We start from the raw sequence: 144179 nt of genomic DNA on the forward strand, positions 1-144179 counted from the left end.
GAGCTACATTAGCCAGTATGGAAAGGTTATTATTAAAATGAATGTTGTTACATGTATCAAATTTACTTAAATGTTCAATGTGTAATTCTGAGCCACCTGCTCCAAAGAAACTGGGCATACAGTATTTCACCTCTACTACTGGGTCCTACAATCTGTAATGTTCATATTGTAGTTTGGCATATTTATTGTATTCTAATATATTATTTATATTGTGTATTGCATTTACTCCTGTGTAATGCCTGTCAATCAGTCATGGACTGACTGACTATGCAAAAAAAAGAATATGCAAAATTTGACGGTCTGAAAACACTGCCATTTTATAATCTTCATCTGGAGCTGATCCATCTGTGTTTACTGAGCTGTAGTCCGTGTAACGTTATGTTTTATTGGACTAAATCCAAAATGGCAGAAACTAGAAAACGACCCACATATTCGTCTCATCTTCTCTGTGGCGGATTACAGCAGAGCTGGCACTCGGTAGAGCCAGCACTCTGCAGCCACCTCAGTCAGACGGAGCCCCAGTCAGCGGTCGAAGAGACTTGAGGTCAGCCAGAACAAGCCCCTACGCCGGCAGTCACAGCGGGCAACGGGGAGTCTGCTGTTCCCCGGTGCTGTGGCTGCACTCGAGCTAGCTGCTAACTGAAGCTACGCCGTTTCCCGGGGCTGCTGACAGCCTGACACTCAGAGAAACAGCCTCCTTGTAGCTGTGAGGAGGAGGTGAGGTGGTACAGGTGGTTTTCTCATTTCTGCCACTTTGAATGTAATCCAATAAACAGACACAGAACATGGCTGTAATATTTACAAGCGAGTCAGGCAGCTGTACTTCTCACTCTGTACTGAGGGCAGACTGATGCTACTATCGGCTCTAGAGGAGCAAGTGGTATTACAGACTGGACCAGCGTCATTAGTCAGTTAGCATGCTAACTTCAGTAGATATCTCTGCAACACAACACAAAGACGTCTTTGACAGAACGTCAACACTGTTACCTCTTCACACTCTGTTGATAATGCTAGTTCGTTATTTTAATGTTTTAAGTTTAAATTATGGCAGATCTTACGCATTGAACATTTGAGTCTGTTTTATTTTCTACTTTCAAAAAAGCTAATAGAAATACGATTTTTGCAAAGACAAACAAAAGAAGAAATTGAGATTTTACTTGAAAAGCAAACTTTGCAGATTTAAAGGGGAACTCAACATTCTTTTTATAACATCAAAGTGTGTTTATGGTTCCTGGGGAATACTACTGTATATGTAAAAAACTAAGTTGTGTAAAGCCTTTTAAACAACTTTTAGGTCTTGCCAAGAAAAGTAGTGGATCCATATTCATGGTTGAGGCTAGCAGCTTAAGGCTACATTAGTTGCTACTACCATAACAAACCCAAATCTCTGACCGAATGTCTGGTTCTGCTGAATGAATTTTGACCTCCTTTGTGACACTGACAATGGTCAATGCTTCATCAGTGAAGTGTGCCTTTGAGAAAATCACTGCTGGTTTGTTATGGGAGTACGCTCAGGAGCTGAGCTGATCCTACTTTAGCGCTAGTAGCTACCTATGAAACAAACTGATGCGGTTGAGGGCTGTGTAGTGCTAAGCACATATATATGTATCGTATGTTAATAATAATAATAATAATAATAATAATAATACACTTTATTTATCAAGCGCTTTTAAAAGGTACTTTAACCAGAAGTTAAATAGGAAAACTTTTACATTTTGGTCTGTAACATTCATAGCGGTCACAGCAAGCCAAGAAATAACTTGGAAGTTGAGGCAAAATGGGAAACTGGGACAGATAAGAAATTCATATTTCCATGTTTATCAAACTCCTGCATCCTGGAGGGTTGCAGTGGTCCTGAAAATGGGCAGATGAAAATGTTTTGTAACCGTGCTGTTGCCTGTGAATAACAGTCCAGCCACAGATGTGTGGGCATTTGACAGAAAACTCCCATCATCTTGTTTTGGTTTGCAAACCAGTGGTTGAGAAACACTCAAGTTAGATTCTTATTCAATACATCTGACACATAGAAGAAAATCAAAAACTATATTCATTCTAAAGTCCAGAGCTGAATATGGAGGCATACAGAAGCTAGAAGCTACATAAGGAACATAAAAAATACAAAAAACATCATAAAACAGCAAATCTTCATTGGAACTGGAGACACATACCCTTTTGAGTTAAGACCTGGAAAGAAGAGAAAATAAATAATTAACCAAAGAATGCATATTGATATTTGTTTTAATAACTTTAAGACAACACATACCTCTGCAAAGGTTGCATTACAATCTAAACTTGTCATTTTAAGAATATAAAATGTTTAAATATTTGAATCTGGGTGTAGATGTTCATGTGTGTCATGGGAGAACACCTACATCGTGGGAGTATTTGGGCTTCCTTTGATGCCAAGTCTACTTCAGTATGGAATTCAACAAACAAATTAATAGCTTCATATCAAACACAATATATACCAATTTTGATGAATACTGAATGAGAATTGCGTTATTGGTGGTGAAAAAACAGTTTGTGTGGATGGAAATGCACATGGTGTATTTGGAGAGAAATACAATAAGTTAAAAGTTAATAAATTATTATTATTATTAATAAGTTATCTTGCTTCAACAACTGACATCTTAGGAGTAATTAACAAAAATGGAAGGTGTTTTATAAATTGCCACATGGTGGAACTATCAATGCAGGTATCAAAGGAAAATCCCAATATATTTAAATTCTATTTTATTAAGCATCCTGAGCACACATTAGTCATTAACTGGCTCTTCCTATGTAAGTATTGTTGCTATTGAGGTTGAACTAGCCTAGGTGTGGTAAACAATACAATCTGATTTGTGGGTTCATGACACATGGTTTTGTTATTATGTATAGCCTGTTACATTATAAAATAATAATAGGTTTTATGAAAGCACTTTTCTAAAACCTAAAGCTCTTGTCTAAAACCATTTGTATTGTGAATTGTCTATTTTAGATACAATAAAGCCTCTATTTACATTTTAATACAGCATATTCTATATTTATGAGGATGCAAACATCAATGTTTTGCCTTGGAAATGTCATTTTCACAAGGGTGTTCCTTGGGACAACACAATTAAAAGCCACTGTTGTAGTGTATGGTGAAGACTTATTGCAATTCATATGTGTATTCTGAAGGTCTTGTTCAAGCTACGGTGAAGCTGATAAACAGCATCAGTCACACAGGGGATTAGTTACACACAGTGCACCCATCCCACTACTTCTCTGCTTAATTCCAGCTCCAATCATTTGCACGCTGCAGAGCATTTCAAACTTACTGGACATCTTTGGTATGCGGATGGGGCCGCTGCTGGTGCCATCGCCCCCTTCGGTCAAAGCTTTGATCTCAATGAGGTAGTCCTCTCCGGAGGGGATTTGCAGCTCCACACTGGTCTTATTGGTTACCAGTACAGAAGTCCTGCCGTGCCAGTTCTGCCGATACACAACCTGGAGGAGAGTGCGGATCCTTTAGTGAACATTTCATTCTTCATTTCAGTCAGAAAATAAAACGTTATGACCTCTTAGCAAAGGGATGTATGACTTCAGTCAACACAATAATTTAGTGTGTGAAAAAACAAATCAAATTCCCAAAAAGCAGGAGAAGTGTGTGCAAGATATTTTGAGAATTTTGGTAATTCAGTCCCTCTCTACAGGAGGTAATGAATTCAGAATGCCATGTGAGGTGCTGGTTTGGCCCGGTGACTCAAAGTAAAGGAACATATTTTCAAAACACGACCTCAGGCATCCTTGTTTCACATTTTACACATGTCATTTCATCTTCATCAAAATGCAATATCATGTTTTATTTCATACTTTAAAATAAACATGCGGCGCTGAGAGCCAAACTGCAAATTTCGTTATGAAAAAGATAAAAAAACATGTGAGAAACTTTAACTTTTGATTCTCACCAATGTCATTAATACATTTTGAAACCATTCCTGTCAACAGGTACTGCACGCTCCGTTACAACAGAGCATCACAACAGACTTATCATTAAATGAGCAACACTGCATATCGCTGGAGAATAAATTACATATATATATATATATATATATACAGTATTTGTGGAAAGAATGATCAAACAGAGTTTTTTCCACATGAAGTATGCAAAGTGGATCTGATAGGATTCATTGTTGTAGTGGTTGGGAGAAGCTGAAACCGTTTGTGGCATGACGCCTTTCGTTTTATCACCTGGAACAGATCTTTTAATTTTGAAAGGCCAGACAGGGCCAATCCATAATGTACACTGGAGTGCTGAGGTCTATCTTTCCACTGCGATGAGAAAACCATTTATTTGGATGACAGCTGCTGAGGCTCTATTTGTTTCTCCACTTCTGGAGTTTCTGCTATTACTCTGACAAACTCACCTTGTATCCTGTCACCTCAGACTCATTTTCCATCGCCTTGACGTGTTCCCAATTCAGAAAAATCTTAGAGTTGGTCAGGTTCCACTCAATATTCCCCGGAGGCTGACTTGGAGCTGCAATATGTGTAATTATATAGACACAAGGTGTACAAATAAATGCATGAAGCTGTGTTGTAATCATCTGGCAGCAGAATGCATTTCAAACTAATACTCGTCACTCCTGGAACACACTGGAGAAAAACAGAGGTCAAGACAAATGCATGCTTTTCATTTATGTGCGTAAAACACAGTTTATTAGGATGAAATGAAAAGTTCACCATGAAGCAGCAAAAACATCTTTACTCCATCATATTTCTTTAGTGGTTGGGAGTAGTTCTGACTAAGGTAGTATGGCTGCTGTGGCCTTTTTTTTGTTAGTGCAAAATGACATCCAACGATATTAAACATAAAAAGACCATAACATATAGTTTATATAAATATTATCTTCCATCATTATTTCCCTTTCATGTACATACTATATAGATTTTTTTACATAGAAATAGATATGTTTTAAACATAAAATATGTCAGAATCAACCTTGCACTGCCTTGAAACATCCATAACATGTACGTAACTGTAAAATATAAATCCCTTTTGTATAAGTTAACCCCCTAAAGTCCCAGAATTATTAGAGAGGACATGGCCTCAATGGTATCTACTGGCTTCATGGCTAGTGTAGACCTGGAGAAATGACTCCAGCAACCAATAACCCCTCCAACATACATTCAGTATGGCATCGGGGTATTGTGTTTAAATATAACCTGCTACTGTGGAAAGTCATTCAAATAAAAGACCAAAAAATAAAATAAAGCATTTGTGTGTGGACTCACGTGGTTTCTTGGTTGTGATGTTGAAAGCTGGGCTGCAGGGTCCGAGTCCTGCGCTGTTTTGGGCTCTGACTGAGATCAGATAGACTGTGCTGCCCTTCAAGCCAGAGAGCAGAGCTGAGGTGTCGATAACCCTCACTCTCTCTGCTCTCGGCTGAGATCCTTCCTCCCAAAAGAGAACCTGAACCAAATATACAAAGGTTACCACCACAGACCTTCAGCAATATTGTCTACCTTTGCCTTTTTCCATTTTCTATTAACATTCCATAAACCGGTACAAATCTGTAAAGCAGTGGCAGCAGAGTCAAATCCAACCTTATTGATTTCCTACTCAGTCACACAATGTGCTTGTAAATAAGAGTATTGTAGAGTAGAGTATTATTCTATGGTGAATATCATTCAGATGATGATAGGCCTCTGGGTGCAATGGCCAATATTTTTTGTTTTGGGTTTTATTCCGGGCCAAGTCTTCCTTTTGCGTGAGCAAATTGTTTTCAGTGAAATTAACGACTTCAGACGCCAGAATTGAGCTTTGAGACGATGTCTATGAACGGATTGTTTCACAAGTAGCCATTTTACAAACTAATGTTTGGCTAATAAAAAGCTAAATCATAGTCAGATGATAGTCCATGGGTTTCCAGATTGCTTTTTGGCCAATGTGTTCCACCTCAAATGTAATTGGTCAATACTGCTTGACCTACAAATGGAAACCAGAACTCTTCCAATACAAAAATCTTGTATCTTTTACATTTGAACGCAGCATTTTTTTTATAGAGATTAGGATGTCACAAGGAATGTAACAAGAAGGGAATCTATGCAAAGGTTATACTAGAGTATTTTATTAAAAATACAGAAATCTGGGCTTGTCTCGGTTAAGTTTGTAATATGCTGAACCAGTGATTCAAGGACCGAACTTAAAAGAAGAAGAAGAAAAAAAAACAGAGTTCCATACAATCAGCTCAGCTACTGTAGGTCCAGAGGCAGTCCAACCCACATTTGAAAAGTACAAAGTGATACTGTATCTAACAATCAGCAATACCAGAAGCAGCACTGGGAGTGAGAAGTACAATGATAAGGAATAAGGAGGCATGTCAGAATCTGTATTCATAGGGAGATCATTTATGACCCTAACACGAGACAGGAAAACCAGACAGGAAAATGTCAAACAGATGGTTGGAAAGTAGGTACTTATTCAATTGGCTGCACACAGGTTTTCGGCGATCTTGCTTGGGAAAGGCAGATTAGTGACAGGGCCTGGAGTTGCTGATAACAGATGCATCTCGGATGTTTTTTTTTTACACCAGCAGTTTAATTATAGCAGTTTTACCAGCACTTGGGAGAATACCTGAGCAGAAGAAGTTTAGCGTGTTTAAACACCACCTCTGCTACGAATCTAAAACCATGCAAAGAAGGATGAAAGAGAGGGATCTAAAGAGACTTAAGCTGTCTTGCTGCATCTTAAAGTCTTATAGAGACAGTGGCAGGAAAGTGCATCAAACAGTACCACCCGTGTTTCAACAATATCAATGTTTGTGTGTGGGGTGTACAGATATTTAAATATTATTTTCATTTATGAATGAAATATGAATGGCCTTATTTTCTGATACTGTGCGTAATAAAAAACAACTGAAATAAAGAGAACAGTAACAGAAACACAAATGATTTTCACTGGATTGTCCTGCCAGTAAACCTGCTGACTGCAGAGCTCACCAAATTATCCACGACAGCTGAAAGTACCAAACATAAAGTTAAATGACAATGACGTCAACATGTGCCCAATAATTTAGGAAGGTCTACCAGAAAGTTGTTTGGTGTAGAAAACAGAAGCTGTTCTGTTGTTTCCCCTACCAATTATTAAATTGTAAAGGAAATTGACGGTTTGCCAACCCCTTCCCCAAACAGCGATTGTGCAGTCGGAGATCAGCAACTTTAAGGCAGGCTTTTCAAGCTTTGGATTTCTTCACATGCAAAAGCAGTGTGCAACTGTGCTAAAATGTATACTCTGCATTGAAAGGGTTTAGAAACCTATCTGTTTTTATAGCCTTTTCAAAACCCGAAAAGTACAAGCAATGTATTTAACAGTGCTCTGCGCTAATGAAAGCGGTTAACATTAGCATGCCTGGCTGAAAAAATAATCACAGTAGAAATGTAGTGCTATTTCCAACAACCATAATTAGTACCTCATTTCTAAATTAGTTACAACATTTTGTGGGGAAACGGTTCAAGATTCTGGGTCCCAATAGTGCCTCTGTCCTGCTCTGTGACATGGTGTGGGGGAGGTTACCTGAGATGACTGAGCCAAAGTCATCTGTTCGTCTTCCTCAAATCCTTTCCTCATCCTAATACATTTAGTTTTGAAAATGCAAACAATAGAAAAGAAAAGTCATAATGTATTTCTATAGTAAACATTAGAAAAGTTGCTATCTTAGTGTTACATAATTTGCTAAAAGTCAGAAGCCTACTTTTGTCTACGACAGAACGAAATCAAGGACCCTTTGTTTCAAAGATTACCACACATTTGGGGTGGTACAGAATATATGCCACCGTAATCCCTTTAAAATGTACATTGCTAGAATGAAAAGCTTGTATAGCAACAGTAATTTAGGGATGCATGGCTTAGTGAAATTAACATTAGGTAGGGGTGTTTTAGTAACATTTAAACTATTACTGTCCAAGTCTCAATCAGAGACAAGGCTGGATTACCAACCAGGCAAAGTGAGCAACTGTCCAGCGACCCCATTAGCCTGGCAGTTGGAAATTAGCCAGCTGGCTAACACTCGCACATGTACAGAGATATTGATGAATGTGTGATGTCCGTTAATAAATTAATGAAAAGAAATGACATCGCCAGATCAAATTGCATCCAATTAGTCTAGACTCCTGTCAGTTAATCTTCAATTTCCAAGGGGCGTTATCAACAAGCGCAGACCAAAAGATCTCTGGACGCAATTTGAATTTTATTTTATAAGTGCCATATCATCACAGAAGTTACTTTAAGACACTTTTCACAAAGAGCAATTCTAGACAGCACCCTTAAATTTGCAGGGATGAGCTTTGAAGGTTTAGCATCAATATGTCTGTGAGTGAGAAATAAATTGAGTTTGTGCAATAACAGTGTGATTGGTCCATCAGTTCCAAATGGGAGGGGATCACCAGACACATCTGCCAGAGTAAGTAAACATTAGCTTCCACATGTGTCTGCTTCCCGGGCAAGGAACCTATACCCCTAAAATGTCCCAGGCATTGTTAACTAGTTTTTGGTCATCGCAAGTGTGCCAAATATTTTTCACACTGTAGTACAATAACTAAGTATGGTGTGCCTGTCCTGCAGAGAGGCCCTTTGTCAAAATCTTTTTTTCTTACACTCCAAAACAAAGTTGTAATTCATATTACCGCTTTTAACTGGCACACAGAAAACCACAGGCAATTTGGCGTTCTTCCGGCATTTGAGTGGTGCTTGGTGTCTGAGCAAATAATGAAGCTGCCGTGTCTGTGATGTGATGGATCTGATGGACTCAGATAGGGCAGGAGGGCAGAGCTCTGTTGCCCTGCATGTGGCCTGATTTCCGGTTAATCCTGCCATGGTGAGAGACTTTTGTAGTGGTGTATACTTTTAGAAAAAGACAGCCTCAAAAGTGTGTGGTTCAAAGTGTAGAGAGGTTGAGTTTTCTGAAGTATTTTATACTTTCTTACTCTTTTAGACTTGGAGCTGCATTTATGTCCTCTGCATTCAGTCAGTGAAGAAGTAGCCAAGGGCTCCTGCTATATTTTCACATAGGCGAAGAAGCAAAAGGTTGGGTGAAGTGGGAGATAAATTGAAGGGTGGGGTGATGAGTCATTACCCTCTCAGCCTCTCATACCTTTCAAACAGTTATTCCAATCAAAGTGGTATGTGACCAGAATGCCACTGAGCAGAGGCGACGTCTCCGAGAACAAAATAGCATGGTTGTCATGGTGGCGAAGTTAGGTAAGACGTGACTGCAGTTCACCTCAAATATGCAGCCAAATTTAGATGGTGTGATTTTTTAGAACATCATTTAAATTACTTTTCTTCATCTGCTATTGGTGTGGTTTATATGCATCATACCCTTCCTCAACAGTCAGAATACAAATACACATTCAAGTCAGCGCTAACACGTCAAGCAGACATTTTAGAAGATACTTCACTGAAATCAAAGGAACTGTTACCAATGCGTAAATGGTTTTGTTGGCCAACACACATAGAAAGCCTTTAGTTCTGATCCATCCTGCTGGGACAGATAGGCAAGGAGAGGATTTTATCAGTTCAGTCTGCAATATGTTTCTACTTATCAGCCTGATTCTGTATTTTATTCTTCTTTTTAATTAGATACATATCGGTTTTATAGTCATTTATGATGGACAAAGCTTTTTTTCTCAAAAGAACCAAACTATCAAGGCAAAAACATCTCCTTGATAAAATTCTCCCACACAATGAAACATATTGTCTTTTTTCCCATGGTCCCACACAAAAACATACTCCAGAGAGCACACACCCTGTAAACTATGCTTGTCTGTGTAAAATAACAGGAATCTGTAGTGTTGGCTTAACGATTCTCCAAAATGTAATCATTTGCAACTGGTTCTTAATAGGATCACTTCATGATTCCCAACACTAAAACCCTCTGGTGAAATACATTTCTGGCAAGGCACTGTGTTCTGGCAGACTGTATGGACAGGACATTATGAATGAGTTATGCTCTCACTATGGCCTCTCATGAGGTTGTGGACATCTTCATCTGGGACATTCAAGCGCAACTACAGATGAGGCTATTTCTGGAGTTCTTCAAGAGGACTATAGATACAAAAGTTTTTATTCCATCTATTTTCTGGGACGAGCAGGTATACCTTTCTCAAGTGCTATCCCAATAACCAACCATGTTACTTACAACAACAGTTTTTTTATTTTTACTGTGATGAGACCGGAACTAGTCCAATCAAGCCGTTGATCTACCCCAATAAACTTAAACACATTGTTGTCATGCATCAGTGATACCCTGTCCGAGGGAGTTCCTTCACTTTACCTTTAATGGAATAACCTACACAAACAACAGGTCACCATTGGCCATTCTGTAGCCCCTCATCCCTTGTAAAGGTGAGTAGATATAACATTAATGCTGCCTCTCTACATCGATGTCCTCATTTGAATAGCCCGGCACAGGGAGTGGATCAGTCTAATGTTTCTCTGTGTCTGCTGCATGTGTAAATAAAAGCATGTGGTTGTGTTTCCAATATCAGTTTAAAATGTGACAGCATGTCACTTAACAGCTTTTTTCTACTGTGGCCATCAATTATTGCAGGTATAAGTGTCAGTGCACCTGCTGATGATTCGAACCTGCACTTACAGGAAAACAAAACTATCTACGGCATGGTTGTGTTTGTGAAAGATGGCTGTGGTAGCCTGCAGAGTTGGGCATAAATAGGAGGAAACACTCCTTACATTCAACTACATTACTGTGTATTATTATTGTATTATTATTGTAATGTAGAGCTGCAACAATAAGTGCAGTGACAGAAACATATCGCCCTCCATTTTGATAATAGTTAAAGCACATTTTTCTGTGTTTAGCCTCTCAAATACTTGATTTCCTGCTTTTCTCAGTTTTATATTTAGTGAATATTTGGGTTTTGGACTGACACAACAATATATTTGAAGACATTACACTCCAGAATGAATTTTTTCCAAGACTACGTTTGTTTTTTACTTATCTTATCAGTCCTGATAACTGTCTCAGATGTAAAATCCTACATCGGCCCTCTGGCCCCCAATGTTAAACCCTCCACAAGAAACCTGGGTGTTACCAAGCAGCCCTGTCCCGCCTGCAACTGGTGCAAAACGCTGCAGCCAGGCTGTTAATAACTCCAATCGTAGATCCCACATCACACATATCCTCTCATCCCTTCACTGGCTCACCGTAAAATACAGAATAGACTTCAACATATTGTTTATCACTTACAAGGGCCTACATGACCTGACCCCTCCATACATCTCCGACCTCTTACATACTTATACCACCCCTAGGCCACTCAGATCATCCGATAAAGGTCTCTTATTCGTACCCCGCTCCCTCTACAAATCCAAGGGTGATTGCATGTTTGCCGTAAGAGCCCTGTCCCTCTGGAACTGTCTCCCACCCCCCCCTTTGTTTTAGAAGGTGATATATAATATATGATAAATTATTTTACTTAATTACTTGTATATAATAATAATAATAATAATAATAATAATAATAATAATAATAATAATAATAATAATAATCAAAGTCCACTGTTCTTGTCTCGTGTTAAACCAAAATTCAACGTAGAACTTATTTTACTTCAATAACAAAACAACCATATTCATTTTCAGCAAAACCATGATCTTTTACTTGTTCCATTTTTATTTAGTTTTATTCAACTTTACAACATTAACCACGTGTTTACAACTGCGACTGTAATCTGGGAGAAAATGTTTCCCTCGAATGCAGTTCAGTTGTATGGGAACGTTATTTTTCTAGCGGACAGGGTTGCAGGGTCACACCTGAAAGCACAGGGTAAACTTTGTTGTCAAATCAAATCAACTATCAAATAGTTGTAGTTGGGTTGTAAGTTTTTTCAGGTGTTATTTAATGTCCAACTCTTTGTTTTAGAATTCAACAGTGGTGAATTCTTGAAATTAATTGGCTAACTTAATCTAAAAACTGACTCAGTATCTGTTCATTTAATATGTTATTTGATAATTACTGTATATTTTACAGTAGCTATATTATTCAAATTGGAAACCCAAGTGAAACATAACTGACTGTAGCTGCCTTGTACAGTACTCATTGGCATGGTGCCCAGTCTTTGCAATTTAAACGATGCACTGAAACTGGTTTGAGAAGCAATTCAAGTTTTAAATTAGATACAAGAAAATACTTCACAAAAACCCAGTCAGTTATCGTGAGAATGTGAATTCATATCTACCCACATGTTGTAGACTTTATTTTGTCAGATGAAGTTTGTCCAGTCAGCTGCAGCAATAGTGTTAAATAATATAAACCATAAAGTCTTTCATTCTAGATAAGAATGTACAAAAAATATAATTTCAATATGTGACAACTTTAAAAAGTTGAACTTATTCATTTATATCATTAAAGAGCTGTGTATTTCTATATAGGAGCAATATTGTACAATAATCTTAGCTATTTCCGCACGACTATTCATGCAAACATTAGTCTCAGCTCAGCTAAGCTGCTCTGTCTAGCTCCCGAAAATAAACGCAACCATGGTGCTTCGAAACCCTTGTCTTTTAAAAATGTGTGTACAAACACTGGCAATGACCTCAAAGCTTCTTGCAGAGGTCAAGCCACCTGGGCATACCGTACCATATACAATATCTGGGATTTAAGAGAGAAAGTTATTTTTATCTAGGTTTTCCACAGCCAAATCCCCCAGGGGAATGTTTGTTGTACAGGATAGTGATGTATGATGTTCACACTTTCTTTTTTTATTATTGTGAATAAAAGCTCTCAGACAGCCTTGGTATTGAGTTCTTTTTGGAGACTGGAAAAGTGGCCAACAGACCTCTTCATCCCCTAGATTAGCTCGCTGCCGCTTCAACACATGCAGTATTTCAATGTCAGAACATTTCCATGTTGTCGCCACCGGCGGTTCTAGTCAAATGAACGCCAGCTTATTGTACTGTCAGTCATTCAGGGATTAATGTCTACTCCTTGTTTGAATATTCCTTGTGGACTAGTGTTTCAACTTTTCTTTTACATACCTCATATGCAATGATCTTCTCACTGCTGGACCCGGGGGGAATTGGCTCCCAGTACACTTCGATCTCAGACGCTGACACAGCGCGGGCCCAAACTCTTGACGGCGCCTCAGAGGGCTCTAAATAGGATGGATCATGAATAATGCATGTTTGCAATAAAGTGTACATTTCACGATCAACTTTATTTCTGTTTGCAGCATGCACAGGTGCAGCTCACCTTCTTCTGCGGAGAAAACTGTGATGACGTGGCTGAACGGTCCCTCTCCCATGGTGTTGTACACGCCCACTTTCACTTCAAACTGTGACAGGGGAGCGATGCTGTCGTTTCTGTAAATATACCTGGATGCATCAGGTGACGCCAGCACTGTCTGGATCCAGGTGCTGCTGCCAAGAGGGCGGAAAGCCACAACATAGCCATAGTCCTCTCCGCTCTGCTGTTCCTCTGGAACTGGCTGAGATAGGGACAGAAAAGTTATGCCTTTGACCCACACAACTGTGAGCAGAAATTGAATTAGGGGAGTTGTAAAAAAAAGTGAAGTAGTAATAGTGTTTTATGTCTAACCAACTATTGAGCAAATACACTGATACAGCATCTTTCTATTTGAACCACATCCAAAAAACTGTAAAGCTGTCACCTAACTCTAGATTTACACGTATGAAATGCACACTAGCTCCGTATCTTCATTTTGATTAACACAACAGGGGGGAGTCAGCCGGCAGGCAGCAAATCAGAAAAGCTCTGCCTTTAATTAAAAGCCATTCCACTGAAGCCAGGCCACTGCCGACAAAAGTCTGTTCTCCTCAAAAGATTCAAAGAATGCTTTGTCACAATGAATGCCCACTCATACATTTTAATAATCCTCTTACCTCCCACATGATGACAAGTTCTCCACGAGCTCCTCCGCCACCACTCACATTAACTGGTGCAACCTTGGGAACTAAACAAAGGAAACATAATCATCCCTCCGATTGGGCTGTTATGTCTCAGGCAGGTGCAGAGGATTCTGTTAAACCGCACAGCTTTGAACGAGGTGCGAACTGTTCTTGTTTACATAAAACAGGTTAGTCACACGTCAGAGGAATTTGCTTTTTATTGACAGAGGCATTACCACCCGTGTACGATGACGTTATTAGCCGAGCGCTGTATGTCGGCCCCATGTGTGAGGCACAACTGGAAACTTGTTCCCTTGTGATTCAACCAGCGGGATGGAATTACTCAGCGAACCGGCTCAAAATACACTTTCATGTCGACGCCTCATGTGTGGAAAGATCTGTCTATTAATTAATCACGTAGGCGGACATACACAAGCTTAGTGTTGATACTTAAATGTTTAAAAGTGTAGCTCAATTTCCACTTCTTTTGCATGCGACTGAGTAATCAAAGTATTGGCATGAAAACAAAGAACATTTTTGAATGTCTAACATCACAGGTAGCACAGTTAGGTAGAACAGTTACATTACGTTCTTCCAAGTAGGACTGATTGAATTGTTATGACGTGGAGAGAACAAATTGAAAAGATACCTGCTGCTTTGGTTCGAGTCTGTTTTGACGGCGTGCTGGGTTCTCCAACACCAACACTGTTGATTGCAACCACCCTGAATTCATAATCCACCCAGGGGTTCAAATCTCTCACTGTTGCATGCATCATCTGTCCAGGCACAGAATCAGGAACTAGGATTAAAGAATTTAGAATTTAGATGTTTTTTTTGTTTTGTTTTACTTTTTCACACTTATCCTCCAACAGATAAAAAACATTTCACAAACCATGATGTTGTAAAACTTTTAAAACTATTCCAATTACAGTGAATTTACTGGTCTACACTTCTGTATTGTAAAGAAATTTTACACATAAATACATTGAATTGAAACACAAAACATCTTCCTGCATTCAGCTTGTTATGTTTTAAATCAGTGTCTTTCAGATCAAACTGTAATCTTATATAAAACAGGGTTGAGGTTACAGAAGGGAAATTAATGTAGATCATTTCACTTAATCAGCCTTTTATGGTTGTTTCTGACAAATAGTCTGGTAATTAGTATGGAGTATAAGAAGGATAATATCTTTATATATTCTCATGCTGACTTCATATAGCCATATTAACAAGACCCGTAAATAAAAGATTAAAAAAAGGATTGGACAATGGACATACAATCTCATAAAGGCAGCGATGCAGACTTCTAATGCCACTTCATTCATTATCAACAGAGAATAGAGATACATGTGTTTGTAATACTCTGTTCATCCCCAGTTACCCCCTGTATTATTACAAATACCTTTCATAATCACACAGCAGCACCACTTACTATAGTCTACGCTGAAAATCCTTTTTTGACATAGTGTCTAAAAAATGTATATTATTAGTTTCACAAAGGTAGGATTTATTGTAGTGTTGTTTTAGTGGATTAATTCATTTAAAATACTTAAAGGTGTCCGTAATTCAGTCCTTGTTTTGTCTTTAACTGCTGCAACTGTAGCAAATGCGAAGTCTAATAAACATTAACATCTGTTCAAATACGACTTTTTTTTTTACTTGCATGCACCACTTTTTCATTTTGTTTAATTTCAGGTTTGTTCATGGCAGGCACATTTTTCCTCCAAACTGCACACATACATTAGCTGTTTGAACAAGAGCTCAACAGACAAATTAGCAAGGCTGATTAGCTTATCGCATATATATCTGTGTCACCAGCTGATAAGTAACGAGAAAGTGCAGTACTGAAATACACAAATTGTGTTTGCTGAAATGTCTCCATAACATCGTTTTTCCACTAGAAAGCACCAGCAAGTTGTTTTTTCAAATTAAAAAATTACACTCAGTTCAAATCTTGATCAAAATATTTAAAGGGGCACTTCACTGATTTCACATGAAGATCAGTTTACTTGAAACTACCTGTTAAAACAGTTGTACAGTAAATAGTCCTCTGTGGTGTTAAAGGGAACTTTCTAAAATGAGGAACGTAACCCTCATGATGTCATCAAGAAATGTTTTTATTTTTAACAGGAAGACTGTGTTACTTACTTAGGGTGTGGAGTTTGAAAGACGTTTGCATTTACAAGGGAGGGAGGATCTAACATTAGACACTTTTTGTTATATTATTTATGGGAAATGTAGGCTCCAGTGTTTCTGGAGCTTAACTGGTTACTCAAAGTCAGGATATCTCCGGCTCTGCTGTTTAGACTTTGATTATTCTTTTTTTGTATCTCTTTTAAGTCCCCCTAGATAAAGAAACTGCAATGCTTAATCACTGTAGTACCCCTTTAAGGGATCTTTGTGATCCAAATGTTTGCTTATATTATGTGTTTGTGTAAATAATTAATAACAGCTGGTGCAGTATTATTAGATTTTTTTTATTCTCAAATATCTGGATTGGCCTGAAAACTCCAATATTAGTTAGTTTGAACATGCTGGATGGTCGGATTATGTTTCTTGTTGGAGCTGCATCATGATCTCCATATGTCAACTACAGAATGAGGGGAAAAAGCCTGAAGTGAGAAACTGTACCAATGAGATCATTTGTTTTTGTCTATTGACCGCTCACTAAACACAAAGTGTTTTCATCTGAGAAACACAGTAAAGTCTCCTATGACCATAAACTGGCATATGGCATATATAGACTTGCAGTGTAATTCCTCAGTATCGGCTTCTGTGAATTAAAAATAAGCAGCTGTTACCTGTTCTCACAGTCTGCCAGCCTATGGAGAAGAGGGTCCTGGCCTGCACCATGTACATGGTAACAGGACTGTGGTTGTCAGGTCCAGAGCCCCACAACAGTTGCACAGTGGTGTCAGAGATGTCAGTCACCACCAGGCCCTCCGGGGCACCAGGGGATCCTGCAACATCCAGAAACAAGGACAGACACCTGCATCAGCCTCACTGCACAACAGCAGCCAAATCAAAACTGAAATCAGAAATGATTCTTAACTCATCTTACAACCTGAGTTCAGGGCTAGTTGAGATATAATGAGTTCTATTGGGAGTATTGGCCTAATCAATATACTGAATACTGCAGTACCCTGAGGTTAGACCATCTGCTGTATGAGTTTTACTTATAGTGAGTTCCAGCAGAGAAGCTTCATAAATACATTATTACTATTAATACTATTTTCTACTGGAGGCCTGTGTGCCTTCACTCTCTTTGTGGAGCATGGTTGCCAAAACTAACCAACCAAGAAGAGAGAAATCATGTTTAAACAATAACATGAGAGACAATTAATGACCAGGGATTTAGAAACACAAAACAAGGCATGATTTTCAATCGGGGTGTCTTTGAAATAAGAGAAAGCAGCCAGTTGAGATCAAACAAACAGACAGGACTTTGGTAAATGACATGAGATTTCCTGCTAATCCCACAAATCTGCAAAAGTAGCACTGAGCCCTCAGCGGGACTACCTGCTGCTGGAAGAAGATCACTGGGTATCAATAATGCTTGGTTTCAGATTACGCACACAGAAACACACAATCCGTATGTAAAAGCTACACTGTACTGACTTTGGCTGACAACTCCTGATGTCATGCTTTGCCTTCCTGAACCTCCCAGACAACAGTTTTATTTCCCTCTCCATTCGGTTATCCATTTCAATCATGGCTGACTGGCCGTGATAGACAAGGCTATGTACAGTAAAAGGGATCAGGTAAATAGTTTGTCTGGTTGAGAGAGAACATAAGCATCCATCACCTCAGTCCTCCAATTCATATTCCATGACATTTTGGAGCATACTGCTTTACGAATGAAAACAGCAGGTGTCCTCGTATACACATACTGTATAGGGAGGTTTTCTTAGCACACACAACCTTCCACTTTCAGGACCTTTTTGTTGTTATATTTGATCAATCAAAGAAATCCTATCATGTAACTTTAAATTGGAGATATATGGAAGTAAGAGATGTGTTTGTATTTGTAAAGGGAAAAATGGCCGTGATTTATTTTTATAGAAATTCTTATTAGCATTTGAAAGCAAGAAACAATTAAACCTTTGATCCGTAATGGTCAATTACAATGTTTATATGTATTGTGTGTAAGTGCTGTGCACTCTTGTGGGCGGCGTTCCTATAATGCATTGTCTGTCATTCCCTACCAGTAAACTTGGCTACTCTCTACGCTACACACAATGGAAAAACACTCTCGGTTCGTGCTGAGAAGATAATCATGACATCAAACCATCTGACAAGTAAAGTTTGAAAGCATTTAAGAATCTTTTTTTGTTGCAAACTTTAACTGAATTTCCAGAAAATCTGCAAAAGAACATTTGATTTAAAGTGAATTTCCATCTACTGCTGTTAATAATGGGAGTTTGGGGCAGCCGGTGGGGCCAATTGTCCAATCAGATGCCATTCAACTGTTGCAGAAGAAGATGTTATTTAAAGAGTCAAACCTCGGACAGTAGAAGACCATGTAGAAAAAGTGAGGCAAGTGGAGCATTTCAGTTTATTTCATATGAATGTGAAGAACTTTCTCCTCATCGCTCCATACATGATCTGATGTTTCGTCTCTGCAGTGAAGTTTCAGTGGAAGTCGCATTTTAATTTATTGATACGCCAACTTTTCCCCCTCAGCCAAGCGTGAAACTTTCTTTGTGGTATTTTAACTTTTTAAAATTGCATTTCCGCTATAATTGAAAATGTGCATAAAAACATTAACATTAGCTTGCCATCCACATTATATTGCGACGGCACGATTATCTGTCGAAGAGACAATAATAGGTCAATTATAATAGTTTTGCTCATTAGACTCATTGATGACTGGTAAACTAGAAAGAATGCTCAAAAGTCACGTGGGACCCTCCCATGTAGTTATTCGATGATGCTTAATAAATCGACCTCAATGGGTGTAAGGTTATTTAAAGATACACAAGTTCCAACATCAAAGATGATATTTGGTGTTGAATTTGTTAAAAACTTACTTTGCTTGAAACTGGTCAGTGATGTCATTGGATAGCCCTGAAGCTTTCATAGTAATTTACCTTTATATTTTTAAGTGTGATGATCACAGCACACACGAATTTAAACAGAATAATTAATTTGAAAACGTTCACGGTTGTCAATCTGAGATACAGCTCTACCCGGACAGCAGTGAGATATGTGTGTCATAATCATAAAAAAACACACACATGTTCCACAAAGAAAAAGAAAAATTTAAAACCTTCAGAGTCCTACAAAATGACAAGCACTGTGAGAAAAGAGAAAGAGGCATACCTCTGACAATTAAGTCTGCTGCTGCTGAGACAGTGTCAACTTCAGAGTGTACCATACACACATATTTCCCAGAATGCTTTAGCTGAATGTTCCTCACCATCAGGTCACCTGCAAATCCCTAAAGGCAAAGACACATCCGTATGAAAGTCTTGCAGAGGAACAAAAACACCAAAAGAAGCAGGATGTCTGAAAAATCTGCCATACGCCATAATTCCTCCACAAAAGAATCTTGGAGGAATTCAACACATAACTAGTAGAAAGAGAGATGACATGACAGTCTAGCCCAATTAATTCAGATTTTTATTCTCAGGAAGGCTACACAACAATGACTTGTTTTTGAAAATGCTTTTTCTTTAGATCAATGTTTGTTGTGTTTACACTTACAGCTCAGATGAATGGCTCTACCCATAATTGTTAGTGTTGCTTTTTGTATTTTACTGCCGTGCACGTGCAGGCACACACACACACACACACACACACACACACACACACACACACACACACACACACACACACAAACACATACACACACACAAATGTTTTTCAAACTTTTTTACAGCAAAAATACAACGACTCAGAAATCATTCCCTTTGTGTTCAAAGCAAAGGCAAGTTAAACAGCTGTTGTGATTATGTTCACTGTGGAAATGTCAGTGCTGTGCAGCGACTTCAGTGGGCCTGGTGCGCTCCATCAGAGGGAGCATAAATCTTGTAATTACAAACATTTAGGCTCCTTTGTTCGGGGAGAAATTGATTGATTTGCTCATACAGTGAGATCACCTCGGGGAAGGAGAAATGTCATTCCTGTTTACGGGTTTTCCCCTCAGACACAACATACAGTAACATCTCCTGACATCTGTGAATTAAGTGTACACGGTTTCTGACACATGGGCTTAAAGGTAAAATCCAAACTTGGTGCTGTTATGTTGTCATTCATCCAGCCTGACTGATACTTACAGAAATAGCTGGACAATTTGAGAAATAAACTATTCCCTTTCCTGACGAGAATCACTGTAGGCAGTGAGCAGTGAGCAGTGAGCTTAGCTTAGCATGAATAATGGAGGTAATTCAAAAATGTGCCGACCAGCAGCTCAAAGGCCCAATAATTAAAGAAATAGTTTGATAGTTATATCTGTCCAATAGATAATAAGCTACAGCCAGCAGCAACTTAGCTTAGCCTAAAGGCTAGAACTGATTGAAACAGCTAGCCTGGCTCCATCCAACCTCTAAAGCTCCCTAATGAGCATATTGTCTCCATCGTTTATCATGAAACACTCACTTTTTCAGACAACCCAGTTAGTTTTTTTGTGGGTTGCCTAAGTCAGAAAACACAGGATTCAACGAGCCATTCAGATGTGGCTTCCCTTCATATGTTACACGTCGACTCATTAGAATATACTGCCCCAAATCTGAGTAACTCCATTAGCTTGTGGACTATCTTTACAATTTTTCTCACAAACCAATCAGAGCAAACTGGGCTTTTTCTGGAGGGGGGGGCTTATCTTGTTACCTCTGGACAGAGCCAGGCTAGCTGTTTACCCCTGTTTACTGTATGTGTGAGTGCTAAGCTAACCAGCTGCTAGCTTTAGCCGCAGACAGACATGAGAGTGATATTTTCTCATCTCTCGACTCTCCAAAGCAAAAAAGCATAGCTCCCAAAATGTCAAGCTATTCCTTTAACATTTTACATTTACTTTTAACAGTTTTTATTTCTCTAAGATCTGTTTCTCTGTAATGCCATTAATCATAAGTAATGTTTCATTTACTAACTGGGTCTCCTTATTACAGCGCCAGATTTTGATGAAGAAATAGCTGATTTAGAAGCACACAGGGATTTTATGATTTTTATAACGAATATCATATACTATCATAGCCATAAAGTGGCAGAGAAACTAGGTCTCAGGAGCTTCAATATCAGCTCTAGCTATTAAAAAAACGATGTAGGTCAAATACTTGGTGCAGATGTTCTTTTCCTAAAATCCCAGAGAACACGCATATTTTACGTACCCCTCCAATCATCTCAAAGTGATCCTGCCGGCTGAAATCAATAGCTTTGCCGTTGAAAAACCACTTGAAGATGGGACTCAGGGACGAATCACTGGACACCTCGCATGGCAGCACAAGGCTCTGCCCCACAGTGGCATCCAAACTCAGGGGTGGGACTATAATCCTGGTGGGCTCTACAGAATTATGGGAGGAAAAAGAGAAAGTTATTTGTAAAATCCAGCAAAATGAAGAAGGTAATAAAGCTTAATTTGTCCAGATTAGTGAGACAGATTCTGCTCTATCAGTGTAATTAAGTGACCTTAAATAACTTCACGTAGGAAGCCAATCCCTCCCATAACTCAGTAATGAATAATTAAACACACTGCAATCACAATGTCAAGAACTCCCTCTCTATAATCATCATTATTTAAAAACCCAAATCTGAAAATGCTACAGCAGCTCTTTTTAAATTAAATGTTAGTGACAAAATATTCCTCACTCACAGCTACAGACGGCGGTGGTTTGACCCACTCAGCTACATGAACAATAACTCACAGCTGACAAAACCATAGATGACTTATACATCTGTCAAACTGGCGGGAACATAAAACGGTTATATATTTCATTATCAATTTCATGCTTGAGCTAGTATTTTTTCCCTTAACAAAAGTTTAAACCCATGGTTTGAAAAGGTACAATGGTGAAAAACTGTGTAGAAAAGAAGAAATACCTTTTACCACCAGCGTTCCTGTGCTGCTGGATGTTCCAAAATGGTTTCTGGCCAAACATGTGTACCTGCCTCCATCCAATTTGGAGATGTTGGTGATACGTAGAGTCCCATCCTCCATGATAGTCTGTCTGAGGAGAGGGACAAAACTGAAACAGCCCATCTTCAATTTCTCATTTGGACATCAATTCATTAGTTGTTAAAGTGGCAATTGAAAACAGTTTTTCTTTAGCTTATCACTATGAAGTAGAAGAATAATGACACCATTGGCATTTGGATTGGTTCCCTATAAGTCTCGCTCAACAATGCAATTCTGTTTGTCCTCCGGGTCGCGTTCTCCCTTTCACAATAAAAGTCCTAGACATATAAACTGCATCAATGCCTACCAGAGAGCATTTTTCTACGTGGCGACTCAACAAAAAAACCTTGCAGTAGGTCTCCGCAGGTAGCGGAAGCGGACTGTGGAAACCCGGCAAAACACTCCCGCTGAGGGAGGAGGCAGAGAAAGTGAAGAGTGATAAAAAACGTTCTTCCTATTAAGCTGGAGCAGTAAGTAATAACACCTTCCTACTTATTAATACTACAGGGTGTTTCATATTATTATCAGAGCACTGAGATTAGGGTTTCTAGTTTAAATTGGGATTCTTACTGTTGTTTCTTGCTTTCGACAATAACGTTAGCCAGGCTGCTAACTGTAGCCATGTAGCTACCGGTTGTCTTTATAACAATAATACCACTTGGAAACGCTGATGGGGGGCTATAAAGATAGTTATACAGCTATATAGATATATAGAAACTTTTTTACTTTTCTTCCTATTTATTTCATTTTCCAATGAAGGCTTCAGATTCTATTCCAGAAGTATATTTGCGCGCTTCAAAAGATAACACTTATTTTAACTGAAGCAGAACAGATTTGCTGTAGGGTCAGCACAGTATTGACAGCACAATAGCTTAAACGCACATATTTAATTGGATACACTACAGGCCACCAGGGCCGAGGCAGGAAGGTGATAGGAAGAGGAGAGCAGCACATGAGAGGAATGGGATCCTTACCTACAGCCTTATCGCTCTACAACACGTGGAGATGGTATCAACACGCTATAAGCCATATCTGAATAGTAATAACATGGAGACATACTGTATGGAAGCATCTCACTTCGTACAAATGTTAGGCTGGTCACTTGAGAGGAATAAAGTGGGAGTCTGATGAGAGCGCTTGAAAGAGACATGACTAAAACAACAATTACACTAAGGAATATTGATTGTTTGTTGTCTGCTTGTAACAGCTTGTGACTTACTTTCACGAGCTACATTTCCTTTTGTTTCACGATTCTCTAGTGAAAATGTGGACAGATAAATAAGATGGTAAAAGTGTAAAACTATAAAAACCTACTGTACATACATATACAATAAATTGTTAATCTCTAATCCTCTGTATTGTTGGTACTAATCCCTCTCGAAATTATGTGTTTCTCGTACTCTGAGGGAAAGAGCCTTGCATTTTACTGACTTGTCTGTTTTTTAAGGAGAACATTAATTGCAAATTAAAATATTACTGCAGAAACTGCAGTTGCAGGACCTTTCTGCCTTGAGTAGTGTTAGTTATTTATTTATGGTTGATTTGTTACAGATACAATACACATACATAGCTATCCAATGCAAGTATCATAGTGTTTATAGCGGATGCAACACCCATCCCAAGAAGGGTTTTTATGAAACTAGGAGATTAGAGCAGTGAGGTAAGAAGAAGGTTGAACATAACACAGCCAGTGCAGGTTTTCCTTCTTTCTTTCTTTTTATAGCCCCTACAACCTTCAGAAATGTATGTATGTATGTAGAAATGTGAGTATGTAGTCTGAAAGGCCAAACCGAAAGCAAAAACGTTCGCAAAACCACTTGCTGCTAATTAAGCTCATTGTTTACACTGATCGGTAATAATAAATGTGCATCAACATTTTTATCAATTCAGATCTTCTCTCATTTGTAGCAGGACGATAACACACTGTTCAGAGATACCTTCGTAAGAAAATCTGAAAAACAAGATTTACACAGTATACAATATGCTGTATATACATATACAGTATATAGTTACAATGCTTCAAATTCTAGGCTGGAGCAGTTCTTTTGTTGCCATAGTTCTACACAGACAAGTCTGAAAGCATGTAAACATGTGCATAAATGAGGCAGATAATGCTCCCCTGTTGCGACCTTTGGAATGAGTAAATCAAACAGAAATGTTGTGAGCAGCCAGGACAACAATCAAACAATTCTACATTGGCTCCACATTGGAATAAATATGTATTCACTGGGGCCAAGCTGAGACCCAGAGAGCATGTCTGACACAGGGTGCTTTGTGCTGATTTATTGACAAAAATATCAAACGCTGAGGGATGGAGGCGCACTGAGAACATGACCTGAGGGGCAATGAGCTGCAAAACAAATAGAAACGTGAAGAACTATCTGCTTTGTCGACAAAACTCTTGCGGTGCTATGAATTTCTATTCATGTACAAAAACAATGGCTGGGTAATGCTTGGGTAATATTTCTCCCATTCCTCATGACTTGACTTGATAACTAATCAATCCCACTGGTCACATGTTGAGGCAAGTCGAGTGACTTACATAGAGTCTATGGAAATATGGCTGTACGTATTGATCTGTGTTACATAGAAAATGAGAAATGAGAAAACAGCAAGAGAGCAGCTAACCTTTACACTTCATAAGCAGCATGCGTAGCCCACATGCAAATTAAAACTACAAAAATTAGAGTTAGCATTTGCCACGGTCATAAATAAGTATATTTAACATCACTTTGGTCAGATATAAATTGGCTCTTTTCTGCAATGTTTTATAACATGTAGAGTTGTCTCTTTGATAGGTTGGGAAAATGTGACTCTCAAACTACTACACTGACATTTTTTGTTTCAAATAGTGGATTCCTAAAGAGAATGGACAGCTCTTACACAATACAGGAGCATTTTTAGTTGAGTGTGGTGATCATAATTAACTGGGTAAAATCCCATTTTAATATCCAATCAAAGCCATATAAAGTCAGAAATGATCTTTTTCTCATTTCATGTTCCTGATCATATACATATATATATATGAATGAATGAGCATAAACTGTATTAACTAAAGAGATGATTATTGTACATTTTGCTCAGGCCTCCTGCCAGCAAATGACTGTGAGCAACTAAGGTTTATCTTCCTGTATTCACATGGGGGACTCACATTAATGAATTCCTACCAAACCTTTTAGAATCATCAAAAGTATTTGCTCTTAAGAAAGACATTCAGTGAAATAGCCTGTACCCTGGACACAGCTGTTTAAGGCAAGAAGGTTTGAAACTTTTTCTAGGGAAACACATTTTAGAAAGTCAGTAAAAACTTCCATGTAAAGATTCCAACACTTAACTCAATATTTGAGAGAAGTCACATGTCTGGAGTTTGATTGCCAAAAGACTAGTACAATCAGGTCACTGTGTTCAGCAAAATATTGCTCTTCTATATAATGTACTTTTAGGTTGATGGGTTCAGCCCGAGAAGTCTAATGCCTCATATCCACTGCATGGTTGGGCTCGACTTGACTCAGCTCGACTCTCTTTTGGTACAAATATTCACAGCTTTCTGAAGCAAGGCGGATGACTTTGCACTTCCGCTGTGAACTAACATTTACAGCCTTGTCTAAACCATCTATTAATACACAAACTAACTGCTGATGCTCAACATATGCATACCAGAAATCATATTACTTTGCTAATGTACGCATATGATGTCTTTGACTGGAGGCTGTTTTAATGTCAGAACTCCTGTTACTGTTGAAGCATCTATCTTCTTCGAATAGCAATAATGGATGAAAATGTTTCGAACTCAAGACACAAATTTGGTATTGAAAAATAATCACCTCATAGACATTTTAAAACAGCTAATTAGTCAAAAAGTAAAGGTTTCAGACAGACTGTACTCATTTTAGAGTCTCTATGGGAAGTTGTTATGAGTCACTAAAGTTGCTGCCAGAACAGAACCAGGTATGAAGGTCCTCAGAGAGAATTGATGCTCTTAAATTAATTACATAGTTTTTACATAGAAGACTTGATTCCATTTGTGATTCTGGTTATTTGCAGAACTTTAAGATAGTCTATGTCTAGGAGACACTAGGACACTGTAATACCTTCACTCACAAAAATGAGCTAAATGCTCCAATATTATTTCATTAGGCTAAACTAATGATATCAACAGTGGGACGTGTGGAGTTTCCTTTTGGGGCATCTCTAAGAGAGTCAGATCTGCCTTCAGTCCCATCAGTCTGATATGTTTACCTATTGTTGACAACTGCTGAACCTTTTTTGGAAAACAGTTTGAGTTTACTTTTCTGACTTTTCTAGCATTAACCTAATCTCAGAACTCATCGGTTATCAGTCTGGCGATGATATAGCATCTGGGGGCAACGACCAATGTTTTCGGTTCCGAGCCAAGACTTCCTTCCTCCGTGCGCCGGTCATCATTTATGGTCCGATTAGCTTCTTGAGAATGGAGTTGGAGTTAAACAGATAGATATATGTTAAAATTGCATATTGACTTTCAAAAAGCTAATAGAAGCTAAATCATCGTCAGACAATAACCGATAAGTTACCGATTTCCACCAAAACGTTTCGCCATCTATTGCTCTCCACACGGACTGTTTATCTCCTTGCCTACAGAATCTGCATTCATATGCAGATATCTGTTTATGGAGATTAGAAATTACCCAACCCAGACCCCATTTTGCAACTTTAACATTTACTGCACCTACTCTTTTACCGAACATTTAAAGAAAGCAGCTCTCATACCGTGCTTGAACTCTGTTGGTTCTTAATGTGTGTATTAGTCTCCGCTAGGGCCCAGTAGAACAACAGACTGTTTCTTTTAGCTCGTATGAGTTGCCTCAGACCTTAAATCATGACATGGTGTGGCCTGTCATGTAGCCTGAGGTAGAGTTATGCTCAAGGATGTAGTAAGATCGTTTTTCTCTGTGGTTTTCACACAGAGATCGTCCCTACAGGTTCTCTGTTCTATATCCAGCACTTTTAATGGCTTGAAGAGCTGTGAAACTGTGAGACACTTTGAAGTTTCAAATGGCTAAATCATTTTGCACTCTCTATCGTGTGCCTTGAAAAACTGATTGAGTAGGGGTCATGGTCACATTCTTAAATCCAATAAAAAAAGACTTCAGACAAAACTATTATATGTGAAGAACAAGGTGTCTTTCTAAAAAAAAAAAAAAAACATTTTCTCGGACCAAACAGGGCTCTATAATTGCCTTATAAAGTCCCCTTGAGCAGATTCATAAATACCTCTTGCTGTCCTTTAGGGGTTCGCCCCCTCTCCACCAGGAGATTGTGGCCCTGGGGGAAGCGTGGGGGCGACACTCCAAGACCACCTCGCCCCCCCTCTGGATCACTGTGGACTTCTTCACGGGCCATCGGGTGAAGTCCGGTGGGGAGGCTGAGGAACAGACCTGTGTTAAGGCCATTCGTCTCGCTTTGTGGAGGGGCAACAGCCGTGCATCAGCAAAAATGTCAAGTGCATCAACAGCAATTACGGAAATGTAATTTCCCCACCAGACTGGCTTATTGTATGAAAGAATTATGGAACTGAAAGAGTGAGGCCATGGCTCAGTGAAGAGCTAGTCCAGCCTCTTATTATTTATTTAGATAGGAAGCACTTTCATTCCACTGACACAATGTACACACAGTATACCTCTACCTCTGGTTCAAATCATTGTAAAACAAACTTACCGACAACCTTGAGCTCAGCGCTGGCATACACGGCTCCATGTTCAGTCTCTGCTACACACTGATACATCCCAGAGTCCAACAGATTTATCCTGGATATGGTCAGCCTACCAGCTTCCACATGGATCCTTTCCTGCAAATTAGGCCAGCTGATTAATGTTTGACATCATCTTTCATCGATTTATTCCAATGTTCTGGAGATAAATGAAGGATTTTGGATCATCCTTTGCCTTCCAGGTTTTCAATTCAACATTAGCTAATCATAGTCTGATTTATTACTGATTTATTTTTAAAGGAGACCTTTGTTTGAGAGAATAGTGCATTTTGCGTGTGTAAAATCACAATGAGGTTTTAACATGTTCTTAGGAATATCAAATCTCAGGGTTACTTTTGGTGTCTCACCTCTGCTGTCATCGGATGACCGTTCTTCATCCATTTGTATGTAGGCCTGGGTTTACCGCTGGCTTTACATTCCCACTGCAGATTAGCATCAATTGCCATATGAGCATCTTTCAGTGTCTGAACCCACTGCAGATGCTCAACATCTGTGAAAACATATCAATGAATATGAAAATGTAATTGCAGATACAATATCTGATTGCCTTGTAATAAGTTAGAACAGAAAAACAGAGAGTTTAATGATATCTTCCTATCGTGACAATATGTGAATCGAGCTCAGGAAAAATTGTAATAACAGGACAATTTTATCAGTTGTTTTCCAAAAAGGCTGAATATTGAGCAGCTTTTAATGTTTCTGTCTCATGTTCACCGTTTAAAGGTTTTGGGGTCGGTTTTACATACATGAAAGGCCATGGATAATTTGCTCTACTTGTTTCATTCAATTTACGCTCACAATCGTAATCGTAATTAGTTCCTGATTCATGGGGCAGCAGCTCATTACGCAGTCAGTGACTGGGTCTGACCTGCAGGCGCATTGCACAGTAGGTGCAATTCATGGATTGGAGATCACCAAGTTCAGAGAATAAATTCAAATGTATTATGCTGAAAAATACTACTATAAAATAAAGTAACAGGATTCCAACATTCTGTTTAGCAGTCCAAAGAAATCCTGTTACTCATTAAATTACAAAATAGCCTGACCTGTTGTCCTCCTTGCATTATTAAAGCAACTGGGGTCCATAAACCAAAAGGAAAAATAAATCATAACTCATTGAAAATACAGTTAACACCATTTGCAATCAGAGGTGAGAACGCTGAGAGAGACAAAGAGAGCGAGAGAGAGAGAGAGAGAGAGAGAGAGAGAGAGAGAGAGAGAGAGAGAGAGAGAGAGAGAGAGAGAGAGAAAAGTCAGGTAGAAGGGGAGAGAGGGAGATGATACTGATGTCTCACTACAACACTGTGGTAAATGTAGCCGAACTGCAAATGTCATAACGATAAAACACAAAGTTGAAGCTAGCAGGGATTTCATACTTCATTGATCGTAAAGTTATGACCAAAAATCCTTTTCCCTCCTTGAAATGCTTTTAAGAATAGACGTAATTTTGCTAAATCACCTGTCCTGTTTACGATTTGTTTTTCTTTCTAAAAAGGGACATATAATGAAAACTTTTTCAGTTCTTGTGCACATAGATCTGGTTATCTAGAGTAACTACCGACTCACAAACTGAATTAAGACAACACACTCAGTTGTTGGCGGTCTAGATCAGAAAACATGGGATTCAATAAGCCATTCTGATTTGGCTCCCCTTCATACGTCACATACATGCTCAGTAGAATATACCGTCCCAATATAGTATTGAGTATCTTTACCGATAGCTTGAGGACTACCTTTGAAATTTTTCTGACAAGCCTATAAGAGCAGACTGGGCTTTTCCAGAGGAGATCTTAAAGAGACAGGCGCTAAAACGGAGCGTTACAGACAGAAGGTATGAGAAAAATAAAAGGTGTTTTTTGAAGATTAAAGCATGTAAACATAGTCTATTAGAAACCCAAAATACAAACATCAACCTGTAAATTAGCAAAATAAGTCCCTGTTCCGATGAATCAATTTGATTAATGTAGCTTTTATTAATTAAGAATTGTTTTACCAACTCATTTATTGTTCTTTCTACCTGTTTTTTTTTGTGTGCTAACTTTTTGTTTTTTTCTTAGAGTTTCTCTTTCCACCCATTTTGAACTATTATAATTCTTCCGCCGGACCACCTTCCCATTCGCAGTTTTAAAAATGAGTTTAACATTGTTATTTGAAACAAAATGACTTGGTTAGGTTTAGATCATAGTTTGTTAGATCATAGTTTTTATGTAGTATGCATGCAAGTTAAAATAAGTCAACATGTTAAATGAGTGTCACGCGGAACATGAACCAGCAGTCTCCTGGGTGAAAGTCCTGCGTCTGTTTGATCCATCCATCCATCCATCCATCCTAAACTCCTGGCTACACCAACATTGTCTCTGTTTATACTGCGTCACCTGACCTTCTCCTTTCATTCCATCATAATTACTACGCCCACTAGAGGCAATTTTGAACCTCCCTTCGGTGATCAAGCTTACTAATACATTATAAACTGAGCCAATTAGAAGGTAGAGTAGGACCATACCAGCTGATAATGGCCATTTAATCAGCTGACAACATTCAAAGCGACACTAGTACGTTATCTATTGCCTTAGTTTTCATTCACAATAAGCCTTAGCAATACGTTGCCATTTACATATTCATTTTTTTCATTTATCATGAAAGGGTAGGAGAGGATAATCTCAAAAAACAGTTGAGGAGACTGCTAATGAGTCATATATAGGTTTAAGGATATTCTGACTAATACATAGTTTATGAGAAGAATGTAGTAGAACGTGTATTGTTCACTGGGTAGTAGTAGTTGGGTATTACAAACTAATACTGTACCTTGCTTAACAGTTGTATATGTAACATAATCACAGTAAAGTGTTGCAGTAATTCTTCCACAGGAAGAGAAGCTGTTGCCACATCAAATCAATAATTAATGTATACTATGACAGTAAGATTCGGAAGATTTATGTCCATACAGGGTCAAGCTTTTCTCTCCAGCAGGTTGGACTATTATAATGGTCTCTTCTCAGGTCTCCAAAATAATTCTCAACTCATTCAAAAACAACAACGAAAACTGAACACATCGCACCAATTCCCAGGTGTCTGCACTAGCTTCCAGTGAGTGACATAGAGTTTAAATCACTTATGCTGATCTTTAAATCATTTAGGACCTCAATACATATTCAATTAAATAGCTCAAAAACAGAGGCTATTTTAGTTGCCACACTACACCAGGTCCAGTTTTCCCCCATAACCCACATCACCTTTTCTGGTCAAAACATACCCCTATCACCATCAGTCACCAACCTAGGTGTAAGATTTGACCCTGATCTGACCTTTGACACCCACATCAAACATCTGTGCAAGACCTCCTTCTACCACCTCAGGAACATTGCAAAACTCCGCCCCACACTCTCCCTGTCAGATGCTGAACAACTCGTCCACGCCTTTGTCTCCTCGAGGTTGGACTACTGCAACGCTCTCCTCATCGGGATTCCAAGCGGGAGCCTTCAAAAGCTCCAATATATCCAGAACTGCGCCGCTAGGATCCTAATGAAGGTGCGAAGATATAACCACATCACACCCATTCTCCACTCCCTCCACTGGCTTCCTGTCGCATTCAGGATTGAATACAAAATCTCCCTACTCACCCATCAGTGCGTCATGGAAATGCTCCTCCATACCTCAAGGAACTCCTCCCCCAACAAACCTCCACACGCAACCTCCGCTCCTCTAAAAAAACTTTGCTCCACCCCCCCACCATGGGCGATCGGGCCTTCTGCTCAGCCGCTCCTCACCTCCGGAATTCCCTCCCAGAACACCTGAGGGCTCCACAGGCCACCGACTCCTTCAAGAAGAGCCTAAAAACCTTTCTTTTCACAAAAGCCTTTCCGTAAAATCTTATGTCTGTTGTCGTTGTTCTTGTTGTCGTTCTGCATTTTAGCGCCTTAAGATTGCTTTTAGCTTTGAAAGGCGCTTTATAAATGCAATTTATTATTATTACTATTACATGTTTGACACGCAGTCCAAATTAAACATGGAGAAACAGCATTAAGTTACTGTACACTGTACTGGAACAAACTTCCAGAACATATAGGATTTAACTTTAAATACCACATTACAAAGTCAATTTTTTTGCAGTATTATTAACTGGGTGTCTGAGGCAACATTCCTGGGAATGAAGTCATTGCAAACCGAACACTTTCCTACTGCTGCAGCTTCACATCAAAAGCATTTAACTGGAGAAACACAAGTTGATTTTTATTATGAAGTAGGAAATGCAATGTGTGTGTGAGTCTGACACTGACTACAAACAAGACAATGGTAATTTTAGGCATTTTTTGACAGCGGATCAGTTTCAAATATTGCAGGGAATAATGGAAGAGTCAGGAGCTGCCACAGTGAGCTGTTAGATGAAGAGCTGCAGACGACCCGCTGCACACCAACACTCCAACTCCTCTGCCAGGTAACCAAATGCTTTCACTGTTTGCAGACTCATACCGTGTGCAGCATAACATCAGATGCTCACAGAATGATGGAAAAGTTATTAATTATTGCCGGACTTCTTTATTAAAATGACAATAGGTTGTTTTGCTGACCCTGGTTTTCTGGGACATGTAGTAGTAATGTGCATTTGCTGTTAAGGATTGCCACTTTAAAACCAATTTATTTTATGTTCTCCGCTGCCTTTGAACCTTCTGCCCAAATTATTTTCAACCTTGCACTTTAATTCATTTCCGGTTTTCTATCTTTTGTATTTGTAAGTAAATATTTTGCATGGTTTATCTCCCTTTTAATGAATGATGTAAAGATATTTGAATTGCATTTATTCATAAAATGTACTCCACAAATAAAATTGCCTTGGTCTGCATTACGACAGCTTTGTGTCAAAAACCTTTGGCACTGCTGATGTCAAACTAGATTCCTTAGAATCAGAAGCAGGTATATTGGTTCTACGTAAAGCCAAAGACGTACAAAGTAATATCTATATTTTCCAGTTATCAACACGTTCAGCAGACGGACAGTGGAGACTCAATTCATCTCTCTGCCTATAGAAGACAGATGGGAACATTCACTGAAGTAGACGGTGACTAATTTCAAAGCTTTCCGTTTGACAGCCGGTTCCTTTTGATTCTCTGGAGGTGGTAGACCTATCCTGACATATGAGTAATCTCATTTTCTACCTCAAGCCACTGGTTAAAAGAAATGGTCAGAATGCCAGAGGAGATCTTTATCACAGACAATGAGTACAAATTAATTCCAGATTACTCTGGCATTCTTAGGCTATTTTTTACTGACAAAATAACTCAACTTAACAATTTTCCAACATCTGCTATAATGCTGAATTAAGGAAAAAACAGTCATTTCCATAAATCAGGAAGCAAAAGTATACAAGGCTCTTACTGTGAAATAGAAGTTGCCCTCTGGCAACATTTCGTCCTCTGCTGTTTTCGGCTACACACTCGTACACACCAGCGTCCTCCGGGCGAAAATATGGAATTTCCAGAACCCCACTGGAGTGGTTGATTTTAATCTTGCCAGGGAATGGATTTCCATCAGCTCTTCTCCATGAGATGGTAGGCACAGGGCTGCAGAGGTCACACACAAAAGGTCACGCTGGCCACATGCTCCTGCTCACACTGACCAGAAGGACTGTTTGTTGTAATAGAGGATGACGGCCACTTCATAAATTTGACAATGCACTGTGAGGGGGTAGAGCTGCACCGTGCTAATGTTTGTGACACTTACTTTCCTAAGGCAAAGCATTCCAGCTTCACTGATGATCCTTTAGAGATGTGAAGGGTGTCGGGAAACTGAACCTCAATCTTTGGCTCGTATTCACCCATGACAACTGCAAGAGGATAAAAGCAAATCACATCAGTCAAAATACAAAACACGGACAAGCAGTTTCCTGTAATTCATATTGGATGTAAGAGCCGTAGCAGAGATGACACTGGCAGAGAGTGAGCGTGCACGTTGGCGCCGTATACAACAGCGTTTGGCTTAGCGGATGAATGATTTTGGATTACATGTCTGCCTCAGCTCAAATCTGAAGTGGTTCACATAAACGGTCCTGATGGGGTTTAGTATGTGTGGCAAACTCCTTGCTGTGTGTGTGCCTGCGTGCATTTTTGTCAGCACAGACTACATTTCCTGTTATGTAAATATGTGCCTTCATGCACAAAGAGAGGGGGTTCTCGACGACGTAACCCTGTATAGTTCAGAGGCTTTCGGATGGCTCAAAAAAACCTCGCTCATAAACAAAAGCAAAAACAGTGCCACGCTTAAGACAAGCAATTTATCTCCCAGGCTCGCCCTCCCTCCGACAGCACGCGTCAGTTCAGTGCGTAAGATAACCAGGAGGCAACAGAGGCGAACTGGGGATGCTTACCGTCTCTCCGCACCACCACAGGGGTTGGAGAGCTGAGCACTGTGGTGTTGGTCATCATGTTTCTCACCACACACGTGTAGTTCCCTGCGTCTGAGGCTTCAACTTTGGCTATGTACAAGTTGCCCGTCCTCTGAGAGATAAAACGACGGGCGTCCTGTTGCAGGAGGCTCCGCTGTCCGTTGGAAACCCATGAATATTTGATCTCTGAAAAAAATGAAAAGATGAGCTAATAAAAAACAGATACAGCTTCCAGTGACATTTCCAAAATGAAAGTAAGACCTTCATATGGGAAGAGATGTTATTACAAAGAAATGATGAGATATTCTATTTCTCTGATGGTGATATTTTATATTTTTCTTTTTGTCAACAAATCCCATGAAAGAGACCAAAAACATCAATGAATTGATAGTAAAAAGTATTGCCTGCATAGCCAAATCCTGCCCAGCAAAATGGCAGTTAGAGGCCAGTCCTAAGATTATTTAGTTAAACAGAATATGTGGGCTGGGTTTTAATTGCAAGAGATCAAATTGTTAAGCTTTGATTGGATCATTCAAAACTGGGTGTGGCTTAGTGCATTTGGCAAGATATGGCACCATAGAGAAACGTTTCTATCAATCAACATGACAAACACTTCAGCCCATGTAAACACTCTGCTGGTTACTACGACCCGCAAGCTAATGGTCAAGCTCAGCTTTACAGGGATAGCTGGTTGCGTCAAATCCCATTTGATTGGATACATTTATGCATTCACTCCTGAGGTCAAAATGAGTCATCCAAAGCTTTTTTATACTTCATAGAATACATAAATCAGCTATACTGTTCCACTGGGTGGATGTTCCTTTATTACATTTAAAATTCCCACTGTAGTGTATCCTTTGCCAATGACTCCCAAAACGACATATATGACCGACTCACGAGTCCCAGAGATAGGCGCACGTTGTGACACAGTCGCAATTTTAAACAAGGTTTAGGTATGTACTTGTGTACGTAATTAAAAAATAAGTCAGAGTTGACTTTTGATTTTACACGACACCAACAGCAGTCTTCTCGGTGAAGGTCCTGTGTTCGATCGACCCGTCCACCCACGTCACATGACTTCCTTCTATGCTCCCATCATAACAACTACGGCCACTGATAATAAACGTACATACGGATGGCAATAACCTGCTTGCACAGACGACCTACACGGCCGGAGGACAGTCTGTAGATGCTCACAAGCCCACAAAATGTAAATTGTTCTGAAAATAGTCCACAATAAATGTACTAGGTACGTTTTGTTTGAGTGACTTTCGAAGAAGAAATTACAGTGCCCAGCTGTTTTTGAAAAATATTTCATTTTCAAAATATTTAAGTATATTTGTGACGCATTTTTAAAGACGAATGTTTTCAGTAGGAACTAATTGGCTCGAGACTGAGTGCCACAGACTGAGTAGGTAAGTATTGAGGGATGGACTAAGGTTGAGTTCAGACAGTATAACACATAACCCCTCATTCTTTTGAATTGCACCAATGTGTTGCTCAGCAGGAGTCTTGACACAGAGGGCTCCAGCAAAAGAAAGCAGGGTCGTCCTGTAAGGAAGTAGAACCTGACTCAAAATCCTCCAAATGTGTGCAAGGGTACATTCATAGAGGAATACTTTGCAATGTGAATATTGTAATTCTGCTGTTTATCAAACAACTGCGGCTGCGAAGAATAAAATGATTGCCATTTGTTGTAAACTCTGTCTGGTAGTATTATGAGATGCTGTGCAGTGTTTAGGGATCTTATCAGACTTTAAACTCATGAATCTATTACTCCTGGATTTTATTGTGATGTCTCACTGGTACCTGAAACAGCACAACCCCACGGAATCAACAGTTTTAACACAGTGCTGTTTTCAGTCTGAATGCCCAGTTTGACTGTTAAGGTTTTATTTTTTTCATGTGATTTGTCAACAATAAGAAAAACAAAATAACTCTTGCTATATCTTTTCTAAGAAGCAAGGCTGGTATAACAGTAAAATCAAGCAAAGATGGAATTTGCAAACAGCAGGTCACAACGTTGCACGTGTGCTCCTGAGGTGTTAACTTCATCATAGTCTACGTTAAAGATGTTCCAGGCAATATCTATCTTAGTCCATCTCCAACTCTTGTCACACAGATTAACGAGGAGGATTCGCGTCAGAATAAAGAATGTAAAGGAATGATGAGAATGTCAATGTAGCAGTGTAAAACACAGACACAGCAAGAGACAGCGGGGCAGAGATGACTGCAGGGACTGAACTTGGCTATTAGTGCAACCCTCCCGTATCAGACACATGACATTCTGCAGTCAGCCCTTTTGACTGGCCAGACGGTAAAAAGTACTACTTGTTTCCTTGAGGGAAAACAGTGAATTAAAATCATTACAGGGAAAAGTCAGGGCAGAAACTGACAGACCTTTCATGATTAGGAACTATCAGAGACTGGGTCTGTTTAAGAGCTGCAGTCTCACAGCAACAGAGGACTTGGAGGCACATAATCTAACGTCCTCTGACAGAGTTTAACTCTCGGCACGGCTCCTTTCAGACCACTTACATACTGATTGCTCAAAGAAGCTTCAGATGATTCCTCTTTTTACTAAGGTGCATCACTGTGCTCCTCAAGTGATGCATCAACAAGGCATTAAAGAAGCTTTGACACAATTTAAACCTTGTGGTAACGGAGAAAAAAACACACATTTTTCAATTTTACCTCGAGCTAGCATTATCGTGTAGTGCAAATCCCATCAAATGTGTGACAATGCTGTGTTTAAGAGGGGAAATAAAGAGATGCAGGATTTCAAAAGGGGGGAGAATGGGGAGGCTGCAGGGCAAATTGCTAAAGTGTGGATTCCCACGTGGCCGTAGGGATTCGGCTGGCAACAGAGAGCAGAGAAAGGCTGGTACGCTGGCGTGAAATTGTGCTGGTGGGCACCGAATGGCTGCAGGAGTGCAGACCACTTTGAGGGTCTGCTAATCAGCAGCACACAGACACATGAGCCGACTCGCAGCTGTGCCACAGGATAAACGCTCCCCCGGCCACAGCAGCCACCAGCAGACTTTATTACCCACAGATAACCTGCCCACATCCAGAGAGAAAAAATAACAGTTGGGGGATGTGGAGCACTGGAGACTTTATAGATGACAGCATGGTCACAGATCATATGGGCGAGAAAAGTGAGCTCAAGGTTAAGAAGTGCGAGGCTATGAACTATAGATGTGAAGGCATGAGTCTGGGCAGGTGGAGCGGTGGCTGATCACAAAACGTTCCCCCCATCTGACAGATAAGGAGAAGTGAGTGGAAAGCAGCATGTCGGTGAGTTTGGAAGGAATAGCAGGGAAGAGAGAAGGTGGGAAGGTATAAAAACAAAAGAGACACAGCGGTGTTACAGGGAGATAATATGCAGTAGAGTGAGGAACAATAAAGACTGCTGAGGTAAGCAGGAGTGTGTGACTACAGCAGACAATGCAGAAGAGTTAGGACAGAGCGCCGTACCTCCGTAATGGGGTGGAGGGCCGCAGAGCAGAACCACGGCTTGACCCTCTCTCACCGACACCGTGTTCCTTGACTTCCTGCTGAAGTTCTGCAGAACTGTTGAATATAAAAAAATAATTTTAAAAACAACAAGTTTTCAGTGTTTGACAGCTGAAATAACTTTACATAAAGGTGGCATCCAGGCAAGGGCATTTCATTCTGTTCACGCTGCTTACAAGTCAAAGCCGAGAGTCCCTTGATAATATCACAGAGCACGCAGGTGCTCTGTGAGAGGGTGCACCAAGGTGCACCGAGACAATTACTTTCACCTTTAATTAAATGCTGCTCTGTGTGTGTGAGAGAATAAACAGTGGGAAGACATATCAATCCCAAAGTCTTATAAATACCAACCAAATCCCAAGAGGGATCAAGCAAATATCAGCAGTGGTCAATCAGAACTGTGTGATAAAGAATCCAACAAATCCAGACAAACAGTTCTTATTCCTTCACTGCGGCTACAGACTGGCAGGAAGAGGTAACACTGTCATTTCAGACGTGGTAATGGACGTTCAGTCCAAAATCGTTCACTTGGATACATGGGTGGGATCAGAAAGTTGTTTATTTAATTTATAACGTTGACCACGTGATTAAGACCGCAGCCATAATCCGGGAGAAAATACGTTTCCCTCGAAAGTTAATTGAGGATGCAGTTTAGTTTTATGGGAACGTAATTTTGTAGTTTGCTGGGGCGACGCTGGGTTCTGAAAATGAAGCCCTCAGTCTGTTACCAACTGCTAACATCTGCTTTTAGAATATAAAATAAAACCTTACTGCAATATGAACAAGATTATGAATCTATAACCCAGCTAGCAACACAAGGAGGTTAATGTATGGTATCTTATAAGAGGGTACTGTTAGGGTGTTAATGTAACACAACACACTGCACAGTTAGGGGCATTCTGTCTGGACCGAAGTGGTGGACTGACTAACACTGTCACCTCTAGAACAATACTCATAGGACATACCTACATGGTTATTAAAGTAGTCTATCTTCTTTATCTCTGTTAGAGTTACAACGATCAGTCAATTATTTGATTAATTGATACAACATGATTTTGATCATCCATTCTTCATTTAGGTAATTGTTTAAGCCTGAATGGTAAAAACAATTATCTGGGTTCCCTGGTTTTCATAGTCTTCTATTGCAATACACTTAATATTTTCAGATTGTTGGTCCGTTAGTCTTTTCAAATGTTTATTAACCAACTGATAATACAAATAATCATTACTGGCAGCCATATTCTAAATATTTTGTATTCTATTTCGTAATATAACGACAAATCAAAGGGAAAATCAATCAATCACAATTGCATGTCAGTTACAGTATGCAAATCAGCATGAGACTACTCACATGAAAACTGGACTTTTGCCTCCCGGCTGACAACGGTCCCAAATGTGTTGGTGGTGATGCACTGATACACTCCTGCATGATCGATGACATGAGGATCATTGATCAATAGGTTCCCCTCCACGAGGCTGTAGTTTGGATCGGACTCTGTGTTTATTTCTCTCCCATCCATTTTCCACCTGTAGAGAAATACAAGTAATCAACAAACACATCACCTATTATTCTGTCTGCGAAGACTGTGATTCATTTAAATGTGTACATTGAATACCATTGAATCCAGAAAACATCCCACAAGTGCACACATGGCAAAACATGTAATCATCCTCGTACTTCTATTGCACGACTACACTGAAATGCAGACGTAGCCAGTGCAGTAACACGGCCTGGTATCATTAACAGCTCAGCAGAGCACTTTGTACCATACATTCACTTGTGCTACACACTGTAGTCTCACCTTATAGACACGACAGTCAAAGAGCAGACCAAACACTTACCTGTAATGCGGAGGTGGGTTTCCCTTTGCTTTGCAATTAATAAACACCTGCGTATCATCAGTGCTCAGGGGGAAAATACTGTCACTAGGCTCCTGCGTGAAGACAGGACCATGGCGCGTATTCACTGTGTGGAAAAAAACAAAACAATTAGCTGTATAATGGTGCTGAGCAAGTGACACTGAATTAATGTAAAAACAAATCACTCAGTGCTCAGACAGCTGTATATAAACTCTGCACCCATATAATTAGCTGCCAAAAGTGGTACTTTGAGTGGAGTCTGCATTTAATAAACCCTCTTGTTCACATGTCAGGAGGCAGATGCAATGAGAGAACAATTAACTAAAGATAAGCCGATACTACATTGGCTAACTGGAATATCCTATGCAACACAAGCCATAACGTTATCTTTTATTTTTCTACGCTCAGGATGTTTGTTCGTAGAAGTCATTTTATCTGTGCAAGTACACTTATGAACGGGTTTGTTTCATGGTAACGTTACAGTTGAAATGGAAATGGAGTTATATGAAAAGGAAAAGACTCATTCTCTAAACGCCGTCCAAGTGTATTATCATTGCTATGGTTGTCTATGTATCCCATTCTCACACATTATCAGTTTACAATAGATGCGTTTACATCCACCTGTTTAATGTTTGGTTGTTGACATGACCTGTTTTATAAAGATCTTTTTTTGGCCTTTTCCCCCTTTATTATATAGTACAGCTAAGCTGCTACCGGCTTCAAACCCGGCCCGCTATGGTAAGAACCGGCATTAGTACATTGAACTCTTGGATGGAAACCTGGCTAATGATAACAGCACAGTAGATGTAACATTCAAAATTCTTAGTATTTAAAAAAACTGAGATGTCAAAGGTCACTAGAATATTGTATCAGCTGGAGCTATCTTATTAAACTTTTTGATTTATCAAATATATTAAGTAAACACTCCCTTTTTTCCCTTTGAGGTAACACAGGGTTAGCTTACTACACTTAGTCAGTACACTAGTTAGCCAGAAACAATAGATTATGTCAGAGCAGTTGAACCTACTGTTCTATCTATTCCTGACACTTCTGCTCTTGTGTTATATAATATAATTCACCACTTCGACACGTGAAGAAATCTAAAGATTGACAGGCCTGCTGTACTAATGTATGGTTGCTAAGATACAGTATGATGTGTAAATTGCTTTTTGGTTCAGCATCTGGTTCACTGTGTGAACTTTAATGTACTTGCACAGAATCAAAATGCAGACAGACACCGGGCTAAGCTATATTACATGCCAAGAGTAATTAGTAAGATTGTCAAGCAAACCAGCTGGCTAATTGAGTCGTGCTTTATTTCATTATGATCTTGATGCCAGTAGGATAACTTGGTTAAGGTAACATGACAGTTGCAATATCAGAGTATTGCCTTACTCTGGATATAATCTAATTATTAGCGCCTGCAAAGCTGCCTATGCATGTTGTTTGTGTGTGTGTGTGTGTGTGTGTGTGTGTGTGTGTGTGTGTGTGTGTGTACTCAGTCGTGCTTGTTGTCTTGGTTAGCTCCAGCCAAATGATCAATACACAGGAGTAATTAACTGATGTTGCACTAATTACTCCTGTGGAATCTAACATTTATTCAATAGACGCACACTCACACACATTCCCTTTCCTCTGACATAATGTGTCATACGCCGAGCAGCACGGCATAGTTGCTCTTGAAAAATCGCCCCCTTTTTTCTTTTGGTCGCTAACCTTGAATAGGACAAAGAGTGCTCCCTCCCGTATCGTCATCATCGCCATTATAGTCCTAATGAGAGTGGGAGTCTTTGCTTCAGGTAAGAGCCCTGCTTCCCCAGCCTCTGAGGGAGGTGTCTCATATTTACCATGCGTGCAATGTCCTTTAAATGAAACTAATTAATGAGCCTTTAAAAGCCGGGCTATTTCACCTGGGAAATGATCAGGTGGTTTGTGTGTATGCTGCCCTGTAAACACAGCAACTGTACTAACTTACACACAGACACACACAAATTACACGTAATTAGTTTTCATGGGAATGCATGCAAAAGTGAGCTCAATAGAGGCTATATGTATGTACAGTACAGCACGCGCTGATATTTGCATAGCCCTTCAATCTTGTCTGGTGTGTTTGCAGGCTGCAGAGATAAACCCCGGGGAAAGTGCTGACTTGAGATGAGATGATAAATCAATGGAAATGGAAGCGTAAATAACAATACAATAGACCACACTCCAGAAGATGTATACATTTGAATGTCATTTTTTGACGACTTGTAAACGGTTGGCTTAAGTTCAGTATACAATATATCCATCAAATGTGTTGGTCGGCATTAAATCTCTGACACTCTGTTCGACTGGGCTGCAGAGGTTAGACATAACGTGGAGCTCTTAGACAGATTTGAACTCCTTAGCTCTAGCTCACACAGATATTAGAGAGCTGGAGGCTAATGTTACTCTTCTTTGCAGCAGAAAAGAGCACCTCGGTTTGTATTTTGTTTACCACGGAGTACAGAATAAATTAGGGTGAGAAAAAGAGTTGTTGTGGATGTTTATAGCGCTTACCACATTTCATATAAGTGGCACCAGTTGGACATAAAGCAAGGAAATTGCATAATAAAACAGGGGAGGTGTAAAAAGACCAGAGAGAGAGAGAAGTCATGTATAGTCTCTCTACAGATGTAAATGCAACAGTGAGTCATGTTTATCAGAGCTGTACTGAAGAAAACATTTCAATTCTGGCTGCAGTTAAATATTGAGATAGCAATGGTAACTATAATAGTCAATCTTTAGAATGACACGAGGCCATTTTACTTTAACTTCATCCTGTTAAATAACAAAAACTACACCACTAAATGCAATTGTTATTTGGCCTGAATTGATCCACTAAGCTCTTTAGAACTAAAGTGCAATCTACAGATTGTTTTGCACAATAAAACAATAAAAAAAATTGCTAGCAGATTTTGCTGAGATAAAAAAAGCTACTAAAATGATGATCCCTTCTGAGCCTCATTCCCTTTGAATTGAAATGATAGCTAACAGAATGCTTGAGAAAGACGCACACCCTCCCTGAGATGTATGTAGGGCTGTATATCGCTACGCAACACCTTAATAACCATTAAACCATTAAAGGAAATAACCAGTTCCAGGTAGTATTGTTGAAGCTTCTCCATCAAAACGATATTCCTTTTTGTGCCCTGATCCAAAAACAAATGACTATTTGTTTGGTTTTGCTTGCAGCCAATCAACACAAGCGTTCTACGATTTGATGCGACATGTGATCGGCCTGCCGCAGCAGCTACAACCAGTCTGTGCTGGGGTGAAGTCCAGTTGGCAGTTGTGATGTTAAAAATTACGCTGCCCAGATAATTAATTAATGCCTGGGGACGAGTGTTGCTGGCATTTTAGGCGACTGAGTACTTCCAGTCACATGACGTGTATTGCATGTTGCTCACATTGGTGTTGGTATCGTCATTTTTAAAACGATACCCAGCCCTAGATGTATGCGTATCAGGTGTGTCATGAAAGTTGACTTGGCTCTCACCAGCCAGGCACTCTTTGAGTAACAGAAGGATTAACAGTTCCCATGGCAACAACATCTTCATTTTCCAAGGTCAGAGATTCTCCTTCTTCCCATCCAGTCCAGAGAGTGGAGAATATTTCCCGGGCAGACGCTCCTCCGTTTGGCTCTGGAAGAAAAAGGAGAGCAAATGAACATCGTGGAGATGAGGGGATGACATCTACAACAAGCCTTCTGAAAAGAAAAAGAAAACATGCTGGAACTCGTGGAAAATCGGTGAGCCATTAATAATTCATTGAACTAAATAAGCTGAGCCAAGATCCCATGCCAAAGGGCCAGCTAGCAGCTGATACTGGGGAGCTGATATTTAGTGTATACATACTGCTGCTACACTATCTCCCAAGAGCAAGTCAAGCATTACAAAAAGAAAGATGCTTGCAGTAGCAGCAACAGATGAGCAGAGCAGGCTGCCAAAGGTAATGCTAAGCTTTAAAAAAACTGTTAGTTCAACATATTTACTTGAGCAAAATGTGTGATGTGTTAAATGTAACTTCTGTGGGCAGAACAGGCAAACCACATCTCCCATGGACCATGATGCCAGGAACTATTGCCATTGATTTAGAACTACAAAATAAAGCTTTTATAATTTAGCCAACCTTGTCAAATAACATTACAAGTAACATAATGCAGTTTAGGCTGTTTGTTTTTTTGCCCTCTGTATTCCGACACATCAGGGTGTCAGAGAATCTGACTCTGCCCTCCGCTCTGAGGAGAGTGAATATTGTACTTGCATTCATCACGTTGCAATAACATGACTTCAAATGAGTGCTCATGTTGCTTCATTAAAAAATAAATAAAATAAACACTAAATATTATTTTTTATTGACATATAAACCACAGAAAAATCAAATACCCAAAACATGACTAATGTTGCATCATGTCTGCAGGTTGTGTAAATAAGCAGCTATTTGCTAAGAAGTTGATACTATGTCAGCCCAAGGGGCTATAATAATCAGTTAATGCAGGTTTTAGATATGTCACTACACAGTCTGACAGTTGTGACATGCTATCTTCTCTGGTTTGGTGCACCCTGTGAACCAAATTATTACTGTTGCATTAACCCAATCCACTCCAATAGGGGTGACCCTGAAGAGTCAACGATTGGATCTCAGAGCCGGGCTCGACTGCCAATCTCACAGTAGAAATGTAGCAGTGGTGGGAGAATGTGCTAATGAAACAAATGATTATTCCATTCAGGCTAAATGGGGGTGCTGGATATCTTATTTGACATACTTTACATACTGATAAATCATGATATATATAGCCTATTTGGCCTATGAATAATACAAAAATTAGAAAATACGTCATATGCTCTTAATCATTGTCCTTCGTGTGCGTGAATATCGCCATGTAGACAGATTGGATCAAATGTGGAGGACCATCGGAGCAGCATCTTGACAATAGCCTCAGAAAGGCTAAATAACAACATCCGGCTACTTTTTTGTATATTATTATTATTATCTGTCAAAATTAGCAGTGTTACTCTTGTTGACTGTGGACTGCTGCGATGAGAGGGACGGAATAAGGGCGGACATTTCTATTCACAAGCACGAAAAGTATGCAGGCTAAGAAACAGTGTTCTGTTTGTCGATCTCCTCCGCTGCGTTTCAGGACAGCGCCACAGCCACACACAACAAACAGCGTTAATCAATGAGAAAAAAAGGAGCATGATTTGACGATCAATGGACAATAGGCAACTCTTCACCAATCACATTCAAAAATGTAAACTCCTATTCGGGCACACCGTTACTGTCCTATTAGGGCTATTAGGTTGTCCGTTAGCTATACCAGCGGTTCTCTAACTGTGACACTGTGGACCCCCCTCAGACAGAATCAAAACAAAGTCCACCCAAATGTAAAAATGAAACAAGTTTTTATTTGTGCAAACCTTTATGAGCTCTCATTAAAAAAAAATACACAATGTTTACAAACTCAATATTTTCCTGCAGCTTCTCTTTGTCCTTTTCTGTCTCAGTGACTGTAGTAAATTGTTGCAGACAGATGGATGCAACAAAACAAAATCACTAATCATGAAGGGAAGAAGGGAGAGACAGCATTAGCAGTATAGGTAGTGAAATAGATTTATTCTGCTCTCTATTATTTATTCTAAGGGGGGCACAATACGGATCATCCAAGCTTCATCTTGTCACTCATCATTATTGATTTGGTTTCCACTTTTTTTAACCTCCTGCCTTGTTGTTTGTCCTCATGCCCACAGTCTCAATCAAATATGGAGGGATGGATCGATAACGGGAGATTTGGTTAATGTCTTTCCTTATGAGACTCACTGGGTTGATATATTTCCTTGTTCTAGAGAAAACCAATGAAGAAACTTTATCCATGTAACAAGAAGAACATTTATCATTTATCTTTTGACCTACAGTACTTGGGACTCTGAGCTCTGAGATATTCTTTCAATAAACTCTTTTGTGCTGTTCTCAGTAGAGTCAGAGGTAAAACTATGTGTTGATTAAGGTGCTGGATGAATAGGTGCTGGAGTGAAGGACACAAAGCTGCATATGGCAATTACAGTTAGATGCAAGGCTTTTATTTTGGTATCTGAGAAACTTTAAATCGATACAAAATGTTTTCCAGACATTTTGTCAAAACGCCTATCTGCAATCAATACAGTTATAGGCCAGTACCTGTAAGTAATTCCAAATCAATATGTTTTAAAATGCAGACGCGTTGCCAAGCTCCATGTGAGCGGAGAAACTCAGAGCGAGTCAAATTAGACTCAGATGAAAGCACTAAAGAACCTGCATCTTAAAAGTGTGCTCATGGTTTTGACTGACAGTTATAAACTGATACATATGATAGAGCATGAGGTTCTTCATATTGATCAGACTGATGTAGTAATTATGTCCTCGCCAGTTTTAGCCTGAATTTGAGTTTAAATGACTTGGAAGCTTATATTGAGAAACATTCACTCCTCTCTACAGCATGAGGTGGATCTAATTGCACTATTTGATGAATATCTTCTAGGTAATATCTACACAAATACTCACATAATTCATTCATGCATGTGAATCCAAGACAGATCATTTGCCAATATGAGGATGCTCAATGAGGAATATCAGCCATTGGTATTTATATGGGATATGGGAACCATTACAGTCTATTGCAGAAGTTGTCTAACAAGCCCCTGCAGCCTTGAGTCATTAGCGTACGTGCTGTGCCCAGTGATCGATGTTAATTTATGTTCGCTGTAGTCAGCTGTCCACTTTCACTTTCAAGCAGATCAACTTTATTCCGTCTACTCGCAAACACGTGTCCCTTGTTCATTTGGCATTCAAAGTCACACTCAAGGACCCTGATTGCATTTAGCCTTAGACAGTAGCCATTATGCATATTGTGGAAATGCAGAGGCCACAATCCCATAAGGTATATAAGTGAGGGAGCTGGCACTTTTCCTCTGTCAGATAGCACAACTCCGTTTTAATGATGCATAGGCCCTTGGCATCCTTGGGGAGGATGTGTTACTTGGTCACAGCCCAGAAATTTAAAGTAGTTGCTTGTGATCCCCATGATTAATTTATATACCCTAGAAAAAATACAATGGTAATAATTCTTTTGCCCAGCGGATGGTGGTCGCAGGTGTTGGAAATACCAAATGGGATGAGGCCAAGCTAATGGTGCCTGGAAGGAAAACTATCTGTCAGGGATAATCCCTAATACTGTAACACCTCGGCATAGATAATGTGCTTCCCCGCCTCTCTCACTAACCCGTGATATTGAGATAGCTGTGGAGAAATTATTAAAGGAGGAATTGATATGGACACGGATAAATGTATGTATCCAGAGTGAAGTATTGCCTGGTTTAATGTTTAGTGATGATTAGCTGCCCACGCTGGAATACACAAACTAGGCTAAGAAAAAAGGGATGTGGCGGGTGTTCTGTGAATTCTGGTGAACCAAGTTCTTCATTACACTCTGAGTAATTGGTTGAACATGTGAAATTAACTTCCACAGCTGAGGTAATTAAAGTTTTTCCTTTTAGGGGGAGAGGATACCATAGTAAACGCGACATTCAGCATCACACAGGGCCTCCGAAAACATATAGCTTCCCTCATTATAGTAAGTGTTCGATAAACCAATGCTCATATTAAAGCATGTCATAGGCTTCAGTTTCATCTTAGAAGGTGCCAGGCTGAACATATCCACAAAAGCCTCCTGATCTCAGTTTACATTCCATTTAAATCCAGTCAGCCACAAGGGAGCATGAGCAGTTCTGCAGCTGGTGTAGCTAACTGTCACTCATTCACTTACAGAAGGTGGAGTATATCGAAAGCTAACATCCTGTCGATTAAAGAAAAACTTAGCAAATAGAACTATAGCAGGACGTTTGGGCGTGGAAGTGTGGGGTAGACCTCAGAGGTGAGATGAATACATATGAGTGCTCAAAGTAAGAAGATGCAAAGAACCTGAACTCTCTTTTGTCAGCTTTCTGTTTAGTTTGGATGAAGGTCTGCAGCTTTTCAGAAGAAGATGGATAGACCTCAACTGGGCCTTTTTTTTTTTTGTAAATGTCAACTCCAGACGGTCAGCACTGATGACGGTTGATTTCTGTATTTATATGTTTGCAGGTGGGGGCGTGTGGAGGGGTTGATGAGATTCAAGGCTGTGGTGTGCCAGGAAATGGCGTAGATTTTTTAGGTATCTATTGGTCTGAATAACTACTTCTGGACAAAGGATACTATGAGTAGCCTGAAGAAGTGGAAAGTGAAAATCTCACAAAAGCTAATGTAATGTTAAGTTACACTTCAAGTGGTTTACACTTGTCAAGAACACATAAGGTATTTAGAATGCAAGAAAATTAATATCTGCCGATACAATGTTATTTAGATGTATTAAATCATTGTATTCCTTCATTCGACAGAAACAGTGTAGAGATGAGAAACCATGAGGGGGAGAGATACAACAAAGGTCCCAAGTTGGACTCAAACCAGAGACGTCGTAGTCCGTGGGAGTGAGTATATTGTTTTTGCACATTATAGTGTTATAGCAACAACATTAGGTGCTCTAACTGTGCTTACAATGTTGACAATATTGACTTGAAAGCTTTAATTCATATTTTCTTCAGGGATGTACGGAAGCGTAATGCATTCACTTGAGAAAGAAATAAGCTTTCTAAAGTTTTCTAAATTAATGAAATTATTATCTCAGAATTCTGAAAAAAAGTTATTCTGTAGGAATGAACAATGTATTTATTAATCTCACTAATGGAGAAGAACATAATTGTTTAGGCAGACATTTTCATGATCATAAGTTCTTCATAACAAACAATCAGTTGTGGTTTACAACAACAGAACACACACACATTTAAAGGAAGAGGAGATTAGTGTTTGCTATCACAGCTCCTCTACCTGGACAAACAGCAATAGTCGCAGTCATGTAAAGCATGGAATAAATCAAAGAGCCCAACAGACAAGCATGTTTCCCACTGATTGAGTACTCACACAGTAAGTGGAGTCTGCTCGCTCTCTGCTCCGCAGCAGAGACACAATCAGCCCTTTGGCCAGCTAAATAAGAGAGAGAGAGGGAGGTAGAGAGAGGTAGAGAGGTAGAGAGAGAGAGGTAGAGAGAGAGAGAGAGAGAGAGAGAGAGAGAGAGAGAGGTAGAGAGAGAGAGGTAGAGAGAGAGAGAGTAGAGAGAGAGAGAGAGAGAAGAGAGAGAGAGAGAGAGAGAGAGAGAGAGAGAGAGAGGCTAGAGAGAGAGAAGTAGGAGTAAGAGGTAGCTATGAGAGAGAGGTGTAGAGGAGCGGTAGATAGAGAATTGAGAGGGCGGTTAGAGAGAGGGTCGCGAGAGAGAGAGAGCGGGGCGGGAGAGCGAGAGAGGTAGAGAGAGTTGAGCGAGGCAGCGAGCGTTCGGGGTATATATGGAGAGAGAGTATAGATTGAGCGAGAGCGAGATGTGAGAGAGAGCGAGAGCGAGAGAGAGTATTGAAGGTCTTTGTAGTAATAATCTACAGATATGGGGATTGAAATGGTCAGACTTTAGTTAGTCTGTAAAGTACAATCTGCAAGACACAGCAGGTTTCAGGCTGCTCCTTCAACAAAAAATTATAGCACAGTAAGAAATAATCTTTAGGTAAAAAGACCTGAAGATTAATGGATAAATGCTTGGTTTTGGAACAGTGCAGGGTGGGTTTGTGATTATATTTCCACTAAAATTATGATTTTACGGCTGGCAACAGTTAAATAAACAATTCATCCTTCAAGCAAATGCACTGTTTGTGCATTGGCTCATTCAATCAGCCTTTAGAGACCCTTTAAAACATTTAATGTCATATTTACAGTATCCTGATCAATTAGACTTTTTTCTGAATAAGTATATTCATACTATAATCCTGTAAAATTTATATATGCTATAAGCAACTCACAACAAGCATCTTAAACTGATGCTAAAATAGCTCACAACTGGAAAGGTAACATGATTCAGTAAGTAACTACGCTCCCCGAATGGCACTGGGAAAGGTAGTTCAAATAATTAAGTGATGATACTGGCACTGAGCGAAGAAAATACCCTGTAATGGAAGCATGAAGAAGAAAAATAGCTACGCTACCCAAATTCTACTGGGAAATGTAGTTAGAGTAATTCAGAGATGCTATTCCTCAACACAGGTAAACAGCTTCTGCTTTATTCATATATATATAATCCTCGAAACTAGATTACCTAGACAGTCACAATCAATCAATCAATTGTATTTGTCCCATGAAATCGTACAAGGTACAACTCAAGTGAAATGTAATCTAGTTAGCTCCTACAGTTTGTGAATTAGTCACCATAAACTACAGGCCTCTTGCTTTTTTTGCCACAGTCCTCTGTTCTGTCAGATCTGTATATAGAGAAAGTCACCACATCTAACGGCGCTGTCCAGTATTCCAGGATTTCGCCAACATGTCGACCAGCCAATCATCCAACAGCCGTTACAAATACCGTCAAGCTTGCCTCATTGTTTCCTCCGATGCAGAGATGGTCTTGCTTGTCCATGTCTTACCTGGGATCGTATCTGCTGTTTATCCCCTCCACCTCTTCCTGTGTTTACTCCGATGTTTACTTTTGAAAACCTCGACCGGCCAGATAGCTGGGTCGGCAGGAGGAAAGCCAACACAGTGGTGAGTTGATTGGACGCAGAGATGCTCTTGCTTGTGCATGTGGTTGTCTTCTCCACCTTCCCTCGGTGTTGACTCTTTTCTCTCTATGAAAACCTCGACTGGCGTAGGATAGTCGTCAGGAGGAGGGCCTCAAAGTGGTGACTCAAAGATCCTGATGAGCGACTCATATTCATACGCCATCACTGTCCAATGTCAAGCACAAAATGTACAGCTAATATTTGTAAAATAGGCGACTAGAGAGGCACAATCTAGAATTTTGTAAAGGCTAGTATGTCTACTTTAAACTCCATTTAGAATCAATCAGCAGCTGCACCACAGGCTTCATAATGATCCCTAGCTTCTCATTCAGCACCCTACCTTTTTACTGAGCTTCATTGTGTCAGCAGCTGTGACCCATTTCAGGAGCTTCGTCTTTCGAAGAAACAGGACTACAAAGGTGGAACCTTTATGTCTGAAGGCTACTCTGCTGAGCAGCTGCACCTCCTCCCATAAACTATAAGGTTATAAATAGGACTGAACTGTAGGAACAAACATTAGACCCACTTTTCTGATTATGAAAGTGCGCTTCCACCAGAGGTTAGATTTGTTAGGAGAAAGAAGTCCGACATCACAAACATGTACTTCCAGAAACACACAAAAAACTAATCATAATGACCTGAATGTCTGCACTGGCACCATAGAGGCCATTTACTCAGTGTAATTTGGTTTCTAGCAAGACAGACTCCAGCAGAGCTATCACAAAAAGACTGATTGATTCTGCAGGTGGATAGAACCCTGTTCGCACTTGGCTCTATATTCACTATATTGCACTGTAAACATCAGAGGGAAAAGGTGTCCTTTCCTTTTGAAAAGCAAATGGCATTTTTACACCAAGAAGTAGGTCTTTGGTTTTATGAAAGAGCTGTATTTGAGGAGAACATAGAAACTTGATAAAAACAGCTTCCTTTGAGAACTTCTTTGGGAGAGTTGAAACTTTAAATGACTTGAAATGTTGATTCTTGCATTTTTGCATCAAACTGCGAAAATTAGTGTCCTGTTTATTTGGAAAATACTACTATTTTTGTATTAGTATGAACTTTATTAGTTCTTCAAATACGGCCTAAAATGTAATTGAATTGAAGCCCCAGTAATCAAAAAAAATACTGAATGTAAATTAATCTAATGACTACATGTAAATTTAAAAGGTCAGAGTGACAAACCTACAAAGAATTACTACCCAATTTTGCAGCTTGATGGAATCTTTTTAACCTCTTTTAGCACATTGTTTTGGTTTTATATCACACATTTAGTGTATGTTTGTAAGTTGTACGTTTTCAGCAAACTCCAAATGGAAGCTAATGTTGATCTGTCACCGCTAAATACAATTGTTGCTGCATGTTAGCTAGTCCCTATAAATAGGGCTGACAGAGAGGTCTGATAACTCAGATGCAGCCGGGACATTGTTATTGAAAAGTCACATTGTTTTAGGAGTTTCAGAAGTCGACATGTCAAACCCTATAAAACCAAAACTATCTCTATGGCCAAATTGGGGTAAAGTGAATGTTGGCTTATTTAAAATAAATGGATTATTACCAAACCTGAAGGACATATTATTTGTCTGAAACTGAAACCTTCATGGGTTTCTGTCAATTAATGGTACACTCACAGCCTTGGCACACGGTGTTATTTTCACATGTCCAAGAATATGCAGTACTTCCTTCATAAAGGTTTGACAAGATATTTTCAGGGTGGTGGGAAATTTTCTGTGCCATAAAATTGGAGATATGACATAAATGTTGCTTGGGGTATGTGGTACAGTGCCTAAATCAAATATTTTCTAACAAGAAGTGGATAAAAAGTGTACTCACGTACACGTCTGCCTACTGCATGCTACAGTACCTTTTCATTTTTTAATAATACAATGAAACAAGGCCATGGAAGCTCATCACATCGACACAGACCGTAGGCTAACACCTGCCCGTGTCCACGAGACAAAGGTCTAGTTAGGTGTTAGGCCTTTCACCACTTTTCATCTCTGCGGTTATAATCCGTCTTCTTCCTCTATGCCTGTGAAAGTGAAAATTATTTTAAAAAAACAAGTCAGCGGTGGCTTCCTCCAACATCTTTGAAATATTCAGCCCTCCATCCAAGGTTCAGTCCAAACTTTCTAACCACATTTTCAGACTCAAGGACGTGCCTCCACAGAACAGGCATACAGAATAAACACTGAGACAGTGGGTATGTTTGCACACACTTGTATTCCTCTATTTTTGATCATATTGATATGCTGTTTCCATGCAAGAAGTAATCTAGTTATTCAGCTTCCTGATTCTAAAATTATTCAGGTTTCTTATGCCCCATTTATACTCACTTATATATAGTCATTTCAAGTGTCCTATACTATAATAAAAGTCATATGAAGATTAATACACATTTGTTTAGGACACTTATATAGTACATGCTTCTCTGCCAGATCGCAAATCTTACCATGCAAACTGCTTGCCTCCGAAACTGTTTGATAATGGTGAAGAAATGGCGAAAAGGAATTACATTTTTTTTTTATTTCTGTCTTGAAGGTGAGGCCTCAAGAACCTTTGAGACACCTGTATGTAGTGCTTACATGCTACATTATCCATTATCTTTCTCTCACAAGAACCCAGCTAGCATGTACAGGGTTTCTGAAAGCAAAGATTGTATGTGCAAACAAGAACAGGATACGCTACATTCACAATAATAACGTGGTAATTGATCAGATTTTTAAACATTGGAAACAGTTGGACAAGGAATGATGGCAACACTGTAACAAACAGGATATTGTTTACCTTGAGCGCAAAAACTAGCTTCTAAGGTCTCAGACTTAGCCTGTAGTATTTTTTGCCGAAGGGTTTAGACATCTCAGTTGAGGGTTTTCACACTGCCATACTCTACCATACTATAAGCCAAATCTTTCCATGTGTGACTCCTGTCATGGGTTGTATTGTCATTGGTCATATTGGTTGTATAGTTTGGGACTCAATTTAAGGCATTTCCGTTTTCCCCTTAACAATTAATGTGCTACACAGATTAAGCACACTTTAACTTGTGATAATGAGAGTTGATGTAGTTAAGGGTAGAGTGTAGGAGGGATATTAGTTCAATAATCAATGACATTTTCATATCAATAAATTAGGGCTGACAAATTAGACTTTTAGGCGTGTGCATGCTTAATTAAAAAGGGATCAATAACATTAATTACCACTTCATCTGGTGAAGGACCCGTCTTGCCTTTTGAGGCTTTGTGGCTATCATGGGGACAACAAGAGAGATGAGATGACAAGACTAAACCACAGCCCACACAAAAAAAAATAATGAAGTTGCTTCCGCTGTATGACAATAGCAAAAGTACTCTTTAAAGGATATACTATGGAACATAAACAATACCACGTAGATGATCAGTAAAGGCACATATTTATACATATTAAACACTACTATCAGTCAACAGTTTAAACCAGACTACAATTCATAGAAACACAACAAAATACATTAACTATGGATATTGCAAAAATGATAACCACCAGAATTGAGTGTAATGTTTTGAATCACTACATTTTGGCGCAGTTGACATTCTGCATACATTTACCCATCAACAGTTTTTCATGGGAAGTCAGAATGTAATACATTTCAAAAACACTCATCATCTCACTGCACTTGAACTCAATGTGATTCAATCTTTAGTTGAGTCAGAAGATAAAATTGCAAACACTGTCTGGTTGTAGAAAAAAAGACTCTGGAAGGAAGAAATGCATTTGATAACTCTGGCAGCAACAACAGGGGCGTGTTCTGAATAAGTAGAAGACCTGAGCAGGTGACATCTACAACTGGCTACCATGGCTGTCCAGACAAGAAATACTCTGACATCATCAACAGAAAACCCAAGCACATAAATACATTTATAAATATGTAAGTGATGAATCAAGGGAAAATTCACATTACTTTTTCAATGTCTCAAGTGAAAATATATTATATATTGTAGATCTGTGTCTGTAAGCGGGGGGGGGGGGGGTACCTTCCTTTAAGGCAATATTATATGATTTAGTACAACTTGGCAGCATTTATCATGATGCATTACTCATTATTCGTCTATGTCCTTCCTCATGTCCAGAAGGTAATTATTGTGAAGCTCTGCGTTACTTTCAAACAATCATAAATATTCCCTGTTCCTGAGCTCATACTCAGATATTGGATAGTAAGATGAACATCCCAATAACTTGACGATTCTTATTGCCCTCAGTGTTATTTTTGGAAAATGATCCTGGAATAGTGTGAGATAGTTGCACAAGTTCCAGGTTTTCTCTATCTCTGCATGCTCTGAACATTCATTTCAACCCCTTCTCTCTATGCTCAGGTATCACATGGCCTGCTAGAAACCCCACTAAGTGCCCACAGCAAGAGAGTCACATTACAGCAGCTGTACAGATTATGAATGATAGGGGAACTCTTTTCACATTCATTAGAGGGGCACAGATGAATAATTCATGGTTTCAAATTCTAGGCCTCCAAATATTCAACTGTGTTGCGTCAGGCCTTTCCTTTCCAATTGATTGCTTCCAGTACAAGTGATGTATTTGCTGGTCGGGACACTATATCCCATTCAATGGAAAGACCACAAAAAGCCCCCTATGTTTCTTAACATGAAGACAATTGAAATATAAAGCACATGAAGTGAGCCAAATTCATCAGCGGAAGCAACTTCATTAGTTTTTGGATGAATAATACTTTTTGTAAATACAATGTACTCAATATTCGTTGCTACTCGCTGATGTTTTAAATATATGATACAGCAGCTACATTATTTGTCTTAGCTGTCAATCATAATAAGTATGTTGTTACAATTATGCATCTTTATATGAATATCCTACTCAAGGGAAATATTGCTTCAGTTAGTTTGTACCTGGAGCCGCTTGTAAGAGACAGCAAACGTTTTTATCTTTATAATCCGCCCTCTGGCCTCCAGATATGTGACATATGAACCCTGCTTGCATAAACTGCTTCAACACCAACCTCGTAGAGGGGCTTGTGTATTCATATTTGAATTTTATTATCTTTTGTGGAAATAAATAACCAGTTTAAGATGGAAATGCAGAGTCGGTAAGTTTATATATCAACTTCTGTTATGTAAAGTGTAATTGATGGATTAAGTATATATTTCTACTGTTGACAGTTGTTTCCTGTTTCTCAGAGCACCTTCTGATTACACCAGAGATTTGTTGAGAGGTGTGAGTTTGATGCATTCGGCGTTTTAGGTGTATTTTTCTTTCATTGTGTGCTCTCTATCACAGTGAATGAACAATGTTAAAATGCCCACTGCACAGAACAGTCATTAATGAAACCAGACAGATCTTCCCACTGCCGCTCCTATCACAATCTAAATGAAAGATTGTAAGCACAGTTGCACTGGGTAATATACATAAATAAAGCACAGGTGTCGAGCATAAATCCAGCTTTACAATCACCAGATGGCCAGAAACTAAATTAAGAAATGCTGTTTTATGTCATCTTTTGCTGTATGATTGTAACGCATCTCTTAAAGCTTCTCTACACAGGAGGCTCAGTTCAGTCGTCTGTCACACATATACTACAAAACAAATGCACTTTTATGTTAATCAATGTATCTGGCACAGGCTGCATAACAGCTTGTGTTTAACTTGTGCTATATGCACCAATATGCAACCTAATGTCGAACACGAAACTATCAGGGCTCTAATTGTATGTGTATTCGTACAAGACATTCGGTTTAGAATTCGACATCCTGTCGGTGTCTACCACTCGCACACGCAGAACAGAAATTCTTGAGCGCAATTTTTGCCAGGTTAGCCGAGTTAATCAATCTACAACTGTATGTTTTTAAGTTTCTCGCCAAAAGCTACATTTAACAAGATTACATTTACCCATCACGATGACATTATAATTTACCTTCGCCCAATACACATTTTTATTGAATATAGCTTGAACGCATCATAATGTTTCTCAATGGAAGCTCTCTGCAGCTGCTAACAGCTAACAGCAAACAGCTAACGTTACTAGCTTTCTTGTCGATTTTAACACAGATATTTTGTTCCCAATATGGCGTTATCAGGGAATAGCAACTGCAAAAGCATTAATCCCAAACCTCTGATCACACATTTCTACCTAATATCAACCTTTAACTATTGGCAGTAGAACTTTATTTTACACTATGATGGATGTGTAATAAATTCCACGGTTCATATACTTGCCAAATCGTGGAAGGATCCGTACGGATCACGGATCAACTGTTATAACCCTAGATACGATTGTGCTATACTTTCATGAAACTGACAATCATGTAGTTGTCGACAAAGATTATTATTTTTTTTTAATTTTTTAAATGAATGACTACTTTGTATGTTTGAATTACAGCACGTTTACTATTTTAAAACTCAGAGTAAAAATGGAATAATGATGCTACTAAAATCAACTTAACCTTTTTTTCATTTCCTCAGTAAAGCACACTGAAGTTGAGGTGAAAAGACTGTTTATTGTTTTGAGGAAAAAAAAAACTAAATGATAGTTTTCAGTGCGATGCAATGAGAGCTCTCTGCGTGACATACAAAGAAACCCCAAAACAAATTCTGTTGAACAAAGAAAAGGCTCAATCATAAATTGCTGATGTTGTACACCCACTTCATCACACCATACAGTATCATCACAGCTACTCAGGTTTCTGTCGGCGCTGCCTCGTCGTCTCGCTGGCTTGGCAATTGTAGCTGTCTGTCATCGGAATAATGTGGGAGACAGCGGTGGTATTTCAGACAAGAGAGAGGGATTTTATCATATTTCTACCCGTAGGTCACACAGCAAATTACTAATTTTACTAAAGGTGGGGTGTAAACAGCGACTGCTATTCTTGACAAGGATTTGACTGAGCATCACTGTAAGAGAATTCATGGCTGTCTGATTATCCCCTCTGACATCCTGGGAGTGAGTCTACAAGGGCTGGGAGGCTCACGGCGAGAGACTTCAATAGGAAGTGCGGCAGAACATAAGAAGAAACCCCACAATACAGTTACTACATAAACAATTCATGCCATTTTGTTGCTTCCACAGTTGAATCTCTTCAGAGTTTCCGTTGGCGGCTTCTTGGAAGAAGCCTGATGAAGAGAGAATTCTGCTCTCAGTTCTCAGGAGATTTTATATGTCAGTCTCAGTGAGAGCCTGCAGGAAGGATCTGTACACAGCAGCTTTGAGCTACCGTATAGATTATGTCTGATGTTGTGGAGTCTTTAACAATGGCTCTTTCATGTTGTTGCAGCAGTGCATGGATCAAATGGCCGCATGTCTATTAACTTGTTAAGAGAGAGAGAGATTGTCAAAAGGAAAGATTACAGCCTGCAACCTGTGCAAAATGCTCACGTCTAAATTTAATTTGTAAGGATAAGGAGGCCTTCAAAGCTTCTTAAAACAACAAAGGCCAATGGATTTAAGGGTCTAAGAGTCGGTCAACATCAATTGATAGCAGTCCTTCTGCTCAACCCCCTCACTCCACACACACACACACACACACACACACACACACACGCACACACACTCTCGCGCCACCACAGTGTGAAGACATTAGTCTGCTTGAGGAGACATGCTAAAAACATTACCAAAGCAACTTCAAATGAATAATGTTAATGGTACATTTAAGAATTTATGGAATGGTCTTTTTTACTTGATAAGCTGCAACATGATGTGTTTATTGCTTTGTTTTTCTTTACAAAACATAAACAATGATAAATGTGTGTTTAATTACACCAAGTGTTGGTGCTGAGGCTAAATGAGAAACTGTGTCATTCATTTGATATAATATTACAAATGAGGGGGTTAAAGAACACCACATGCAAGCCAGAAATATGATATCGGGACAGTCGTCAATTTTAATGATGGAGCATAGTGTGCACACTTTAGCCGAACACGGTGATGTGTTAATTAGTGAGCTCTAAAAGTGCTGGTAGGCAGATTTGGTTGCCTTCATTTAGAGCTGTGCTAGCTGTTTCCAGTCTTTATGCTAAGCTAAGCTAAGTGCTGCTAGCTATATACTCTGTCAGTACATCTTAATCGTCTTTCAGGGACAAACCATTCTGGAAAATATCTCAAACCGAAAACTATATTGTATCATACAAGATATAAGAGGACTTTCAAGTGATAGCACCTGCATAAAGTTGGGGGACTTGAAAGAGAGAGATTTAAAAACAGAATGGACTGCTGTTGGACTCTCAAATTTGGCGAGAGGGTGGAGGGTGGAGCTGGGGGGTGGGAGACGCCCTAAAGCATACCCTCCGTCATTGTTTAGTAAAACCTTTGGAGTCTCCCTTTGAAAATTCACCCCATCCACTTGAAATGCATTTAAAATGCTGTGTGGTCAAATCAAAGCGTAGTTAACTTATTTCCCCAGATCCATGATGAGAAGTTAAGAAAGATTCGATCAAAGTCTGATACCGATCTCTGTGGGAAATTAGGTAATGAAATTAGGTGAAGGAATACATTATTCTTTGTTTTCATTACTGTGGTGCTGAATCGTGGAGCAGAGCTCGTTGGGGAGCAATTGTCTCATCATTCCCAATTCATGAAAACCTTCAAACTCATTTAGATTAATGCTGGAAGGCTTGTTTGCGCAGTGATATCCCGTTGTCAAAGCTCATCAGAAATGCAAATAGTTTGGGATTACTACTACTACTATGGTCAAGCACTGCAAAACTCAAGAATCACCTCATCGAGAGTCAAACAATCCCTGCTCACACTGCAGTTCCACAGGAGGATCAAAACGGGGCTCCACATCATAATCTCATCTGAGCATTAACCCAAACCAGAGCTGTAGAAATGTCAAACCTCAGAGAACTATTGACTTGTTGTCTCTGTTGAAGGGAAAGCAACGGCGAGGGATAGTATTTGCATGTCACACTTGACATGTTTCCTGAAAGGATGATTACAGTTCTTATGTTCTGTTGTTGATTTGTCAGTTAGGTCTGAACAATTTGAGCAAAGTATCTTATACGTGTGATCTCATTTTTTCTTCTATAGCCTATATAGCTACAGGCCTGTTCTGTGGATAACGTATTATACAAAATATGTGAACCAAGCATAGTCAAACCGTGATCCTATTTTTAGATAAATAGACTGATAAAATAAAACTCGGTAAAACTGTTTCGTCACCCATTGGTTTGTGGATTGCCGTTCTGAAGCCTTGAGTTTAGCATTTTTGCAGTGATATCGGGAGAGATACATTGTTACGCCTCTATCCTGATTGACCAGTCGTAGCCACACCCTAAAGCATATGCTGCTTTATCGTCTAAATACCTGCATTGTCAATTTTTTTTCGAGAGAAATAAAGAAAATAGATTTCTCCCGGATTACGCTTTTTTTTTAATGTTTCGTCCATGTTGAGAGTACGTCGGGATGGATCGATGGAACATATAAACACAGGAATTACACCCAGGAGATTTTTGTGTCCTGTGTGGAACCAAATGTCAACATTTACTTTCACGTCCAATTACATAATAAACATATTTGCATACGTACGTTGCTATGGCTCTAAAGAAAATGTTACCCTTGAAACATAAGTGAGAATACAGTTTAGTTGTATGGGAACATAGTTTTGTAGGAAACATGGTTGAAATATTCCAACATTTGGTCAAAATAAAGTGGTAAGCATAATCTGGCTAAACTGTCTGATAGCCTAACTACTTGTGTTTCTTGCTCTGTTGGACTTCTTTGCAGCAATGCCTTATTATTATATCATAAACCAAATGATAGCCAGAGATACATCCATAAGACCCAAGTTTTAATAAACTGGAATGTTCTTTTTGAATCAATGACAAAAACAACTAAGAAGGCTCGTCAGTAACAACAATAGCTCCAAAAAACACAATATTCAGAAAAAGGTTGGACCGTCCAAACACCAGTCTCCACAATAGTCTCCTCTACCCTTGCCCTCTCATGCACCCCAAACTCATATCCCCCAGCCTCAGTGGTTTCAATTAGTTTGGCTCTAACCGAGTCTCAGCCTGAGAATGTCAACCCAGGAGACAAGACACCCATTACTGCCAGGTCTCCAGCTCCATTTAGACTACACGGCTGAGGGAGGGATGCTCTAACAGTCTGAGGATAATACATCTATTCTCCACATCTGGAATTAGAGTTGTATAAACAGATTAGGTTTTATTATTGAAGATCTACAACGACATTTGTAATTTCTTTGAAAGATTGGAGCAAGAGAGCACAGCAATAGAAGACAAAAAACAGTTTAGAGAAACATGTGCATGGAGGGGTGTTGAAGTTGCACGAGTGTGTCCTTGCATTTCTGGGTGATTGGTCTATATTTGGTTAGCGAGCCATCTGGATCCTTCGTTAGACACAAGCTAAACAACAAACAAGGGACGCATGTGTCAAGCTGTGAGAAGGAAGGTGAAAGTATGGTTTAACAAGAAAATACCACAGATGTAAACAATGAGACAGCAAAGGCAATAGTAAAAGTGGATTTGGCAAAGGTTTATTGGTTAGGCGATCTAGAGTATAGGAGTAAACATTTCTCATTTCTAAATAAACAACCCTTCCTCAGGAAACCCCTGAAATCTTAAATTATTTGTTACTGTTTAAAGGCAAAATAAAACATTCATTCCTCCCCTGCTACTACTGCATTTAATGCTTATTGAAGTAAACAATGTCATATTTTGTTTAACAGCAATGCACAACAGGGGGGCCTGCAGAGGGACAGAATGTCTTGCACTGCCAAGGTGACATGATAAGCTCCAAAAACACACAATCCAACTTGCTGAAAACACAAGTTGTCAATCTTTAGTAACTCAAAAATGTGAAAAACATAAAATTGCACATTTTTCAATCCACACCTTCTTTTCATTCCTTTCTATGTGGACAACTACAACTTCATGCAGTAGGCAATTCACTAGTTGCCATCACACAGCAAGTTGTCAGATAACTACATCTTAAAAACAGCGTGGGTGACATTTTTTGAGATTTCCTACTTCGTCTTTAAAAAAATCTGAATTGCATTTTGGTCTGGTACTAAGCTGGAATTTCAAACTGTCTGCTATATCTGCAACACAGCGTTAACCAAAGTACCACTGGAAAATTAAGCTAACTAATGAGATTGTGAATAATTGAACAATACAGTAAGTAAAAACCTTCTGGATGTAACTGTTGATGCTCCGTTCTGTGAGATTCCTGCAGCAAAGAATCTTTGAACCATCGGAGAACTTCAAGCTGATGCTAAAGTGAGTGAGCCGTCTCGTCATCTCTCGATCAGGCGTTCAGACGCAGAATGAGTCGGTCTACCTGAGACACATTAACAACTCCATTGAGAAATGTATTGCAATGGACTGCAGGCGGTAGAGGACAGGGTGTTAACGGAGGCTTTACACATGGCGTCAAATGGCACAACTTTTAAAGATATTGTTTATTGTGCAATGAAAGATGTTATGCCCAATTTGAAATTGCACTTTATGTCAAACTGTTGGTCTGTGTTGTCTAAGATAATTGTGGAAAACAAGATATTGGAGAAAGAGTATTGAAATAAAAGACATGTTGACCGTTAAGTTTATAATGCTACTCATTGATTCACTCATCTTCCAAAAATCATTTGAATATTTTGAAATGCTTCTCACAGCAAATATTGATATATGCGATTAATTTAGATTAATTAATCACAAAGCATGTAATTAATTAGACTTTTTTTTTTTAAATCGCTTGACAGTCCTAATATAGACATGTTTGTGTTTAGCAGGTATATCGTTTACAATGTTTTCCATTGTTGTTTAGCGTTGTACAATGGTAACAATTGCTATTTTTCCGTAAACACAAAGTAGAGCTGAGGCTGATGGGAATGATTTTAGTTTGGCACGTATTTCGTCATAAACTAAAGTTAAAAATAAATAAAAAATTTGACCTGATGATGCCGCTGGATGAACAGCTGAAGAATCATCAACTTATTACAGTTCATTCTGCCGGGAGTTGTACCACAAATATGAACCTCATGGTGGCAGTACAGGAAAAGTTGGGGAACATCAACGTTATTAGAATTTTGTAAGAAACTTTAGCCTACTGGTGGCATTACATGAAAACTCAGGGGATCATTAGCAAATAGGATTCATCCTCTGGCAACCATGAATATCTGTACTAAATGACATGGCACTCCATCCAGCCGTTGTTGAGATATTTCAATCTGGAGCAAAGTGTTGGACCGACGGACTGACAGACCATCATTACCAACGAGCTACCGTAAAAAAAATATTCATTAATTGTTTTTTTTGTATAGAAAGAATGTTTCTATGCTGCTACTCCAAATGCCATTGTACAATCTACAATACTGTCATACTGTACATGATTCTCCCTCCACATTTAACTGTATAAACCTGTGCTGATACATTATTCACTCACCATTGCATCCTATATGAAAAGGTGGGATGGCCATCCTTAACAAATAGAAGGGAGCTGCATTGCATGTTGTTTATTTATAAGCATCTACTGTAAAACCTGCCCAGTTACCTTTGCTCTCTTTTTTGTTAAATACAATAATTACAATGTCAGATAAGAGGACATTTGAACATTGGCTGTACCTCTTGTTCACACTGAATTTGGAAAAAGTGGTTTAAATACCAAAATTAACATCAAGTGAGATCAAAGAATGTAACTTCATAAGTGTAAAGGTTGTACTTAAGTGTATGCATTTGCAATCACTTGATTTTAAAAGTTTTTTTCATGATTCAGAAATGTATAATGAATGTGACTGAATCATCTATCCGTCTATGCTTGAATTGTTTGCATTTTTATTTTTTGTGAAAAAAAAGTTTGAATAAAGGATTAAATAAATAAAAAATAAAAAATAAAACTGCAATGTGATCACAAACAAGGTAACGTCACCTTGTACGTTCTGGTGCTGACCCTGAACACTGAGTCTAGCCAAAGCAAGTTTATTTATGCTTATATCCCACATAATGTCCAATGGGCATTACAAACCTGCAAGAACAATGTTTCCTGAGCCAGCACAAGCTCTCTAAGAAAACAAGGAAATCAGGAAGAACAGCTATCTGTGGCAAACACAACTGCATACAGCTGAGTAACACACTGTGTTTTTCATACAGTAATCATGAGAGCAAAGGTTGCTGAAGTCATGCAACACATTTCATCATCCATTATACATGAGACTATGGCTAAGTAACAGTGCAGCTCCTGGGCTTCTGCTGCTGTTGCGCATGGAGATTAAGAGTCGGTGTGAAAATGGATGTCTCTGTGTCTAAGAGCCACATTTCCTGAAAGACCAGTATTACTCTCCTCCACTTTCCTGCATGGCTGTGCTCTTTATCCATGCTAAAGTCCTGTGACTTTGATCTGCTAGCCATCATTTAAGACAAGTTTTTCTCTAAGTCTATTTGAAGCTGAGAGCCATCAGAGCTCAGACTGTCGAGGCTTTCACATTTGTGGCCTCCACATATTCTTCATGTTACTGCCCCATTAGACAAGCTCGGCTCTTAATTGCAGTGGCACTATCTGGCACATACAGGGGAACTGTGTTGCTGCACTCAGCAGTCAAAGAGGCTCATTTTCACTTCCCTGGCGGTGCTTTACCGAGTGACTTCCTGTAGAGACACCTTTGACATCTTCTTGTCACTTTAATTGATGGCAAAATTGCTACTGGCGATCATTAACAGCTTAGAGCTCTTCTGACTGCAGGTAGCTCCATGTTGAGAGGTTTTCGACTCGTTTATCATCCACTGAGCCTTTCTTCTTACCTCAATTAATTGTAATGAATGCAGGATTTTCTCCAAATGTGTCATTAATTGTCATGACATTTAATGGTGCAAAAATAATAATACTTACAGTAACACAGTGTTATCATCATCTTTATCATTATAAAATGAAAATCAAAAATGCTACCCCTATAGAACTTGTGAAGCTCAAAACCCTTAAGATGGTATGACCCTTATCTACATTGTATATACTAAACCCGCTGGCTTAATGGGCAGTTTCCCTTGAATGCCACGTCTCACAAATACATACTACTGATATCAGATCATACCAAACCATTCTCGGACCTAATGCACTTTGGAAGAGCCTCTGAATTCAACCCTTGCCCAAACAAAGAGGGGATCTATAGACCTGGCATTATATCTACATCTTCGGATGTAGCTTCCCAACTTGGAAGCTACATCCGGATGCCATGGCGTGCTCATTTCTTGAAAAACCATCAGTCTTACCAATATCCAATCAAATGTTACAATCCAATTTGAATGTAAATCTTAGAGTTACTGAGGCAGGTTCTAAAGCTACAGTGAGGCTAAAGACCTCAGATACAGTCAGTGCAACACCTAGTTCATCCTTAAAAAATAATAAGCCAGTTGGTTAGTTGGTGGATAGAGGGATTAGGGGAAAGGGAGGAGTTTGTGTCAATTAAAAGGTAGGACACAGATATGTCATAATAATGAAGAGTTGATCTAATTTTGAGTGTTAGCATTGTCACACTCACTGCTGTAATTATGTAATTGTGAGGGAAGCACGAAGACCAGTGTGAAATGTTGTCAGGGTTCATGTGCACCCCGAGGAAAGTTGAGGAACGGGAACTTCAGGAAGGGATAGCTTCATAATGCAGATGGCAGCATTTTTTTTCAAGGGGATGATTTAAGCTTCCATCTATATATATACTATCCATCTAAAACTGAGACCGATATAATATTATTTGTCAAATTAAAAAAAGACACGAATGCTTGAGTTTATCAGCTCAGGATTATAGCGTGATCCCTTGTCCAGTGGGATATGGTGTTTGCCCTTAAGTTAAACTTGCAAAGAGCTGTGTGCTACACTAGCAGAGCTGATCTGCCAACACTGATCAGGACAGCCTTTGCTTGACATCAGGAATTATGCTGTGTTCACACCAAACAAAGCCAATGTTCGCCTCACAATATTATTTATCAGCAATAAACGGATCAAAAGGATGCGGAAATAACTGAATCATGATGTCTGAATTCATGCTTGTCATGTCTGTCAGCAAGACGACAAGCGAACAACTTAAAATGCTTGTTTCCTCAGTGTGTGTTCGGAGGGATCAGGGAGAAGTTACCATTGTGACTGCTCCATCAACACTCAACATAACATTATCCAGGCATGAGTATGTTATTGTCTATATCCATAGACAGTCTATGGTTTGTACACATTTATACACATAGATTTTCATCCAGTCTCACAAATATAAGGTATTATCTTCAAGCTCTGGGCGTCAAAAACAGCTTTTTGCGACACACAAATTTCTCGCTCTAGTTAAAACATTTTGCGTCTTTGCGATGACTTTGTATGTTATCGTATTGCTCAAAAACTTCAATCTTCACTTGGTGTGAACACGCCCTGAAAGCTTCTTACACATTCTCTTTGTCGTACCATGACTGGTGGCAGAAACGAACACCAGGAAATACTTTTAATGTGTTCAGCACTAATGAGCTCTCCTCGGTGATGAAATTCTTTTTCAACTTGTATTGCATGAGTGTCTTGTAGTCTACAGCAATGCAAGAGGCTCTGTGAGACAGTACAGTGGTGCTTAGAGCTAAATACTCATTTCAACATGCTAACATGCTCAAAATGGCAATAATAACATGCTGATGCTCAGCAGGTATGATGTTCACCACCTTCTTAGATTAGTGTGTTAGTATGCCAACACTTGCTACTTGGCACAAGGCAGTGCAGCTGTGGCTGATGGGAACGTCATTGTGCAGGTACTTGGTCATAAACCAAAGTATTTCACTAATGACGATGAAGATGATGGTGTTAAATGATAAGTCAGAGGATCACCAAAGTTATTAGAATGTATCCTGAGGGGGACATAGTTATGTGTATTAAATTTCATAGCCCACCATCCAGTAGTTCCTGAGACATTCCTCCCTTGCTCTACAGTCCTGATAGCCAGGGAGCAGAGTTGGACTGGAGCTAGGCGGGTGAGAGGGGGTGGTGGTTCAGAGTCTTTTGGCAGACACAGTGAAACATGCTAGTTCCAGGACTTCAGCTCCGGCGTCTGTTTTTACAGCCAGGCGGACATGCAGGGTGATGTCAGGTCACACAGGCAGTATGCCTCTCCAAGGCATCAAGTGGCTTCAAACAACAGTAAATGAGCCAGCTGCACATCAGCAGGCCAAGTCCCTCTCTGTGACAGAGTAAAGAGTAAATGGAAGCAAGGAGACCATGTTGGTTAAAAAACACTATTTTTCTCAGTCAGACAAAATATACTGTTCAGTGTTACGTTATTGCAGTTTCATGGCAACAATAGTGTTTATCCTTTATTGTTATATATGAGCTGTGAGTCATGTATTCACTTTGCATCATGTATGTATTGGGCCTGTTTGCAGTAATCTACAGTGGCAGTGAACTGCAATTATGTTTTTTAAATGATTTTGTTGTCTAGCGTTTCTGATGCAAAACTTAGTAGCTGTGACTGTCAGTTTACAATGAAACAAGTGCAGGAATGGATCCTAATTATCCCACGTATGGATCCAAATATATGTTGGAAAATATGTTATGTTTAAGAGCAAAAAATAACACATTGAAAAAATTCCTATAATATCCAAGCATGGCAACTAAAGTAACCCGAATCCAAAAATCTGCAATTGTGATTTACTTAGGTGTTTTTTTTAGACAGAGAGGTGATACACCTGCTCGAATAAGATTAGATTACTCATCACCTGGAAGCCAAACAGCTGGTGAATGTGTTGGTGAAGTGATTGTGAGGCATAAATGAATACAAGCACAACTTCAGTGACCGGCTTAACTAATGCTATGCTCCACTAGCAGGAGAATATTTACCCTGTAATTTACAAGTTTCCCAGCAATCCAAAGTAGTTCAAGGTGTACACAAAGTATCACAAAAGCTACCAAAAAGTCTTGAAAAACATCCAAAAAAGGTAATTCAAAGTGCACTACAAACTTCTTCAAAATACCACAAAGGCTGTTTTGCATTTCAGAGACAAAATGTTCTGAGAGGCAGAGGGCTGCTGAGCTCACAAGCCAAAGCCTGATCGCAGACAGGGTTTCCAACAACGCAGCAGGAACTCCAGCTGTGGGAACAAAAATGCAACTTGCAAGCAGAAAGACTTGAGTAAGCATAACCTGAACCAGAGCAAAGTCGATTGTGAGAAGCAGTTAAATCTATTTTGGGCAGATATATTTTAGTGTATTTTAATATAAGCCAGCTTCTTCTTAAAGTACTACTTCTCTCTGCTCAGAGTCATGGGCATAAGTGTAGTGTTGCGTTTGATCCTACTTACACGGTGGTGACATTTACTTTGTTCCAGCTTTGTCTTTGGTTTGTTTTATTTTCCAATTGTCAAGTTACAAGACATCCAGGGATTGTGAAGAAAAGTCTCATGGACTGAGACATAACGTGTTTATTGGACAAATAATTGTTTTTATGTAATCTATAAAGTAAGAGATGTTAGCAATAGGGATTCAAAAATAAATTCAAAGTTTGAACTGCGTATGTGAATAATAAAGTCAAACATGATTTTCTTTCTGTAGCCAGAAGACTTAATTTGCTGTAGTTGGCCCGACTATGTCTTTATTCTTAATGAACCTCACAGCAGATCACCTGGAGGGGGACGTTTGAGATTTAGTGCCATGTGAAGTCAAACGACACTGTTCTCATCCAGCCAAATAAATCAAACGGAATCAGCAAACACTTCAGTGTCATCGCTTCCAACATGTTTAGTGTGCACACGACCTGAACCCCCTTCTGTCATCTGTTATTCAACATCATAGATCTTTCATACACTGGGATGTTTTTGTCAACAATGGCAACATTTTTCTGGATCATGGTTCCCCTGTGACTGTATGTCACAAAGTCAATTATTAGATGGACATCTCGGAAAATGATGTCATAAGGATTGCACCACTAACCATGAATCATGTCAACACTTGGCTTTCTTTTACACACATCAGCCTGATATCTGCAGATGGCTGGCGAGCTGGTGTTGGCTACCCATAACTCAAAGTGGTCCCAAAGTGGTTTGATCGTAAGGCTTCATTGTAGCAATGTCTACATTAATATTTGACAATACTGCAAAACCCTTTTTGTACTACAGTAACCTGAGGTTAACACTGTTAACTCTGTCAGCACTGATGCCATTATTTGCCATTTGTTAAGGCAAGGAAAATATCTAAAAAGATGTATCGAGGCGACAGTAGGAGTCTCCAGACTACACACACACACGCACACACACACACACACACACACACACACACACACACACACACACACAAGGAGAAAACAAATCCAGCATTGCTGGTAATTAATTGCATGTCTGTGAGAGGGCACAAACTCTGGTCTTCGATGTGAATGTCAGACATGCTACACACCCATTCACCACCCTGACCTCCACATACTTACTTCCACCTCGCCACATAAGGGTCACTCTACTTCCTGCATATGCTCTGATGTTGGATTCTACCAATATGGATAATTCATAGAGAAACTGGGTTGCTTTACTTTGATGAGTTCATTATCACAACTAATAAAAACAATGGCCAAAGCGACCACAATTTGATGTAATAAATTATAAGGATGTGAAGTTAATGAATGGTTCTAATTTTTTGTTTTTACAAAACAGTACCTCTTTGGCACTTTGGCTCGATGCCTGCAGGAGCACATCACTAGCGTTCTGCCACCCCCCGCTCATGCGCTTTAATACAAGCTGTCCCGGTTGATCATAGCAACCAATTAAATGCTGCGCTTTACCTCTGCGTGAGGACAAACAAATAACATTTTTATAATAGGAAGCAGCAGTAAGTGGAGGAGTGACTAGCGGATAGTTTGGTAAAACACTCTTCAGGACATGACCGCACTTGGCTGCTGCTGCTGCTGCTGCTGGGAAAATGTAGTGAGACTGGAATTAGTATGCAAAGCTTTTGTCCACTGAATGTGTCGTTTGCAGCCTGTGACAAACCATAATGAAATGAACAGCGCCTTATCAACCGCACACAAACTGGGAATCTCACACCTCACACAACAGTCTACTGTGACGGGAAAGAAGAGGGAAATGTTACTAAGGGGAAAGAGGCTCAGAGCACTGAAGGCATTGGGTGTGTTTTATTGTTTGTTTGTGTAATGTAACACATATGTGCACACAGACTCCACCTGCCAATTGTTTCTCAAGTTATTGCTACAGTTAGAGCACTTTATTCCTCAAAACATACCAAGTCAACTGCGCTAAGTATACACCAAAATGGGCTGTTTAAAAATATACTGTGTTTGACGATGTCCCTGCAATTGGGAAGTGAAATATCAGGCAACCACTAACAGTGATCAGAGAGCATATACTGGCTCTGTGCTGCAGGCAGCTTGAAACAATCAATCACTACGATATTCTGTTGAATTTGGTTGCTCTTTTTAGGAAGAGGCTGTAATACCAGGGAGCGTGGCATATAGGATGCACACCTCTGATGCATACCTTCAATAAAAGACAATTGAAATGACAATAAGATTTACTTCATTCTTTCTAATAGGTACAGAGATTGATGTGAGCCTCAAAGAGAGAAGCAATCTTTTGCAATTCAATTATGTTGAGCTGGCTGGTTTCCTTTTCGCAGTCTAAGATCAATTGCCCAGTGGAGAAAATAAGATATGATCCACAATATGAAGGTCTTTAGTGCTTAGACACAGGGAAAGAGGTATGTTGCATTAACCCGAGTGCAGCAGATAGGGAAGAGATCAAACATATATTACATCAAATAAGTGCAAAAATAATGTATTTAATCATTCCAATATATCTGTTGAAGTGTAAACAACTGGAATATTTTCACGAATCTAGGTCCGTATGACCGTGAATAGATGGAATATTAAAATATTTGTTATTTGTGTTTGTTGTTTTTGCTGTTTTGGTTAACGGCACAATACAGTCAGTGACCTTGTTGATGTTGATCAAGAAACATATTTAGTTTCTCAGAACAATGTATTATTGGAACCAGTCTAACTATGAGAAAATACACAACTGCAACTTATCAGAGGATTTCCTAGTTGTCAAAAACAAAACAGCGAACAGGTTTTTCCCCCTATACCTGTGACAGCTATGGTGCTAAACTTCACACACACTTTTAAAGCGCAAGAAACTGTACCAATCACTGTTTTCTCTTGCCTGTCAGAACCTGTTGAACTATTTGAGGTTTCACAGCAAGCCCAATTAGTTTGGTGGCAGGACTTATTGGAATGGAACCGTCGCAATGCAAAAACCAAAGCATTTCCTGGTGAAAAAGGAACGTCAATCAAACGCATGTCGCACAGCATCAATGAAGAAATGAAACAAGGTTGATTCACATCACTGCCTCACTCTGCTATTACTCCCTAGTCTGCTGGTGATGTAGAGTAATACTCAGGCAATGAGAATATTCTGCCTATTTAATGGGAAAGAATTCAAGCTCAACAACACTACCACTGTATTTTAAGCAGGCTCATGTGATGCAATGACTAAAGTATCATTGACAGCCAATATATGAGCTCAAATTAAACGATATTGTAATTACCTTCACAGTCGCATACCGAAAGTCAGAAATGATGGTATTTTCGTTCGAGCAACAATGTAAATGATTGCTGAGGTAAATGACAAAATAAATACTAAACAATGATTTTCCATTTTATCACACACATGTTGTTTAGAAAACACACTGAAGCACTGTGGTGCGGGAGAAAACTACAGAAAGCACTCCATTGTGTTGATTAAAGACAACTGATAGTAAAATACAGGAAATACTAATTATGAAGCACAGCAGGGGACAGGAAGTGAACTGCTCTTTCTAGGAACAGTCCTCAGTCTATTGAATTAGCACGTCTGATAGCTGATCCTTTGATATATGCATATAAATACTAGGGCTGGGACAGTTGCTTCTCTGAGCAACACAGCAGATCTTACAAACCTGTATGTGTGTGAGTTTGATCATCTTCGTATGTATAAACTCGCTCCTTCTTGCAAGAATATAGATTAAACCCTTTTATTTGATTTGGATCCTGACTTCGAGGTGTTATTAGGAATATTTTTCAAACAACAACTGAAGAAGAAAATACATTTCCCATGTATTAATCCTGTGTCCTTGTGGTAATTGTTAATTGTGTATGCTGTTAATGTTTTTTTTCAAATATTGTAAATCAAAATTTCTCCCTTTTGGGCTCCTGCAAAACATAGTTTTAGCTGACTCCTCTCGAACATTAATGTCTCCTAACAAATGTGATTTGTGCTGATTAGCTAAGCATCAACACTTGACTGTTAACAAGTGGGTAACTAGCAGAGCAATATCATGGCAGGAGGTGTGTGTTTACTTTTCAGCTCGTAAAACCTGTGAAAACAAAGAATGTGGTCGAGGTCTGATTTGTTTTTGTTAACCCTCCTCCTCTTCCTCCTCCTGGTGTAACAATGCAAACAGTCCTCTGCAGCTCTAATATTTGTATTTTTCCTTGCTTCACATCTCCTTACAACTCCGCATCACGACGTAATTGCGAAGCTACACCAGTGTTTGAGCGATCAAATCAACACGTTATGTCAGAACACTGAGGGCGATCGTTTTTCACAGCGTGTTGAAGAGCTATGGACTCTCTCCTCTCAGAGAGGTACAGTAGTGCCAGAAGGAGCACATGCGGCTGGATTTCCTCCTAATGAAGCCAATGCTTGCAGGATCGTGAAGCCAGCGTACCTCTAACGGCATCTCAGCACAAAACATCAATGTCTTGTTGGTAAAATATTGGTTTTCCATGAGTTTAGTGATGGATTGTAAACATTTGTAATACAGCATTTAGGTCATTTTTAGTTACAAGGTTGTTGTTTTGTACCTTTTTCTACCATAATTGTTTTGCGCTCGTCAGGGGTTACGTGGCGGGAACAAAAGGGGGTACATTATTGAAAACAGTTGTTCGTCTGCAGATAACTTTTTGAGTCTTTTAAAGCAATGCAAATAAATCAACTGATATTCACTTGGAAGCTGAAATAAACTATGTTCTTCAAAAAAAGCTTCATGTAGACAATTCATGATATAAATGTATCGCTTGAAGGCAATTTAGAGGAAAAAATATATTCCTTGTCTATGCAATCCGGTGAACATACAACCTCCCATTGTAATTATCCTTTTCTTTCCAAGCAATATTGTTTGAGAGCAGGTGCAGGTTGTTTGAAATTCTATTGCTAGTCCAGTCCTGTAATTGGATTTGGTAGCAACGAGGCATCTGCGACCTTTGGCGAGAGCCAGCTTGTTTAAACTGGAGCTCTTGTAACCCTTGACACCTTTAAGTCTGATGACAGTCGAATGACAGGTACGATGACAACTCACCCGAGAGGTTAGTTCAGTCATTTGTACACCAAAGGGTTGTGCCATTGTGAGTGACAGCTGACAAGAATGCCTTCAAGATCATTCAAAACTAACAATACCAATGCAATACTAATCAGGTTAGAAATGGAATTTGTAGTTCCCTACTCTGTGTGCAGATCAACGTCAAATTCATTACGTTAGGTTGTAAATTTAAGTTTTTATTAGTTTTAAATTACATGAATCCTTTGAGGTTTCTCTGTAAAATCTGAATATGTATTCCGGGAATTCGAGGGCTATTATGGAAATTAATTATTAAAGCCTGTCCAGTGGCTGCGAATAGTAGCAGGGAACCTCTCACTGTTCAAGAGGACTTAACATGCATCACAGTTAATGGCCACCGCATGAATGTTTAAATGTTTCAAAAGGTTATGTACCCTGTAGCCTTTTCAAAAGGTTATCCACCCCGCAGCGTCAGAGCCGTCACCTAGTGAAGGACCTGCAGTAACGCTGCTGGTCTGCTTTGTGTGTCAGGCAGCAAACGTAGCTTCATTATTAACCACTTCACTTTTCCTCAGGACCAGATTTAACTAGATAGTTTCTTTGAATTATTACAGGAATCAGAGTTAGGAACTTCACAATCTGTTAGGAGGTTCAGCCAGTGCTCTCTGATGTAACTCTGTGGCTATTTGGTGCGGCAGTAGGTCACTTTTTAATTGCGCAGCTGAATAATAGATAGATAAGACAACTCTTTAACAATCACTGCAACAGCACATTCTCAAAGTCTGCTCCTAAAATTAAATATAATTAAAGTTACTCAGTACATTTATCTTATTTATTCTAGCTGTAGTTACAAGTTACTTTAAAGATTATGATTTTACTTAATAAACAATTATAAAATGTGATTCATTGTTATAGATTAAACCACCCAAAAGTATAATTATATAGAATTTAGCATATTGGGCAGCTTTATTGGTTACTATTTATCGAGACATGTATCCTTAATTATAAATGGATATAACAATAGACGTGACCTTTATTTCCACCTCACACACGTCCCTAATGAACGCATTATCAGTGCAAAGCTATGAAAGGTAATTCATGTGAAGGCAAGCAGAAAATATTAAATGAATTAAATAAATATCGATAGCAGCATCGCTTGCCCAGGAGCTTATCAGTATTCCGGTACAGCAATGCAAGAGGTACTCTTCCCTAACGTAACATTTGGAACGTAGGGCTTTATGTGTAACGGAGTATGTTAACATAAAGCGGCTATAACCAAACAGATAATTAGGCCTATAACCAGAAGCTTTACGGGGCTTTATAGCGAATTTAAGCTCATTGCTTAGACGTCTATCCCACAACTTTGTTCACTCTCACAGCGTCACTTTCAGCCGCAACAGGCAGCTGTTTTCATCTTAAAAGCTCTTAAAACCCACGGTACACGGACAGCTCACAGCATACAGACACAGTTAGCAACTAGCTGGGGAACATAGTGGAGCATTTAGCAGCTAAAGAGACAGATATTTCCCTCAAAAAACTAAAGATACATGCAAAAACTCAGCTGTCCTCCCATCTTAACTCACAGCTGCCACAGAGAAGAACGTCCTACAGCCACTGAGTTAGAACCCTCAGCTTCATACTGTTAATCCTAATCCAATTTGGAAGTCAGGTATATATTCTGTTCTTCACCCAAAGGAACAATACATCAACACGTAGTTACTGCAAAAGCAGAATTCAACTAACAAGTGCAGTAAACAAAAGCATTTGTCAAGAGGAAGCCTGACTCATTAACACAGAGCAGCCCGAGAAAATAAGTGTGCTGTGTGCAGTTTTCTGACAACACCTTAGAGGATTGCAGCTTCCTGAAATGTAGATTTTGTTCCCTCTCCCTTTCAACATATTGCCAATATTGACACTTTTTTACAACCATTATAACAGCAATACGACACAACTACAACAGAGCAGCAGAAGATAAGTTACATACGTTTCTTTCAGCCTGTAAGGTCAGAACATGATTCATCTGTTTGGTCAATAATTAGAGCATGAAGTATTGCATAGAAATGGGAATATTATAGCAATCATTTTCTTCTGCAACAAACAGTTTAACAGTTTACAGTTTAATTTTTACAGTTTACAGTTTAATTAGTGCTTTCGCTCTGAGAGCGAAAGCACTAATTAAATATAATGAACGGAATTTCAAGATGAGTGTGTCAATGTTATAGTAAGAACTATTGTATCAGTGGTTGTACTGTATTACATGTCCATTTTTACATCATCAGAAACAAATACAAATGATTCTCCGCAATAAAAACAAAGAGATTCATCAGCAAACACTGCATTACAGTCGGTAATGAGTTTAGACTTGACTCCATCATGCTCCATTAAAAGACTACACAGTGTAGGCTTATTACATAAACATGCAGATAAGTCTTGCTTTAATATGGCTACCTGTCCATACAGGATGGGTTTTGTACTGAAGGTCAGACTTAATCGTAGTTTGCATATAATGTTTCATTCAGAACAATTCAAAAGGGAACAAGACGCAAATACTTCTTTTAAAGCTTCGTGTTGTGATGAATATCATTGAGATGCAGACAGAGACAAACCATCTGAGACAAATTCCCTTTTGACATTTATAGTCCTTGAGAGCATAATGAAATTCCTATCTTTCCAAACATGCATATATCTCAGTAAGCTCTTTGTAGAATTAAGAGTTCTTTGACCAGCTGCATATTTGAGATAGATCTAGCAAAACTGCTAGTCATTTTTAACTAATGCTGGACTGGGTAAAGTTGAAGCAGTGTGACTCCAGAATGACATGCGACTCTTGAGCTGCGTTCACGTTACAGGGCTTGATACTCAATTTTTTTCCCCAGATCGAGAAGACGATGGTGGAGTAAGTTGAGGGTCCGGGAGAAGAGTCGGGATTCGTGGGGGCCGAGATGTTGAGGAACAGTTCCTCCAAAAACGTTTAGGATGTTAAGGGCTACGTTCTAATATCTCTGTCCTGCCTCACGACAACGCTGTCCCGGCAGGATCTAAAAGGCAAGTTATCACTGCCATAAAGCGTCTGGCCTCTGGGCTGGTCACTGTATGGCGAGTGGTCTCTTTCTGCACAGTGAAGTATGAAGGGAAAAACACATGAATGGACCGTTGTCACAGCGGTTGCATGACCACTGATCTGATTTAGGACCACATATGAAAGTTGCTCAGATCTGATTGGAATAAAATCTGATTTCTGTGTCCACACTACTCAATAAAATCAGATAACATAAGAGCAAAAATAAATCTGATTCGGGCCACATTTGCTTTTAATGTGAACGTAGCCTCTCTTCTCTTTTCATTAATTTGGATCATTAAACAATACAAATGATGCACCATATTTATAACAAAAGGACTATTATAGTCACTCATTGAAAAATCATACATTATGTAAATCTGCGTAAAGCTAGAATTGATTGCGGCTTATTAAATGTGATGAACTGTATGTAAACAAACCAACTGCACATCTTAAAGTCATCAAGAATTTGACATCATCAATAATGACAAAACAGAAATGACAAACAAGACTGTGGCTTCATCTGTCCATATTAAGATAAGCGAGGAGCGAGAAGTGAGGAGCTTAGGAGAGAGGCATTCAGTCGGATGCTGATTTGAATATGATTAATGGAGGGCCAGGTCTTCCCATCCAGCTCCAACAGCCAGTCTGCTTCTGATAGGCTACCACTCAAAGTTGCCTTTGCTATCACAGCTCGCACTCACCGTCTGTTTCTGCCCAGAGCTCGGGAGGGGAGACGTCTGGGGGCTGTCTAAGCCCAGATCAAAACCTACAGAGTCAGAGACGGTCTGTCCAGCTGGACTGGGGTTCAGTTTTTTTGCCAATAGGAGAAAGCGCGCATTAAAGTTCTAATCTGAGACTTTCTGCTGTTTTGTCACCCTCTATTCAGCCTGTACTGAATTCATGAAATTGTCTATGTTTGCTGTTTTAAACTCAAAATGTGATCGCTGTTTCATGGCAAATATGAGAAGAATTGAGTGCAACACACACAGGCACGTCACGTAGCAACAAGTCACACACCATTGTGTCACATGCAGTCATGTCAGTTGACACGCAATAACTGACACCCAGCGAACACACCTGATATGCCGTAATCAGGGTACAGTGGCTGGATTGTGCAGATCTAACAAGCAAAAGTGATACCATTTCTGCTTTTCTGAATAATTAACATGCTGGAAAATGCTTCATCACTGTCTACACAGTTCTGCTAAGTAGGTCACCTACGTTTTGACAGCAGTCAGAGCCCAATGTACAACCGCAGTTATGCACGTAAAACCAAGGCGCAACCTCCGGGTCCTAAAAAGTGTCCAATGTAAAAGTGCCTTAAACCTGCATCCTTTCTGCATTAGCTGCTAACGGTACCGGTCGCTCTTCCCCAGCTCCACCCTCTTGTCCAATTATGGTCCCTTCTCTCCATATAACCATATTACCAAACTCAAGGCTTCAAAACATTAGTGCAAAACCTATAGGTGACATCATGGGGACTACGTCCACTCTTTTCTACAGTATATGCGTAAAACAGAAGAAAATAGTGTAGGCCTAAACATTAAAGAGTATCAATATTACTGATACTAAGTCTTAGGTACTGATACTAGTGTCAATAAAAGTACTACCAACAGTGGATTCCTTCAGCCTACCTACAATACTTCAAGTATAAATGGAAACACACCCCACCCCTTAAGGGATCGGGGACTTTACTCGAAAATACGAAAAATACCTACAAATGACATACCCAAAGTAAATTGAAAGCTGATCTTCAACCATTTGCACCAGCTGCATGATTTTGGTCTCATTCAAAAGATAGCTCTCTTATTGTTATTGCAAAACATTGATTAATCACTCCAAGTGCTTCTGGCACTGAGTAATAGTGGTCTGAATATACATCATTTTAAGAAAATACACTCCGCCTGAAGTTTGTAGATGCCTGAAGATGGGTATAGCTGGTAGGTATGGACTGGAAAACACAATACAAACATAGCACCAAGTGTTATGAAGTAAAACTTCCAATTTCAGATAAAGGGGATAAAAACTGAATTTATTAAACATATTCTTCTAAGAGTAACACCAGGCGTACACAAACTGTGCATGTGTACATATTATAATATTTATTAATAAAATATAATTTGTATTGCTCATAAATAACTATTATATACCCAATTATCCCTGCCAGTAGTAAGGGAAGTACAAATACATTTCTTGTAATATTTAGGTGTTTTTTTTGTATTTTGTAATTAAAATACAATTATGAAAAAGATTACAACATTTGAAAAAATAAAAGCATGAGTGTCAGATGTCTAAATGTCGAGCAGTTCATTGGCTACACAATAAAAGCAAAACCTGGAAGGCTGAACTGCTGCAGGCTCCGTCTAAACAGAAGAAGAGGGCTGGCACTTCCTTATCAGGTTGACACTGATTGGCCTTGATGGCTTTAGGTATCGAAACGAAGCTCCGATTGGCTCAGCTGATGCCCGCGCTCTACGCGGGCATCAGCTGTTCGGCGACGCATGCAGACAGACTAACATCTGCTCTGTGTGAAGAAAAACATCTCACAAATGATTAGCTGATTTCAAAGATTGCAACAGCTGTTCATGGGCTTTTATCAATGTGACTATGTTCAAGATGGAAATGTTTTGTACTGGAAACGATGTGTGGACATCGACAATGGAAGTGTTTTTTCTTTAATCATTACTGCCTACGGGACAATAATGAGACCTAATAGATAAGTTATGGGTTTGACTGTGAGTGTACTTGCTGTTGTGATATGCTTACTGTACTTGCTGTTGTGATTTTGATCTCAAAACAGTTTACCTCACTAAATAGATGAGATTCGAAGCATTCTAAAAAAATATGCGACATTGCAGCACTACAGCTGACTGGGCACAGCTGTAGTGCCTCTTAAATGTGGATGCTGGCCGTCCACCTGGTAAGAGGTTTTAACAATGTTTGCAAGAGTGAAGTACATGTTTTTAAACTTTCAATGCAAATTTGCACGTTGACTAATTGCATCAACAGATGTCTTCCACTAATCCAATCTGGTGTGAACAAAACTTGCCACAACCAACTTTAGCAATTGAACTACCCATAAGTAGCCACACTAATAGACTTGGACTTGAACTTGTCATCATTTCCCTGATAGCATTGAAGAGAAAGCATCAATATCTAAAAACAACACAATAGGGAGTGAGCTGACATGCTGAGAGCATTGGGGACCTGGGGGAGATTTAAAGAAGGTCACACTTTGAACATTAACATGCTATACGTAAGTCTATTTTTATCTTTCCAGGGAGCATGTCATTTGCAATGAAGGTGAGGAGCGTTGCAAACATTGTGAGATGATCACATGTATTGTTCTGCCTTCCCTACAGATTTGATGGATTCATTTTCATCTCGGTGTGCTGTACTGACAAGCAGCTCACAGAAATGCAGCGTAGTTTTGGGGAATCTAAGCCAGTTCACCACTTTCTCATTTGATGTTATCCCATCTCATCCCATGTGGCCCATGCAGTCCAATATATGCATAAGGTCTTTAGACATCTGCAATAACATCGCTTGCTGTTTGTATTAAACATTTATTTTATCACCACCTTTGGAGCAAAGCATTGGTTTCAGTTGAGGGTGTATTTATGTGGTCGAGCTGACAGAGGAGATTCTCATGATGAATCTTTGTCCGCTGTCGAGGGATTTTATTCCACAACCTTTTTCATGTGCAGCACAAGCCGTTAACAGACAAACAAAACAACCTGCTATGACAGGCAACTTTAAACATTACTATCTGTCAATTCTGACACTTGGATAAAAAGTGTTGCACCAGAATAAAGCAGAAAATGCAGTCAGCTGAAACCACATATGTTGTCCTCAGACTTTAAGTCTAAAACAGCAAATACAAAACAACTTGGAACACATAGCTGAGCAAACACATGATTGTCAGTGTAATAAGCACTGTTTTCAGTCAATCAAGAGAATTCTTATGATATTAACAACCTCAGGACTCTTTTTAACTTTCAAGTTTGGTCAAACATCCACCATTTGAAAGTACAATACAAATGCATTCCCGTCCTCAAGACAACTGCATCTTCTTCTTTTTTTTAAATCTACAATCTTTTGAGAGCTTCTCTACATCTGGGAAGAAGTGTATTAAAAGCTGTGAAGCACTATGAGTGAAATTGCATCCATCTCTATTATATACCACAAGGAGAAAGTGAGAAATGTAGAAAATAGGCTATCAGTGCTGGTAGGCAGATTTAGTTACCTTTGGAGAGAGCCAGATAGGCAAGCTAATTTTTGCAATTATTTTTCATCTATGTGCTAAACTAAGATAATTCACAGCTTCATAGTGTACAGACAGACAAACATGTAACATAGCACACTGTAACACATAGGCTATGCAAGCACATTTCTTATAGCCTACAATAGCTAAATTAAATCAGGTGATATTATTGAAATAAATGTTCAAGTTTCCAGTGATATTTCAAACTACTAATAATAAAGTTAATCACAATAAACAACAACAATTTATTTGCAGTTTTAACCACATTTAGCTAACTTTGGCTGGGTTTTGGGTTGACTGAACACTACCTGCATCAAATAGCTAAACTAAATTGTTAGTGAACTAAAAGGAGAATGAACGCTGGACTTACATTTATCAGGTGGCAAGAACATGACTCCAATGTGATGATAATGTTGTGCTTTGTCTCATTAGTACAAACAATGTTTGTCTGTAAAAATGTAGTCTTAAAATGCACCTACGAGGCTTTTCTGTTTGCTAAATGTGGTTACAAAAAAGGTTTAGCTAGCTACATAAGCTAGTTAGCATGTAGATAACAGCTTCCCATGCAAGCACTTTCCAAATAATAGGCTAAACATCAGCAGCATTCTACATGCATGTACTGTCCTGTGGATTTAGGCTAAATGTTACCATGCTATCAAAAATCACAAATATTGTAAACAGTCTCCAGCTCTTTGTGGTCACAGTTGGTCTCCATTCCACTTCACAGAGGCTGACATTTTCAGGAAGACAAAAGCAGTAGGCCACAGGATTACAGCTTTGCTTTCAGTTTAATATATTTGATTTAACATTAGCTTTCTCTTTTATTTTTCTGTTTTTATATTACCTTGTGTTTCTTTTATATCTCGTCTTAATGCCTTTTCATGTCTTATGTAAAGCATTTAGAATAGCCTTGAAAGGTGCTGTACAAACAAGATTGCCTTGCCTTGGTCCTTTTCACATCAGACACTCATAGCAGGACACACAGGTGTAATAACAATAACGATGGCTCTGCGCCATTCAAACGTTCCAGTAGGTTATGCCATCCTTAATGCTATGAGGTAGGCTACAACCTCTGGCTTTTCTGTTTTGGCATGTGAAGAAAGATGTACCCAACAGCCAGCCTAACTTAACTGAAATATTACGACCAATCTACAGAGACGAGATTGGAAATTGTTGAAGTGTTCCTTTAAGGGGTAGACAGACTTACCTAAACAGAATCAGTTTGGTGGCTGCTGAGTCATACCTTCTAGTCCATGTCACTTTCAAGACATCAAAGGCGATGTCAGCAGAGAGCATGTCATCCCTATCAAGCCATACATGCATTAAGGTCAACCTTGACAAAGTCAACATCCTTCAGCTACTGAACTGATCCATCCTGCAAACAACAGCTGACTGAGACTTTCTGGCTCTGCTCTTTACCCCATGGAAGCTTCAGAGCACAAAGCCAACAATAAATAGATATAAATATCCTCCTAATCAATTTATGAAAATGGTCAGCAATTATGGACATACAGTAAATCTTAGTCTTCCGACGTCAATGCAAATGTATTTTCTTTTTTTTTTTAAGCTTTTTTTTTTTCATCCCCATTCATTCCTAGACTACTGTCTGATCGCACAAATCACTTAAGTGTGTCACAAAGAAATATAATCATTTAGACAAGCTTATCTCAGGTGACTTGCATTCAGCAAACAGTTCTTCACAATTCTTTTTACAAATACAAAAGGCATTTTTTGCAAGATAATGTTTACGTGCACTATGGGTCAAGAACTTCAGATTTTAGGACCTCGGTAGTGAAATTTTAAGTTGGCCAAAGGTGATGAAGAACAGCCTTTTAAAAGTGCTAAGTTTGCTAAAATGATAATGAAAGACAGAAGGTGAAGTGTTCTTTCAATAACTACGTATGAGTGACAGACATCACTGCTTTTATTTGACAGCTATAATGACTTTGCAGATGATCCTCTTACTAAATATGATGCAACCTTAAACTACCCAACAGTATAAATAGAAGTTAAAAGTAGTTATCCTTTCCTACAACATTTAAATTCAACTTAAACATTAAGGGCTCTGTCATAAAAAAAGATATACAGTACATAGCATTTATATAATAATGTGACAAGAAGTACTCATACTTAAGTTCGTTACTTAGATATGTTTTGGATATAATGCTCATGTACTACTGCAACATTTAGAAATGTACAGACCTTTTCTTGTAATGAAGCATTGTTTACTTTTACTTTCAATAATTCAAGTACCTTCTCTCACCACTGGTCACCTATATTTCACCAATGCATTGACCAACCAATATCCTAATTAAACATAGTAACATAGTAATAAATTAACTTCCCGCTCCTATCTGTGACTTTGTTTTAGACTACAGTGTAGGTGTGGATCATTAAAATGCTCCATAACGCTGTGTTTCATCTCTGTGTTTCTATTTAACAAGGCCTAGAGAGATTCTGAGCTCTCGCCCCACTGCACACTGTTAAAACATGAGGTGCTCTATTGTTCCACTCTGATATGAAGTTGTATCTCATTTTAATTAGCGCACACAGAGGTATGATAATCTTTGTGCTACGTGTTCAAAGCCTTGAAAACGTTCTGGATTTTCGGATTGTTTAATATTCTATTAATAATATCATCATCAGAATAATTATAAATCACAGAAAACATATTTTTTAAAGGAAGATAAATCCACTAGGTGATCACCACTCTGTCACACTTTGCATCTGTTATCAATCTAATGTATTATGAACATACAGTATATGCTAACAGAAGAAGTAACAGGTAATAACTGAATATGAAAAGTGACTGTCTGCATTACAATTGAGATTCAACACGTTGTATGCAAGTAATAAAACAGATTAAAAATAGCATTCACTCCATATTTATGAATGCTTTAATAATTTCAGCAAAAAACTAAAATAGGCTTATAAAAAATGAAGGTAGATTAAATAAAATAAAAAGATTATTTCATATTTTTTGAATCAGGAAGAGTTTTAAATCACTCGATCTGGCATAAAATCATCTGAAAGCACACCATGAATACAATCGTATTCCTTACACCTTTCTGATATATTCTATATAATCAATACACGAACAGTGGAGGAGCGTGTAATGATGTATGACACGGCTCTCAGTTTGGAGGCTCTGCGGACCTGCCAAGCTCTCATCGCTGGGACTGTCCACTCGCACAAAGTAATGAGATCATCCTGGGTGAAGTGATGCTGAAAATGAATCATCTCCTCCCTATCCCCTAACGGTACGGTGGGCACATTTCTCTTGGACCTTGTACTCCGAGGCCATCCATCCTCCACCACCGCGCAGGGCAGTGGCTTCACTCATTTCACTCATCACAAACACATCCTCCAACCCCAACTACAACAAAAGCACCTGACATTAAGCCTGTATCTAATCCAATCACAGCCACACAGGTCAACTCCAGCAACAGCATTTCTATAAGAAACAGTGTGACTTCTCCATGGCTTAAAATGAACCACAAATTGTTGCAGGTCCGGTTATTGTTTGGCCAGGTAACGATCTATATTTGTTGATAAAGGCATGTCTGCACAGTAGATATACACAGTAATACCCTTCAGGACATGTTTTCTGTTAAGAGGAAATGGCTATTTCAGTTTAACACAATTTTGCTCTGAGACAAAAGTATAAAAAACATTCCTGTGGGTAATGAAATCACAATGCACAATCAGTGGTGAGGTTGAAGGATGGCTGCGGTCTTAATCCATTAGACCTTGCAGCCTGTTTTCATGCTGCCCCGATATTAGGAGAAAACGCATTGATGAATTCCTGCTAGGCAAGGCTTTTTTCTGGACAGACACAAACATAAACAATCCAGTGGAAAGAAAAAAGGAGGTGCAATGTGGCCGTGAAGATAAAGCTTAATCTATCACAACTCGGTAAGTGTTATAAGAAAAGACAGTTTAAAGGTTTAGAATAATCACAGATGTCAGTTGTTTTTCATTGTGCAAAGGATATGAGACGTCTTGAAAAATATGTCTGTATGTATGAGCCGTGCTGGCAGATGGGACTGGGACTATTCCCAGGGTAAATCAGGGGCAAGTTGTGCAAGTCACTGGGCCAGGTGACAGAACCACAGGAGACAAGAGCAACAGAAGACAGGCTACGGGGACAGACAACTAACAGAGGACAAACAGCCCTTTGACCAGCCGACCTGCTCCAGAGAGCGAGGAGTACACAAATTCTAAAAACGTCCGCGAGAAAGTCCAGGCCTCTATTTATGATGGATGACTCACTCTGGTCACACAAATTCACATGAATGAGCCTACAGTGGCCATTTGCCATGCAAATTCTCACATAAAAGAGCCGGCAGAGCCACGCTACTGTCGAGGTACCAGTTTAATGCGAGTGTAAGCAGCTCATCACACGATTGGTTCATTGCAAATCCATTTAGTGTGCAGTGCATTCATCATGCTGCAGGCTGCCAAGGTTCACCGTTTATTTTACTCTATAGATTACAAGAGAGGGGTGTTGGAAATTCTCTTTAATGGCGAGGAAGCTCTCATTAGGCTCTCTACATTCATTTATTTTTGCAATGTTGCGTGAGGTGTTACATATATGCTCACAGAGGTTTAATAGAGAAGCAGCAGACTGATACAGTACGTGCAAAGAATCCACAGAGAATCTGACTATGATATGAGATTCAGCCTTCTCTGCAAGCTAAGCATTGTGTTCACAAAGTTTAAAGGTATCACTGGCCATTTGTGGAAATTGCTTGCTGTACAGTAGGTAGAGATATTGTTATGAGATTCTTCATCTCCCCATCAAACTCCCCTGGGCTCTCTCTCAATTACATACTTCTTGCAGAGCTACACTGAGTGGGGTTCTGACATTATATTCAGTGCTAAGGTGATGTTACCACATCACAGAATTAGATAGCATTACAATAAGGTTATGTGAATTAACCCAGGAGTAAAAATAGCACACAAAATGCACACACACACAGCACCCGCACCTAAGCCCCGACTGCCTCAGTGTAGTTATTAGATTAATAGTTCTCCATTACGAGGCATTCACAAAGAAAGCAGCTTATTGTCAAGAATGATCACGACCATTTAGCGCGTCACACACGATCACAACCAACCTTATCCATCGAAGCCGAGGAAGAGTACATGTACAGTATATTAAAAATAGCTATGCCGTATGCGCCGAGCATCAAGGAGCACGTGGAGTCATGAAACATCACATGCGCTCACATTGTTCGTCAACATCAGATAGGACTCAAGACAGGATTTGATGGATGGAGGTGCCAGAGGGAAAGTAATTTCCACTAACTTATTCTGTCTGCTGTGAATAAGAAGAGGCAAAGGGAAGGTGAACAGGGTAATACACAGCGGGTAGCGTCAAAGAAAGTACTGTAGTATATAACATTTGGTATCAACACAAAGCCAAGAGGCCAAAAAAAGCGAGGGCAAAAATGTAAGAAACGTATTCGACAATGGTGTTTGCTTTAATGTAGCGGTCGTACTAACATACTAACTAGCTCTACACTTACGCCTATTCCACACAGACACGGGCAGTTTTGATTCATCCTTTCACAAGAGCACTGTTTATTAAAAAATCTCCTTCAACTGGCAAGACCAGTGGTCGAGTTGGGCCACAAACACACACGTCTGTGTCACAAGAGTGTTGGATATTGTAGCATTGACCTTCGTAAGGCATTCCGACGCCTCTGCTCCTCAAAAGTATCTGTACATTTATGTGTAAAAATGTAAAAAGTCCATTGCTCGGAATATGTACCCTCAGTCATGACACCTCGCAAAGACGATGAACCATCAAATAACTATGTTTCCTCACATCAACATCAACACTGGAAACAGAGTTTCTGAAAATCTTCTCCCTGGAAGGAGTTTTAGAAAAGGTCTTTTTTCAGTTATCTGAAACGCCATTTGTGTTTAGAAGAAAACATCAACTGGGGAGGATAGTGCCTGGGACATATTGCTTCAGCCTCAATCTTTTAGCTTGGTATATGCAGCTGTAATGTGCATACATACTGAAAAACCCTTTTTACGGAATTTCCATTGGATGGAAACATTAAAAAGTGAGACGATGTTTTCCACCAACTGATGGAGTTAACTTTATCTTAATTAGCAAGCTAGCTACAGCTTATCAAATTGTTTCAGAAAGCATTGAATTGTATGTTTAAAAAAAAGAATAAGAGGAGACAGACTGCGTGAAACATTCCTGTTTGTGTAATGTCACATTAAGGTGCAGAGCAGCAATGAAGCTACACAACTGTTATCTAGAGACAAACACTAACTGTCATTTATAGGCAGACCTCTCCACCACAGGGCACTCCTTGCTGACATTGTTCTCACGTTCAGCTTCAAAATGCAATAACAAGCGCACCATTAGAGAATAAGAATTAGTGCAAAGTCACGTCTTTGTGAATGTGAGGGACAATATGGCTACATACATCACTGCAGAGGACTCCAGTAGTCATTCCTTTCATGTGACAACTATGTAACTCAGTTTGTATGACCTTTCAAAAGTGGTTCATAGCAGCTGAAGTCAAATGGCTGCTACAAATGTTGTTAAAATCACATTCTGCAGGGGTTACTAGAAAAGGTCACTCAGTAGAGTACAGATCTCCACCAGGTGTGTCTCCCACTCCCCTCCCAAACAAAGAGTTGAATCTCATTCAATTGTCCCTCCAGGTTCCCTTACAGTCAAGATGGCGTTGAAACATAACAAAAACAGGGTTTTATTTATGTCATGTCATGCTTAACTGTATAATATCATAACATATCAGGTATGGTATTAAACTGCAGATGTTCCGCTTCAAAATGAGACCAAACGTTTGTATGGATGTCAGTTTTTAGGCTATGACAAAGGCCAACGTGTGGACTCCAACAGACTGCGTGAGGCTTGTTTTTCGACCAGTCGATTGCTGGAAATCCTTATTGCTACTGAAGCAGCTGTTTAACACTTGCAGCCAATGCTGGACGGTTAAGAGGAGCGAGGTGTCAGCAGTCAATGATGGTATAACAGTCAATAAGATAGGTTTTACAAAGAATTGTAAATCACTGCAATTACGAGAGGTCCTTGAGCACACAGTCATAAATGAGGACAAAAGGATATTAGGCTGACAGACACACTACCGAATACATGATCCCGCCAGGCGTAATAAGTTTTGGTTGTATCATGGCAAGAAAAGGATGAGAAGGGATAAAATATACCCTCCCAACACAGACAAATGCTTCTTATTCCAGATGGTAAAATACATACATTGCTCTAAGGCACAAAGCTGCTCTAAAGGCTGCACAGCATTCTCCACTAAGTCCAGTACGTCTTAGTTGGGATAAACGAACACTTCACGCAAGTCAAGGTTTTTATCTGACTAACCAACTGCCTGTCTTATTTCAGCTTCCAAAAATCCACATCACTCAACTTACAAAACGTGCTTTTGGAAGACTTGGAAGAACATTAATTATTCCCCCCAAAGTACATATTTTTGGATTTCTATTCTAATGATATGCCGATATTCCATGTGTGATGATGATCATGTATTTTAGGGAGGGTGTGTGTGTGACAGGTTCGTATTACAGGCTTTCTTTCTATCAGCATCGTGCAGGTGTTGCTCCACTCGAAGCGGAGTCTGGTTCTGAAAACGTGCAGCGCCGCTAATGTGTTAGTGATGCCGGGGCTACAGAGGATTTGTTAGAGGAAACTAAGCTCGGCTCCCATCTTCTTTCTGAGGTATTATCTTCTGTCATCTTTCCCTCACACCTTAGACTCTGTCTGAAAAGCCTGTTTGTAAATTTCAAAGCTTCACTGTGGCGCACTGGTGGTTTGTGATAGGGAGTATCTGTTACTTTATTTAGGCTGCGGATGCAACTTTTCCTAGCTGCAACTTTCAATATTGGTTTTGTAATCCTGTTGTGGACTGCAGCTATAGACTTAGACATTATTTTAAAAAACGCACAGACTGCTACAGTGACAATCTGCTTCCTGACAAACATTAATCATAAAATAAGTCTCTTGACAGATAATATATTTCTGACAGAGAAATAATCTGCTGCTTTCCAAAAACAAATATGTCCCATGGATAAAAAGATTAGGCTTAAATCAGGAGTGACCACCGAGTGAAGGTGGCCATTTTACATAAGAGATAAGCAATTAAAGTCGAGTTGTGCCAAATCCTGATACAATAACTGACGGGTTCACAGCCAAGTACATATTAATAATTGATTGTAAAAAACATTGTTTTTGAAACTACATGAAAAGGAATTATTTATGAAATTACGCATTGTTTACGGATGTAATGTATAGAGAGCGCTTTTCTGGAGTATGAATATTTTTAGCACATGGGAGTATAAAAAAAAAAAGATCAGCTCCCAGTTCAGCGTGGTACACTACATGGTAATTCCATTCGCTATCCTTCAAAGCAGTGAAGGCTCTGATTTATTCATAAGCCGGGCTTCTTCTGCTCGAGAGCATTGGACGAAGGCAGATCACACAAAAGGTAACAATTCTGCTGAGAAAAGCAAATTACAAATCAAAACAAATCAAACCAAGGTGTGAACAGTTTAAACGTTGCACTGCACAGGATACACCGGCTGCTCAACTCAACAGATGACAAATACAACTTTGGTATAAAGTGACTGAGCGGATGGTTTGTTTCCATACAAACTTTGAGGCAGTCAGGTTCTTTCATTTATTCCAATACGGTGGTGTAAAATGCTCCTCCCTGGCTTTAAAGTGTTTTGCAGCTCCATGTCAGAAATAATTCAACATGATTCTGGCTGCATAGCCTCCATCAAGGTTCTGTCAGTCTCTATCAGAGCTGAAGGTCACCACTCTGTCCTGCTTACCTGGCCTCATGCAGCCCGGCCACGTGTCCACGCACTAAATCTCACCTGACTGCTGTGGCTGCCTGGAGATTAGAAAACATTGCATCGCTATGTTGATGAATCACTAACTGCAATTTGCCTGGGTTAATACATGAAGTAGTCACAACATCTCTGACAGACTATAATGGGTTTTAGGGTCAGCAGCTCATGGAGGTATTACAGTTTATACTAAATAAAATAAAAGTTTACACTGTAAAAAATGTAATGTTTTGGGTTAAACATGCTATTTGAGACAGACATCGTCTGAAAGTAACTAAAGCCGAAATGATTAGTTGATTAATCAATTAATCTGCAACTATTGTTATAAGTAATGAATCCACTTTTAAGCATAATGCTAAACATTTCTAAGTTCCAGCTTCTAAAATAATTTTCTCTGATTTATACCTCATATTATTGTAAAATGAATATCTTTTGGGTTTTGAACTGTTACATCTCTTTGGGATGTGGAAATTGTGATGGGTATTTGTCACTATAAAAGATTTTAAAAATAATCAATTAATCAGGAAAGAAATCATGAGTTAATTGATAATGAAAAAAATAATTGCATGCAGCCCTAGAATTAGCACTTTGTTACAGTGAACTGACTGAGAATAATAATAATAATAAATCTGGCATTTTGGGCGTCGTCATCTTGGTTGTTTGGAAACATAACAATATTTGGATAGAGGGTGTATCTAAGAACAACTGAACCCCAACCAATCTATTTTTAGGCGACCAAAATGTAACAATTATCTTTTATGAACTGAAAATGTGAAAGGGTTAAAGTTCTAAGAGGATAACATGGACAACAACCAAACCAGACAACACCATGTGGTAACTACGCCCTAAAGCTAGCCCTGCTTTGTCGTCCATTTTACTCTTAATGGGACCATAAGTCACAAACATCGTGCTGTATTGACAAAGACTTGAAACTAGTGATTGAGACCATTAGTTCATAAAGAAAATGTTTACTGAGGTAATAAATGCAGTGAGAAGTCGACTCATTTTCTCATAGACTTCTATACAATCACACTTATTTTTGCAACCAGTGGAGTCGTCTGTTGGTTGCCATGAGAAAGAATGCAGGTTTACGACACTTTTGCATTGGCTTCTCTTTCAGGCCCGAGGTCATCATATGCTGGCCATTTCATTTCAATGTATTTTGCTTTATAGATGGAAAATTATAATTTGTTGCTATGAATACATACATAGGTACATACATACAGCCTGTATTTTTACTTTTGTATTTATAATGTATAGCCTTTATCGCTTATTTTTATTTTTATTGTTACTTACTTTGTAATGGAGGGAGGGGGGGGCAGATGTGTAATGTTATATGTTGTATGTCTTTAAGCTACTAGATGCCTAAATTTCCCTCGGGATGAATAAAGTATCTATCTATCTATCATGAAGGGATAAAGCAGGCTGGCAAGAGGAAGAGCGATCGAGTTAAGTTCAGTTCATTAGTCATTTTTATTTTAATTAGTATTAGTTTTATTAGCCATATGCAGGTAAACACAGGGTCAGTAATAACAAACAACATAATTAGTAGGAGCTAGGAGGTAGGAGGTAGGAGCTAGGAGTTAGGAGCCCTGGCCATAAAAGATAGAATGTAAGTAAAAAAATAAAGTGTCATATAATACATTTCAAATAATTTTGAATTTGAAGGCACCTTTCACAAACACTGCACCGTCCAACACATTTTTTTAAAGAAAAAAGCAAAGTAAAAAAGGGATTGAAAACATTACATAGATTTATAAACACCAGTTGTGTGGTGCACTGGGTGTCCGTCATCTTTTATGCATCTCCCTGTTTGTCAACAGATAAGCATGGACGGTTTTGATTGGTTACTGCGTATGTCCATTTTGTCCAGAGAAATTGTCTTAACATTACTAATAAATATCATATTTCAAAGGAAATGTAATGGAAGCAACACAGGCAGAACAGCAGGGGCCACCCAAACATCTTCAACTCATGGAAACACACCTGCTAGTTCAGGAACAAGATACCTTCCCTAAAGCATCTCCAGTATACATGTATACATTGCTTGAATACATCACCGTTGAGCATTTTATTAAGATACAAGCAGAACAAAATAAATCTAAAATCATCATTAAACTCATCCATTTATTTTTCCTCCCATCCAGTGCTTGGCTGGTGACATTTTTTTTAGTCCAAGTTATTAAACTGCACGTTGATAGACGTCAGCCGATCAATAGTAATAATAATCACACTTCCTCTCTGGATTCATCTTAAACTGACAACAATCAAATTAAATGACAGCATCAAATAATGTATGCTGTCTCTGGTGTGCATTCTTTCATTAAGGAACGCGAGCCTCCTTGACCAAAAGGTTATTTCTAATAAAGAAAAATTACTTTTAATCTAGAACCTGTGGGGCCTCTTAGGTGTGATCTGGTCATATTTGATGGATATCTCAGCGTCCAGTCCTTCCTCCTGGCTGCAGTATGACACTGACAAACAACTGACCAAGGCTACCAACAAACCTGTAGGTAATTGTTACATGATGACATTGTTAATTTAAGATGTATTACAATGTAAAATTCATGATAAAAATGTTTTAATAATAACTTACTAAACAAGTTATCAATGAAGTAATAATGTGACATCCTATTACACATAGTTAATACATTGTTAATATAAACACGTGGTAACACTTTCAGTCAGTAATGCTTTATAAACATAGAAGTCGAGCGCTCCAATTGACATTTCACTAATGCAAAAAAACTCTAATGACTCAGTTGACTCAGATTACCACATATTATAAGTATATTAATAATGCATTAAAGACATGGGCTTTCAAACAAAATGCCCATGTCTAAATATTCATGCAAGATCGTAAATTCTATATTTACAAGGTCATTACTTCACACCAATGCACAGTAGAGGTGTGGTTGTGCCACTAAGATCCTTTCCTCTTGCAGCCTCTCCTTTAGGAGAAACGCTGCCATCAGTTTTACAGTAAAATGCAACATAACTATGTCACAGTATGGCTGCCTGTTTGGCTGCTGCCCAAGGAAGTATTTTACTTGGAGAGCCGAAGCGACTGACAGATGCCTGAGCAGCAACACAGCATTTATCAAGACATCTGCAGGCTGTGAATACAGAGGTTGCCTCTGCTTGTATCCACCTGCAGCTATTAAGACGAGCCAAATCCCAGGCATGAGAGTAGCCGGCTGAAGCAGTGCTCCGGTATCACAGGCCTGACCTCGCTAGACAACAGTCAGCTCTGGGTGTTAAAGCACCCCATCCGCTCCATACATCACTGTTATCTCTATCACCCCTGTGAAGATTAGTCTTCAGCCCGCACTACCTACCTGTTCAGACTGCCGCAGCTGAGCAAAATCCCAGAGAACCCAGGCATCAAGAGCTGATAACCCAAAAAAACAAGGTTTAAATTCTGAAATGTGGAGGGATGAACTGACATGTAGGATGCCTTTACTTCATTCTTTAAATACATCCAGTAGACAGCACTACTGATTAAAAAATCATTTTCATACAATTTATCAATATGTTCACCTCTATTGAATGAAATCATGGTGGATTCCCAATCTAGTTCTGGTTCCACAGAAACACCCTGAAGCACACCTGGAAGACACCAAACTGGGAAAGCTTGCGTCTTTGCTCATTTTGCGGACAATGAGGATGTAAACAGCAAAGGACAGATTGAACTTTATATCGATGCATCAGCTGTATTTTAGGCAGATGACACTGCATTCCTGGTGGAACAGGAACAAAAAGACGCTGCTGGGAGTTACTTATGTGCTGGATTGTCTCTTGTTTTGTCTCTTGTGGCCAAAGTCTGCCCGCCTCTCTGTCATCATGTGGTGATGAGGATGTGAAGGAGCCCATATGTATTCTATAGATGACCCTCTTGAGAGTAATCGACAGGGCTACATGAACGTGGCAGGTTTATTAAGCCAGTGCTGAGAAATTAAGCCACAAAGTGAAATATTAATCATCATTTTAATGGAATAAGTGACAGAGGAGTGTGATCATTGAATACAATTTTGGGGGTAGGGGGTTTGCATTTGAATGAAAATGGCTAATAGCACATTTATTATGCTGTAGTAGCTTCCTGGGTGGGAAAGGGATGACTGAGTGTGTGAGTGTGGGGGGTAATTTTAATTTTAATTATCCCTGTATGTCTGCACAAAAACATAATCAAACTAACATGAAAGTCTTCGGAAGAAGGATGAGGTACCTCATGACTGCAGCACTTCATATATGAGATAAACATCAGAAACTGCAAGCACATCAAGGACACACACACACACACACACACACACACACACACACACACACACACACAGCCACTAGATAAAATACTGTAGGTGAGCACGAATCTTCTAAGGATAAGCGTTTTTATCACAGTTCATTTTATTTCATATTTAGGATATTTTACATTTTAGATTGGTTAAAAAAAAACTTAGTTTCTTATATATACTTCTGTATTTCTCATAATAGCACAAAGATACCAGAGTAGTAAAGCCACTGTTCACAATCGCTGCGGGTGCCTTGTGCGCGTCACGATCATCTCAATAGTGATGGATGAGGAAAAGGGAAAGCGCTCTTCACCTCTACCTCTGCACAAAATGTGCACACATATGTGGCGTGCAAACTGACTTATTCTTGCATTAACATTAATCTCTCTCCACAACGCGGGCTACCAACATCCATCTAACTGTGCGCAGCAGCCCGGCGGAATGCGCAAAGGCTCACGATGTTTCACTCCGGTACGGTATACACTACTGAGTCTTAACTTTCTTTAAAATGCTTAGAAATGTGGATATGTGGAATCATAAAGCACACCATAGGATGATCATCTCATCCTCTACGGTAACACGGTACCTGTGCAGACGCACGGCAAGGAAAGGCAGTGAATAATCAGTGCGCTGCAGCGTGCGGACAGGTAGGCACACGCTGAACTGTACAAAGATCGCACACACTATTGCATAGCACAATAACTTGGAAGGATGTCTTACCTGTTCAGAAGAGGAGACACGACAGTAAGCAGAGGAGAGGGGACGTCGGAGAGCAGAGCCACACAGCCTGCACTGTGTGTGGATAAAAGGATTGCTACGTCCCGGCAGTGAACTCCAAAGTGCGTCTGGCTTTTTTCTCCACGCCAATAAAGGACAGCGAGATTCAGACCAGCCCCCTGATATCAAACTATAACCAACTGTTTCCTCCTCCTCATCACCATGCCATCTAATCTGATCTGCATCATGCGTGGAGAGCGTTCGGAGGCAATATTCTGCACTATGACATTATTTTTGTATTAGTTAAATGGGAACCGTTAAATACATGTCCATCACATGCCTTTGGCATATTGTTTTGACGGGTGTTGCTGTTAAACTTATATTTTAAATGTAAAACAAATTGTAGCCATGTATTAAGGTACATTTAATGTTTTGATGTATTGTTTATTTATTGTATTTTGATATCTTATTTTTGATATTTAATTTAATCTATTTACTTTAGTTATTATTTATTTATTCGATTGACCTCTACTTTTCTATACTGGAATTGTGTAAGAATGTCCTTGACCTGCTGAATGTCTGTTTTTATCACAATGTTCAATAAAAGGACAGGTGATGCTCGTCTTGACTTGACTTTTTGGTGCATTTGAACCCATTAGGCCTACATGTTGGTTAACATTCATTCTTCTATGAATGGTCAACACTTACCTTCATTAGAATCAGAAGTTCAGCTCATAATCATTTTTTTAATATCACAGCAGCATTATTTAAAGTTTGTAATGTTTTATTTTGTCATGTTTTATTCAAACTATCAAACATGCAACACTTAGAGTCTATATCTCTAAGTTGTGCTCGAGCTACCACGCTAACTTAACTATTACTACTTAGTAAAACTTGCAATAGCTGATTTTTTGGGCTGCAGGGGACACTGACACATCATCATCTTTGCATGTTAGCAAATGCTTATTTACACATCCAGCAGTTATGAAGAAACAAGATGATTGACATGTTTGTGTCCACCTGAAGTCCAACATTCACTTTCGTTTAGCTCTGTATTTGGTCTCTACCAACTCCTCAGGGAAATTTCTAAACCATAGGTCTTCAACAGGGTCCGCGACCCTAGGAGGTACTGCAGGGTGGGTCGCAAAATAGTTTGTAGATAAAACAAATTGTATTAAAACAATGGTTTTATTATATATTTAGCTTTTTTGCTTTGCGCAGTCACATTACCTCCTATGCTGTGTTTCGCGAAGGGCGGGACTTCGCTCCCAACACACACACCTACAGTCAGAGACAGAGCGGAGGAGTGAACTAAATTAAATTTACGGCCCGCACCCCCCCCCCCCCCCCCCATCACACGGACCTCTTCAAGCCTCTTCTATACAATATATACAGTAGGTGGTCCCTGCTCCTCGGTACACCGTGAAGACCCCTGACCTAAACCAGTGATTTTGCATTTGAAATGATCCAACTTTTATTAAAAAAAAAAAATTCTCCGACAGCACTCGTACCGGAGCTACGACAGCATACATATATATTCCCCCAAAGGAACCCCGCGCGCCCTGAAATTCAAGTTTTTTGTTTTCTTCCCGCCTTGCGCATTCACCTTCCCTCCTCCCGCACCCACCTACAAAGCGGAGGAAAGGGGAGGAGTGAACTACGCACCAGCACCACCCCCGTTATAGAGGGTATTTTGCCCAGATATGAATACAGGTGTGCCTTGAGATTTTGGCTTTGTCTTTGGTGTGCCTTGGCCACAGAAAGGTTGAAAACCACTGGTCTAAACAATGGGCTGAAACTCTATAAAGCTCCATAAAGATGAATGGAGCTGCAGATTCAGGTACTACTTTTCTGTAGGTTTATCACTACGATAAACACCTGCCATTTGGTACATTGTTATTAACAAAATATCACTTATCGCCACTCTAAAGTCTTGCTTATACTTTCCACACGGCCGGTTTGACATGAGCTGACACGGAATCGTGACGAGGAAACATTTAATCTTTTATACTCCGTGAGGGTTTCTCCTCGCAGCAAAGCAATATTCTCTAATCTCCTCAAAGTTCTCCTTTCACCCGTCCATCCGCATCCGTGTAGTTGGAAAATCTTAGCTGTGCATGTGATGTCACTTTGGCTACAACTCTCGTGCATGCATCAAGCAAAGATCAGGTATAAGGCAGCAGTATTGTCTTTTTATTATAATTGGAGACATTGATTTGCATAATTGTAACACAATGTAATGTAAAACAGCTATACATTCTATGATATCACATTTTTGAGGTAAGAAAATACACAGAACATATCCATGTAAAATTGTGGCAGCGTGTAAAATTAAGTGATAAGTTGTGTTGTTGATCACAGTCACGATCTGGTCCACAGTAAATAATGAACATGACCGACATTAATAAGTGTCGAGGAGCAAAGATCCCTATAAAGTCATTTTTTACGTACTTATGGAAAATTGGGGCAGTAATATGAAAACTTCAAACTAAAAAGTAGTTATAGTGTAGTGTAATTAAAAAGTATTGAATGATTGGAAAAAAATATTTTTGATGAATACCTGGATTATGAAATGCTGAAATATGTCTGTCATTAGAACATATTGCAAATTCATTCCCAAGTCAACAAATAGTCCTTTCCTTCTTCCTGTTATCCAAATAAATCAAAGTCCTTCCACTCTGGACTCAAATCCAAATGAAGGTGCAGCCCCTCTTCCACATGGCATCACCTCTTTCAGACACCCCTGCCCTCTCCTGAAACTTGATTAAGTACTTGTCCTTTATTTAACTCAAGGTAATGACTTTGAGCTTCATTTATTTATTTATTTTGAGTTCTGGACCAGAAAACAGCTTCTGATGAAAAACAAAACAACACCATGACATAGACACAAAGATTAAAGTGAAATAAATGAAAAGAAACATGAGTTCTGAATGTTAAACAGCTGATAAGATTAAGCTCTTTCTGTGACAATGGAGTTAGAAGAAATAATTGTATCAGTCGAATCAGCTTGTAGCGACAAAGCTCTTTTTGGTTTGGTAAGTTTCATGTTCAGGATGTTAGTTAACCCAGAATATATTTCTGTACATATGAGAATGAGTCTTCTAAATGAAACTGCAGCAGTCCTCTTACATTGTACACCTCTCAATGCATTAGTCAATTTATATTATAATACTACCAGCATGAAAACACAGTTAAACACCTGAGATGTGATACATTTATGTGGTGGCTTTCTCCTTGTCCAGACAATAGAGAGCAGGAATTTGGTTACTGGCCGGGTTTCTAAGGACCTTGGCCGGCAAAGCAGCGGAAAGAAAAGGAAGTCATTATCTTTACAGATGATAACTCCAAGGGCCATTCATGTAAGGACAAATCCCAGAGGAAGCTATGCCTGCAGTAAGCACATCATTATCAATAGCCAACTCCCTTGTGACATTCCAGGCCCCCAAAATAGAAAGGAAGTGGCGAGGGTAGATTTCGGTTTCATGATCTGTGGAGAATGTGCTCAGGATCCAGGAATACAAGCTACACCAAGGGCAAATATGCAGTTATCAAAAGTGTCTACATAATTAAAGTATTAATTTCATGTAATTACTGTCTAATCCGGTGAGACACCAAGTGTTACATTATGAACTTCCTGATATTGAACAACCTGGGTAAGTGTTGCAGAGTGCAGTAAGATTAGATGGGTTCAATCACTTGGGTGAGAAAGTGATTTTTTTTTTTTCATTGCCTGTCAGTTATTGTTTCCACAGAAGCAGCTTCAGTTGTCTTTCTTAACGTAGGAAGAGGATCCAGAGAAACAGAAGGTTTCTTGGGTCCAAACCACAGCTGATTTATAGTGAGATATGTTGTTGTGCAAAAATAAAGGCAAAACCAAACCTCAGTAGTAACTTGTCTGGTAACACGTTAACCTGCAACGTATCCTCATACAACAGTTTGTATGATATCGATCAGTGTGCCTGCTAAAGCCCCTGCAGTGCAAAGCCTTTTTCAAAACAACTTGGTTAGGTTTAGGAAAAGATCGAGGTTCGGGTTGAAATAACTTCGGAACTGGTGTTAAAGTATGGAATTTCTCCTTGGTAAAAGTTCTGTGTTTTTGCCTCACGATTACGTGGATTACATACAAACTATAGTGCATTACTTATCGTAGGTATAGCTAGTGTTTGACAATAGCCTGCAGTCTGCCAGGTTAGATATGTAGGTGGAAATTAGAGAAGAAATTGTCTGATTGCAGTTGGTATAGTTTAAAACTGCTTTGCTACAATTTATCTTTTGGGTCAACATAAAGTCCAAAACATAAAGACAAGCATGGCTGCAGATTTATTTTGATGGGAACTGCTGCCACCAGACACCATCATCAGCCTAATATTAATAAAGGTCTTTGGGGATGTTTTTTTTTTTTTATATAGTTTTGCAGCAACCTTGTCCTTCAAAATTAATGTTTAAATACTACTAATTTACAAAACCAACACATGTTAACAGGAGGTATGTGCGGGACTATGTCTTGGCCAGGCTCGTCTTCGTGGTGTATTGTTGTCACTGAGGTTGCCAGTAAAACAGCAGACACTCCTGAAAGTTACTCTTCCCGGCCAAGAAACAGTAACCCCCTGCAGAACTACAACATGTCACTTCTACAGCTTTCTGTACGGATTAAACAAACAACATATAACGTGTAAAATACTGAGATTGAGAGCTGCTGGTTAGGCAGATTGTGTTGCCTTTAGAGAGAGCCAAGCTAGCTGTTTCCCCCCTTTTACAGTCTTTGTGCTAAGCTAAGCTAAACAGCTGCGGGCATCAGCTTCATATTTACAGACATGAGAGTGGAATAAATATTCTCATTTTAGTCTTGGCAATAAAGCAAAAAGGACAATTTCCCAGAATGACAAACTGCGGTTTTACCGATGTTTAGACAACACAAAGCACTTGATTAAGTTTAGGGAAAGATTGTCACGTTGGTTAAATGTTGACAGAATCAATAAGACAGGACCTGATCTAAAAGTGTTTTTGTCTCTGGTCTATGGTGTCGGAGTCCACCGATTTGTATGTAGCACTTCATGGACTAACTTTGCTAGGTAACATAGTCAATGTAGTTATTAAATTCACTCTAAACTGCATCAGGTGAAACCATTTAGCATTTATCAAAACTACATTTTTAGAAGACTGGATTGTTTTGTAGTTAGACTGATTAAGTTCCCTCACATAACAAATTGCACCGCAGTTCTCATGGAGGAGGACTCTTTAGCATCCGCATACCTTCTCACCAAACGTTGACGGTGCCAGATGTAACACTGCTGCTGAATGCTGACACTTCAGTGTCACTTGCTCTGCAGCAGAAATCATTTGAATGCTACCAACACACTGTCTATATGCGTCTGTATGTGCTTCTCAGGCTGTATGTGTGTGTCACAAACCGACTCAATGTATGTGACAAGGAGGGGAGACCAGTCAAGTTTAAGTGCCAGTTAAAGTGCCAACTAAGTATTGTATTAGAAACTAGGAAAGTGCACTTAGTTTAGATCGTGTGCATGTGACGTCACGCTTATTTCCCAACCCAGAAGTCAGCCCTGTTGGTTGGAATACACAACCAAGCCGTACAAGTGTGAGTTGCTGCAACGCTTCGTAATTTTCTTTGTATTTAAACGTCTAAGATTGAAAGAAAATGCCAATCTTGTGCGCAGTTCAATTGTGGTAATAACGCTACTCGTGACCCAGAGAAACGGTTCTTTAGATTTCCTAAAATCATCACAAACAACGATCCACAAAAGAGGGATGAATTACTGTCTACCGAACGGTTTAGCAACATAACTCGTGAGGATTTAACAGAAGAAAAAGCACAATTCACCCGTGTGTGTGGCGTCCACTTTATATCTGTAAGAGCTAAAGCTATGTTTTCAATGTTTACGTTAAACATTTGTGCTTATGATATACCTGAACACTGTAAGACCTTACTTCTCCATATCGCTGACTGGTAAATAAGGCACTTTCTTTACATGTGATGGCAGCCATTTGCTCTTTTCTTCTGTGCATGTTTTTGTTTTGCTTATTCTTGAGACTACTTCACTTGCGAAAAGCAAAGCACCAATGTGAGAACATGCTTTGCTTAATACAGCCATACAATCACAGTGTGAGAGGATAACATCGCCGCTCTTCTCACTCACAAACCACGGCTTGAGCGATGTATCGCGAGCTCTTTGAGAGTGATTTACACGGGCATGGAGGAGCACCCTGTCATCTTTCACTGGTTTGGTAAGAAGACTACCAACCCAGCCAGAAACAAAGAAATTCTAAGCATCTAAGCTCTTGTATGCCTTCATTTGTGCGTTCGTTGCCCACGACGTTTGTAGCACAAGATAGTTCACAATATCCGGATATTCAATCGGCAGTAATGAATCTAAATCCTCAATATAATCCGACGGCTTTAGCGTGTACGGGTCAAGGCCGCAAATTTGGACTTTTTCCTCTGAAGCTTGCCTTTGCAGAGGACTCCAGAGAGTCAGAATACTTTGAAGAAGTCGGAGTTGTATTGCTGTTGTTGATTTGTTATCCAACCAACATGGAGTCGCACGCATACGTTACAGTTTTGTCACGTGTTTGCACACTACCTATACTGCATATCTCTATCCAGGTGTGTGTCCCTCTCACCTTGCAAACAAAGAAGAGTTGAATCTTTCTCAATTGTCCCTCCCAGCTCCCGTACAGTCAAGATAATGGGGAAAATAAAAAAAAAACAAGGATTTAATAATCTCGTATCGTGCTTAACTTTAGTGGATCACAATTTAATCAGGTATATGCTGCAGAAACTCCAATTCAAAATGAGAACAAACTTTTCTATGGACAAAGGACAGTATGTGGCCAGAGGTCGCGTTAACCAAATATTTCTTGTCATTGACCATTTTTGTCTGAATAATCTGAAGGCCGTCCGTCATTTTGACAGATTAAAACAGTGAGGGCGATCCACCGTAAATTTAATAATCCACAGACTTCAAAGCTTTGTCTGAAGTGTCGCTGCCTGGTAATTCAGTCTCTAGTGTGGCAGCAGAGCATTCAGCCGTCAGAAATTGCATAATTTAATTGCATAGTTATTGTTGCATATTTGCCTGTTTAGGCAAAATGGATACAGTTTTGGTAGTGGCCTCTGCTGTTACTGCAGGGGTAAAACATTTTTATCTGCAACATGTGGGTTGACATGAAAAGTGACCTGCATGATCGGTGATAAAATTAAATTATGAAATGTTATGAATGATGGGTGATGATAGATGATTATTTCCGTCAAAAATTATGGACAGCAAGAAAGTCTAGCACAACATCTAGGTTAGGCTTTTTATTTTATCCTGTTGTTGAACATGCCTTTTGTTACTGAAACAGTTGTTGATAACTTGCAGCTCCTCCCGGCTGCTTTAGGGGAGAGAGGAGTCAGAAGTCAATTACGTTATAAAATTGCAGCTTTTTTTCAAAAATTGTGAATTGCCACTACAATGAGAGGTCTTTGAACATACAATCAGATGTCCACACAAATATTAGACTGACTTACGACAGATGTTATTGGAATTGTGGGATGGCATTATGTTTCTAATGGTCCAGTGTTCCCTATGCTAAATTAGATAAATCAGGAAGCATTTCAGCACCTTTTCGTAGTATTTAGACAATTCGACCAGCTCCTATCATGGCTGCCACTTAGATACTTGCGGGTAATTTCACTCAGATAAGAACCTTACTAAGCAAAACAATCTATTCAACAGCAGCCAAGGAAAAGGGGCTGGCATGTATTCACTTGGTGGAGGCCTAAACAGGTGCCAGCAAATTAGGATAACAAGCCTCCAGACAGGCTTCTTCTTCTGCAGCAGCAGACAGGTAGTCTAGTCCATGCAGAAAGGGAGGGGCAATAACAGTGTGTAAGACAGCCCGCAGCTTTTCTTTAAATTAAGCAGTGTCAGAGAGCCTTTATATTCCAAACAAAGACCTAGCTTGTCATTGAGTTTGCTGCTCTTATGATATAGGATAGAGGACGCTTTAGTCCTGAATTTCAACAAAATTTCATCGATTGACTTTAAAGAGAAAATGAAATAGCTGCCTTCTGATGACCTGCTTGAATTTGCATAATCACATTCATTCAACGAGGGTTAAATTGAAAACATGAAGGGCAAAGTCCTGAGCTCTCCACCACTTTAATGTTTGAGCCACAATTTCAGCTAACATCATTATATTTTTTCTCACTGTGCCATTACAAAGAAGTATACATTATACAATAAGCCAGTGTTGAAAACAGATTATCTGAAAGTGCAGACTCACCTTTCACCCTCAATGTGTACTACACAGCACATTCATAATTATAATTTATGGTATTTTAATCTTCGATACCGTAAAAGAGTCCTGTTGCTTCATGTCTCTCTCTCAACATCTGTTGTACTTTGTGAATATTTATCCCAACTGGTTGTGATTTTCTCATTTATTGCACACTAGAATAAAAATCACAGTGTTATCGCAGGAAGCTGTCAAGCGAGTATCGTTAATGATTTATTGCATCCATCTTTTTTGTCTATTTCGGAAAAATATGTAAGGCAATGAAGTTTATTTATGCTGCACATGTTATACACAAAGGCAAGTGAAGGTGCTTTACATGAAGCATAAAAAGCATAAACATTAGATAACTTAACCTGCTTGTTTGAGGTAACAAATAAAAAAGGAAATAAGATAAGTTATAAAAGAAACAATGTAAGCTGATAACTGTGTATCACTGTGGTACTGAAAACTCTTTAACATGTGTCTAATGCTTTGTTTTATGCCCAAATACTTGAAAAATGAATGACATTCCCATGATCCTCATCTACACTTTGTGTTTTGTGCTAATCAGTTAACATTAGTATGCTAACACGGCAAACTAAGACTGTTAACATGGTTAACATTGTACCTGCTTAACATCAGCATGTTAGCGTTTTACCCACATAACTACAGTAATTGTGGATTGTGTAGAAAAACACTGTTTGTGCCTGAACGCATCACAGACACAGACAGAGGACTGAAGCTGTTGCTGCTGCTCTGCTAGTGTGCTGCTACGCCTCCTGCATATCCTGGGTTAGAATGAGGTTGGGTGCCGACTTCTGCCTCTTATTAATGACGAGAAATATTTAACATACCGGTACTCTCTTTAATATAAATGACAATGGCATGCAACAGTTTTTGAGCCATGCTGAACATTCGCAAAGAGAAGGCACATGTTGGAGATCGTGTCACTTTAAGACTTTAGTAGACTGGAAATTCTGTTTTTAAATCCTGTACCCGAAACTGCTGCCGTGGTTCGGGTTCGGGTCAGGCTTTAACAGAAATGTGCGAGTTCATGAAGGGTCGGCCTGATCATATTTCTAAGAGGCATTATTTTTCACTCATGGAAGCGGCCTATGCAGTGCCTTTCTAGTTAACATTATTATCAGCATTATAAAGAAAATATACATAACAATAATTATATTATGGGCTTAAAAGTACACTTAACAGACCCCAGGAGTGAGGACACCCTCAGATGCAAACCAAAAGGACAATTGATACTGCTGGCAAGTAACAGCCCACTCCATTAAAAAAACTCCATTAAAAAATATCAGCATAACTATTGTTGCACAGTTAGGACAATCACATGCTGTCAATTCAAGGTTACACATTTTTTATTTGAATAGTTACTAATTGTTTCTCCTCAGGCAGATTGCCTCAGAGCCTGATCACAAGTGCTCAGTCACCTGTTGTGTTTAATGTAGACGCAGGAAAGGAGATCAGTATGAGGATCTACTGCTGTGCTTCAGAAAGAACACTTAGAGGAAATCTCCCTTTCCCAGTGTGCTTTCTCTGGTGCTCAGAGATGCCGCGCTGATACTCTGGGGGTGGCAAGTCATACAAGATAGCGGAGACAGTCACAAGGTTAGCTATTCATGAAAAAATGATGCATTGTCCATCACTTTTGAATCTGGAACAGCACATACTGCACACTCCTACAAAGGAAGGGACTGCATATCGTGTCTCAATTGACACTGCCTCCACTAGCTTAGTTCACATGAAGCAAGACACGAATATAAATCTACAGTGTACACGTGACATATACTGCATGTAGCACTAGAAATTGAGCATAAAAGCATTACTGTCCTATGTCCTACAACTACAGTATGTACTAGCCTCTTGATACACTTAACTATTCTTCCATCTGGCCAAACTAAAAGCATTTTTTTTATTAACCCCCACTTTTTTTTTCCCAATTTGTCTTCAAAAAGAGTTTAGCTTTGACAGATTTTCTATTGTTAGGCACCATGTTTTGACTGTGGTCAGATAAAAGTGGCCCAAAACCCTCATGTTTCCTATCTTCCTTCACACAGGAAGACCCCTCTCACTGAAGAGACAATTAGAGGGAGAAACCTGTGTGGCCTCAGCAAGCAAATAACATTTCAGAGATGTAATAAGACAGAAGTGTGACTTAAGGCAATAGAGGAAGCCACCACAGACACATTACCGAGTGCTTTTCTGATTAAAGCTGCAACAGCTATAATAATATGACAAATGGTGGGGAGATTTTATACAATCACAGACATTATGTTCCTTTGCAGTTGCACAGCTGTTTATAGGAAAAGCATTCATGTAATCATGTTTAAATGTAACTTTTATAAGTTGGGGGGAGGGGGAGTAAAGGAGGGGAACAGCTTGAAGTTAAAGTAAGTAAGAAGAGGCGCCGTCTCTGCAGGTTTCATCTTCCAGAAAAGGAAAAGCTCTCCTCTGGTCCCCTGTGAAGCAATTTTTCGAGGCAGCACATAAATTACACAGCCAGGGCTGGGTGTCACTTATGACAGACAGGTCAGATCACGATTGAAAGGTCTAAATATAAAAACCATCTCAGATTTGTATATTTCCTGCAAAATGTAACTCACACTGACTGGGAGGACATGCTGTGAATCATTACTAACAGTGTGCACCGCGCAGGACCGGATGTGTGAACCTCATCAGAGAGTCAGGGTGTCACATAAAAATATATTAAAGGTTTGTAAAATCTGGAATAGTCTGAGAATGTTACATAATGTATTTGACACGAGGAAGGTGCACAGCAAACACTGTAAATATGAAACCTAATGTTGTCCAAGAAGCTTTGAGTGAATATATGAAAACTGTATTTCAGTATCTTCCAGTGTTGTACAAGTTCCTTTCAGATTGTAATCTATTACTCTTTATCCACAAATAAATTATATTATTGTGTATTGTGGTGTAACAAGCAGCCCACTGTTTGCGTCAGCCAGCTTAACTTTAGCGCCTGTGACTGCACACACTGGTATCACCAAATGGTGTATGAATAACGCAACATTTTGCGCGTTATCACCACGCATTTTTTGCTTTTCACGTGTCATTTCACGCTGTGGCAATATTAGGCGCTCAGAGCAAGTGTTCAGGAGGTCAGGTGACGTAGTTTAAAGAGCGACAAACTCCTCCAAGGGACAAGGACGGACGGGGGGATAGATGTGTCAAACTAACACAGGACTTTCAGCCAGGAGACCGCTGTTAGTCTCCTGTGTGGACATTAAAAGTCAAACATTTATTTATCTACTTGACTACTTAGATTATGTAAATTAATTTACGTAACAATGGTGCTTATTCTGACCCAAACCACAATGTTCTCCCAACCAAGTAGTATGTATTGCCTAAGGAAGTAGTTTTGTTTGAATTCACATTGTTAACTACGTGTTTATAACTGCGACTGTGCGTCTGTAATGTCAAGTTGGGAATAAGAACGGGACGTTAAATTACAGGCAAAAAATCTTAAAATGCGTAAGCATGACATGCGAAATGTCCTTAAAAGTGTAGTTCTACTTACACGCCTTCACAAAGACTAACTTATAATTCATTTCGATGAAGGTTACTATAATAAAAAAATTAAAAATTATAACATTATCATATGACCCAATGCCATATGAAAATATTGATTACTGCAGCTTTAACCTGATGAAAGGACCACCAAAGTTGTTACATGTCTGAATCAAATTCCACAACAGTCCATTCAATAGTTGTTGAAACATTTAAATTCAAACCACTAGAGGAAAACCAAAGGGGCCTCAAAGACAGTAACCTTCATCCTCTGTGGAACATTCAAATGTTGTTTAAGTTCCTTCAATACTTGAGATATTTCAGTCTGGTCCAAAGTAAAGGATTGTTGGAAACGTCCACCCTGAGAGCCACACTGATGGCATGGATAGCTAAAATGTAACTTCCCAATCAAATTCAGTCCTGATTGCTCTATGTTAACAATATTCTCTGCAGACAGTTCCCAGCCACAAAGAAGATAATCATGCTTTTATGTTTCAGATTTTCATTAAATTATCCTTTGGAGGGCAAATGTGATAAGATTAACAATATGTGTTCTCCTCAAGCCAGTGTCATAACCAATTATTGAATAACATCTACTCAAGCATAGGCTATCTTCCTCTCCCATCATCCCTTCAACAGTCATGCTTTTACTGTCATTGAAACTGTGTGTAGACCAGCAAATTAGTGTATTGGTTTAAATTTATAGGCCACTCTTTGTCAGTGCAAAGTCTAATGCTAAGAACCTCCTACCAAAACACCAACAATAGATGGGGAAGGAAACCGTAATCCTTGAACACATACTAAGATGAAGGTGCCCACTTGGTCCCACGTATACATCACCAGCATGGGGGGACACCTAACCCAGTACCCCAGTCAGTAATCATGAAGGTGATGACAGGTAACTCTGCACTGCAATGTGAGATCTAGCAGTTTTCTCAAGTGAAAAGTGCCCCATGCTGTATATCAAACCAACCTATCAATGTAGCCACAGTATGTAGCAGATGGGGAAACAGTTTGTGGCCAAGAAGTTGAAAAACTCTTCCTCCCTCCTCGGCTACTGTTTGTAATACATACTGATGGTGTTAATGTGAGTTTTGTCATTTTTCTATTTATACAGCATTGTGAATGTTAAAGTGATAGCAGTGGTATATTTTATATTCTAAATGTAAATCTAACCTTGGTTGCTTTTCAGATTAACTACAAAAACTTTAAATTAGGGCTGTATACATACACAATTAGGTTAGTGTGTCAGCCATTGCTATAGCAAGCATGTGACAGACTAAAGCTTCTGGTTTCATGGGGCCAACCTGCTTCCAAATTCCTTTCTGATCCCATGTTGAAACACGGGCAGATAAAACAGAAGCAAGGTATACGCTGAGCCAGAAACCCCAGCATGACAGAGGAGGGAATACCGAGGCTCATTAACAGCAGCCGCCTGGACTGATCCCAGTACTCAGTCTGGGGAGGAAGAGCCAACTCGCTCCATTACAGGGAAGAGAGAGACTTCTAAAGGGCATGACCATCTGGAGCAAGCCTCACTCGTTTTTTTTCTAAACTGCGTATGGGTAGGAGGCAGAGCCCAGACTCATCAAGAAGGTTGATAATCAGGTGCCACCGAAACTCATTCATGTTGATCTGTGTAGGGTCAATTGTGGCCGCTGGTGCAACTGGATGAAAAGAAATTAAAAAGATGATATTTATGCAGGCCTAGTGCGTTCTGAGAACCCCAGCGTGGGTGAATATTTTTTTCAACTCGAAGCAGCCCAATTGTTCCATGCAACAGGACTATGTCAGATACAAGTAGGACACATTTTTAAAGTAAGAATAACTATTTTCCCTGAAGTCGTTCAGTGTCCATGAAATATCAGTGGAATGGTGTGGGGACAGGTGAGAACTCAGTATCCAGTGTTGAGATGACATTTGTCCCCTAAGGACAAATGGCTGCATATGAAAAATTGATATGGGGAGAAAATAGACTTCCAGTTCGATATAGAATAAGGGTGACCATGAGACTAAGAATCCAAATTATAGCAGCACGATTTACCCAAATTAATTATTCACTGGGCAAGAGCCTGGTATCAGTAACTAGACACACAATTACAAAGACACGGGGCCGGGCTTGTTTAAGGGTAAATCCAGAACAAAACTAATGAGGACTGACACACTGATTGATCACACGGTCCTGGAGCTATTTGTCTGTTACCTGCATGTAGCTGAAAAAAGTGCCCGGATATTAGCAATATAAGGCAAATGAGCTTTCTTAGAAACGATCTCCCGCGACATATTGTCAACAGTATAGTGTTGCTTAGGTAAATCCTTGGAGAATAATGACCTCTTCAGGATTACATCGAAATATGTAAGTACCCTCAAAAGGCCGTTGCAGTCACCCCCAGTGCTTCTCAAGGGGGACTGTTCCAACAAGCTCACACAAATGACAGCAAGCCTTAATAAGTCAGCCAGCAACCACACTGCATGGAACACTGATTCCATGCTTGAATCCGTGCTCAGGGCAGATACATAGATAATCAAAGCATGACAGCAGGTTTTACATTTCAAATAACCCACGGTGCATTACCAGCAGTTATTTACAGAGTAAGCACTGCTCATTAATTTTTGAACAGGCCCTTAAGGCCTGGTTGACAGACAAAGCTGGCGAGCAAAAGTAGGAGAACGAACTGTTGTTGTTCAACTCACAATATGAAACATAGAAATGGCACCGAGCAAAGTGCTACAGAATGCATTATTAATGCGTTGTTGATGCAATATGTAAAGGTCATGGCCATTGTCTCTGCACACAGCCATACACCATACACAGTATCTCCTTGTACGGTGATATATAACATTGGTGTACAATTTCCGTTTGAGATATTTAGCAGATGCTTTTATTCAAAACAAGCATTTAATAAAGATTCATACATTTATCCCTTCAAACTCTAATGGTAATTGATTATCTGGAACAATATTGTTTTTTTCCTCCGGACTGCACTTTCAGTGAAACCCCGTAGGAGATGAAGAGACAGCTTGGCAGATGTCTTTTCTTGCCATGAACCTGACGCCACTGGGAGTCAAGGGGGTCCCAGACAGACACCACAAATGAAATCGCACAGCTGCCATGTCTCCATCCGCGCTGGCGTTGTAAGTCGGTCTGTATGTACAGGTGCGGTCCCCGCTCTTCTCTGCGGAAGTGAGGCTGTGACAGACAGGTGTGTACTTGGTAATCCTCCTTTCTGCTGCGAGCTTTGTAATCACATTACCCATGCATGTCTTGCATGCATTAATTCCCGTCATGGCCGCATGGCGCGCGACTTCTGCTGTCACCACTTCGAAAAGATACTCCAGCCCCCGCACGCCAACCCAAGGCCTCTAAACAAAGCAAGGGGTTAGGAGGGGAAATGGTGGCCCGTGTAGCAGCCACAAATCATTGATGAGGGTCAGACTGTCTCAAACTGAGAACTCACCTTGGGCTCAGCTTCTTGCACCTCTATAAATGAAGACTGTTGTGCTCTCTGATGGATGGACTGCAACAAAATAGAAGGGAACTGCAGCATTGTTTGGCCACGATAAGGATGGTTTTAAATGGCTAAAGGCTGACATATTGGAGGAGACTATATTTGTTTAAATGAGTCGAACATTCAATGGATTTATTTGTTACCACTAAACATGCATAGCTGATGCTGATATGACAAAGTCAATCATACTAATTAAACTAGATGGAGCTGTGGCTTGACTATGTTGTGTGTCGTGTAATGAGGGCGCTAATGATGCTTTAAAAGTGTTTATGGAAATGCTCGCCACATAGTGCGTACACTCTTTTATTACATAGCTTCATGACTAACTTCAATATCTTTAAGTGACAATATTTGTCATTGTGATTGCAAAGATGGAAGTTAATTCACTGCTACTGAGTTTGCAAAGTGAAACACACAGTGACTGCAGAGAAAATGAGATTACTCTTTACTTCTAAACAAATGTGAATGAATGACCTTGTTTTTCCCCTTTGGCTGCTTGTAATTTATTCTTTGGATTAGTTGATTTAAGCGTGGTATTGTTTTAATTGTTCATACATACGGTTTTCCGGTGCAATTGTGTTTATTACCCACATTTCTAGTCCACCCCTTTTTTTGGTCTGACCTCCAAATAAAATGGTTTTAATAATCCGGTTAAACTTTAAATTTGTTAATAATCTGTGTGATCATCACTTATATTTCCCGCCTTGTCGGACTTCCTAGTTGTGCTCTCAATGTGTACCTAGATATCAGATGAGTAAAATGTTATTAAAACCACAAGAAACAATGACCAAAACTAGAAAAATAGGACTAAATTGAAAAATAAAACTGAATTATTGTTTAACATAAACAACCTATACTTAAAAATCACATTAGAGAAGAGACGAGTTTAGCTCTATTCCGGTTTTTGGGCTGCATTTTAATTCCAGGTAAAAGATATATCACCCCTTTGCAGTAATACAAATAGAATAATAAAGTTCACCGACAGTTCCAAGCTTCCTCACATAAATAAAGAATAACATCAGCATCAATCTGAGCTCACCTCAGGCATTTTTTGAAATCAAATCACAACTGGGTCTTTTAATAAGGGCTCATGGTACCATTTTTGATACCTTTCATGATGCAATGGCAATGTATTCAAAAACCTTTAGCATATCATTTCCATATACACCTCTTCCATTGAGCTTTCTGTATGAAACTTTTCATACCATGATGTGATTTTCTTTTTGTGAGTTTTGTGTCTTGACAGACAGCCCCTGTACACAGATTTTTTTGAGCATATCAAAATCACGTTCCAGGTGTTTGAAGTGCCACGGTAAAAACATGGATTTGACAGTTTCAATAGCATGAATCCCTAAAAGAAATTAAATGAAAATTAAATACTTTGTACTTGTGGAAGGCCCATATGTTATGTGGGAAATAGCGGTATTTGCAGTTTTCATATTCCAGACAAAAAGATCGGATGCCAACTTGATAAAAAAAATATATTTAAAGGCAAGGAGCAACACCAAAACCTGACAACACCATGATAGCGACCTATCAATCACAAGGTAGCCCCACCCTAAACATACCCGGCTTTGACGTCTAAATGGGACGATCATTTACTAAATGAACATCATTCTATTGAAGAACACTTGAAACTAGTGATTGAGACCATAAACTAATTAGGAAAATGCTTACTGAGGTAATAGATCAAGTGAGAAGTAGGCTCATTTTCTCATAGACTTCTTTACAACCAGACTTCTTTTTACAAACAATGGAGTTGCCCCTCCTGGATATTGGCTTAACTTTTCAGATCCGGCAGTTGTTGTTTTATTTACTTTCCATTTTCCAGGCAGCTGATTATACTTTACTGACTATAAAGCAGGGTTTTTTTTATTACATTACAGCAATTTATGTAAATCCCATTTACTTGTAAATATAAAAACTATATAAAGATATTGTGAGACACACCTGTTCTCATGTAGGTAAATATGATGGAAGGAAAAGGGGATCGATGAACAAACACGGTTTATTCAGGCTGCGATAGCCTTTCCAGGCAAAAACAACACACCGTACACAATTGCTGGCGAGCCATTTCCCATGCAGCTTCTCTCACTGTCTCTCTCTGACTCTCTCTCTGGTTCAGCTGAATGACTGCCGTCGCCTTGGACCCAGCCTACTGCAAGAGAACAGAACCAGGCCATCATCATGCTTTTATTGTGACTGATTACCTAATTCTGTCTAGCTGTCTGGTCTCCAGCTGTCTGGTGTCTTGCTGTCTCTCCCCCAGCAGCCGGCTCCCTAACCACACCCCACTGCCACATACCCCCACCGCCCGACTAATGCCGGGAGCCCGCCGGTCACAAACTGACTCCCCCCCCTCCGCAGACCACGAGAGAAAGTCAGTCACGACCATCTGGTTACCTGGACTGTGGATAACCTTAAAGTTAAACGGGCATCGGCATCCTTTATGCGGTGGAGCCACTGGAGCGGGATATGGTCCAACCAGACAGTGAAAGAGCATCCCAGGAGATAATAACACAGGGCGTCGACCACAGAGCACTGCCCCCACATGCTGTTCCCTTTCTCGCTGTGGATAATGGTATCATCCAAGTAGGCAGAGTGAGGACGCAGAAACCGATCCATGAGTCGCTGAAAGGTGGCTGTGGTTCTAAAAAAACCCAAACTGAAGAGTCACAAATTGGTACAACCCGTACAGCGTAGAGAAGATAATCTGTACAACATCTTCAATTTATCTGATTTTCTACCAACAAACATGGTGAAGCTCAACTAGAAGAAGAGGGTACAGCAACGTGGTTATCAAGCATATACTTAACTTCACCATCAATTACTTTTCGCTTCTCTTCCGAGAGAATTTGTGAAAACAAATTGGTTTTGCATCACCTACGTCAATATCATGCTCAATCAGATTAGTTTTTTCTAAGTTCTGTAGTGATTCAGAGTTCTTCAAACGCCCCCGCAGTAAAGCATCATCAGGCACTGCCACATCTTCCCCCCAACTAAATGCTGTCTGCGCCACTGTACCAATAGTCAAACAGGACACTCTTCTGAGGTAGAGGAATCTGAGAACTCAGACTTAACCTGAGATGATGCACGAACATAATATGGTTTCAACAAATTTATGTGGCAAAGTTGGTTTGTTTTCCTGCGGTCTGGCGTAGCAATTAGATAGTTTTGTTTCGACAGCTGACGTGTGACCCGTGCGATTTACCCTAATTTCCAGTAGAGGACACTCTGCTTTCCAATGTCCCCTCTCATGGCAATAGTTACACGCATAATCAAAACGAGATGAACGTGGACCAGGATTTATCTTTGGGGACTCAGACCAAGAACATTTTGCAGAGTGACCAACAGCTTTAGCAGTAGCATTATCTGACCCACAGTATTTTCCAAACGTTCCTTTATGTGCCAGCACATACTCATCTGCCATCGTAGCAGCTTTAGAGGCAGTCTCTACTTCACGCTAAACAATACGAGTGGCAACCTCAGGTGGAATACACTCTTTAAACTGCTCTAGCACCATCAACTCACACAGATATTTAAAAGTAGTTACTTCGAACGCCAAACACCGCCTATTGAAATGTTTAATTAAATCCCTTGCAAATTGAACATGTGACTGCTCATCAGACTTCCTCCAAGACCTGAAACGTTGCCGATAAGCTTCTGGTACCAGCTCATATGCCTTAAGCACTGCAGCTTTCACCAACATATAGCTACCACTATCTGTAGTACTCAAGGCTAAGAAAACCTCCTGGGACTTGTGTTACGGCCACGGCCAATGCCGTCTGCCTTAGGTATCTGTGGGGGTTATTATGTGGATGTCTGCACCGTTGTTTTCCCTATTTAAGTATGCAGATTTGGATGTGTGACCGCCGCCCCTTGATTGGCTGCAGCGACACCTCCTCCGCCCACCTGATGAGGACTGAGTGGTGATTGGCATGTACCTGTTCCGGTCCACCAATCCAAGGGACGCTGGAGGTTGGGGTTTATTGTTCTGTTTGTTTGGCTTTGACGCCTCATTGCTCTGGTGTAAGAGTCCTCCTTTTGTTCCATTTGTATGTCTAAAAGCAATTGTTTGCCAATTGTCCAGTTATATTAATAAATGTATCTTATTTAAACCATGACCATCTGGTTTTATGTTACTCCTTTTCCCTTGCCGAGCCAGGTCGTAACATAACCAGTGAACACACGTTGAAGCAATAGCGTACGCTCCGCATCAGACCAATTACAGGCGTCGGCTAAACGCTCAAACAACATGAAGAAAATGTCAGGGTCTTGTTCATTACATTTTGGAACTAACTGTAAATGAACAGCAACATCAGATAACCGAGTAGAAGAAACAAATGAACCCGACTCTTCAACCTCTGCCTCAACCTGAAGCTTTCCGTTACTTATAAGATCCAATTTATAACGATCCAACTGTAGCGTTTGTGTCTCCTGATCATGGGCTAGTTCAGCTTCCCGAAGACGGGCTTTATGTCTTAACTCCTCCACCTCTATCACACTTGTTTGTTCTAGCAGGAGGAGCTCTTTCTGTTGCTCAAAAGTTAAGCCAGCTCTAAGTCCACCCAAACCAGAAGCAGACACTTTACCTGGCCCAATGATCCCATCAGACCCTACACCAGACATATCAGTTACTATTACCGGGACACTTGCATCCTCCACCGAAGACAAAACATTTAGCTCCACCAGTTGGGCTTTTAACGTGACCACCAACTAGTCTTTATTTAGCTTCTTGGAAACCTCAACACTGTAATAATCAGCCACTCTGAAGAGTTTATCTCTTTTGTAACAGTTGAGCAAATCCTCACATGGAGCCTGGACAAAATCTTTAATCAAAGCCATTTCACAATTTCACTACCAAAGGGTGCTTTTTCCAGGACTGAAACTTTCACCACACCGCAGATAGGCCAAAACTACAAACACAAAGTTCTCCAACACTAATGCAACAGGGTTAACGGCTGGCTACCTACTTAACCAATACTAACTGACTCACTCAACCCTAGTCTTCATGCAGGATTGTGGCAGGATGGATTAAGTACAAAAACCAGCAACCCGGTTAACTTCCAGCATGCTGGAAATCACCTAGACAGAAATAGAAGTGCCCCCGAGCAATGCTCTAACCACTTACTGCACAAAAATAACAAACAAAAATAAAAAAGAGATCAATAGAGACAGCCAGTGTGTCACATTGCTTATGCCTAACAGGAATAAAGGTTCCAAATTATTTACCAGCCCTCAAATCCCCAATAGCAGCTCAGGAAAACATTCACCAACCTATGCCTAGACAGACAAACTGCTCTTAATCAAAACCAACAGCCAAAATTATCGACTGAGGCCTCCCAAATCTAATACTCTATCCTCCTCTAAAGGCAAGCCAGAGACTAATAGCTGAATGCTAACAGGCTTCTAACTCAGTATTAGAAAACTCACCAAACAGAATCCTGGACGAGCCCCCATTTGTCACAACTTGGCTCGAAAGGAGGTGACAAGGAGGGAGACTACACAATCCATAACTTTGCTCTAAGGTTTAATTGATGTTTCCTTCCGTGTCGAGGCTTCGAAGCGTGTGTCGAGTAATCGCGGAAGATTTTTGTGAAGCGCGTATCGATGCTTGTGTTGATGACGTATGTGGCGACGTTCGAAGCCTCGCGAACCTGCTGTACTACGTGACTGATTCAGGAACAGGTTTGCGGGTTTGGCGTGCGATTCGAAATATAAGGGGCTGCGAAACGCAATTGAGCCCCGTCATAATCAATACTTTATATAACCGCAAATTTGTTGGTTGTTGTCGTAGTATGCATTGTTGCTGTTGAGCTGTTCGTATTGCGTTTGTATTGGATCATTATGGAGCCAGCCAACTAGCGAAACAATTGTTATGCACGCCAACATCATCTTCCCTGTGAGCAAGTAAAGAAACCAAATCTAAATCTGTTGAAGGAATAATGTACTTCCCAAACACTAAAAACCAGTCCTGGTGGCACAGCTCGTAGAGCAGGCGACACACTTTCAAAAGCTTGCCACATCGCCCCGGGGTTTGAATCTGACCAGTGGCGATTTGCTGCATGTCATTCCTCTTCATCCAATCGTAAACTATATCATTTAAGGCATAAAAAGCCCACTTTTTTCCCAGCACTCTCTTCTCAATAACACGTACACACAATCATCAATATTTATTTTTAAATAGAACATGATATTCATACATCTTAGTGCGTCAAAGAATTCCACTGCAGCCTTTCACTTCGCCAGAAGCTTCGAGTAATGAATCCATTTTTAAAACAATTGGCTGAAGTGGTTCAGTAGTTCACAAAAGCTTAAAAAAAAAAGAAAAAGCTCCACCTAAGCCATGCCAATATAGTCACTCTGCCGGTTTTACATTTATTGTCCACTTGATGGCGCAGTAGAGCAAATGAAGCACCATGAAGCTTCGGCCCATTAGTGAACCAATTGGATGGAAAGCTTCAATGCTTCATGAAGCTTCATCTCGCTATCACTGGGTTTAATTAAGTAAATGACAGAAACACAAAGCCTAAGCAAATAATAGTATCAGTCAGCAGGCCAAGGGGAAGAGAGACGAGAAGATCTTGTAGGTCTGCTTTATAGCCTGAGCCCAGCCTGCTCAGGTGTGCATCACTGACGAGGTCTCAGCTCCACCAATCAACCTCCTGAAACACAGGTTAAGCACACAGCCTGGGAAGGACAGTACAGGGCCACCTCTGAGGCCGTCCCACTATTGAGTTGTCAATATTAGAAAAAACTAATCCCCTTCAACAATTGTTTTCAGTTTGAGGATGCTCCAATCATTTCAGCAATGGTATAAATTGTTATACCAAAGAATCAAAGTGTGTCAATGGTTATTTGAGGAACAATGAAAAGCCCTAAAAATTTAAATAAGCCAAACAAATGAATGATTTCAGTAAAATGTAACAAAAGTCAGAAACACAATTTCTACTTTATGTCAAGGCTCTTCTGGGCTCTGAGTGTCTCTCTGGCTCTGGTTATTGTACAAGGGAATCAGTAGGGGAACTGAACAAATCAGCACTGTGGTCATAAACAATATATGGTAATAAACATTTTAATACTAAAATGGCTGGTCCCTGGTTTGCCCTAAAAGACCTTGAGGACTGAATCTGTGTTTAATACTTTTCAAAAAAATATACTAGACACTTACCTGCCTGAGGACAATGCATTTAGCAAATACAATCAAAAATGTACAAATCATAAACTGATGGGGCAGAGGAGTTAACATCATATACAATAGATACATAATCAATCCATCCAAGTTCCCAGAAAAGTTTATTTAATTCTTACATTTTATAAGCAAGTTTCAGATATAATGAATGATGTTTTGTAATGGCTAAAAATTAATTTCAGGAGTAATCTAGAAGTCGTATCCAGCGCCTCATTTCCTGTCTGGATCCCTCCTAAAAGTTAAAAGACCAAAAAATAAACCATGCAATCTCGCCCGCAATCTCGCTTTAAACCTGCATTATATACATTTTTGGGTTTGTGGAATAAAATGATAATATGATAATATTTACAATATTATCATATTATGAAGTTGTAGTGGCTAACCTCTAGCAAACAATCACCTATTGACACATCTGGCAGACACAAAGCAACATTAAAGAGCCTACGAAATGATAAACATGAAATTCTACTGATGATAGTAAATGCTATTTGTGGTGTAAAATTATGTGTTATTAATGACTACTATGCCCGCAGTATTTAATAAATCACAATTTATTATGTCGACCACCGATGTTGACATCTCCGCTACCGGAAACAGCCGACGCCGTGTTCTGACGTCACAAGTAGAAAACAGTCCACCAGTTGAATACACAGACAGCATTGCAGACGTGGCAATGTTGGACTCTGGCTCGGATATTTTGACAGAATCGAGTGACAGTGAGTCGTCACTCCTTGCACTTTCAAGAGGAGTTTATTGAAGAGGATGCCGGTGTTGTGGATTTAGATCATGCGGGCGAGTTTAACGTGGTGGAAACAGACCAGCTCGAGACACAGTATTCAAGATGGAGACACAGACGGGAGCGAACATGCGGATGATGGTGACGGTGATCCTGGATTTGGCAGAGATCCTCTGCGGCAACAGAACACAGACAGGTATATACATTTGACTATAATTCATAGAACTTCCCAATAAATAGTAAATACATCATAATAAAACGTAACATTATCCTCGATCGCAAATAGATCACAAGCTATCCTATATCGAGTCGATAGCTTGGTTTCCTTGAATTGTTATGAACCTGACTAGTTGTCCGCAAATATAAAATTATTATATTATTTCTGCGGTTGAGGTTCTATCGATGTGTCTGATGTCAAACATCATATATTACGAGCTGTATATAAAGCATTAGCTATTAGCTAACAAACAGACCGGAGGACAGCGCTGGTTTATAAAGTATAGTCTGCCTGCTGACTGTCTTACGGCTGCCTATACTAGCCGGAACACTTACCACATTTTCATGAAAGTTGCGATGTCGTAACTTTACGAGACTTATGTGAAACGGGTGAAAAGTTGCTACTAGGTAGATCCGACCACCGTACGACCATAACAGGCTTATGAGCTGCTTACGAGCCTGTTGTGAAACACAGGCATATAAATAGTATATAATTAAGATGACGTTAATATTGGCCTTCTTTCTGGTTATTGCATATTGTGTACATGTCCTTACCACTCTTTTTTTGTACAATTAGGTGCACGTGTGAAAACTGTACAATTATGGAAGCAATTGAAGAGCTGCTGCCAAGAAAAGGATGTAATGGAGGAACTAAATGAATATGAGGGACATGGTGCAAACAACCTGCATAACAAATCACCCAGGATTCCAATCACATTGTCTGGATGATTGGGTGTTGCAGACAGCCTACCAAAGGTATTCGAAGAGGCACAGACAACAAGCAGGTGATCAGCCACGTAATAAGCAAGTAAGCTACTTGTGTTCAGAAATGTGGAGAGCTCAGAAACTTTGATGTATTTTTGGGTAGTTGAATGGTCATTCTGGCAGTTACAGAATAAATAGATAAATAAGCAAATAAGGTTGAAGTGATTACCATTGACATGTATTATCTTGTATTTTACAGAATGTATCACTATGTGGCATACCGCCAGCTGGTGAGATTCTACTGGGGAATACTTGGTAAGAACCACAGAATGCCATCATGTGCCATTCAAAAGATCTGTGCTACGTTTCCATCTGACAACTACACGTCGTTCAAGTATCAGCACTTTATTAGAGTCAATAAAAAAACACAATGTCAGTTCAGTGATTGAATCTGCTTCTATACAGCACAACAGCATCCCTCTTGTTTGGTTCTTCCACCGACTGCTGAGTGGATCTGGGACTTCCAAAGGTTCCTCATCAACATTGTCTTGGCACAAAGCATTGAGTCTCGGTCAAGAGGTCAGTAACATATTCTGCAAAAAAGATGTTTTATAATCAAGAATTATATATAAGATATATGTATGATATATGTGTGCGTGTATATATATATGTGTATCTGTATTTGTATCTTACATATCAATATATTCATATATTATGATGCTGACCTTTGGAACAACCAACCTGGATTGGAACTTGCAGTCCAGCTGACCTGACACGTGGTCGCGCCTGCATGGACTTGTGGTGTATCCGTGGAGGGGGATCCGTCTGCACAGTAATTTCATTCTGACATATCTGAAATGTACAAAACACAACTTTACTAATAAATCTTTCAAACCAGCTTGAAATTGTATTGCACCTTTATACATGTCTGCGTAAAGAAAATATTGAATAACATTCATAATAAAAGAGGTGGTTGAATTAATTGAGAGAGCAATGATATCAAATCAAACAATTAAATATATGAATTATGTACATGCATGTGGTGATTGTATGTTTAACACGTCATGTGCAGGTCTACTGGTACTACAACTGTAATGTACAGATGAAGTACAGTCTGTATACTTACTGGTGTACACACAGCTTCCTCCCCAGTGTGGATGTCCAATAGATGGTCACTGATCATACAGGTATCCTCAGTTCTGTCAGTGGCTTCATTCATCAATGTTTCAATACCTCTGTAATAATAGGGTGATAGTTAAAAGTTAAATAGACTCAAGATTTTACTCAAACTACAGAATAAAATGGGGAAGCCTGTTATAAACATTGAATCTATACTTAATTAAGCTAATGAAGTGTAATTAGCTAAAGTTATTAATACTACAAACAATAACACACATATCGGCTAGGGCCTGGGGTAAACTCGTTACATACAGTAGGCCTAGACCGATTATGGCTTTATGCTTGTAACAATAAATAAATTAAACAGTACCACGGCTTACTGTTTCACTCCCACACACACACACACACACACACACACACACACACATACACACACACACACACACACACACTCACACACACACACATGCAGAGCGATGAAAGGAGAGAAGAGAACTACGCACTAGCACCCCCCTCCCCCCACGTCGCACGAACCTCAGACAGCGGACAGGTAGATCAGCCTGTTGGTCCGGCCCTCCACAGCAGTCCCAGTTTCTCATGAGGCCATCTGCTAAAATGAATTGCCCACCTCTGCTTTAAACAATAATTTGATCCATTGTTAAAATAAGCATAAACGTGGTTACTGTTGACAATATTGGTTATTGCAGCTTTAAAAACAATGGGGTCATTATAATCACATTGTCCATTTATAAGTAAATATAAATGCATATTTCCTATACTTTTAAGATAATTATTGCTGTTACGGTGATTATATCATTATAATCTCTGAGTGACACAGCAGCAGTGCTGGCTACACTGCCAGCAGAGACCACTCCGACCACCAAGGACTCCATCAAGAAAAAATTCTGACAGACATCATGAGCGATGAGTAACATTTTGCTGAACAGGATCAAGGTCAGTGATGTTCGGGTTTCGTGCGTACTGAATACAAGGTCTGACACGTGTGCCAAAGGGCCATGCAGTTCTTAGTTTGTCAAGCTTTGGCTGTTTTTGGCTCCTTTTCTCTGCTGGATGATACATCACAGCAGTGAGTTGAGCATTGGAGCTTTTACAGTTGCTGTTGTAAACATCTGTCATCTTTCCTGGAAAGAATTTTGCAGTGAAGAGTAAGTGAAGTTTTCAACAGGAATAGCAAATATTCCGTTTATACCAAATAAAAGAAAGTTAGTTTGGGTAGTTTGCACAACAAGTTCTCATACCTAGATGACAAAATAGGTAATTTCTCAGTGTCTTCCATATGACATATGACAATGAATTGGTTCTTCAAAATATCTGTACATTTATTTTGTACTCTTTTTAGCTCCTTTCTTATAAAAGTTAAAAACACATTTATTTTCCTCCACATATTGAAAAAGAGAGCACAGAGAATGGAGAGTGTGAATTCAGGGTAAATGTATTTGATCCTCTTTCTATTGTCCTTTACCCTCTGCCATTTGAAAGAGGGCTGGAGATGACGCGTTCAAATGCAAGGAGCCACTGGGGCTTTTCACAAGACACAACTAAAATATAAAAATCTGCATTATACATCCACTCTTGATAGAAACTGTCAGAGATGATCTGCAAAAACTTCTGGCTTTACATGATAAAACCATGCGAGTATGTAGAGTACATACTGCGATGAAACAGGCTGTGTTGTTAGAGATATTGTAAGTTAAAGACAGTGGATAAGAAATAGCTGCCTATATATCACAAATCCCATTTTGCAGATGACAGTGGCAATTGCTTTTTTTTGCTTTTATCAAGTGGTTCAGCCTTACTTAGATGTGCAGAACTCAAAACTGTGAAAATTGTCTGCAAAAGCAAAATCCCACCCCACAGCAAATAAGGCGTTTCCCATTTCCCCAGTGTCAGCTGCATAAAAACACTGAACAGCCCTGACAAATCTTTCTCCTCCTTCATTTTTTTCTATTTCCCCAAATCGACTGTCAACAGATCCTTGAGAATTTCAATGTTTGTGGGAGAGCAATTCAAAGCCCAGACACAGTCGAGAAAAAGCATTGATATCCGCAGAGATACTGAGTAAATGCGATACATTTCCCCACATCAGAACATTCGTAATTGGAAGTTTCAGAGAGGAGGCAGTGGCCTCAGACACAGCTCAAAGACATGGTTACTGGACTGTTCATTACTAAACGAAGACTTTTTGTCTGGAGACCACTGAAGCCTTCCTGGAGCGCAGTGCTGCAGACTTCTCCTCTGTGGCAGCCTTCAAGGTGCAGCAGATAAGAAAAATGAGAAATGACACTGTGGGGAGGCAGACCAGTCTTGTTCTGAAAAAGTAAACAAAGCATTGTTTATCTAGACATTTTGTCAACAATACCTTGCAGAGAAATTCACAATGAATTGATGTCCTGGTTACAATAAAGTGTTTCTATTTAAAAATGTAAAATGTCTCACAAAATACTTGTATTAATACATTTTGGAGGAAATGTAATTGATGCATGGATTCTATTTCTAGGTAACCTTCTTTTTATGAATTGAGGAAATGTGGGCCACTGGTGTTCTAACAGCTAAATTCTGGATCAAAATCAATGAATTTCAATGTAATTTCCATGATTGATGGATTCACATGCAGAGGCTAGGTAAATCAACATGAAACTTTCACGTAGAGTAAACTTCCTCAAACCATCTCGACAGTGCTGACACATTAGCTGTGTCGCAACATCCACTTTTAGATAACCTTGCTTTGCTGAGGTATGAACTGTTCTGCAAAAAGAGATACAGCATGTTCTACAGTCAGACGTGAGACAGGAGTGGATGGTACGAGTAGCTTGCCTTGAATTAACTGTCAATCTCACAGAATCACCAGACAAGAACATTATTTTCGGGGGATTCTGCAAAAGTCTCTATTGCAAGCAATAACAATGTATTATTTTACATCCAATGCTAATGTTTTTTTAAATCATACATTTTTGTAATATCTGTGCATGGAAATGGTTAAAGTTAGATAAAGACCATGGTTACGAACACAAATATTAACGTTAATTACAATTATGTACATTAAAAGGATGCAAACTTTGGTCTCTTGGATGGAAGTTGGACTTGCCAAGTCATTACCTTGACCTTCACAACCTTACTTCCCGCTACATGTACAGTACAGCACACTACTTGCTAAATTAGCACTTGCTAAAAGGCACTGGCCACCAGCAGAATCATGTATCTAATCGGATGTGATTATTGGGAATAGTGGGTCTTACTGTCTGGTAGGGTCGGAGGGAAGGAGTCCAAGTCTGGGCCAGAGTAAGAGTCACCAACACCTTAACTTCAGCATCTAATCGGTGGAGGGACTGCTGGCCTCCACGTGTTCTTTGTTTTTCCTTGCTGTAACCTGTTTTTCTTTTCTGTAACCTGTGTGGTCTGCTACTGAAGCATCTCTACATGCCGGTCGTTTGTTTTTAAGAATATCACAGTCAATTACGGCAGTCGTCGTCATTTTGGTGCCCACACTTGGTAGCCTGGAGCTAACCACGCCGGTAAGGGACTCACCTGTACGGGACTGGCAGGTGTCCTCTGTGCTCTCTGCGGCTAGATACTCCGTTCTGGCGTGCCTTGTTACACACACCTGACCAAGGCTGTTTTGCTGACTATCCTGCCTGTTCTCCGTGGCTCGAGGTTGTGGTCGTGGTTTATCGCTAACACAGAGGCTGCCCCGTCACAGTGCATTGTGCGTGCCCACCGGCTATTGAAGCAGGTTTGAAAGAGTTACGATCTGAGTCCGTTGCAATAGTTTATTCTTCAAAGAACAGAGATAAACCTGAGCTGGTCCCGGAACCGGACTGTCAGCACTTTTATAAAGGTATCACATGTGGGATGATCCTACCCCCTTGGTCAGCCCTCTTCCTGACATATTTGAAAGAGTTTTGGGGCATCTTCCATATTTGGCCAGGCTCACAAGTATTTATGGCACTTGGGGATCACAAGTCGCTTACATGTGCTCATCCATGACTCTCTTAAGTCTGGGGTTCCTAAGGTATCATGTGGAAAAAAATATGTATTTCAACCCTGGTTCCATGCACAATGTCTACTCCTGATATTAGACATATACAATTAATATACTGAATAAACTGATTACCCTTTATTACAGTGGTTCTCAACCTTTTTTGGGCCAGTGCCCCCCTATCCATTATCCAGGTCCCTTACCGCCCCCCCATCAAATACAATGTAGGCTAATTGTCTATCCTGAATTTTAATGTTGATTATTATTCTGTTTGTATTATTATGATTAATATTATTAGTATTACATATTGTTTATATTAATTTTGTATTTAAATTATTATATATGTTTTCTATCATTAGGATGCTATATTATGTTATTATAAAAATTTGAATTCTCTGAGATTGAAGTTACATAATAACATTTCTAAATAATAATATTATATATTATATTATTAAAATATTCAATTAAAATGTTTTTACCTTTAATTGCCCTAATACGCCATGTACCCAGGGAGCAAGCAAAGCCATTTTATTCAGGAGTGTTAAACAAATGCAACGGTAAGAAATTTTAAATTCAAACTTTGCGTTGAAAGGAGCCGGTTGAGGTGGTTCGGGCATCTAGTAAGGATGCCACCTGGGCGCCTCCCTAGGGAGGTGTTCCAGGCACGTCCAGCTGGGAGGAGACCCCGGGGAAGACCCAGGACTCGGTGGAGAGATTATATCTCCTCACTGGCCTGGGAACGCCTCAGGATCCCCCAGTCGGAGCTGGAGGATGTGACCCGGAGAAGGGAAGTTTGGGGTTCCTTACTGGAGCTGCTGCGAAAATGTGTTAATTATCTGATTGATTATTGACACAACATACCTGAGCATGTGATCCACAGCTTCATGGTAGAGCTGCTGGTACTCCTCCACTGAGCGGTTCTGTATCTTTACAGGTTCGTCAAGGTGCAGTGCAGCTGTGGGGTTCTGAGGTCCGCTTCCTCTTCTGGGGAAGGTCTGCAGAAGCAGGAGAGCGCTGGCGCTTTTGCTTTACAACTGGCACCTGGAGAAGGTCAGCAACACACAGAGGATGTCAGGCTCCATTAAACTTCTTATTTAACAACATACTTTTAACAATTTGAAAGAACAAAGATGAGAAACAAATGTCTGACCTGGTTGTCTCTGCAGCAGGGACACTGTCTGCAGGCTGCAGGCTTCCTTGCACCCTCTGCCTGGCGTGCAGAGACTCCTTCTGGTCTGCTTGTCTTGCAGGTGGACGGACATATCACACTGCAACAACACACACATGTTAGAATGAGGTACAAGTCAACGTTTTCTAAGCAGACATTTTGACTTCGCCCTCATGTCAGTAATAACTTAGTGATGCATATACCGTAGCCCATATTATATGTTATTATATTGTGTGAAAATATAATGTCACATATCTACTGGGAATTACTGTATGTACTACTAAGCCTTTGTACTTTAGTGCCATAGGCCCATTTTAATTAGCTTCATTAAAATACACAATATCAATGTATTCCAGCTGGGAGATCAGTGATATACATTATTTTACTATATTTATAAAGGGAATATTATTAAAACATAATTGCACGTTGTTTTTAATTAATAGTTTGACGATTCGACGGTAAATGACAAACACTGCAAACTTTCAAAGTGATCAAATCTCACATGTTTCGCTTTCGTCTCTGTGAGTCTTTACTTCTTGTCCAGATGTAAAAAGTAACAGCGATAATTTGGAAGAAATCATCGAGTGAAAGTTGAGAAAACACTTTTCTTGACCGTTTCAGACATTGTTTATTTTTGAAATAATGATCGTATATAAATGATGCACCTGTAGAAAACCATAGCAACCAGGGAATCCTCCACGTGCATTTTGTACACATGTTCTTACAGTCACCTCATCTCTGTGGTTATACAATCAGCCTCAGATCAACTCCATATCTAAATATGAATCTCCAGATCTGACTGCAGCCTCAGTCTTATTCACCATTATCCACAGACTTATGTATATAGCCTATCTATATATAAATACAACTAATGAAAGCACTTGTTATTGCATCATTAGTGGTGCAGACCTGTTGTTGTCGTTACACAGAAGGCCGATCATTCCGCACAGACAATATTTGAGTTTCCTGAAACATATACTTCCTTAAAAAAGAAAAGTAGGCTATCATCTACCACTGACTGCATATTTGGGTTGTTATTAAGATTTTTTAAGATCACTTTGGCTCAGACAGCAAAAAAAGAAGCAAAATCTGCGAGTTCATATCACAGCCTGAGTGAAGGAACAACACATGGAAGTTGTAAAAAGCTGGACGGTCCACCAGCAGGAGTTTTATTTGGCCGTGTGTTGTGTACAGTCCACCATGCTGGATGTGGTACCCATGCCATACCTCGTTAGAAAGCTTTGAATCTCGTCTATTGAGATTTTTGAGATCACAATCAGAACAGCAGGTACAATCAGCTCCTCAAACTAGCAAGCAAACTCAAAATCAAAATCATAATATTGAGCCAACTCACCTATGAAGCCTCATCATAATCCTGTAATCAGTAATAATCAGTAATAATCCAAAAAGAGCACTCATGTGTCATTGCCAAAGGTCCAATAGATCGATTCCAGTAAAAACATAGTGATCGTCAACATCTTCACGTTGATAAATGCCCATGAACAGCTGTTGCAATCTTTGAAAACAGCTGATCGATGTGTGTGATTTCTGTTTATACTCGGTAAAAACTTAGTTTCTCGGGCATGCAGCGCTGATACCATGTTTCCAAAATGGAGACCAGACTCTAAGCGTCCGATTGACACTTCATTTGAGACAATCAGATCCTCCATGCTATATCTACAGCCTTCAATAGCCAATGAGTGTCAACTTGATATGGAAGTGCCAGCCATCTTCTTTTGACCAAGCCAATAGCAACTGAGTCTCCCGATGACTGGCATATCGTGTAGCCAATACAATTCTGAACAGTAGATATGCTACTTCAATTTTTTTTTACAAATGTTATTTATTTATTTATTTTTTGTATTTATTAAAATATGAGGCCGGTTCATGGCAGAGCCTGTTGTTGTATATCTTCCTAGTGAACGTTTTCAGTTGTTGTTTTGATTTAGGGAAGTAAACTTTTGTTAATTCTACACTACCTTTGTGTCTGGAGTCATGCAATTGAGTCTTCCTTCCCTATGTTCGAGTCGTAACAACATGTACAGAGGGCGGCACGTGGGTGTGATCAACATGGGCCCAGCATAAAACTTTTTCTCTGGGTCCCTCAACAGGTTAATGTGACCATGACCGCATGTGCTTTACACAGATCTTATGGGAAAGAAAAAACATGTATCTCCTAGCCATAGCCTAAAAAACATGGATGGGGAACTATTTAAACTTTTACAACATCCTTATAGGGCCATGCTAATTATTGAACTCATAACTTCTGCTAAAACATTTAAGACACAGCCCATTCATTTCACCTTACTTTCATGCTGTGCAAAAAAAGCAACTTTTTCATTTATGTATCTTTCTGTTTTATCTTTCCATGTTTTTATGTTACGCTCTGGAGAGAGCTGCTTGTTGGGCCAAACTCCGCCGAACAGCGTTATCTTTTTCCAAACACACTCATCCTTTCAGCTCGTGCAGTTTGGAATGTTTCATGGTGTAATGATGACCGAGAGCCTTTTTCATCACCGCAAGCGCGTCCTTTTACAGTTGCGTCCTTTTACTGGCCTTTTACCTCCACAAAGAAATAATCGTTTGTCCATTTCTCCTGGAAAGTGAGCCATGCTGCATTCGCTGATGTCAATGACAGTCTCGTTCAATATTGAAGTTTTTTTGACATGACACGACCACGTGATGACACGTTCCTCTCGTGTTGTGTTCAAGGACCCTGACCGTGGAAAAACAGTCAGTTTTATTCTATTGACTAGATTTGGATTTATTTTTTGCGTGTGTTTATGAATTACCTCGAGGGCCGGATCAAATGGTCCCGAGGTTCTCGCCCCCCAAAAACACGTGAACGCCTCCTTTCTAAAATATTGCTTCCTTGCTCATATGGATCATATTGTTTATCCTGACGTAATATTATTTCAAAGTGAGATTCTAATTTGAAAAAGAGAAAATGTGCTACATCTGTCTATTCTAAACATTCATATGCATGTGCCAAACAGCCACCTCCAGGTCAGAAAAGTGAAGCCAATGCAGAATAACCTTAAACTTGCATTCAGATTTTTCTCCTAACCTGAACAAAGTGATTTACAGGTAGTCCTGCTCATATGATGTTGTCATTTCCATTTTCCCAGTTCTTTTACATGACTGTCACAATTCGCCTGAGTTGATTGGAGGTTATTCAGATCACCTGTTGGCTCCTAATTAAGAATTGAGAGCAGCTTGGTGCATTTCCCCTCTTGGCCAATCAGGGTGTGACGCCGCACCTTCTTCAGGTTCTTAAGAGCGGAGACTTTCCGGCACTTCATGCAGACCTCATTTCAGCAGATATTGTCAGCAGAAACTCTGGTCTTTAGGCACCGTTGAGACTTCTTTGCTGTCTTAACTTTTCTGATTGAGTGTGATTTTGGCCATTCTGAAACATAGTGTCAGGATGACTTTTAATACTATTTGTGCAAGAGTTTATGCTATAACAATATCTTATTGGTTTATTTTTATCTAACCCCCTTCATACACACTTCCTTATTAATTGAGAGACATTTATTATTATAGAGGCATTTTTTCAGTATTAATAAGGAGCTATTGTTTCATTGTGAAGGCCCTTGTGAGATCTGTTTTTCCATTTTGTGGTTAGGAACTGGTTCTCAGGCTTCTTCCCCATCATCTAAAATCTGGGGACCGCAGCAAGTCCCATTTTTACTTAGGACAAAAGACTGATTTTGGCCTTCAGATATGAGGATTTGTTGAAAGGGAAAGAATAGCCACTAACTCATGGCCAGCAGGAGACAAGTTTTGCCAAGCCATAAAGTTAGCTGCCCACGCTGCTCAATCATGCATAATTTTTCATTCCTTTTTGAAGCTCTGGATTATTCCAATCCAACAGATAAAACCTTCCACCACATTTCTGAATTCAATGCTTGTCCAAAGTTGTCAACTTTCTATTAGGTCTATCACAACATGTCATGACTTTTCTCAAGTTGTTATATTTTTATATTTCCATTCTCCATTGGCCTTGTAATTAACCTCTTTTCATTCAACCGGCAGGCAATGATTATCTTGTGAATACACCCGTTTAATAAGCGTTGTATAAACTTATTGTTTTGTTTTATGCCTCATCTTGAGGCAATTACGCTTATGTGTTCTTGCAGAAATATACCACGTCATTAGATTTGATTGTGCTTTGTATGTTCAATACAATCCATTCTAAAGGTATGGAGAGACTGAAATGACAGTTTCAAAATGAAAAGGATAAAACCTTGTTTCTGTCCGTCTGAGCCTGAGCAGGAATCACAGCTCTCCATTTTGAAATTGGCTTCACAGGGTTTGGTGCTCCCTGCGTTGGCGACCGCGTTGACGGGAATGGACAGCATCTGTGCTACCAGCTGAGTTGACTTAAGCCTCCTGGCAAGCATTTCATATGGAGAGCGGCTGATGCGGAGAGAAGACTACACTTCCTCAGATCTCCGTGTTTGTTTTTATATTGGTTTGTTTCAGTCAAACTTCTGTCTCTCTTTTGGACAAGACGTACAGTGTTGCTTAGCAACAATGGCTGCGGTCAAGGCAAATGTATTTATAATGTATTAAAGTGTTTGTCGCACTGCTTTCTAAATCAAACGTTAAAACAAATAAATGAATAAAAAGTACAAAGAAGAACAAATATTTGCATCCACCTTTCTGGTATTTTCTGGTGATGGCAGCGCCTACCATATGGTGTGGTAACAATAACAAATATTAAACAAGTTCTCACACCCAAATCTGTTAAACTGCTCCTTTTTAAATGGCTCTTCCTTTTCTCAGTGAGCAACAGCCCTTTCAGTTTCATGGTTGAGTTTTTTTTTTTTTAACCTTCACCAACAATAATACATAGTGGCTTTTGGTTGTGTCACGACATGTCTTCAAAATGGCTTAAATATAAATATAAACATGTTTGCTTTAATTCCTCGTTCATTTGAGTGGAGGTCCGTTCTATACAGGACTGTCTCAGAAAATTAGAATATTGTGATAAAGTTCTTTATTTTCTGTAATGCAATTAAAAAAACACCAAAACCAAAAAACTCTTGGTTGTGCAGCGTTTCCTGCCACATTTCCCCCTTCCAACAGACTTTTTGTGGATGTGCTTTGAAACTGCACTCTGTGAACAGCTTGCTCTTTGAGAAATTTCTTTTTGTGTCTTACCCTCCTGATGGAAGGTGTCAATGATGGTCCTCAGGACAGCAGTCAGATCAGCAGTCTTCCCCATACTTGTGATTTAGTTTACTGAACCAAGCTGAGTGTTTTTCAAGGCTCAGGAAACCCTTGCAGGTGTTTTGAGTTAATTAGACGATTCAAGTGATTCGTTGAACACCCTACTAGTATACTTTTTCATGATATTCTAATATTTAGAGATAGGATATTTGAGTTTTCTTAAGCTGTAAGCCATAATCAGCAATATTAAAATAATAAAAGGCTTGCAATATTTCAGTTGATTTGTGATGAATCCAGAATGTATGACATTTTTGTTTTTTTAATTGCATTACAGAAAATAAAGAACTTTATCACAATATTCTAATTTTCTGAGACAGTCCTGTAAGCCTGGGGCTTCTCTACCTCTCCTGACACTTTCCATTATCTGGATTGTATGGTGTCTTATGTGTGTGCATATAAAATGCCTTCAGAAAACAGCTTATACAAGCAAACTCAATAACTTTATACAATGCTTATTAAACATGTAAGACGAAAATGAAAACAGACTTGTACGTGTGGGGTACGCTGCAATGAGAAGAATAATCATTGTATGATATATATAATGTTCAGGTTTTTAGAGGAGATAATTATCTACCTTTTAATTCATTAAATGATTTAAAATTGTATTAACTGGAGACATGGCAGAAGACTGATCTATGTTCTGAGGATCCTTTTCTTAACCTGCTGGGATGGCTCGTTGTTGGGGAAAGGTTAAAGAGTCATCCCTGAATCTGGATGACTATTGCACACTGAATCGGAAATGTCTGCATTTTACTCCTCTGTGCTGAGCTTTAAAGACAGAGAGCTGCATTTCATATATTTGGGTGTGCAAACCTTTTTTGTAGTTTTTGACTGGTTGCACTCACGCCATTTCTCTCTCTCTCGTTGCTTAAACAGTTATTTTTTTTTTTCATTAACCTTGAGTTTGAAGATAAAGCAAAACAAAATCTGTTCATGGTATCAATGCAAATAAAGGTAACCTAAAAATCATCAAAATGCCAGAAATGGCTAAAACATGTCCAATGTTGGGCAGAAATGAATGACTCCTCATAACAACAATTTCATAACAGGAACCACCTCCATATTAAGGAAGGAAACTGCTGTGCACTAGGGCCTTAATTCAGGGATGAGGCAAGTAAAATAACTGTCCGCCAGCATATACAGTATGAACTAATACGCCATCCTTATTGTGCGTTCTCTACAGTTTCATCAAGCCATGAAGAAGATGAATGATATCTGAGGAAGCCCTGTGGAAAGCTTGGCTGTGTGAAGTGGCGACAGCTCCGGCTCTGTTTACTGTGCTTTGTAGTCACCAGGCCCACAGCCATTTGTCACAGTATTGGCGCATCGGCCTACAGTAGCGCACGCAGCCCGAGCTGCTCTCTCATTCATCAAATTGAAAGCTGATGAAAGACTTTTGACTTAAATGAGAGACAACTGAATAGAGCCTTTGCGATGTCCCAGTGCGAGCATCCTTTGTCATTTAAATGCATCATTTTAAATGGCCCACATTGCTGTCCCAGCCCTCCACATGCAGAGGAAAATACACAATGACACAAAATTATCATTTAAATGAGAAGTAGTTATGTTATTTGTAACACTATCATTATCTTCAAATATGCCAGGCATAAAATTGCAATATAATTACTTTCCCTCAAATTATAATTTTAAACAAATTAGCATGGCACTGATATGAGCGTGCTTCAGTTTAAGTCAAGGCTGGAGTTTGAGTGAGTAGTTTTGAGAACATTTGTCACAACATGAAGAACAAAACCAACATGAACAATAGTGCTACGACAGCGACTACTGGCAGTACAATAAGAACAAATGTGCATGTGGAGAATGCTGAGAAGTAGAATTTATGAGCTAGTCACTAACTTTGTCAGTCTGCCTGTTTTTAGTGCTGGACAGGCCGTGTTATCAGATATTCCTCTGTTAAACAGCTGCTGCTGTTGTAAACACGGTTAATGAGAAGGTCTTAAAACCAAAACAATTGGCCTGACTTGGCCTGTGGCTACATCAATAGCCATTGTTAATAAAGATATTGATTAATGCAGCTTTAAATATCCAGGTATTACAGCCAAGGTTTTATCTTGCGGAATATGATTGAGCTGCTCGAGGACAAAATGTTCTTTATACTTTTAACATCCAGCATACAAGCATCTTGTGTCAAATAGTGTTCGATGTATTAGTGATGTATTCTAAGGAAGGTTGAGGGAAATTGGATGCAAGAACAGAATAAATACAGGGGTACTGCATTTATCTACAATAATATTTGGATTTGGAGTTATATGAATATTTTTTGATATATGTTTCATAAATTCTTGGGGGCGACCCAAAGAACCAATTTTTATAAACTCAAGGTAACTCCAGCCTCCCTTAACTAAACTCTGATCCAACAGCGTGTACAGTCAGGAACAATTTCAGTGTTCTGGGAGTGCACAAGGACGAGTCAATGTACATGATATAGAACACACATACAACCAAACCAAGATGATGATAAAACAAGATTTTATTTTCTAGCACTCCATGCAGTTTGAGCAGCAGCATTAGCACCTACAATGACTTTTAGAGATACAAAATGCCTTTTTGCCTTATTCTTTCACACCCATCCTATTTAGCCTAAATCACAAGGGAGGACTACAAAGCTTCTGTAGGACAGGACAGGACAGATACTTTTTTTTTTAATGATCCCAAAAGGGATTTCAGTGTGGAATATGCGAGGGTACAGTACATAAGGACAGGGTATCAACAAATGATGAACAATACACACAAAAGCAATAAAAAAAAGGCTAAAAAAAGAGCATAAAACCGTCCCAGAGGGGAATGCAAGTGACCATAATTATCCTATTTAAAAGCAAAAGTATATATCAAGATTCACCCTATTTATCCTTGTGAAATTCACATCATGCATAGAAGTTTCTTCCCCTGCAAAAAATGCAAAATTGTAGTTCTGAAAACAAAACTGGATCCAAAACAAGCAAATGGAAATGATCTGGGAAACTCTGATCACTACCTGGAATTTCCACCTGCATGCAGGGACAGGGCTTGGAGTTATGCTCTATAGCATTGTGATTCTCATGTTTATATTTTGGGCACATTCAAGGCTTGGTAGCAGTTAATGGGCAGAATTCCTGCAAGTCTCATTGAGGATTTTCTAACTGTGGATCCTGCTGTTCAGCAGTCGGTTCAGACTTTGTACCATATGTTTCTCATTTGTAACTGCTAATGTTAACCAGGCAAGGGTGGGACAGCGTCACTTTTTGGGGGTTTGATATTCTTTCTAATATTCCAATCAGAAGTGGAGATCTCAAAGGAGAAATTCTGGCCATGAGTACATAAAACTGAACATATTTATTAGACTTGAACTTCCTACAACTGAGATGACAGCCTGGATGTAAATCAGCAAGAACCTTTATCTTCTTTGATAGTATGCTATTTGTACATTAAGTTAGTTATAATCCTAAATATTTTCATTGTATGAAACCTTGTTTTTGATGCCATTTATGGTCGACATTCTACAGTAATAGCATCCATCCATCCATCCATCGTCTACCGCTTATCCGGGATCGGGTCGCGGGGGCAGCAGCTCCAGTAAGGAACCCCAATCTTCCCTTCTCCGGGCCACATCCTCCAGCTCCAACTGGGGGATCCTGAGGCGTTCCCAGGCCAGTGAGGAGATATAATCTCTCCACCGAGTCCTGGGTCTTCCCTGGGGTCTCCTCCCAGCTGGACGTGCCTGGAACACCTCCCTAGGGAGGCACCCAGGTGGCATCCTTACTAGATGCCCGAACCACCTCAACTGGCTCCTTTCAACGTAAAGGAGCAGCGGCTCTACTCCGAGTCTCTCACGGATGGCTGAGCTTCTCACCCTATCTCTAAGGGAGACGCCAGCCACCCGTCTGAGAAAACCCATTTCGGCCGCTTGTACCCGTGATCTCGTTCTTTCGGTCATGACCCAGCCTTCATGACCATAGGTGAGGGTAGGAACGAAGATCGACCGGTATATTGAGAGCTTTGCCTTCTGGCTTAGCTCTCTTTTCGTCACAACGGTGCGATAAAGTGACTGTAATACCGACCCCGCTGCTCCAATTCTCCGGCCAATCTCTCGCTCCATTGTCCCCTCACTCGCGAACAAGACCCCGAGGTACTTGAACTCCTTCACTTGGGGTAATGGCTCATTCCCTACCCGGAGTACGCAATCCACCAGTTTCCTGCTGAGAGCCATGGCCTGAGATTTGGAGGTGCTGATCCTCATCCCAACCGCTGCACACTCGGCTGCGAACCGATCCAGTGACTGTTGAAGGTCACAGACCGATGATGCCATAAGGACCACATCATCTGCAAAGAGCAGCGATGAGATCCTCAGGTCACCGAACTGCAACCCCTCTCCTCCACGACTATGCCTCGATATCCTATCCATGAAAATCACGAACAGGATTGGTGATAAAGTGCAGCCCTGGCGGAGGCCAAAATTCACGGGAAACGAGTCCGACTTACTGCCGAGTATCCGGACACAACTCTCGTTTTGGGCGTACAGGGATTGGATGGCCCTCAAAAGTGACCCCCTCATACTCCCGCAGCACCTCCCACAGTATCACCCGGGGGACCCGGTCATACGCCTTCTCCAGATCCACAAAACTAAAATGTAGACCGGATGAGCGTACTCCCAGGCCCCCTCCAGGATCCTTGCAAGAGTAAAGAGTTGGTCTGTTGTTCCATGACCAGGACGGAATCCACATTATTCTTCTTCAATCAGAGGTTCGACTACCAGCCGAACCCTCCTTTCCAGTACCTTGGAGTAGACTTTACCAGGGAGGCTGAGAAGTGTGATACCCCTGTAGTTGGCACACACTCTCTGGTCCCCCTTTTTATATAGGGGAACCACCACCCCGGTCTGCCAACCCCTAGGCACTGTCCCAGACTTCCACGCAATGTTGACGAGGCGTGTCAACCAAGACAGCCCCTCAACACCCAAAGCCTTCAGCATTTCTGGACGGATCTCATCAACCCCTGCGGCTTTGCCACTGTGGAGTTGTTTGACTACCTCAGTGACTTCCATCAGGGAAATTGACGATGATCCCCCATCAGCTTCCAGCTCTGCCTCAACCATAGAGGGCGTGTTAGTCGGATTCAGGAGTTCCTCAAAGTGCTCCTTCCAGCGGCCGATAACCTTCTCAGTTGAAGTCAGCAGGGTCCCACCCTTGCTGTACACAGCTTGGATGGTTCCTTGCTTCCCCCTCCTGAGGTGCCGGATGGTTTTCCAGAAGCACCTTGGTGCCGACCGAAAGTCCTTCTCCATAGCTTCTCCGAACTTCTCCCACACCCGCTGCTTTGCCTTTGACACGGCAGAAGCTGCCACCCTTCTAGTCCTTCGATACCCTGCAACTGTTTCCGGAGTCCTCCCGGATAACATAACCCGGAAGGACTCCTTCAGTCGGACGGCTTCCCTGACCACCGGTGTCCACCACGGTGTTCGAGGGTTACCGCCCCTTGAGGCACCTAAGACCTTGAGACCACAGCTCATCACCGCAGCTTCAGCAATAGAGGTTTTGAACATCGCCCACTCAGGTTCAATGCCCCCAACCTCCACAGGGATGGCTGAAAAGGTCCGCCGGAGGTGTGAGTTAAAGATCCCCAGGACAGGGGCTTCCTCCAGACGTTCCAAGTTCACCCGCACTACCCGTTTGGGTTTACCAGGTCTGTCCAGAGTCTTCCCCCATCCCTTGATCTAACTCACCACCAGATGGTGATCAGTCGACAGCTCCGCCCCTCTCTTCACCCGAGTGTCCAAAACATGCGGCCTCAGATCAGATGATACGATTACCAAATCGATCATTGTCCTTTGGCCTAGGGTGCTCTGGTACCACGTGCATTTATGAGCATCCTTATGTTCGAACATGGTGTTTGTTATGGCCATTCCATGACTAGCACAGAAGTCCAACAACAAACGACCGTTCGGGTTTAGAACATGGAGGCCCTTCCTCCCAATCACGCCTCTCCAGGTGTCTCCATCGTTTCCTACGTGTGCGTTGAAGTCTCCCAGCAAGACTACGGAGTCCCCTACTGGAGCCCCCTGCAGGGCTCCATTCAGGGTCTCCAAGAAGGCCGAATACTCAGAACTGCGGTTTGGGGCATAGGCACAAACAACAGTCAGAGTTTTCCCCCCCATAACCCGAAGGCGTAGGGAGGCGACCCTCTCGTCCACCGGGATAAACTCCAACGTAGCGGCGCTCAGCCGGGGGCTAGTGAGTATCCCCACCCCGGCCCGACGCCCCACACCTTGGGCAACTCCGGAGAAGAATAGAGTCCAACCCCTATCCAGGAGTACGGTTCCAGAGCCAAGACTGTGCGTGGAGGTAAGCCCCACCAGATCCAACTGGTAGCGATCCACCTCCCGCACTAGTTCCGGCTCCTTCCTCCACAGAGAGGTGACGTTCCACGTCCCCAGAGCCAGCCTCTGCTGCCCGGGTCTGGTCCGTTGAGGTCCCTGACCATCACTGCCACCCGTGTGACAGCGCACCCGACCCCAGCGGTTTTTCCCATGAGTGGTGGGCCCACAGGATGGATGGATGGGAGGCACCACGTAGCTTCTTCGGGCTGTGCCCGACCGGGCTCCGTGGCAAACCCGGCCACCAGGTGCTCGCTGTCGGGCCCTCCCTCTGGGCCTGGCTCCAGACGGGGGCTCCGGGCTTCCTCCGGGCCGGGTCTCTCCTTTCCTTTCCCTTTCTTTCATGAAGTCGTTTGTGAACCATTCTTAGTCTGGCCCCTCACCTGAGACCAATTTGCCTTGGGAGACCCTACCAGGAGCACTAGGCTCCAGACAACACAGCTCTCAGGTTCATAGGAACACACAAACCTCTCCACCACGATAAGGTGATGGTTCCCAGAGAGGTACAGTAATAGCAATTCATTGCTATTATTGAACAGTAATAGCAATTCAATGTATTTATATTATGTATTATGTAATTACGGCTCTACATGGTTGTTTTTTAATTAGCTAATATAGTAGCCAATTCCGTAATCCATCGGCTATCTGTCTAACGACAATTTAGTCTCTGAGGGCAATGGCCAATATTTTGGGGGTTTCTGGTGTAGTCAGTGGATATCCAGATGAAGGATGATCATGCCAAAACTTCCTCGTCCGTGTCATTTTTTAAAGTCTGATCAGCAACTTGATACAAATGGACTATTTACTGTTGTAAATGTTTATTTACTCTTCACATCATGTCAGAGCTTTATTAAGTTTCTGCTAATGCAAACTATTTCTTACTGCTGCTGCTGCTTCACATGAAAAGGTTTATATTGTAAGAGGCTAGCAATTTTATGCATTACAACTTTATTGTTGGTTTCTGTGCAGTTGGTCTACCCTGCTATTGATGGGATGGAATTTATTTTGTTCCAAAAACATTCATTTATTTTTTAATATCACTCCTAAATTGGAAAGTCTAATCCCATAATCCACTGCATATGGTTGAATTTCTTAGCTACACCTGCCTGCAGTGACTCCGACAGTTATGTTTAGTGTCTGTCACATCTATCTGCATCTATTTTACACAGCAACACCCAAAAACCTCATACTCAAAATAATTTACTCGTCAGGCAGGGAAGTGTCAAAATTCAGAAAGAGAATGCCATGTGTTTGCCCAGCAGATAAACACTGCATTGCAGAGTGTGATTTTGTTTTTGATGTATATTGATTTTGTTGCTGTCTTGTTGCTGCGACTGGGTTGTCATCTTTTTTTAATGTCGCTAAGCCTTTAATACGATTTGGCATCTTAATTGTGACCTTTTTGTCTTAAAAGATTGCATCATGCTCCTGTGTAAACATGATAAAGAAAACACAAATTCACTCAAGTAAAAATTCCTTTATCTCATTACAAACACAGTATTAGTCATGGCTTAAGGCGTTTGCTCCTTTTGTCAATTTAAATGCCATCTGGCTAAACACAGTTCCCGATGGCCATCTGTTTGCGCAAATATATTTTTTGTTCATTTCAAAGACAGCCACAGTGTGCCCTGCTTATAACTTGACAGGTGGGAAAGGTGTGAAGTTGGCAGTGTGCCACAACATCACAGCCAGCAGGCCGGTTGTGTGATAACCTACAGTATGTTACTCTAGACGGAAGCCATTGGACACCAATGATAATCAATGACTGTCAGCGGTAACTACATACGTTTTAAAAATGTCAAATTAGAGCCAAGTGCACAAGGTTTGACAAATTATTCTCAATTTAAGGGCCACTTGCTAGATTTTCTCACCAGTTTAAAACCAATCTGACTGCTGGCTCAAACTAAAGGCAGTTAATTGTCATGAAAGGATAAGGCTGGCAGTATTCTAGATTTTTCTTATTGTAAAACAGTTCCCATAAAAAGACTAAAACCAACAATGTATTGTACTTTCTCTACCTTGTCGTCAGCAGGAACAAGCCCATTGGTCCCTATACTGAAGATGTAAATCTATAACCACCTCACAGATATTAAGTACAACAGGAATTCCACACTTTTGATTTTCTTCTTGTTATCATATGATGTTATAGGTACATGTGCTCGTCCATGACTCCATTAAGTCTGGGGCTTGTCAAGTTACCTTTAAAAAAAAAAAAAATGTTTTGCAGCCCTGGTCATATGCACACTGTCAACTTCTAACATTAGATAGATATTTAACATATTGATTACCTCTTATTATATTTATACATTACAAGGCAGAGCCCTTAATGGAAGAAATTTACTACAACAGGATTAGAAAGTTCATTTCAGACAAATTCTCTGACCCCTCTATAGCGGATACAAAATACACAAGACGCAGGTCACACTACTGTACTGTATATTTCTTCAGCTATTCGGGAGGTCCAGCAGCAGGAACAGAAGTCTGCGAAGGTCCGGCAGCAGGAATGGAAGTCTGCGGAGGTCCGGCAGCAGGAACTGGAGACTGTCGCGGTCAATACTTGGCCAGTTCGTTCTGTTACGATGTGGTGTAGGAGGACCCAAATGCAGCAGGCAGACGATGATTAGAATAACAAAAAGCGAGCTTTTAATGACACAAAACTGAATGCAAAATAACAAAATAACACAAACCAATCCAAGCAGGAGACGGGGTAGACACGAGCAGGACATGGGGTAGACACGAGCAGGACACGGGGTAGACACGAGGTAACATCAATGTACAAACTGACAAGGAACACTGGGGGAAGACAGGGATATATAGACAGACACTAATCACAAGAATGAGACACAGCTGCGAGAGAAAAACACAAGGACAGGAAGTAAACACAAGGGGGAGTGAAACTTCAAAATATAACAGGAAACAGAAAACAGAAAACCAAGATCATAACATAGGGTCTCTCCCTCTCTTCCTTTATGTTTCATGAGGTCGTTTTGAACCATTCTTAGTCTGGCCCCTCGCCTGAGACCAATTTGCATTGGGAGACCCTACCATGAGCACCAGGCTTCAGGTTCATTGGGACACGCAAACCTCTCCACCACTGTAAGGTAATGGTTCCCGGAGAGGGATCTAGAATATGTTTTCTCTTTTTTGTTAACAAATATAAAGAGATTTTGGTAGGGTTTTATTTTTTTTCATGACATTTTAGTCTCGTCTATTTTCGTCAAGAATATTGCATGTTCTTGCAGAACTTGAAGGTGTAGTTACCCCTTTTTAAAGGAGTTGGTTTGGGATCAGGGCCCAAAAAATCTTGATCAGGACAACATCCCTAATACAGTATGCATCAGATAGCCCAATCACATTCTGTCAGTGAAGTGTGATGTGCGGACAAAGACAATTACTTAAGAACTAATAAAGGAACTAATCGGTGGTGGTTTTTTGACAATCCATCATCCCTCAAACTATCAACTGCCTCAGCCTTGTAAAGACTGCAGTGTAACGCTCAGTAATGATGAGCATTGGTCAATAAGCCAGCAGAACAGGAAGGCCTCCCTTTGAAAACAGACTTAGATAAAAAGCATTTGTATTGGAACGTAATGAAATACATTCTTTTTTCCCCCTTTCTCCGTGGCAATAAACTGTTTTTTGTTGGCTCAGCAAACATGAGATGATAAAATGCTGGCTGTTGCACATTTGATTGTGAAATATCCTCTATAAAATGATGGTTGAAGCATATTTGATTGTGAAATCTCCGCTATAAAAGAGAGGATGAAGTGATTCTAAATCAACCATAAAATTGCAGATGGTAATCCAGTGAACGCCAGTAAATATGTTAAATGACTATCATCATTATCGCCTCTCCCTGCCTGACCCATGGCACACATCATTACCTTATCAATGAGATGGAACTTCTTGGAGGAAAGTGTTTTATTTGATTTTCACAACAAAGCAGTCAGTGTAATATTATTTTGTCATTTTAGTTTTGTTACAAAACAAGTCCTATTTAATATGAATTGCTCTGATGAGGCTGTAAAGTCATATCTCCTCTGAGGTTAAGGCTACACGTATTAACCTTTTTACATTTTCTAGAACATTCTCAAGACACACAAATACACACAACGCCTCAGATTGATTTATAGACCGGAGATCAAGTTAAGATATGTGAGCTCTGCAGAAGCAAAACAGTAGCAGCAGGATTCCGATCAGTTAGACAATGAAATCAGATAATCTGCTCCAACATCAGATAAGCGTCACCTGTTGGCTTCTTTCATCCACTCTCATGTAGAGAAGATCAATGTCAACGAGGTCATCATTCCTGAAAATAATATTTCCTGTGGCACTGCTGGTGTATTATGGTTAAGTTTGAGGCTGTCCACTGTAGTGTAAAAGTTCAACTCTCTGTGGACACAACACAGTATCAGTATGAGCTGCCACATACATTCTGGGTGATATGCTCGTATGAGGGAATGATAAAGAAATGCTTCAAATCCATTTACAAACCAACACGGGTGGTCAATACATTTGGCCATAGAACGAAAATAAAAAGGAATGCAATTGATTTCTATGCCACATTAAGGAACTCCTGCAATGGATATGCATGTTAACAGAAAGTGAATGCAGATAATAAACAGCCGCTAAAAAAACAAAATACCTGTCAAGAATATGGTCTGTAGATATGCATGAACCCATGGTTTTTATTTAAAACACAGTTTATATCTTTTATATTTATATTTCCACCTTAATTTGATATAGGTGGATGTAAATTAGTTTGTGGTGCTTACAACATTAACAAGGACATTATACAGTCTGTGGACACAGACATGCATTTGTGATGACATCATGTTGACTACATCGACTTGTTTGTGGACTCTGATTTTGAAGCCTGGAGTTTGGCATTTTTGCCATCGCCATTGGTTACTGTGACTGGAGAGGGTGGAGCTTAGAACAACCGACTGCTGAACTAGACCTTTTTAGGCAACCAAAATGTGCAATTAACTTTCATGAACTAATAATAACACAATGTGAAAGGCGTTAAAATGCTAAGAAGAAAACACAGACGACATCTTAATCGGACAACACCATTGTAGCGACCTGTCAATCACAAGGTAGCCGCACCCGACAGCATACCCTGCTTTATCATCTATTTTACTCTAAAGTTTTCTTCAATACAGCAAATGATGGTCCCATTTAAACTAGCAATTGAGACCATAAACTCTTTAGGAAAATGTTTACTGAGGTAATAAATTAAATGAGAAGTAGTGTCATTTTTTTATAGATTTCTATACAATCGGACTTCTTTCTGCAACCAGTGTAGTCGCCCCCTGCTGACTATTAGAGAGAATGCAAGTTTGTGGCATTTTCGCATTGGCTTCACTTTTGAGACGCAGAGGTTGCCCCTTGTCTGTGTCTATCATCCTCTCCTGCACCTTCTTTTTTGCCGTCACAGTACAGCACTGCTCTGATGACAAGTTGTTGACAGCTGCGATTTACTATTAACATTAATATTTATGTTTCAGGTCCTCTAATACCCCTGACACTGCTAAATGTGTTTATCTGCTAAATTCTGACAGCGGGAGTTGAAGTTATGCGGTGTGAAATTGTTATTTGTACTCTTTGGTAACAGTTTTTTGGTTATAAAAGGAGCAGAAGAGAAAGCCTTGAATGGCAATTGTAGGGGCGTTGATGATGCTAATGATCAAATCTTGTGAACGCACACTTCCTTATCAGGCTGAATCAGGTGATTTTACAACATGTTTGTCCAGTTAAGAGTTTGGTGAATCCAGTTTAGAACACTTGTATGAGCAAACAATTCGTAATAATAATCCTACATGTTCCGTTTGGTCCCAGAACTGTTTATCAGTCCTGATCTCCAAAACTCCAGATTATTCAGTGAATTCAGTGACCATTTTGAAAGAAGTCTGTGTGTCCGTTATCTAAAGCCAAGCAAATTATGACTTTCACGCTCTCTAGAATTTTTATAGGCCAATCCTGGTGCTGAAATGTGGAATTTAAAAGCAGAGCTAAAGCTACTGTTTATATTTCATTAAGAAGTGGCTTCCTCTTCTCTGTGAGGTTTATGCAGGTGTGTCGCTCCACAATAAATCAAGAGCATGTAAAGCGCACAAATGGCTAATTCAAGAGCCCAAATTATTAATTCTACACACAATTTAGTAGTTGCTGCTGATGGAAATGCATTTAATGAGTTTGTGGGCTGGAAAACCAAAACAATAACTTAAAGAGGCTAAAAACCTTTGTGGATGTGCAGAGTTATCTGTGGGTTAATCACTCGAAGGAATATTGTTCATGTGTGTAACACAGTAATTTGATCCCTTGAAAATACAAAAATATTGATAAATAGCTCCTAGAGGGACAGTCTTCAGGATTTGGCATCTTCTCGCGTTGTGGTTGCAGATTGCAACCAACTGAACACCCCTCCGCTCACCGCTCCCTTTACTACACTGCAGTAATGAGCCGAGTGCAAAACCGTGGTGACGGTATCTTTCAGGACCTCGGTCCGAGGTCATCTTTACCATAGCCGGATTTAATGCAGGTTTACAAGTGTGTCAGAGAACTATGGTGGTGTTAAGGTAACGTAAAAACACAAGATTGTGGTTTGTCCATTCTGAGCTACTGTAGAAACATGGTGGTGCCACATGGTGAACTCCGTGGAAGAGGACCTGCTATGTATATATGAAGGGCACATTCCAAGGGTAACAAAACATGATTCTTCGGTGATTTATACACTAATCAAAACATAGTTCTGAATATTGTATTCTATATACACTGGCCCTTTTTAAGTTAGAAAAACACATTAAGTTACAACAAACATGTGTTGAAACAAGCAGATACAGAATACATAATCGAATATATATCATGCTGACATGGAATTTTATATTAAAACTCAAGATTCTTCATTAAATAATATGAAAATGTCCTACTGTGCATAAAATGTCCAATGTGAGATTGGACATTTTATGCACACTCCCCCACAGTCGAGCAGGAAATATTTGTTATCTGTATAAAACTGTGGCATCTGCTCTGGAATTTTAAATAAAGTTATGTGAGTTTGAACAATGCTTACATCCTCAACATGCATTTGTAATGATGGACGCCCCATCGGCTCCGGCAGAATGGAAGAAGATATTGGAGGAAGAGATGCTGTGCATGACAAAGGAGAGAGAAATTGGATTTTAATGTGTATGCCAGAGATGAACTATAAAGGCAGAGCTGCATGTTAATGTCAGGTGGAATGGGTGCCACCGCCAGAGGACATTTTGCTCTCTTTACTCTCTCTGAAACAGAGAGAGTAAAAGACAGAAAGTGAGTTTTGACAACCAAAAATCTCTCCCTGAATTTAATTTGTAGGCTGAATCCTCCCTCTGTTCCCCACAGATTTATTATGGCTTTCTCGTGGTATGTGTCAGCAAAAGTAAAAGCTTGTTTATTATTTCTTTGCACACTATTTCACCTACTCCTTTTTTGTCTTCTTCTGAAGGTCATAAGCAACTGTGGTGCATCGAGGCTGATCCTCTCAAAGTAGGAGGGCATTTCAAAGTGCCATGTTAGGGGCTCGGCTCAGAGCTTATCCCACAGTAACTAGTGTGAAAAATGTGGACCAAATCTTTGAAAGACCTGTTTCTGCCTCTGTAGGCCACAAACCCCGATGAGGCATCCTGCGCAGGTAGTTTGTGAGTCAGGCCAACTCACAGTAGACAACACAAGTCCTCACCTGATTGGGTTAGAGTGGACGAGGCTTCTCGTCAGCACTGCTGGGAGCCAGAGGGGAGGGCCACAGCAAGGCTCAGGCCACTCAAGCCAGAGAGTCATTAGTCTTACCCTGAGCTAAGACCGGGACTCAGGGGAAACAGCTTGCCTCATACCAAGCGGAGTGTCGGAAAGAGGCTTTTTGTGATTGATTACACTACAGAAGTTTTTGTAGGATAACATGCGATACTAACATTAAAAGTAACATTCTATAGCCTATAGTCATCTGATGGGAACAAAATTGGCTGCATCTTAGGTGCACTGACAACACGCTCTTACTTCCTACTCGTCACATACAGTCACAACCCCTTGGCGTCACAATTTAACTCACGGAAAAATTACGCTTGAAAGTTACCTAAAGAGCAACACATGGTTACGTTATGCACATGACATAATTGTGTTACGCATGTGACGTAAGTGTGTTACACATGTGACGTAAGTTAGGTGCGTTACGTATGTGACGTAAGTGTGTTACGCAAGTGACGTAAGTGTGTTACGCATGTGACGTATGTGACGTAAGTGTGCTACGTAAGTGTGCTACGTAAGTGTGCTACGCAAGTGACGTAAGTGTGTTACACATGTGACGTAAGTTAGGTACGTTACGCATGTGACGTAAGTGTGTTACGCATGTGACGTAAGTGTGTTACGCATGTGACGTAAGTGTGTTACGCATGTGATGT

At 39.8% G+C, this 144179-nt stretch overlaps 1 protein-coding gene across 2 annotated transcripts; it reads right to left on the minus strand.

Moving 5' to 3' along the window:
- Window positions 1-743: 743 nt before the first annotated feature.
- Window positions 744-93987, minus strand: cntn6 (contactin 6). Of its 2 annotated transcripts, XM_029432578.1 has the most exons (23): window positions 93672-93987; window positions 43026-43170; window positions 39488-39611; window positions 38997-39172; window positions 37607-37702; window positions 34112-34315; window positions 33469-33571; window positions 33124-33308; window positions 28098-28240; window positions 27699-27828; window positions 27255-27405; window positions 21926-22053; window positions 21217-21389; window positions 19211-19328; window positions 16690-16848; window positions 14538-14687; window positions 13883-13953; window positions 13233-13467; window positions 13019-13134; window positions 5260-5437; window positions 4392-4504; window positions 3303-3471; window positions 744-2184 (listed from the first exon to the last, which is right to left on the minus strand). In XM_029432578.1, exons 2-23 carry the CDS (start codon window positions 43084-43086, stop codon window positions 2096-2098), a joined length of 3072 nt encoding a protein of 1023 aa, XP_029288438.1. In that variant the 5' UTR covers window positions 43087-43170; window positions 93672-93987; the 3' UTR covers window positions 744-2095. The 2 variants fall into 2 exon arrangements, with proteins under 2 accessions (XP_029288438.1, XP_029288437.1); XM_029432577.1 differs by lacking the exon at window positions 744-2184 and having other exon boundaries at window positions 3199-3471.
- Window positions 93988-144179: the final 50192 nt, after the last annotated feature.

The sequence above is a fragment of the Cottoperca gobio genome, chromosome 5, assembly GCF_900634415.1.
Source record: "Cottoperca gobio chromosome 5, fCotGob3.1, whole genome shotgun sequence".
NCBI lineage: Eukaryota > Metazoa > Chordata > Actinopteri > Perciformes > Bovichtidae > Cottoperca > Cottoperca gobio.

Excerpts from the sequence above, each read along its gene's own strand:
- cntn6 (XM_029432577.1), bottom strand. The coding sequence starts at position 43,086 with ATGAAGATGTTGTTGCCATGGGAACTGTTAATCCTTCTGTTACTCAAA. Across the intron at positions 39,612-43,025 it reads ACTCAAAGAGTGCCTGGCTG|TGAATACGCGCCATGGTCCT; the intron begins GTGAGAGCCAAG and ends TTTTCCACACAG. Across the intron at positions 16,849-19,210 it reads AGCAGACTTAATTGTCAGAG|GATCCCCTGGTGCCCCGGAG; the intron begins GTATGCCTCTTT and ends TGGATGTTGCAG.